Source organism: Triturus cristatus, chromosome 5_2 (genome assembly GCF_964204655.1).
Source record: "Triturus cristatus chromosome 5_2, aTriCri1.1, whole genome shotgun sequence".
Lineage (NCBI taxonomy): Eukaryota > Metazoa > Chordata > Amphibia > Caudata > Salamandridae > Triturus > Triturus cristatus.
The window spans coordinates 226,428,620-226,572,798 of NC_140588.1; the positions used below are offsets into that span (position 1 = coordinate 226,428,620).

The 144,179-nt window shown below is 43.8% G+C and overlaps 1 pseudogene; it reads right to left on the bottom strand.

Annotated features, from left to right (window-relative positions):
* Positions 1-78,320: 78,320 nt before the first annotated feature.
* On the bottom strand, positions 78,321-78,391 carry LOC146822826 (U6 spliceosomal RNA; annotated as a pseudogene).
* Positions 78,392-144,179: the final 65,788 nt, after the last annotated feature.

The window sequence follows — 144,179 nt, forward strand, 5'->3', positions numbered from 1 at the left end:
CACTAATTCCTCAAAGATTTTGCTAGACAGACTTGAAAAACTCAAGAAGAAACAGATTCGTACTACCCTTCATGCTCGGATGCTCACGGAGTATCTCAAGGCAGGGATTATTCCACTGGGTCTTCAAATACGTAACGTTCCAGCCATCTTCACCCAGGACCCTAAATTTCGCACTGGTTTCAGTCATTTGGCCACTACGTGTTCTCGTCATTGGATGGTTCTGGGTATTGATACAGCTATAGAGCACAGCCAAAAAGAACTAGAAGAGATTGCTGAGATTGAAAAACTCATTTTGGAAGACAACTCCATACCTGAAGCGAAAAATCTCTTGGAGAAAATCAATTCAACTATAACTACTTTCAATACCTTTGAACTTAACAAAAAAGTTACCAAAATACAAAAGGATATCAAATACTACTGTATAGACAAAACCTATCCATACCTGAAAGACGAATTCTACAATACCCCCTACAACCCTCCAAGGACACGCAACTGGGGTAGATTCAGGAACAACCAGCACATCACCTTCTCAGACTCTTCCAACACCTCAATTGAAGATTCGGAACATAACGAGGAGCCCAGCACCTCCAGGAACCAACATAAACTTCCATCCTTGTTGCCACCCGGTTTTTTAGAACAAGGCCGCGGACGCGGCCAGAACCGTCCACGCGCACGGAACAACTACCAAAACCAATACTCCGGCGAAAGGCAAACCAGAAACAAGTTTTACCGTTGGGGCCCTCAACAATAACTACACCAAGTAACACCATGAATGTACCTGTAAACGCCATGGAACCTAATGTCTTCCAATCCAGTACTAACCCTGAGGTGATGCCCATATTCAACCTTTCGAAACATATCCTATCGGAAGAAGAAACCAATCTGCTCAGTAGAGGCTTGAGCTTTGTACCTACGGAACGCAGCAACTTTATTGATCTACATGCACATCTACTACAATTCTTCAGGCGAATCAGACTACGACAATTTTTTGCAGATAGACCGAATCCTTTCCAAACTGATGCCCCACGCTTCCACCTTCCTTCTACCTTCCATCCCCCCTCACACACCATGCCTCCTGAAATACTGTCTTTTGAGCGGTTGGTCCTCCATGAGATCGCAGATGTACAAAAGAAGTTTGAATATGTCCCTTACAATCTTCCGCTGGTTGAAAAACAGGCCTTACTCACCCTGAAAAATAGATCGGAACTCACCATCAAACCGGCCGACAAAGGAGGCGGAATTGTCATCATGGACAATGAAAAATACGACTTGGAAATCACAAGACAACTCTCTAACGTGGCCCATTATCGGAAGCTCACTTGTGATCCCCTTCCTGACTTAAAGAAAAAGATATACCACACTACGAAACAAGCTCAAACCAACAATATTATCTCCTCTAAGGAATTTGCTTTCCTGAACAATGCCCACCCACGCACGCCAGTGATCTACGTCTTGCCCAAGATCCACAAGGACCTTCAAAATCCCCCTGGAAGACCTATTGTGTCCGGCTGCGGTTCCGCCCTGGAACCCTTGGGGAAATACATAGACTCTGCCATTAAAGAATTTGTTCCACTCACCGACACCTTTATAAGGGACAGCATGGATCTTATCAAAACCATAGAAGACAGACCTTTTGATGTAGAGACGGAATTGATGGCTGGCCTGGATATAGAGTCCCTATATACGAACATCCCACATGAAGCAGGACTTTTAGCCATCTTTGAACTATTAGAAACCAGACCTAAACCTACCCGTATTCCTACAGAATTTGTGATGGACTTATTACACATTGCCCTAGAAAATAACTATTTCTTGTACAAAGAGGACTTCTACTTGCAAATCAAGGGTGTATCGATGGGAGCATGCTTTGCCCCGAATTTTGCCATTCTCTTTGTTCACAGACTTGAAACTTCACTTATACTCTCGCCCATCAACCCATTCAGACATCAAATTTCCTTATGGCGTAGATACATCGACGATGTTTTACTACTCTGGAAAGGATGTGCCGCCACTTTGTCCTCCTTTGTCAATTGGCTGAACAGTTCCCAAACCGACCTGAAATTCACATGTGAACAAACCACCAATGACTTGCCTTTTTTAGATCTCACCATACACGCAGAGGATGGGCTAATTGGAACATCATTATACCGGAAGCCAACTGAGAGAAACACACTGCTGCATTACTCTAGCTATCATCCACGGGGGCTCAGAGATGGGCTACCCTATGGACAATTCCTCCGGATTCGAAGAAACTGCAAATGGCGCAGAGATTATTTCAGAGAATCGGAAGTCCTATGCCAAAAACTTACAAACAGAGGTTACCCACGAAAATTGGTCTCACGGGCAAAAAAGAGGGCATGGTACTGCCACCGTGATCTCCTACTTACACCTCAACCTAAGAAAACCAATTCCAGGATTCCATTTGTCTCTCAGTTCAGTCCGAGTAGTAACCAGATCAAGAAAATTATTACTCACAATTGGACATTGCTACGGACTAATAAATCCTTCCAAGAACCACCACTCTTCTCATACAAACGTGGCAACAATCTATCGAACCATCTTGTCCACGCCATCACCTGGCCCAATAAATCGACCACAACCAATACCATCACCTCGAGTTGGGGTTTACCACCCATACTGGGCCACTACAAATGTCAATCATGTAGTGTATGTGAATTAACAACCAACACTAAAGATTTTAAGTTCAACAACCAATCACATACCCTGAACACATTTACCAACTGCCGCTCACAGAATGTGATCTATGCCATCGAGTGCCCTTGTCATCTAGTCTATATTGGACAAACGACTCAGATGATTAAGAATAGGATCATCCAACACAAGAGCAGAATTAACTGTAAAACCATTACAGCACCTTTGGTTTCACACTATCTGGAACAAAATCATGAGGCCCTGGACATGAAATGGCAAGTTATTGAACAGCCCCGCCTGCCTCCCAGGGGTGGAAACCTCCAAGCACTCCTTGACAAAAGTGAATGCAAATGGATAACCCGTTGTAACTCTGTGCATCATGGCCTGAACACGATTGATGAGTGGAATGGCACCATTCATTACACTACCTGACATGCCCTCCTAGACGCCTTCCAGACTATACCCTTGATACCCTTGGTACTCTGCTTTCCCGGGTCCTTTGTCCGATTACTTCCTAGTCCTTACAGACCCTGTATTTCCTTGCCTCCCTATCCTTAATGGTAGTTCTTAATTTTAAACATTGCTGTTTTCTATTAATGAAATGTTTTCTGTCCCCATGATGTTTGTTTCATGCATTTTTGTTTTCATCACATTGTTGTTCACCATAACTGTGGTGTTCATAAAGTCAGATTTTCCCTTTTTGTTTACCTTCCCCTTATCCTCCAACCAGTTCCCTTTTTCCCCCCCCCCCCTTTTTTCCCCCCTGTCTGACCTTTTCTGGGGCTTATTGTCCCTGTCCTTTACCCTGCTGGCTCGATCCCCAGCAACCCCGATCTTTTCTTCCCTTCCTTTCCCTTCCCCGTCCTTCTCTGCCTTTTTGTTCCTGTCCTTCTCCCTGCTGGTTCGATCCCCAGCAACCCCGCCCAACTCTTCCCTTTCTTTTCCCTTTCCCGTCCTTCTAGCGTCCTTAGCAACCGGGCTGCATTTCCACTTCCTTAGTTACCAATTCGCTGACTCATTCCCCGCCTTCCGTGAGCACCGTCCTATCGGCGACGGCTCCGCGTCACGCCCCTCCTGCCTTCTTTTAGGCAGCTCCGTTGCCTTTCTCACTGTCACTAACCGACCTAGTGGTTGCACACGTAGTTGGCTCCTCTAGTCCCCGCGGTATTCTCTTCCGCCCTGGATTTACTCCTGGTATGCTGTTGATCGCCAATTGAATGCACGACCAGATCCTTTACTACGGCTCCATTCAACCTTGGGTAAGCTTCGATTGGTGCTTGTTCGTTCGCATTCATTTACCCATTCTACAGCCAGTAACGATATGTCCCCCTCTCCCTCCCCCTTTCCTAGGCTGTACCTCGGTCCTCCTCCTGCATCAGTTGCCTTGCCCGCAAAGTTCCCTTTCCACTTCGGTGAGTCCCTCTTATCCTTGCCGCCTCCCGTTCCTCTGTACTTTCTCAAATTTCACGTCCACCCTGTATTCTTAATTCTCTCTTTTTCCACAGCTTTCCGAGGGCCCTCCCCGTGCCCTCTACCTTTTATTCACTTATTGCTGAACACTTAGTCCTCTGCCCATGCACAAGGTAGGCTTCTAGTCATTGCCTGTTCCACTTCTGTCTTCTCCTTGCTTTTCCTTCCCTTTCCCCCCCCCCCCCCCCCTACTCCCACTCTTTCCTTTACACGCCTCATCCCTCTCGGCAATTTTTTGCCCACACTCTCTCCCCTTTTTCCTGTCTCCTGGCCGCCGCTCTGATTCGTTAATTATTTCTTTACAGAGCACTCCCAATTTAGGCAACCCAGGTCCTGATGATGATCCTCACTTTGACAGGATCGAAACGCCGTTGACCTTTATCCACCAGCCTAAACGTTCTTGGCGCACACAAACCTGGTCCATTTGAAAATGAAAAATACCAATTTTACTATCGAGTAAATTGCTATATGGACCCTGTACTGTATATATTGCCTTCATGCGCCGGCTGTTGTGGTGTTGTTTTTTCACGTTGTCACTAGCGCCGTTGTTTCACTAAGCACGAGCACTTTGTACACTTTATCACTAGGGTTGCCAGAGTATTTTATACCCTGTTGTGCTCTTTTGATCCACCAAATATATGACGCCAATTGGCGCTTTTTAAAAAAATAACTTTGAGTCTCCTCTCTTCTGTTCGTTGTAATGTCTTGTACATACCTTTGTAAATAATTCAGTACATCCTGCTGAGATATTGTCGCATTTACAAGTATCTACCCAATCTCAGTTGGGTCTATGGGTATAACTCCTGTGTTTATTCTACCTTGTTAGGATATGACACACTGGTGCATTGGGTAACAAGGCGCCTCAATGGTTCATGCCCCACCACTGCTACAAGGTTACTCGGGTCCTGGGCCACTCACCTCATTACCTTTACTGTGTTTCATCCCTGTAGAGATTGTTATACTTGTCGCGTTCTGGAATACCTTGTAACTCTGTTATCAATAGGCATTATTTATTTGCCAATTCAGATCACAGCCACAGCATTTAGTTTCAATATTGGTTGTTCATCAGATGTCACCATTTCACCCCCTTTTTTTGGTGTTGTGGCTTATTTACATCTTCAGTTTCCTTCTGGAACATGTGTCCCTTCGACATTATGGTTCAATTTTCTCAAGATTGGTTTCCAAGGGGGTTTGATTCTCTTTCAGCATCCTATTCCTGAAGGTTCTTCTTCGTTCTTATAGGATGTGATAAGAAATCTAACTCTCAAAGGCTCATTATACCACTTCTACCTTATTTCTACTGATTCCTTCTTCTTGAAGGAATTTTTCACTCTCCCTTTCATTCTTTTGGAAGATGTGGGTCTTATCACCGATTTTAGTTGTGGTGTTCTGAAGGTTTTGCTATGTATATGTCCTGTCTCCTGTAGAGACATTCTTAACTGGCCTCAATCCTTGTTGTCCTTGCACGCACATTCATTCATTGTTTTTGGCTTTTTCATTTCATGGGTCTTGGTCCCTACATGACTATATACTCTATCTTTTATCTGATGCTTCAGTCAGGTCTTGCTCTGCCTGATGTCTCTGTCTATTAGATTTGAGATTGGCTATCTGTCGAGGCCATCCGTGTCTGGATCTTTATTTCAGTTATACCTTTTTATGGAACCCAGTGGTGGTCTTCATTCCCTTCATAGCAGGGTTTATTCACCTGCTGTTTTCTTTTGATTTTCTGTCAACCGCCTGCTGGTAGCTTCGTCAGTCAGTTGCATTGTTTTATGGGCGATTGCCATTATTTTTCTGGATTGTGTGTAGTAGCCTCCACTCCCTCTCTCCTCTTGGTAAATGTTGCTGGTTATCGAGCTCTGCACTAATTTCTTTATTTCTATAATTTTAAGTCCGTAGTTGTCTCAACTTCCGTCTTTTGCCAATGTATGGGTGTAATTATATATATCTTTTGATGGACATCTCTGTTCTGTAGGTGCTTCTCATTCCTACACTTGTCCTGAGAGACCAGGGTTTGAATACCCTCCAGGTAGGATATCATTTTAGTGTATTACTGATATACTTGTGTATGTATCTCTCTCTCTCTCTCTCTCTCTATATATATATATATATATATATATATATATATATATATATATATATATATATATATATATATATACACTGAAAAAACATAGGTTTCAGAGATGTTGTAGTTAGAAATTAGTATTTAAAATACCTTTGAAATTCACTGAAAAATCCATAGGTTTCAGGGATGTTATAGTTAGGAATTAGTAATTGAAAAACCTTTGAAATTTACTGAAAGAAACATAGGTTTCAGGGACGTTATAGTTAGAAATTAGCATTTAAAAAACCTTAGAAATTTACTGAAAAAACCACAGGTTTCAGGGACTTTATAGTTAGATAGACATTTCACTCGTACAAAACCAGGGAAATCCGTCCGTTATAGTTAGTTGAGCTAACTATAACTCGTGTCCCCGCAATGTACTGCTGATGACATCACATATTTAAGGTTTAAGGGTGCGCAAACTCAGCTGGATCGCATTTCTAGAATCGCGACTCCAGCGTAACAATTTATAAACAGAAATTTATACTTTAGCATTAACTGTTTGAAATTTCACGAGTGCACAATGTATGTGCTTAGGCTACGTGACCCTTGCCGGCATGTATTTCTGAGGTCCACCGGGGTCGCGAATTTCGGCACAATTTCCAACTTGTAGAATATCACTATAGAAAGCTAAAATGAGTTTTGTTAACACGCTTACACTAATATACGTTTAAAATATTTTATAAATGCCTATTTATACTTTATAATTATGTATATGGAATTTTACGGGTTCGCGTCTTGTACGCGATGGCTGCGTGCTCCCTATGCGACTCCACGTGACATGAAAAGAAAAGTTATGATTGGTTTAAAACCTTTTCATTCTTTTAGAGGGAGGACGCAACACCTTTTTTATTTCCCTTATTATTTGTCTGTCTTCCTGCCAAGACCTGTTTATTGTAGCTTCTTGCAATTTCTTTCTTGAGTGTGTTTTTGACTTCTTTTTATGAAAAATGGCATCCAGTCATTTAGAAGAAGATCTCCTGGAAGAGGTAGATGATGTGGAGGAGCCTTTGAAGAAAAGAAAAGAGAGCGCGGTTTGGGCTTTCTTTACAGTACCAGAGGGTAAGAAAAAGGTTAATGCTAGAAAGGTTACTTACAAGTTATGCAAAAGAGTGCTACCGAGAGGATCCGAAAAAAGGACTCCTGCGGAACATCCTCCATGAAGAAACACTTGGAGATCATTCACCAATGCATTTGGCAAAATAAATCTCACAGAGAGAGAGAAATTAACAAGCTGCCCAGGTTGACATAAATGCTCCATCTACTTCATCAGCAGGAGTTCCACCTTCACCTCGGCCACACATTTTCCCTGAGCTTCTGGATGTCACAATTAACTGTAAAAAGTGTGCTGCAAAACGGTGCATTGGGGAGCAATGCATTAATGTGGTAATCAATGCAATTAAAACACACAAGTGTAAATTCTTTTTTTATGTGCTCCCAAATTTTCTTTTCCTTTTTTTTCAAATAGTTAAAATGGACTCTTTAATTTAGTTTTGTGTCAAAAAAGTCAAAAACACCAAAAAAAGAAACAATTGTTAAAAAAACAAAATTTAATTTTAAAAAACGGTTTTTACGGAACCACATATACTGGTTAAAAATAAAAAAAATACTTGAGTGATTGCATGAGTGCAAGGATACTGCCTGAGTGATTGCAGAAGTACTTGTATTCTCCCTGGGTGATTGCATGAGTGCATGGGTAGTGCCTGGGTGATTGCGTGAGTACATGGTTACTGTCTGGGTGATTGGAGGAGTGCATGTGTGTTGTCTGACAAATTGCAAGAATGCAGGGGTAGTGCCTGAGTGCATGAATGAATGCATGGATAGAGCCTGAGTGATTGCATGAGTGCACGGGTAATGCCTAGGTTATTGCATGAGTGTACGTGTAATGAATGGGTGATTGGAGCAGTGGATGGGTACTGCCTGAGTGACTAAAGGAGTGCATGGGTTATGGCTGTGTGATTGCATGAGTGCAGGGGTAATGTCTGGGTGATTTGAAGAGTGTATGGGTAATGCCTGAGTGACTCCATGAGTGCATGGGTAGTGCTTGGATGATTGGAGGAGTGTATGGATAGTGACTGGATGTTTAGAAGAGTGTATGGGTAATGCCTGGGTGCATGGATAATTGCATGGGTAGTGCATGCATTATTCCATGCATGTATAGGTAGTGCCAGCTTGAGTTCCTAGTTGGATTGCATGGATAGTGCCTGGATAAGTTGAAGCGTGCAAGGGTAGTGCCTGGGTTATTGTATGAGTGCACGGGTAATGACTGGGTGATTGTAGGACTGCATGGGTAATGCCTGGGTGATTGCATGAGTGCATAGGTAGTGCTTGGGTGATTGCATGAGTGCAGAGGTAATGCCTGGGTGATTGGAGTAGTGCAAGGGTAGTGCCTGAGTGAATTTATAAGTGTATGGGTAGTGACTGGGTGATAGAAGGAGTGCATGGGTAATTCCTGGATTATTGCATGAGTGCAGCGGTAATGTCTGGGTGACTGGAGCAGTGGATGGGTACTGCCTGAGTGATTGAAGGAGTGCATGGGTTATGTCTGTGTGATTGCATGAGTGCAGGGTTAATGTCTGGGTAATTAGAAGAGTGTATGGGTGATGCCTGGGTGTATGGAGGAGTACATGGGTAGTGCCTGGGTTATTGCATGAGTGCATAGGTAGTGCTTGGGTGATTGCATCAGTGCAGGGGTAATGTCTGGGTGATTGCATCAGTGCAGTGGTAATGTCTGGGTGATTGGAAGAGAGCATGGGTGCATGGAGGACTACATGGGTAGGGTGTGGGTGATTGCATGAGTGCATATGTAGTGCATGGGTGACTGGAGGAGTGCATGAGTAGTACCTGAGTGATTGCATGAGAGCACAGGTAGTGCCTGGATGATTAGAAGACTGCATGGGTAGTGTTTCAATGATTACATGAGTGCAGTAGAAGTGCCTCAGTGCATGTATAAGTGCATGGGTAGTGCCTGGTTGACTCCATGAGTGCATAGGTAGTGCTTGGGTGATTGCATGAGTACAGAGGTAGTACCTGGGTGATTGACAGAGTGCAAGGGTAGTGCCTGGATGATTTTATAAGTGCATGGGTAGTGGCTGGGTGATAGAAGGAGTGCATGGGTAATGCCTGGGTGATTGCATGAGTGCAAGAGTAATGTCTGGGTAATTCCATGAGTATAGGGGTAATGTCTACCTGATTGCATGAGTATACAGGTAGTGCTGCGGTGATTGGAGTAGTGTGTAGGTACTGTCTGGGTGATATTATAAATGTATGGGTACTGGTTAGGTGATTGGAGAAGTGCATGGATAGTGTGTGGGTGATTGGAAGAGTGTGAGAATAGTGCCTAACTGTATAGATAAGTGTATCGGTAGTGTTTAACAAAAGGGATGAGTGCAGTAAAATCAACTGTAAACATTAGTTCATATTATCATGCTTATTACATTATTTTATCTTACCTTTTTTATTGTTGAAGATACAAATCTCAGTGGAACTATTTTACAGTAGTTGTGTTGTAAACTGAACTTCAAATCTTTTCAACTTTACCATTACCTTCTGTAAAAAAGAAAACAACTGTTATTGAGTATAATAATATAGTGTTAAGAGCACAACATAATTTTAGAATTACATAACATATTCAGTTTCCCTTTATTGCTGTTCTCAGATTCTACTGAATTTCACCATACACAGTGTTTTCAATTTAAATCATCATATAACAGCGGGGGAAAAATACAATCAGACTGTAAAAAAATACAAATCTGCGTTGAAAATATTTACAAGTGCAACTATCTGTTTACCTATCTACAGTTTCTAAATTACAGTCTTCAACTACATTAAATCATTTATTACTCTGAAGTACATTTTGTAAAATATAGACTCTCATTTACATTGCGTATAATATAAAGATCACATTTATAAACAACTTCTTTCAAACACAATTTTGCAAATGCAATAAGAATTAGCACAAACAATAATCCAAACAGTAATTGATCACATCTTCCCAATAGGCTGAATAATGTTTCCAAATCCATTTGCATTGAAAATATCTAAAATAAACTTGTTAATTCGTATTCACATCTTCCCAATAGGCCGAATGACTTTTTCAAAACATTTGCATCAAAAATATCCAATATGAATTTGGTAATTTGTAAGGCAACCTACATTTGAATTCCAAATGGGCATCATTGCAATCTGTCCATCCTTTATTGCAGTTTAAATACACAATATAATGTCCAAATGTTGTAGTAGGTCCATCATGAAAAACAATAGCCACAGCTTTAAAAGTTCTTCCTGAAATTGATACTTGAGTTGCCACAAAACTTTTTATTCTGCTTTCCAATTTTCTCCCATTTGCTCTACAATGTTGTAGCATTAAAATGATATATTTTCCAAATCTTTGTACATATAATGTTGACAACATTTCTAATTTACAATGAGAACATTTCATATCTTGATTAGATGTTTTTACTAATTTGTTAAAAGATACTAATTTTAATCTGGTATTGTCAAATATTGTCAAATATATGAATTGTTCGTTGTCTATTTCAGTGGTGGAAGAAAATGAACACTTCACATTTATGTTCCCAACTGTAACTTAGTCCAAACTAATTTTCAATTTCTATTCCTTCATCTTCCAATACTCCAAGCATAAACATAAGAAATTCTTGTGCATCTTGTTGTATATGGAGTGTAAATTGTGAAGAACCAGTACATATATCCAAAAGATGCCAAATACCAGAAACAGTACGAATTTTACTTCTCTCAGTTACCAACCTTTGAAAAATATAATGTAGCAAAGAACAGAATCTTTTTTCTTGATTTTCCATAATTTCATGATGAAAATCTTCTAGCTGAAACACAACATTCACAATTGCATTAGCATAGCAGTTGATACCTGAACTATTTTCTAACTGGTATCCTACAATATCATCAACAGTGTCCATTTTCATTATTTTGCACCTTCATGATTCTCTTGAATTGTTTTCTTTTTATGAATCTCAGTAGAATGTTTGTCATATTTCCGTTTTGGACACACTACATGTTTCTCATATACAGGATTTTCCCCTAAGTTAGGAGCATAAAATCTTCTTAACCGATAGTACTCTCTTACACAATTTGCATCAGCGCTAATCTTTTTTCCATCAAAATCAATCAAATACAAGGGGGCGTGGCCAACCGCCGAGCATGGCGGACGCGTGCTAGAGGAGCTCCGTGATCGGCCTCGACACTGCGGCAATTAAACTGTCGACATCGGACCATCTTCACTCTAATCTCAGCGCCCTGGGCACCGGAATACCTGTGGACTGAAGTGACTCAGACAACGAGTCGTTTGGAGCCTGGATTCGCCCTCAACGATCCGACGGCATCTGGGGCCGAGCGCACACTGAAGAGGAGGCTGTGAATTGGCGTCGGAGGCACACTCACGCTCTGTGACACGGGAGCAGCAGATCTGAGCGGCTGTGGCGAGTACGACCTCCCCCCTCAAAGACTTATCGTTGCAAGGGCTGGGGGTTACGGTCTGTGAGCCTGCTTCTTTGCAAGTAGCAGAAGACCCGAAGCGGCCCAAAATGGCGGATGGAGATCGGATGCAGGCTTAAACTCGGCAGAATTGGTGAAGGAGAAGTGCATGGGATAAATGAGTGCATTACCCCTGATTGCGTCCCTTGTATCGAGGCGGTGACCCACACTGGCCGTCAGTTGAGTGAAACAGGACCGTTTTGGGGCTTGTCTGTGAACCGAACGCTGGGACACGCCCGACTCTACTGGCTGCTCCGCAGTGGCCGACGTGGACGCCGGAGGAGAGCTACGCTGTGCGGCCTGAGTGTAGCAAGAGCGGCTTAGTACAGTACAATGACGGAGAGACTGTATGATTGCGGGTGTTGCCTGTTGGGGGAGCGGTGAATACCAGGCATGTTTTAGACGCCCCGGACACGGAGGTGCATAGAGGTGCTTGCTGGGGAGCCCTAACGGCGAAGTGAACGGTTGTGAGGTCGTCTGAATGCTGAGATAAGCCACACCAGAAGTAGATTTTGAGACCAGGCGGATGCTCTTACAAAGTGCGGCGTGCGCCGGGACTATGCAGCCACACGGGTTCAGACAGCAAGCAGGAGTATAGCGGACTCAATGTGACGGAATGGCACCGGTGGTTGCTGCTGTTCCACTGCAAGGCAGGGTATTGCCCTGTAATGCAGGCATATATTGACACTTTTTCTGGATCTGATCCCCCACTTACCTGCACAGCTGCCAACCCAAGAGACTATTGAGAACCAGGGCTAGACCTGACTGGACGATGTCATGGTCTCTGCCTTGATTGCACAAGGTGCCTCAAGGATATTGATATAGCGAAGTGGGACCAGGCTGTGACTGAGGCGGACACTGGTAGATGTTAGTGCACTGGATTGGGTGGATATAGGCTGCGAACACTAAGGTGTGACGAACGTAAGGTGACCCCTTCAACGAGAAGATGTGTGTCACACAGTGACTCAAAGTGGGACTACCGTGGGCTGTCAAGTAGAGTTTAACAAGTGGTGGAGTGGTATGGGAGAGGTGAAGCATGCTACCCTAGTTCCTTGGAATCATGGGGCATCCCAAGGCCAAACAACCGGAACCCCTGCACCCCGACGATCGACAAGGAAACGACACAAGATTGCCAGATGCCCAGCCCTGACTTAGATGTGATTCCACCTACAGAGCCCACTCGAAATGAAGACAAGCTGGATTTGATTTTGAGGGAAATACGAGATTCCCGTGCTGTTATTGAAACTCAAATTGGCACGCTGACTACCAGTTTTCATCTACTGAAAGCGGACAAAGTCAAATCTAACAGGATAGCACTAGATGACCTCATACCCCAACAGACGACACACTCCTCTCAAATAGAACAACTACAGCGCCAATTGAAAGGATTACAGAACAGGGTGGATGACGCAGAAGGGCGCTCGAAGTGCAACAATGTGCGCATACTGGGCATACCAGAGAGAAGCGAAGGATCCAGCCCCACCCAATTTGTCGAACAATGGCTGCGGGAGCAGGTAGCAACGCCAGGTCTCACAGAACACTATAGTGTGGAATGTGCTCACAGAGTTCCGCCTGGGCCCCCCTCCCTGGGGCACTGCCTAGGCCGATTATAGCGGGGATATTGTATTATAAAGACTGGGACACGATATTGCGTGCGGCTAGAGAGAATGCTCCAATAACATTTGAGAACAAAACAATTTCTCTCTATCCGGATTTTACTCTGGCGGTGCAGAGGGCGAGGACTACATTTCAAGACATCAAAAAGAAACTCCGGCTTCATCACCTGAAGTATGCCCTATTATTCCCAGCTCGCCTTAAGGTTATTTATGATCAAAAGACCCTGTTCTTTGACAATCCGGAAGAAGTAGCGGACTGGCTCGAAATTACCTTGTCGCCACCGAACTCGCAGCACTCCTCCCAGTCCAGCCGAAGACAGCAGCCGAAGACGCAACGGATACGACAAGACAGACCTGCCAAGAGGCGCCAGACAGATACAGGAAGCTGAGGACATCCGTCACAGGAGCAGATATGAGACAGTCATAGGGACGCTATACTGACGGCTGTAGCATTAGCAGCACACGATGCACAGTCGGTGGATGAAACTGTGGACTCCTCTGAAGATGTGAATGCCCAGTTTGACTCCGAGAGTAGTGTGGCACTGTTCCCCTTGATCACTCCACAGACTGCCAATGACTACCTGGGGTGACTGCAGTGCTCTTCTTCTTCTGCTGCAGTGGACTGTCAGATGAGTATAAATATATACAAGTTATGCTGAATATGACAAATGTATGAATACCTATGCAAGTTTTAATATTGGATGGTCTTGATGTCTGTAATACAGGTTCTATTATGGGGCGCTGGTTGGAGCCCTGATGTAACTGAACATTGAGCATTGTGTGCATTATGCTATGAGGCGGGTGGTGGCCACTACCCCTAAGGCAACTGCACTTGGTTATGGAAACTACATAGTTCTTGTTGAGTTTTTTTTTCTGGATTGGTCCTCTTATGTTGAGTGGGGGAACCTAGTATTGGGAAGTTTAATGGGGGTTACGGGCTCAACTACATGTGAAACAATGGGTGGTCAGTGCACTGAGAACTATGTCCAGAGCAGTTCGAGCTTTAGTAAACCTGATAGTGCAAACTAATAGATATAAGTGTAGGTCCTAGAACATGAGAGGCCTGGGATCGGTACATAAAAGACATAGAATTCTGGCGCAATTAAACCGTAGAAAAGCGCATATAGTCCTTCTACAGGAAACCCATTTAATACAGGCGGATGCCGCTAAGCTTCAAAAGAAATGGAGGGGTCAATTATTTTCTACTTCTTCTGCATTTGTCCGTGGGGCGGCGATTTGGTTTAGAAATGGCGTACACTTCAACCTCCTAGAACAACGGGCTGATTCCAACGGGAGATATGTACTGTTGCATGGTATGTTGGACGAGGAACACATAGTGGTAGGGAGTATTTATGCCCCAAACACAGAACAGGACACATTTCTGGAGGCCCGTAGTACTGCCTTGGTGGGCTGGGAAGGATACCCATGGGTTTTGGGTAGAGACTTTAACGCAGTGATGGACATAGAGTTGGAAAGATCACACCCTCCTCTGGAGGGTGCGGGATGCAGGAAGCAGGCAGATGGGCTCCAGACATGGGCCAGAGGTTCGGGTGTTGGGGACATATGGCGGAAGCTGCACCCCACGGACAGAGAATATCCGTTCTTCTCTGCGCCGCGAGCCTGCATACCCAAATAGATAGAATATTCTGTTCGCTGAAGATACTAAACACAGTTCTAGATACCGCACATTTAGGCATACTCAGACCATAATCTGATTGAGGCCACACTACTCTGGGGGAAGGTTCCAATGCCCATACCAACATGGAGATTACACCCCCTCATTATTGGAAGACCCGGTGCTCTCTCTACAGCCATAGCTCACTACTTTACTGAAAACACAGCTAGCACACGACAAATTGAATGGGACGCCTTCAAAACTGTGATACTGGGGTGGCGATCAGCACGAAAGTTGGGGAGCGCGTGGCCCTACTTGACAAGCTTACAACAGTAGAAAATAAGCTGGGCACATTGGAACAGTAGGCGTCATTGAACGATGTCAGCAAAACAGAGTTACAGAAGCTGCGCATAACGCATGCTGAACTTTTGGAAGAGCTCCGTGTCCTAGATTACCGATTATACGCCCAGAAACAGCATGCAATTGAGGATAGGGCGGTCCCCTTGCTTGCTAGGATAATTAAAGGTGCACCGCCAGTATCTCCCATTCTCGAAATAGCTACTCCAAATGGCGATGTTGTGCTCACCCTGTTGGAAATTAATACTGCTTTTCGACGGTATTATATACGGCTGTATGCGCCTCCAGAGGAGGCAGGGGAGGGGGAATATGAGGCATTCTTTGACGGATTACAACTCCCACAGTTAAGTAATGATCACGCAGCAGAACTAAAAAGGCCTATTACAAACATGGAAATCAAAGCAGCGATTAAAGACCTTCCCCGTAACAAGTCACCGTGTAATGACGGATTGCCCATCGAGTTCTATGCAGCCTATTCTGAGTTGTTGGTTCCCCGACTACAGGAATTGTATCGGGCGGCACTTGAGGATGGCTCCCACTCACTACATTACAAGCGACAGTGGTCTCCCTCCCGAAACCGTGTAGGGACAGTAAAGATATAGCAAGTTATCGACCTCTCTCACTCCTTAACACGGATTATAACATTCTGAGTAAATTGTTGGCCACCAGGCTGTTGCAGTATTCACCCCGATTGATACACACTGATCAGTGTGGATTTGTACCTGGCAGGAGTACAGCTCTCAATATTAGAAGACTTCACCAGGTAATGTCTCATGTACCTACAGATGTTTCTCCACGGGGCTGCATCTCTTTGGATTTATGTCAAGCATTTGACTCCCTACAATAGGAGTATATGCTGAATTGTCTGCCTAGATTCGGGATTCCGCCAGAGTTCACGACTTGGGTGCGACTACTATATACGAATCCAACGGCACGGGCTCGCACGGGGCCCACATTTCCCAACAATACCAGGTAGTGCGGGGTACTAGACAGGGCTGCCCGCTCTCGCCCTTATTATTTATTTTAGCGTTGGAACCTCTCTTACATAAGCTCCGTGTCATGGCAGGCCACAAGGGAATACACAAAAATGATGAGGCGCATGTGGTTTCGGCATATGCAGACAACATCATTTTATTTTCTAACATTCTGGACGAGGACTACGACCCTATTCCTGTGCTGTTTTCGGTGTTCCAAAGTATCTCGGGACTCTCAATTAATGAGAACAAATCATATGTCTATTTTTTTAATGAGTAACTAGGACCGCACCAGTTCCATTTGGCTGTTGGATGTTTCAGACAGCGAGGGTTACTTTTAAATATTTGGGTATCCAGATATACTGGGACGTGGAGGATATGTTAGATGGTAACCTAACTCGCACTATAACATCGCTTTGAAAGCAAATACGGTTCTGGACTTCACTACCTATATCGGTAGCTGGGCGCGTAACCATTACTAAAATGGTGATGCTACCAAGGCTGTTATATTATTTTGTCAATCTTCCCATTATAATTCCACTTCAGACGTTTTAATTATTGGACACCCTGCTTATCAAATTAATATGGGGTTCGGAAGGTAGACGTATAGGGCTTTCTAAACTACAGCTAGCCACAAAACAAGGGGGTATGGGAGTCCCTGATATGAGAGCTTATTGTTATGCAGGTAAGCTGCAATGGCTAGCGTATTGGATTGCTGGCCACGACTTGAGAGAAATAGCTTTGACTCCCCAGGCATGGGAACGTGAGGAACTACACGCACTGCTGCTACCTGGCAGCAAACGTCCGCAAACGGCGCCAGTTGCAAACGGCTCTGCTGTATTGGAAGAAGATGACGGGCTATACTAAAATAACAGCACCCTGCACCCCAAACATACCCCTACTGGGACTTCCAATACCATCAGGGAGGGTGACTCTTAGACATATAGAGGCGTGGGTAGAGACAGAGTGTCCATGCAAGGTGCATTTTTTACCAACGGTACGTTGATGGATAACAATGCATTTGTGGGGGAGATGGGAGTTCCTGCTCCATGCACACATCTCTCGTTATATCAAAACGGTGTGGACCCCGGGAGGGAAGAGCCTTTGACACATGCAATATTTGATGTCAGTCACCTGACAAAGTGGTTGTACCGGGGTATCCAAACACACACCTTGGCGTCACTTCAGTCAACCCGAGACAGGTGGTACGCAGATATCGGCCATACACTCACAGATAAGGAATGGGAGATGCTACTGGAACACCCATGCAAGGTCTCTAGGAACTCAAAGTTTAAGTTTATCCAGCTCATGATTGTACACCGCGCGTACTTAACCCCAAACAATCTCAGTCTAATGTTCCCAGAGATATCGGGTGATTGCCCCCGCTGCCACTTCCCAAATGCCAGTTTACTGCATATGTTGTGGATTTCCCTAGACTCAGTCATTATTGGACAACAGTGCAGGAAATCGTAAATAGTGTGGCATCGACGAGGAACATTTGGTCACTGGAATGTTGCTTATTGGGATTAGGTACCAAGGGGAAGAAGGGAAGCCCTGCCTGCAATTTCACGAACCTTGCACTGATATTGGCAAAAAGAAATATAACCATGAGGTGGAAAGCTACCAGATCGCCCCTATTATTAGATTGGTACAATGTGATGGTGCGAGGGGGAAGGGCGGAGGGAGCCGAGTTTAAACGTGAGGAACAAAAAGGGATGCGAAAGATACCTATCTGGCTAGAATGGAATGCAATGATGGAGGAGTTTGCGGCCAAGGACTTACAATCATAGAAGTGGAATGCATAGTTCTGGGATGCAGGTTTCGACATAAGGCAAAGATAGGATACAGTGTGGGACAGTTTACCTTTCTGTGTACTGCTCATGTCATGGGATGTATATGTGACATTGTATATCACTGATTCCAATTGTGGGATGACCACTAGATATGTATGAAAATGTTAGTTAGAGTCCGGGGAGGGGTGGTGGGTTGGTGGGGAGTTACTTTCGATTTCTTTCATTGCATGAATGAATGCAAAGTTTCTGATGAAAATTGATGGCTATAACATTTGTATTAATGTGAAAAATCAATAAAAGTATGTTACAAAAAAAAAATCAATCGAATACAAACCAGACAATGTTGTTACTCGAGACAATGCAACGTATGCCATGCCGTCTTTAAACACTGTACTTCCAATATTTACCAAAGCACTGTCTATACTTAAACCTTGAGATTTATGACTGGTTGCTGCATATGCTAAAGAAAGAGGAAACTGTTTTCTACGAACATGCAAGTCTTATACAAGCAAAAAACTAACAGCACAACGTCCAATCTGTTTTATCTCTTCAATCTGATCAAATTTAATCTTCAAAAATTCAATAGCATCTCTGTTCTGAAAATGTACAAAATCAAAAACTTTTCCCATTGCTCCATTTACTAAACCATTCTTTACATCCAAATTACACCGTAAAATTATCCGACAGTTCACACATATGTATAAAGTCTAAACCTGCAGTCTTAGACACAGACTTTTCCAAAGAATCCAATTTTGACTGCAACTTCTCTGAGAGAAGAATAGTAACTCCTTTGTGTTCCATTTTATCAATAGCTTCCATTTTCACTATTGGTTGTTTTTCCAATTTCAAAAGTTCTTGATTGACTGTAGAGCATTAGTGCAGTCTAGGCATTAGGCAAACTATAGAGTTTTTTTCTCCAATTTCTTGGTACATTATTTCAGGTGCTATGTTTTCGTTTGTTACTTAGTAGCCGAATTTGTAAAGCTTCTTTACCATGTTTTGTCAAAACACCAATTCTTATATCTTGATGAATGTTTCCATAATGTTCATCACTTACTTGTCGCACATTCTTAATAAGTTCTTTATATTCAAAATGAAACCAAATGTTCACATTTCCAATACTTCCCAAAAATGTCCTAGTGTCTTCATGGACAAGTGTTTTAAAAACAGGTTGTCCTTTTACAGGAGTAAGTTGTATTAGATCGCTGAATACAATTACATGTTCTGTTGCACTCTTAAATGTGCTAAGGCAAGCATTAAGTTTGAGACCATGCTCACCTCATCAATGATTAAAAGTTTCATTTTCTTCAGTCCTCTTGAAACTTCATAACAAGCTTCTCCAGATAGCTTGTGATTTTCCAACTTATTTTCATGTTCAATTGCTAGCATGAGTAATCAATTTAAAGTAATCCCTTCAATGTGGTGTGCTGCTAATCCAGTTGGAGCTGTAACAATACAAGATAAATGGCATCCAGTGGTTTTGTGTAGATAACTGTTGAAAACTTTAATTAAGAAACTTTTTCCTGTTCCAGCTTGACCACTGATGTACATTCAAATAGGTTTAAATGATGTCCATTGGCATTATTTTTTTCATGTAGCAAACCATGCTGTATCTGTAGTGTCACTTGCTCTTATATTTCTATTTGTTCAATATTTAGTTGTTCTTCCAACTTTCTCAAATCAATAATATCCTGTTGTGCTTGTTGCATTGTCGTTTCTACTTCATTCATGGCTGTTGCTGCTTCATTTTCAATAATTGGCTGTCCTAGTGGATCTTCACTTAGTGGAGCAGAAGTCTGACTATCATGAGAACTGTCTCTAGCTATTTCAGCTGTAATGTTAGTTTCTTGTTCAATCTCTTCATTTAACATTTATAGATAAATAGGGAAAATTGTGCATTGAATGTTATTTTTACGTGCATTAAAAGAATCTTTGTGTTCAAAAGTTTTTTATTGGTTGCTTTCTTGAACATAAGAATACAACATCATACAGAAAGAAAAAGTACAATACTACAAAATGTACTAAATCACGAAAAAGAAGATAAAACAAAAAGAACACAAAACATATACAAACAATTAGCATCTACTTGTATGCTGCAGTGACAAAGTACAGGTGATTACCTATAAGAGAATCTTAATAGCAGTCAAAATCTCCAACTAATTCTGCTTCACTACGCCAAGGCTTGAACAGTTGCAGTAGTGCTAAATAGAAAAATTCTTTTTTTTCAGGATTTTCACAACTCAGTTTTCTATGGCTAATAAGATTCCGTTTGGCATGTTTTACCAAACATTCATCACAGCCAATTGCTGTATATTTTTCTTCATTTATATTTTCTGTAACATTGCTCTTGAAGCTGTTGCAGTACTTCATAGAGACATAAGTTTTCCAGATGTGGACTCCTTTTGGGATAGTACGTATCCAACATATTAGTTTTAACAATATCCGTACTTTCTGGATCATTTAATGCTAAGTATCCAATTTCTTGTAAAAATTTCAAAACTTTATTACATATAGCCACAAGACCTAGACTTACCCAAATGATTCCTCTTGACTTTAAATATAAACTCGCAGAACACAACCGATCCGAACATTTGTAGGATACAATCTCTCAATGTGAAAGCATTTTCAAACTAAAGCTGTACAATTTGTAACTAGGCACATATGCATGAACACATTTTCCCATAGACACAGAATGGGCAAAACCCTTTGATGCATCTGACCCTAAGACTCTTCTCTTGTGAAATTTCTTCCCACATTTCCTTCAACTTTGTCTTTTAGGATTTCATTTTCTATGACATAACATAGCGAGCAAGAGCAATTTAATTATCTGCAACATACTGGATATCCATGTTAGCATTCCACATTGTCAAAATCACTGGATTGTAGTCATTAATATACTTTGAATCTTCAGTTCTTTTTATGTTGTATGTTTTCTTTGGAGATTTTCGTGTTATAGTGTGTTTTATTGCTGACATAAAACTATTGGCTCTTCCTTTTGAAATTACTGGACGTGGGAATCCAAAACAACATTTTGTATGAAATTTTCCCTTTGACATGTATTTTCGCCGATAATATTTTCCGCATCGATGACTTAGAAAACATAAAACTTGTTCTCTTCAGGTCTCTTCTCCTCCTTTTTTCGGAATGGCCTAGGTAACATATTCTTCGATAAAAGACTAAACACTTTCCTTAGAATCGGTTCCAAATTTAGGTGCATCCTTGATCCATAATAACATGTATATATGAGGAGCACCTCTAGCTTGGTACTCCTTTCTCCAAAAGAAATCAGTAACTTTTCCAAGAGGTGGATTATATGTATTGCAGATAAAAGAAATAGCTTGAAACCTATGATTAAAATATCTGCACACATTTACAGGATCCACAAACACAATTCTCCAGCTGTCTTCAATTCAATGTTTTTTACATTTGAATTTGCTTGTCATAGAAATTCAAGTAAATCGCCCCAGGCGTATTCAGCACAGCTAAGCGTAACAAACCACGTAGGGGTACCTAAGTTTCTTAACATACATTTAAGTTCTCCATGACTATGGTACCAATACTCATTAGTACCTCCTTGACACGCCATCAAATTAACTGAGATTCTAAATGATTGTCTCTTTGTTAAACTTTGTCCTTAAATTCCTTTGCAGAAACATGTGTAAGGAGAAGTCCTGTTTTTAATATGTGATTCACAGCATATGAAAGTTCAGATAAGTCATTTTCAAATAGAAGATGAAATATATTTGAAATGCCGAAATCTTGGATCTTCTGAGTACAATCTAGTCGCCCGGCATTCTGAAGCTGGAATCTGTACTGCTCGTTCATCATATCATCCACTTTCTCCAGTGCGGAACAGCTGTGGAAAACAACAAGATTCTAAACTTTTTTCCCATACACTCATGGGAGTTCCCTTCGCTTTCTTCATTTGGAATAGTTCAATACTGTTTCCAATCACTTCTTTTGAATGTAGAGGATGTATACTGTAATGTTCCTAAATCTCTTCACTCCTGGACTTGCCTACTTTTTCTATTTGGCCAGTTGAAATTTCTGTATCTTCTTCTAAATATATTTCCTGTTCTTCCACATTTACAGTTTTATAATAAATATTGTTCTGTACAAGACATAATGTAGCCTTTTGAAGTTTGGTGAAATCTACTATCTCTTGCCATATTTTCTGACTCTTTGTAGGTACACCATTAACTAGAATGACTACAGGTTCACTTTTCTCTCTCTCTAAACGAACAGTTTCAATATTTTTCTTAAAATCTAAAGGTAAGTACACAACTCTGCCTTTCAGACCTCTTTGCAAATCCGTTGGCGGAAGCTTACCTTGTTTTAGGCTCTATACGAACAATAGCCTGAAACTGGTGCACAGATTGAATAAGAATGGATTTATATGTATTTATGTCTGCCAGTTCTGGAGGAATAGCTACCAACTCTAACTTGTTATGTACTGCTCTAGCTGGCATTTTGTTCTCTCCTAATTTATTGTAACAGTATTCACAAATATGTTGATCAGTACCCAACTCAACACGACCTTCCATCAACAAATAAGCATCAAATTGCTCCCACTTATCATAATTTTCCATTTCACTTTTTAAATATACATCAACATTTCTAGTTTGACTTCTTTAGTGAGTACGTCAACAACAAATACAAACATACTTTGGTTTTTCACATGAAAGTATTATAAACTTTGTAACTTCTCCTGAAAACATCTCAATACTAATATCTTCTACCTGTTCTTCAAAACCTACACTTATGAAGATATCACTTTCTGTACACTTCTCTTGTGATCCAAAGAAACAAAACTGTATATCATCACAAACTTTTTTAACATCTGATTCTGAACCATCCAAAAGAGCTTCATTCATTTCACTTAAATATAATGCAGGACTTTTTACGTAGAACAATCTCCTTACTAACTTCCGCATTTCTGTATGATGTACTGTTAACATTCTTAAATGATGAAAAGTACTTTTACATACTTTTCTAGAGAGACAAGCGAGAGAATGACCCTGCAACTTAGTATATTTTCTTACTTTACATGGATCTACTCCTTGCAACATCTTAATCTTCTGTTTAACATTTTTTTTAGCACATTTGCTGCAAGAAAACTCGGGATATATCAATAGATTCCTGTCGAATACTACAAATACTACTACAATCCCACTTATACACTGGAGCTTGTGTAAGTCTCCCTTGAACTTCTTCAGCTATTACTTCTTCCATATTTCTAGGAATCATCTTTTCTTTTTTATTTGGACAACCATTCTTTATCTTATCACAACGACCACAGGTATCAACTGCGTTTACTAATGTATTTTGCTGAAAATAACTTTGTTTTTCTACTCCACTCGTTTTAGTTTTCATTAAGTACTTCTATTTCCTTTGTTCGCTTTTCTTTTCATGTTTTCTTGCCATCTTTTATTTGTAATCTAAATAAAATATCTTCCTAAAAAACAAATAATAGTTCAAATATTTTAGTACATTAATTAAAATTTCTGAATTAATAATATTTCAATTTTCAAAATAACAACTAAGCACAAAATTACAATTACATTTCTATTGTATTCATATTTCATAAGAAGGGAAAAGTATAAAAATGAGCAAAACATATGCAAAAATATAAGAATAGGTGGTGACACAGCCAAAAGGAGTAAAAAACCAAAAGGTTTACAAACAACAAAATGAAACACTCAAACAACACAGCTACTGAAAAATGTAAGAAATACAGAAAGAAGCAACAGATGTACAAAAAGAAAAAAGACAGGTGCAGAAAGAGGTAAAATAAGTGCAGAAAGAGGAAACAGTTATAAAAAAACTCAAATAAGGTACAGAAACAAATAATAGAAATGAAAAAGAGACAAGAATTCGGCACAAAGAGGCAAGAGAATTGTAGAAGCAGGCAACTGAGGTACAGAAAGACAGAAGAGGGGTGCAGAAAGAAGCAACAGAAGTGCAGAAAAAGGGAAGAGGGGTGTAGAAAGAGCCAAGAGGAGTGCAGAAACAAAAAGGTGACGTGCAGGAAGAGGCAACAGATGTGTACAAAGAGCAAGAGAGGTGCAAAACAACTAAGAGAACTGCACAAAGAGGCTAGAGAGATGCTGAAAGAGGGAAAAGAAGTAGTATATATGTACATAGTTTCTCATTAACTGCATGACTGCATGGTAGTGCCTAAGTAAAATGATGAATGTTAGAGTAATGGTAGGATCATTATATGAATTCATATGTCGTGCCTAATAGAATGTATCACTAAAAGGCTACTGCCTAAGTCAATACTTCAGTGCTAGAGTAGAGCCTCAATAATAGAATGAGTGCACCAATACTGCCAGGGTGATTGCATCAATGCACCAAAAATACCTGACAGAAACTATGACTACAAGCATAAAGCATGGTTTATTGCATGACTGTATGGGTAGAGCTTGAGATAATGCATGAATGTACGCATACTGCCTCTGTGATTCTATCACTGCAGAAATATGACCTGGATGAATATATGAATTAATGGGAAATACCTCTGAGAAACTATGAGTATTAACGTAATGCTTGGGCCATGCTATGTGTGCATCAGTAGTACCTGACTGAGTACATGAGAACATGGATAGTGCCTGACTGAATGTTTGACTGGGATAGTAGTGCCTCTACCATCTGTTTAGGCATAACAAATGCAAGAATACATGTGCACGCAGACACATACCTTAGTCATTTTTATGCGGCATCCCTGAAGTGTACATCTCCATAGACCAATAAGAGCTAACCTAATAACTAATCATCTGCCAACATGTCTTAAACCTCACTTTTCGGTTTCAGCTTCACTATTCAGCACCTACTCAGAGTGTTGTGCCTAGCCGAATAGAAAGCAGCAACTTTTTCAATATGTCTGTTAAAAGTCTCACCATATTCCAGTTAGCATGCATGCATGTGTCTGTACCTTTTAAAAGTGGCATCATATATCAAAGAAACATACAAATACTTGGGTAGTGAGTAGTGCCTCAGAGAATGGAAAACTGGATGGGTAGTGCCTTAGTGAAAAATTGTTTTGGATATAAATTTCAGTGTCTAAAAATACGACTCTTTCCTCACTGATGTCATGAGTAAATTTCAGGTTTGTTACCGTGTTGTTTAAAATCTCAAAATACTCTGTAAATTCATCATTTGTACCGTCCCATATTATCATCAGGCCGTCTATGTAACGTAGCCACATTACAGTTTTGCTCACATAACGATCATTTTCAGTATTCCAGGTATGTCATTAGCAAGTGCGGGCTGGTTTATAAGATCATTGAATTAATGTAAATTATCATTTAGATAGGTATGGAATGGACTATGCTTAATCTGTGGTTTTAGAATTAATAAATTATTATTTGTTTGTTTTTTACACAAAATTAGATTAATTTAAAATTGTGCACTACAGTATCCAGAATGCTTAGCAGTAGGCAACAGGAAAAGATGCAATGATGTTGTCATGCACGTTTTAAAAAAGAGAAAAAAACACTGCTACTGACATGCTGATCAAAATCTTGAATTTCTAAAGCAATGAGTATGAAGCTTCAATTCGTGAGTGCGTGCGGAGACTCTGCCTCTGGGGATATATATCGTCGCTCCAACTGCACCTCAGGAAAGCGCACTCTCTGGACGGGTGCTTCCAACGCGAAGATGCATCCGCGTTTACACATACGCGCTCACTCCTCCTCTTTTACCGATTCAGGAAAGCACTCCATAGGGACTACGGCAGTCTTTTAAATCCTTTAATTTATAGCAACCACGGAAAGCATGACAAACATGACGCGTTTCGGCTATGCCTTAGTCGAATGTTTTCATTTACCGTGCCACAAAACGGCATACTTTAAATGGCGTTACGTGAATCATGTGACATAATGAAACATGAAAATCAACAGAGGACTATTCCATTGCAGTATTCTGCGCTATATTGGAGTATGATTTAAAAGTACTCCAATGCCATTCTAAGATGCGTGAAGAGCATTACACATTTAATGCCTTCACCTTATATTACATTTTCAAATAAGTTTCCTCATATTGAGAAAAAAAAACCATCTTAAGTCATTCCGCCATGTATCGGCCTTGCCGGTGCCTCAACTGCATATCTGTGATTACGCCGTGAATCGGCTAAAGTTTCTACATGATTACATATCTTTTTAACAATTCACTGATTCACAAAAATGCAAAAAAAAAGAAAATAATTAATTAAATTAAAGCATATTACTGACATCATAATTTATCAAAAAACAGCACTCAGAAAGCTCAAATGCATATCTAGTCCCCAAGATGAACTGCCAATTCTTCCCCCACATTCATACCCGAGGAGTTCTTAGTTCCCAGATCAATAATATATCTAGACTCCAACCTGCAAAGCTGTCTAATTCTATCACCACCCCTTATGCTCATTGGGACATGATCCAACCCATAATAACGTAACAGCTCCCTGTTGTTATTATGTTTCTCAGAGAAATGTCTCACAACGGGATAGGTGATATCACCCTTTGCTATAGCCCTCATGTGCTCCAAGATTCGTATCTTAAGTGGGTGGATAGTGCTACGAATGTAGCGTAAGCCACAGGGGCATTCCAAGCAATATACCACATAATTGGTATTGCATGTGAGAAACTTGTTAATAGGTCTAGGTTAGGGCCAGTTACCATAAAGGTTAGTGTACGCTTACTTCCCACACAGGCCTTGCATTTTCCGCAAGGGAAAAAAACCCTAAGATCCCTTAGGGTTCCAGCTGTGTTCGGTTTAGTAAATAGATGACTCTGCACCAGACTATCCCTTAGAGATCTGGCTGTTCTAAAAGTTATACGGGGGGCAGATGGAATATCTGAGCCTATAGAACTGTCTGTTTTTAATGCCAATTTTTTCTCAAGATCTTCCTTAATTCATTGGCATCACTCGAAAAAGTGGTCACCATTCTGAATTGCCTTTCTCCTGACTCATTTCCCTTTGTCCTCTTTTTGTCGTTGTTTAGTAGAGTATCTCTTGACATACTCCTAACCCCATGAAGGGTTAGGTCTAAAAATTCTTTGTTATACCCTCTGACAACGAATCTGCTAATACTTTCTTGAGCCGCTTTTTCAAAGTCCTCCTCCCCAGTGCTGTTACGTTTTAGTCACAGAAATTCCCCGTAGGGGATTCTTCTGACCAATCCAGGGAGATGATTACTTGCGGCATGCAATATAGAATTGCCAGCCGTAGGTTTACGATACAGGGACACAAACAGTTGGTTATTATTCACTCTGATTTTAAGGTCTAAAAAATTCACTGTCTCAGAGTTAACCTCCCCACTGAATTCCAAATTTACGACATTTTTGTTCAGGGTATTAATAAAATTAGCAGCAGATTCGAAAGACCCATCCCAATATCTGACAAATGCGCATGCGCGGACGACCGCGCATGCGCATTTGTCAGAAGAAGTTGGAAACCAGGAAGAGGGAGCCCCGGAGATGCCGCGCTTCAGGTAAGTGTCTTTACTTTTATTTACAATTAGGGTATGTTTTAAAAGGAGGGCGGGCGGGAGGTAGGTGGTGGGTGGCAGGCAGCTACACTTCGCCCTGGCGTGTGCGTAGCGCTGCCTGCTTCGCCTACTTCTAAAACTGCGAAGCAGGCAGCGCTACGTACACTACATGGGCAGAGCGTAGTGTCACGCCCAGGGTTACTGTTAACCCACCCTGGGAGGAAACAATAGGTCTCCCAGGAGGGTTATCACTGTTCTTCTGAATCTTGGGAATATGGTAAAAAGTCGGCACCACTGGATTAAGACATCGAAGAAACAGATACTCTTCCATATTTAACATGGATTTGTCAAGCCATACTTTAATCATGTCATGATATCTTTTGATACTATCCATGTAAACTTCTTTAGAGATTTTTTGATAGCTATCCTCAGCCGACAGTTGTCTAAGAGCTTCTGTCCTATAGTTCTCCCTGGTTTGTAAGACCACGTTACCTCCTTTGTCTGAGGGTTTGCAGATTACCGTATAATCCTTTCCAAGGCTAACAATAGCCTCTTGTTGTTCCTTAGTTATATTTTGTTTCTTATTAAAACATGTAAGTCTTTCTCTCAGGGCTAGAAGATCCTTATTTACAGCCTCCGCAAACACATCAATAGCGTCCATGGGTAGCTGAGGTAGGAACTGTGAAGTCGGTTTAAACTGGCTCTCATCTTTCTCTTGATCGAATCCCAGTCGCATAATTTTCTGCACTTGATCACACTCCTGGATACTTTCATCCTGATCACCCATTTGATTATCCATCCGGAGTGATTTCATTGGTTCTAGGGCGGCCAAACCCTCCCCTGTTAAAGTGTCAGTTGCTCTAATTTTACTTGACTGTCTCTTCGATTTTAAAGAGTTAGGTTTCATCTTAAAAATCTTGTGAAGTTTGAATTTACGAATGAATTTGAATAGGTCGATGCGAGTCTCAATATGAGGAAACTTATTTGAAAATGTAATATAAGGTGAAGGCATTAAATGTGTAATGCTCTTCACGCATCTTAGAATGGCATTGGAGTACTTTGAGGTACGGGACTCACCTGACTGCAGGCGTCCTTCAACCCACTGCTTCCGGCTAGTTCCTTCCTCGCGGTAATTTCTCCGAAATGAACTTTCAATGCTCCGGGGGGGGGGGGCTTCCAGTTATGCGCCGCATTTCACATCCATTTTGCCAGATTCCAGGAAGCTCCAGATTGAGGGCGCGTTGGTGATTTCTGCTTTCCAGCAACGCGGCTCCTACACGAACACCAATTCGAGTTCCCCTTCAGTCCCTGGATACCAGCACGCGGACTCTGGTTTTCATTATGAAAGATTCTCTTTTATTTCTTCAATTTTTTGGTAACGTGTTTCGCCTGTGTCCACAGGCTTGCTCACACCAGCAACGCAATTGCCATTCCTTCATTTTAAAACCACAAGTACCTGATCACGTGGTTCGCTTTTTCCATTGCAATGGAAAACAGACTCCATTACACATCGTGTTTAATCCAATTACAAAGAATTTTGCCATGTATAACAATTTAAATCATTTCAAATTCATGTTTTACATTTAGAATATAAGCTGTGGGTTCACAATGCTGTCAGAAAATATGCATCAACATAAGGATATTTTGGGATATTTTTGCATAACTTCCATTACAGTTCATATATATATATATGTGATCAAGGTCACTTGTTGACCGAAACGTGTCAGAACGGAGGCTTGTGAGGAGTAAAGAACTTTCATGCCAATTTACCCACTGTAGTTCGTTACTCTCTTTTCACCGCGAGGAGGTTTGGAGAGCTTGGTGTTTATATATATATATATAAACCTCGATTTACCTAACATAACTGATACTACTCAAGCCATCAATGTGGAAACTAGCGTCCACAATGATTTGAAATCATCATTTAAGAAATTGGAAAAGCTACAGCGCACCGAAATCACCAAATGGTGGGAAAAACGCTCATTGGAACAATATAAGGAAGTGGGGCGTGTGCCACGGGGGTTACGAGTTCTCATAGCACCATCATTTGAGAACCCTAACCCCCTAATGTTGAAAGAATGGGCAACGAATAATTTGGAAGCGTCTATGAACATGGTATGCATTCTAATTAAATATGCAGAAATATACCGTAATGAGATAATAAAAGAAATTGAGCAACTTAATCTATTACTTGACCAACATGATAATAAGGATCTTATAAAAAAATCTAGAGATGAAATTGCTGTGCGGCTGGCCAAGCATGAGGAAACAATAAGAACACGTAAGCAGTTTAAATTTGCGCGTGACAAATGTGATTATGAAACGGGGAGAATCTTCACGTTTGCCCGCAAATATGACACAGCAAAAAGACAAGCACTGGTTACAAAAACCTCTGCACTGCCTACACAGAATACCTCTAATGACAAAATGTCAGATGTAGAGTCCAGCCCAGCAACCAGCAGCATTGATTCGGAGGATGGGGAATCGATCAACTCTGCACAAACTCATCTAGTAACAAAATACTCACCTTCAGAAGAGTTGGGTTTTTTAATAGAGGACAGGCGTCAAACTCTGCGGCCACGGACACAGCAACAACAGCAGAACAAAGACGCAGGAGGAACAACGAGCGCCGCAAACAGAGGCGGAAATGCAAAAGGGCGAGGCTTCGCCAAGAGAGGCAGGGGAAAGAAATGGTAAACGAAAAGTCAATAACCACATCCCCTGATAACACTGTGGTCAACTTATCTGATACGATACTCACTAAAGCTGAATCTCAACTCTTGTCCCTGGGCCTGTCGTTCTGCCCACGTAACAATTTCAATTATGTTCAAACCCGAATAGATGTTTTTAAATTTATACGGAAGCTGAAACTGAAAAAGTATTTCAAATTAAACAAAGTACAAGATCAGGCATCAACCATATCTATGAAAGAGCGCCCCAGGAGTAAATTTCAAGTAGCAGACATCAACATGCTTAAAACAGTACATGCCTTATCCACGAATGAAGAAAGTGGTAGTGGCTCAACTCAAGATGAATTGGCATCAATGGGCATAACCAACAGCCTTCCATGCTATAGTCACTTTAAACCATCCTCCACGTTTATACCTCTTATGGCAAAAGATGTTATCGACAGCTTTAATGATATAGTAGTTGAAGATCTGAAAACTTTGCAGACTGTATCATCCAGAAAACATAAAAGATACAAGTACATGGAAAATCAATATGCTAAGTTGATGAAAAAATTAAGGAGCAACTCTAATCTTATCATTAACAAAGCTGATTAACGTGGCAATATCGTCATTTGGCCTCGCACGCTCTATATGGAAGAGGCGAATCGCCATTTGGAGGACACTTTGTGCTACAGCAAAGGATCATTTAATGACATTAAAAACCTTAAAGAGTCAGTTTTCAAAGAACTAAATCAATGGAAGAGGGAAGGTCTACTAAGCAAGCAAGAATTCAGCTTTCTTAAAAATGACTTTCCAGTTTTACCCACGCTTTACTTCATCCCAAAGATTCATAAGCAAATTATACCAGTACCAGGACGGCCCATTATTTCAGCTCAAAACAGCCTCCTGGAGCCTATGTCCAAGTATGTGGACCACTTTCTGCATGAATCAGTAGAAAACCTTCCCTCCTTTATTAAGGACACTGGACACTTTTTGTCCAAATTGAGTGACGTACAATGGGAAGAGGACTATGTACTGGTGGTCATGGATATTTGTACTTTGTATACTAGCATTCATCATGCTGATGGTTTAACAGCTGTTAAATATTTTCTAGACAAGCGTAACATCGAATTTAGTCAACACAATGGTATGATATTACGAATGATACAAATCTGCCTAGAGAATAACTATTTTCTTTTCAACAAAGAGATTTACCGGCAGCAGAGAGGAGTTGCGATGGGGGCATGCTTTTCCCCATCCTATGCATGTCTTCATGTGGGGTGGTGGGAGGAGCATGTCCTCAGAGACACCCACAAACTTATCTTTGAATCCAATATAGTTAAATTTTGGAGGTTCATAGATGACATATGTTTAATTTGGAAAGGTACCCCTGAATCGGCTATGACTTTCCTCAACACTATCAACATCAATAGTCTCAATTTACAATTCACTGCCGACATTAGTAAATCTTCTGTCCAATTTTTAGACGTTGAAATTTATATTGACAATAATGTTATTCAAACTAAATTACATAGAAAGAAAACAGCTGGCAATGCTATTTTACACGCTAGTAGTGCCCATCCTGGCCATCTCATTAAAAGCATACCATATGGTGATTTTTACGTATGCGCAGAATCTGTAGTTCTAACTCTGATTTAGAAAAATGCCAACTTGAGTCCCTGAATAGATTTCTTACCCGTGGTTATGATTTGAAGGAGTTGGAATTGGCCAAGACTAAGGCCAATAACCATACCAGAGAGGATTGTTTAAATACCTTTGCACAATCTAAAAGAAGAAACCCAGATGATGTTCTTAAAGATGATCAAGATGGAATTAGGCTCATAACCACGTTCAATGTAGAAGAGAGAAAAATAAGAGGTATTTTAACTAAACACTGGCCTCTATTAAAAACAGACATTACTTTAGCCCCTCTTTTACCTGACAAACCACTGATCACTTTTAGAAGAGCTCCCTCAATGAGGGATGCTCTGGTTAGAACTAATCCGGAGGTAATTAACCCTAGTAATTGGTTATCCACTAAAACAGGTTTCCGCAAATGCAGCTCTTGCAGGGCCTGTAAATTTGGCAGAAATACTATAGAATATTGCAGTGTATTAGAGAATAGCCCTACTAAAATTCATAAATCTCTGACATGCCGCACAGACTATGCAGTGTATGTATTGGAATGCACCTGTAAATTGAAGTACGTGGGAAGTACAAAATTACAAGTCTTTAATCGCATCCTTCAACACCTTAGAGCAATAGTCAATGCGGACGATAGTTACCCAGTAGCACGGCATTTCAAATTGGTACATAACAAAAACCTTAATGATTTATGCTACTTTGTCATTGACTCTGTACAAAAGAACTTAAGAGGCGGAAACAGAGAAAAGCAGTTAAGACAATTGGAGTCTAAATATATTCTTTTACTAGACACAAGAATCCCGAAGGGACTAAACACAGGAGAGGATCTCCATAACTTTTTATAACTTTTTATAAAGTTAGTATTCTTCGCTGGGTTAATCATGAATTAGTTGTTTTAATTGCATTATCTGCATCCAGAAAAAATCTACACTGCATTACTAATTTATTACAGTATTTGGATTTTATGGGACTCATTTGTGGCATATATTTTTAATGAAATTATTCATTTTATGTATTTTTACGTGATGATGTTGAATACTTAGATTATTATGATCGTACTTTTTGATGGATTGAGTAGTACATATGTCTTAATCGAGGATGTGGAGATTATAAACATTTATGCTTATAATGTTTACAGTCATGCAATATGTGAATTTTATTCGCCATCATTTCCCATTTGTTTAATGGATATATTGGATATGATATGAATTTTAATATCATTATTGATTCACAATTCAAATAATTTTTTGATTATACAATTTTGTATTTTAGCACTAGCACTTTAACTTTATACGTGACTGGGATTGTGCATTTGGACAAATTCATATGTAGGAGCTACTATTTGAGTCACTTGACTGCAACTAAAACTCCAAATTTAGGCTTTTTTTATAAAACTGCTTAAATGAAAAGATTAGTCTTTTAAATACTTAATATGTTTTATACATTTTGTATTTTTTCGAATTTTATATATTTAACTGTGATAATATTGTATTTATTTAGTTATTTATATATTTATGAATTTTAAACTTATACTTGTAAATTTGCTAGTATTTTGTTTAGCTCCTTGCTCTAACCGTCACGTAGCACTGATTATCCAATCTATCACAGTATAAAAATCATGTGTTTCACCGGGGGGTCATGTGATCAAGGCTGTGTGTTCACAGCCAAAACGCGTCATGCTGACAATGGAGGAATAAATCAAGCACACAAAACTCTCTACGGCGCACTTTGTGGTCTGTACCTGTGTAACTTGGGAAGCTTTGCTTGAGTGATCCAGGACTATTGAATTTATATATGTATATATATATATATATATATATATATATATATATATATATATATATATATATATATATATATATATATATATATATATATATATATATATACTGAAGCACGTTTTCCATTGTTAATAAAGCGGAAGGTTCTTTTGAAGACGTGTGCATTCTCATTGCTCCGGGGACTTTGGTGAGATATATATATTTATATATATATATATATATATGTAATTCATTCAATAATCTTTATTCGGATATAGAGTATCCATAAAAGCACATAGCAATATATCACAGAGTTAAGCGCTTAAAAAGCATTACATATAAAAACATCATCTGGGTTAAAACATACAAAAGGGACTTACAATGTAAAAACAGTACAATGAATAATCATAAGTTTATAATTATCACAAAAACCAAGAGAATATCAAATTATATAGCAGCATCATATGATAAAGTGAAAAGTGCAAATAGGTTTACAGAAATAGCAGCAGGAGAAAATAGGCTGTTAGACCCATAGTTAAAAGTCCACACAATTTAAACATTGGTCAAAAACCAAATGCATATTCTCTATCAGCATAAAAGCAAGAAGTTCATATGATACAATCAGGTCTACTTATGAGAGACTCATAGAGGCATGCAAACGAATAGCCATCTTTAAGAAGGTACAATCACAGAGGGTTAGATTTTCCCCGTTAAGCTGAAGGATAATCCTATGAGCAACCATGAAGTCCATGATTCCACTAGCCCTAAAGAAGGGAATCTATACTATACTTTTGATAAAAGTTACAAAAGAATAAAAAGTGTATCATGGATTGCTTACCTAAATTGCCACAAGGGCAAAGCAATTGCTCAATATTGATTTAGAAGCCTAAGGGGAAACACAACAAATATTTTAATGTGCCAGCTCTAAGGCGAAAGAGCAAGCTTCGATCCCAGCGGTTAATGTCTTTTAAAAGATAACTGGCTAAGAGATGAGAGGGGGGAACTCCGTCGTCTGCCATAGATATATAATGAGCGACGGATGGTTTCGAAAGCTCTTGTTCATGTCTTACATTCCCATAATATTTATATATGGCTTCTCGAATAGTCTTTTTGTTAATGCCCTCCAACTGGTCTGGGTTTTGAAAAACATGGCCAAGATTTACTCTATTTAGACTTGCTCTTACTTCCGCCAACCACGGTATGTCTCCGCCCTTGTCAGGGCGACAATCAACTATAATTTCTCTGGTTAACGAGGCCGCTGGGTTTTGCCAAACTTTTAGCCAAAATAGGGTAGGGCGGGACCTGATGTAATCTTCTATATAAAACAATTTTAGCTCATTATGACAGACAAAGGATGAGGAGGAGCTGGGTATGCCCAAAATTCTCCTGCAAAATCTATTTTCTTCAACCTGAATACTTTTAGAATTTATAAAACCCCAGATTTCAGCCCCGTATGTTACAGTGGGTATGCACTGTGTTCTATAAATTTTGAGTAGGGATTGCACTACCTCAATTCTTTTTGGTTGTGGAAGATTCAGGATCGAATTGACAGCCTTTAAAAATTTGCTCCGGCCATATGCCAAGTGGGCTGCCCAAGATCCATTATCTGAGAATTGTAGGCCCAGATATGGGAAAGTGCGTGTGCATAACAAAGTACCAGAACCTAAGGTGATGGCATTAATATGGCATTTTTTAGGACCGCAACACATTAAAAACGATTTCTTAAAATTTGTACAAAGGTTCAACCCGTTCATAAAGTCAACAAAACCCCTAACTAATATACGCAATGCATTGGGGGTACGACCCATTAAAACGGCATCGTCCGCATACAAAAGGGCGGGCAGTTTATTACCATTAATCATCGGGACATCTGTAGTCAGTTCAGACAACACATTGTGTAGCGCGTTAATATATAAAATAAACAAGAGTGAGGCCAAGACACACCCCTGTCTTACCCCTCTACCAATCACTATGTCCCCAGAGACTGCCACATCCGTGCTAATTCTCACCCGTGCCCTTAAGTCCCTATGTAAATATGCTAAAAAATGCACTAAGATCTCATCCAACCCATAATTTAAAAGGCATGACCAGAGCCGCGATCTATTAACAAAATCAAAGGCCGAGGTAAGGTCCATAAATGCTAGATAGATGGGGCAGTGCCGAGCTATGGTATATTTACCAATAATCAGGTTGAGGTTAAGGCACTGTTCCACCGTTCCAAGATTGCTTCTAAAACCTAGCTGACATCTATTTAAAATATTTTCCTCCTCGGCCCAGAATCTGATTTTGTTGAATAGCACCCTCCCCAATATCTTAAGTGTATTGTCAATTAAAGAAATTGGTCTATAGCAACTCGGGTTGGATCTATCGCCCTTTTTAAAGATTGGAACAATAACAGATGTTGACCATGTAATGGGGGTTTTAGTAATTGTCAGATTATTAAAAACATTAAGTAGAAGGGGCGCCCAGAACTCTGGCCTAAATTTAATAAGATCGATGGAGAACCCATCGTGCCGGGGGCCTTATTACCCAGACTTTGGTCGATAGTGTCCTCAACCTCTGATAATGATCTCTGAATTTGTGTGGCAACATGATTGTCTATAGGATCCTCACACTGGGGCGTAGTGGCATATATTTTGGAGAAATGGGCTACCCATGCTTCGCTAGTTATGTTACAACTTAAAGGAGTAAGTGTGTGGCCCAATGTTCTCATAGACTTTGCTGCTGCCCAGAAGCCATTTGAGTTATTTAGTCTTGCAGCGCAGGCCAAGTTGTTCCATTGTTCTTTTAAGATCTCGTCTTTCCTCTGCTTAGTCACTCTTTTATATTGGTGCCTCAATAATCTAATGAGGTTAGAATTCCTAGGGACAGCTGCAAGAGCAGCTCTAAGCTCTCTGTTTGCCCGTGAGCAAGCGCTGTTAAATCACCTGGGGTTAAAGTTGGAAACATGTGCAGGTCTTGAGATCAAGTTTTTAATACCTGCACATAATTGAACAAAACCAGAAACTACCTCTGGGTTGGGATCAGCAGATGAAAGACAAGTATTGCAGAATGATCAATAGGTTTTTAGCATTTTTAAAAACACATTACTATTATCAATACCTTTCCATATAACCCTTAAGTATTTGTTGAGGGTGCTAGGTTACAGGCCCCTGGCTCTTTTCTGAAATCGGATCTGGGGGCAACCCTGAATTGAACTGAGATTGGATTATGATCCCCAAACGTGGTGGGTTTCACCTCTGCTTTGGCCAAGTAGTCTTCTAGTGTGGCCATTATAAAAACGTAGTCTATTATTGAGGCACAACCACGGCCTCTATAAGTAGATATTGGACTATCCTCATTATTTGGAGCCGCGATATCCATTACGTTTAATAGACTACTATTCAATAAGTACTCCAATAGTTCAATCCCCCTTTTACATGGGTGGTCCAAAGAATAGTGAAAGGGAGTTGAATTGGTTCCTCCTGCAATCTTTGCATTAAAGTCACCACCCAAGCAAATTCCAGAATTTGTTTGATTCCCTGTAAGATTAGGTATATTCGAGATAAAGTTGAAAAGATTAACGAAATTCATATTAGGTATGGTTAAAAAATCATTATTATTAAAATTATTAAAACAAATCGAAACCCCCGGTGTGTATATCAAAGCTTGGATGTTAGCACTCTTTGTGGGAATTATTTTAACATTGCCGCCTGAAGAGATATTCACCCACATGGATAGGCCGCCAGAAGGTCGGCCTTGTTTGGGGAAGGGTGCGATGATATTGAGGCATTCATACCCTTCAAGATATAACTCTATTGTTGCCCAAGTCTCTTGGAACATTAAGATATCATATTTGTTTATCGTCTTGATCCAATCATCACTACTTAGTTTAGAAGCCAAGCTGGCAATGTTCCAGCTTAGCACATGTAACTTTGGGTTATATGGCTCGATATCGTTGTTTTCCAAAATGGCCAGCATAGGTGTCAGAGGGACGAATTCAGTAGGTTTTAATATGTATTACGGTCAATCTAAACTATCCAAACCAGAGAGGGCAGAGAACCTGTTTTGTAACGGATATGAGGAGATGGCTGGAGTATGCTGCTCAAAGTTTGGTTTATAAAAGAAACCAAGAGGTAATGCCCAAATATTATTGGGGAAAAAGCTGTTAATCTCCTTTGCCATCAATATTGATCTAACAAGTGCTGGTCGATGAAAATTATTAACAATGCAATCTCCCTCAATAGTCTTATCTGACAGTCCAACCCAGCCAACCTTACGTACCATTATACTCTCATTTATATTAAACCTCCTGAAACCATTGTGTTTAGCCAACCAGTCAAAACTCTTGTTCCATAGTTGGTCCCAAGACTCAGATGAATTCTTCCCTGCAAGAATCAGGACATACTGGCATGCTGCCGGTGGCAGGCTTAGGACGTCTTTACTTGCCTCAGCAAACCCGCAGACATTATTACAAACAATATTTGTGGGGGCTGTAGGAAGGACGTGATCAACAATTTGACTAGGTAGGTATGCTGGGGTGGAAATAACTGGATTTTGAGGTTTAACAGGATTAATAGAGAATTTAGGTGAAATGCGCTCTTTAGTTTTGCGACAAGTATCACAAGGGATAGGAGGCTGTGTGGGAATTATAATTCCCTGTCGTTCATTAAGAACTGTGTCACTCAGTCTGTGATTTGTAGATATCGCCCTGTGAAGGTAACTGCTTAGGTACATTACAATGCAAATTTAACTTATTAGTTAGTGATTCTAAGCGGTCCAAGCACTTCCATAGTGCAGCGAAATTCTTATCTACAAGCTCTTTAACTTGCTCGTACATCGTATCTATAATAATGTCAAATGCAGTGTCCCCAAGTCTAAGATTTGAAAAAGGTGTCGGTGTTGATTCAGTTTGGGTGTATACAGAGTAATTTAGTGTCTCTGAGGATGTTAAATCAACAGAGGCACGGACAGGTACTGGGTCGACAGAGACTGCTGGACCTTGAATCCATGTGGTTAGCGCAGTGCGTTGTGAATTAGAACATGGGGGTTGTTTCCGTTTAGAACAAACCGGCTTAACTGCTTTGCTTTTTCTTTTTGCCCCAGTAACTTCAGAGTTTGGGGAAACATTCACAGTTGCAGTTGCAAGAGTGTCCTTAGAACAAGCCAGTGATAAAGGATCCTCCATCTCCCTAATGTGCCCAATGTCCTCATTTCCCTCAGTGCCCATTTCACTTTCTCGAGCTGGCGAGTGTAAATTGTGGTCAGCTGATATAATCAACGTTGGTTGGGAGTCAATACAATTGGTATTCTCAGTTTGTAGAGGGAACTGGGGTTTTGTTAAGCCAATGGACAAGCGCCTCTCAGTTAGCTCGATTTCGGTGCTAACGATATTGACTGCTCTCTCCAGCATACAGTCTATGGGCGTGGTTTTACGCGAAGCTGGAGCAATATTACGTTTGCCCATAACGATTGCTGCCCCAAACATAAAACTTGAATGTTTCACCACTCACCACTGCCAAGCACAGATGATCGAAGATATCAAAGGGGGTGGCCCAGCCCGGCCTCTAACGGCCCCTGACAGGCACAGACGGGCCCACCCTTGGTCCGGGCTTCGTCCGGGTGCGTCCCACGCATGTCCAGCGTTGCGGGAGTCAGTGCTCGTTTTTCAAGCGCCTCCTGGCGCTGGAAGATGGCGTGATGGCCGTGCACGGCTGGTTGCAGTCTGGGCGTTGTGGTCCCCCAGCAGGCAGACGGAAAGCAGAAATTATATATATAATTCAATGAATAAACAAAGGTTACAAGGACGTTATAGCTGGGAATTAGCATTGCAAACACCTTTGAAATGCACTGAAAAATCAAAAGGGACATTATGGTTTAGAATTGGAATTATAAAAACTTTGAAATCCATTGAAGTAACCCAAAGGTTACAGGGACACTAAAGTTAAGCTCAGGTTTCATTCATACTAAACCAAAGAAATTCAGCAGTTATATATCACGCGCACCCTACAATGCACTGCTTATGACCTCACAAATTACATCACTCATGACATGGTCAGTGACATCACTCATGACATCACTGATGGCATCTCAAATGACCTCACTGATGACATCATCCAGTGACTGTGAGTGTTTTTAAAAAGTCTCAGTGTTAAATATATGTAATAAGGTGAATTGGGGAATCAGTGGGTGTATGAGGGCCTGTATGGATGATTCAGTCGGTGTGTGACTGACCTTTTAAGTGAGTGATTAGGTGTCTCAGTGAATGTATGGGTGAGTGACTCATTGTGTGAATGTCTACATCAGTCAGTTGTGTCCAAGTCGCCATATTGGTGTGTGAGTTGGTATGTGAGTGACTGTATGGGTTAGTGATTGGTTGGCTGAGTACCTGTTTGGTTGCCTGAGTGTCTGTGTGGGTGGATGAGAGATTGTGTTGACTGCCTGTATGGATAAGTGTGTGGGTAAATCAGTGGCTGTGTGGGTTGGTGAGTGAGTGTGTAAGGGGTTGCGAGGGTGAGTGAGTATGTGTGGGGTTGTATGGGTGAGTAAGCGGATATGTCAGTGGTGTATGGGTGAGTAACTGGGTATGTGAAAGGCAGTATAGGTGAGTGATGGGGTATACGATTGACTGTAAGGGTGAGTGAGTGAATATGAGAGCGGCTGTATGGGTGAGTGTGTGCTTGAGTCAATGACTGTATAGCTGAGGGAGTAAATGTTAGTATGAGTAACTGAGTGGGTATGTGTGTATATATATATATGGGTAAGTGGCTGTGTGATTGACTGTATGTGTGAGTGACTAGGTGTGTGAGTAGCTCTATGGGTGACTGACTCTGTGTGAATGGCTTTACAGGTGTATTTATTTATTTATTTGCAAGGTTTTATATAGTGTGAAAGGGTATCAGAGTGTTGTACATACAGTTTATAAGATGAACAAATAAAGGTAGTACATTAATAAATGTAGGTAGTCAGAGGAGCATTAACACGAGAAAAAAATAATCAGGCAAAATTTAGTAACAAAACATTACAAAGCATAATTGAGCGTTAGAAAAACAACTGTAACTCAGTTACTTCAGGACTATCTTCACAGGTAACTGTTCAGGAGGGTTGTATGATGTTATAATGCATACCATAACAACGCATTCTTTTACAACAAGGGCATTACAATGTAAACACCACTACAACGCATGATTTTACATCGAATACCATTACAACGCAGTCCCATAGAGCAACATTATTTCTACCATAACAACACATACCATTACAATGTATACCATTACAATGCATACCATTACAACACAATTATACTAAACATAAAAATTCTGTTTATCACCTTCTCCCCAAATGTTTTTAAACTATAACACTTAACTTTGACATAGCAATATCAAAACAAATGCGAGAATGAACATTAACTGTACTTAACAAACTTAAAAACACGAATCAATATAACTCTGATATAAAAAGAAGCAGATACATTCCAAAAATAATTTTGCAGGTTTCCTTTCTTTATTTTAACTAAATGTCTGTATTCAGTGAACTATCAAAATGGCTGCCGAACTAACAATGAAAGAAAAAAAGTATTTGTAAATGTTATGTATTAAATAGTTTCTATCAGAAATAAGTTCCTAATTAAAAATGCAATTGAGATCATGTTTTGCTTTATATTACTATTCACCACACAAAAACGTATAAGTCGAGCAGTCCGCCATATTGTGTTCAGTGAATCACTGACTTCCCTGGTGTCCACATGCATCGGAGCACGGAGAAAAAATAGACAGATTGCTTTTGAACACTACCACCTACAGATCAGGTAAGTAAAACAGTTGCAAGAACACACCTACAAATAAATTACACTAAAACCCCTAACCATTTAGTAATAATATATTGTTTTAAATCCACCGAATCTTACCTGACTCTCGACAGGACACTCACAAAAGTAAGTGCATGTTATAGAAATCGATTGACATTAAAAAAAACGTTTTCAATTATTTAAAAAAGAAAAATAAATAAACTAAATTACTGCGGTGGTTTTTAAAATTACTAATAGTAGTATGCCAGGAAATGTCAATTAGAAAACGAGTGCTCAAAATTTACCTCAGGGCAGATGCTGGAAATTGAAGACAAGCAAAATTACGAATCCAACACCGACAACATTGTTGGTGCGGAATAGTGGTGGGGGGCTAAAATTGCTATTCCTTACTCAGGAAGGTGTTTGCTTCATGGAAGGAGGAGGATGGTGGGGGTGGCAAAATTTGTATTTCTATCCCAACAGCTATTTGCCTCAGGAAAAGAGCTGGATGATGGTAAGGGTCAAAATTATTATTCCTATTCTGACAGGTGTTTGCCTCAGGAAAGGTGCTGCATGGTGGTAGGGGCAAAATTACGATTCCTACTCCAACAGATGTGTGCCTCGAGGAAGGTGTTGGATGTTGATGGGGGGAAAATTACTACTCCTACTTCAACAGGTGTTTTCCTCTGGGAAGTAGCTGGATTGTGGTGGGGGCAAAATAACTATTCCTACTCCGACAGTTGCTTGCCACAAGGAAGGTGCTGGATGATGGTGGGGGCAAAATTACTATTCCTACTCCGACAGGTGTTTGCCTCCGGGAAAGTGCTGGATGGTGGTGGGGGGAAATAACTATTCCCACTCCAACAGGCATTTGCCTCAGGGAATGTGCTGGATGGTGGTGGGGGCAAATTACCTAATCCTTCTCCAACTGGTGTTTGCCTCGGGAAAGGTGCTGGATGGTGGTGGGGGCACCTATTGCTCCAGGTGTTTGCCACACAGAAGGTTTTGGTTGGTGGTGGGGCAAAGTTTCTCCTCCTACTCCGACAGGTGTTTGCCACAGGGAAGGTGCTGGATGGTGGTGAGGGCAAAATTGCTATTCCTACTCCGACAGTAGTCTGCCTCAGGGAAGGTGCTGGATCGTGGTAGGGAAAAAATTACAATTCCTACGCCGACAGCTGTTTGCCTCAGGGAAGGTGCTGGATGGTGGTGGGGGCAAAATAATTTTCCTACTCCAACAGGTATTTGCTGCAGGGAAGGTGCTAGATGGAGGTGGGGGCACTGAAAGAAAGTATTCAACTGTACTTAATTATAAAAAAAAAAGGAAGCATGAACAGGAAATAATACTCACATTTTCTTTTCTTTATTAGAACTGCAATTATTTTACCTTTGAAATTAAAGGTTGTAAAAATGGGGTACAATAAAATACAAAGGATCCAAAGAGTTTATGAACATTAAAATAGCTCAACAGGTAAAAAGTTTGAACAAGAAACTCTTTCATGCCATAACATTTTAAAATCTGCCACGATATAAGAAGGGAATTATACAATCACTCCTAATTCAATTTCACTAAACAAATTAAAAACATATATCCGAGTAAATTAAGTATTTAAAAACTAACCAGAGAAAAATACAGTGTCTTGTTAACAGGTCTAATAAAATCCATCCATATGATAGAAAATGAAAATGAACAAAAAAATATACAGCCATATCCTCTTTACATTTAAGATCAACCCATATCACACCACCAGTGTGGAGGAAGACATCCTCAACAAAAAACAAACTATCATTATCAGAAGTTGCTGATCGCACAACAGGCGAATAAAATCACAATTATCACCAATATTAACTTTCTTTTCACAGCTTTAAAGAAAAAGACTTTTGATTGCAAACACAGCATGGCCTAATTAATATGAACTTTATAATAAAAATGTGTGGAATCTCAAATGCTTTCTAAACATTTCCCATTGCAGAGTAATATTAAAAGAACATTTCTAAACCAAATCATGAACACTTTTTCTTTTTTTTCCCTTTCTATACAGCTCAACCTATGCCACAGCACCTATCTGGAAGGAAACAATCTCCACCAATCCAAAATAATCCCGGCATCATCTATAAAAGTCACTTTTTTCAGAAAGGAGAAACCCATTTAAAGTAACATACAACAAAAACTCAATTATCACCCAAAAAACATTTTTTTCACAGTGATCAACCCAAAAACAAATTAAGCAAACATAGCAAAGCCTAAGATAAATAACCATTGTTATCAAAAAGAATTTTAATGCCTGGTTATTATTACGCTTCCCCACCCATAAGCCCCTAAATCTCTCACAACTCATGCCTAAAAAGATTATGTTACTAACCTTATCTTATTATACATTTTTGGAAGAAAAAAAATATGAAATTGTATTTATTAATTCTCTAAATAAATTAATGCTCGGGTATTAAAATTAATACATGGCTATTAATACACTTCCCCACACATAACCCCTAAATCCCTCGCATCCGATGCCTAAAGGGTGATGTTACCAACCCTGTTCTTATTATATATATTTTTTTCAAATATTAAATTAAATCTCTAAATATATACCCACCTTATAATGTTACAATAATTATTAAAAATACTAAAACACAAATAAATACATTTAAGCTAACCTGAACACTTATCTTAACAATAATTGGCAAGTAAAGGCATGCATCGGAATGGTACCTGTGTTGTAATAGCATATGTTGTGATGGTACCTGAGCTGTAGTGGAGTAGTTGGGGACGCCCGGACACAGTGCCTGCCTGCATCTTGTTGAGCCACCCAAACCGCCTGGAGTGGACTACATTCCCCAGGGGGCCCTGCGAGAGGAACCACGCACTTAGCGCGCCATCCAGCGCTTAAATAGCAGAGGGGCATCCCGCGCTGCGGGACGCCCGGACACAGTGCCTGCCTGCATCTTGTTGAACCGCCCGAACCGCCTGGAGTGGACTACATTCCCCAGGGGGCCCTGCAAGAGGAACCACGCACTTAGCGCGCCATCCAGTGCTTAAATAGCAGAGGGGCATCCCGCGCTGCGGGACGCCCGGACACAGTGCCTGCCTGCATCTTGTTGAACCGCCCGAACCGTCTGGAGTGGACTACATTCCCCAGGGGGCCCTGCGAGAGGAACCACGCACTTAGCGCGCCATCCAGCGCTTAAATAGCAGAGGGGAATCCCGCACTGCGGGACGCCCGGACACAGTGCCTGCCTGCATCTTGTTGAACCACCCGAACCGCCTGGAGTGGACTACATTCCCCAGGGGGCCCTGTGAGAGGAACCACGTACTTAGCGCGCCATCCAGTGCTTAAATAGCAGAGGGGCATCCCGCGATGTGGGACGCGCGCGGGCTCGCCCGGGCGAAGCCTGGGCCAAGGGCGGGCCCGTCCTTGGCCGTCAGTGGCCAGAAGAAGCTAGGCAGGGTTCCCCCCTTGAGACGTGAAGCTTGGGAAGTAGTCGCTAAGATCGGTTTGGTTGTGTGAGTACCGTTTATAGTGATTACAACTCCATAAAATGTCTAAGCGGAAAGGGAGCAGCGTAATATCGACACAAAAGGGGGCTGGCCAGCAATCACTTTTGACATACCTTACAGGGTCCATGGGACAAATTGAAGAACAGATACATATGGTGGAAGTAACATTAACTAATGGGGGGGAGATGTAATTACTATGGAGAAAGGGAATACCACCTGCCCCAAAGCTACATGAAAGGAGGGTACTCAAGGGACTTTGTATAATGGCTGTATAAAGACCACGGATGACTTAATAACTCCAAGTGATCACAGCGGGATGGGTGAGGACTCATACCTCCCCCAAAGCGCAGCAAGACATCTACACGTTTAGAAGGCTGCCAGTCAAGTGAAGTAGTTGATCAAGACACGGACATTGGACAGATTGATAAAGGGGGAAAAAGAGAAAAAATGTACAGAGAAAAACGATTTTTAAACCTAAGGTGTCGAGAATGAACCACAATGTGGGTAATAACTCGACCATGGCAATATTGGAGGGACACAAAAGTATAATGGAAAGTCTACAGAATATAATAGCTACGCTTCAAACCCACCTTATAGATGGTATGGGTGCATTATCAGACAGAATGGTGGCTATTGGAACTAGTATAAAAGCTCCCTCAGGAAAGTGCACAGAGGTGTTACACAATAATGGAGGGAGTCGGCAGGATTGTATTACAAATACTCCCGTAAATTTAACAAACCTAGACTGCGTGCCTAGAGTTCTCAAAAATAAATTATTGGCGCAAGGTATGGGTGGAGAGGGGGAAGAAGGCAAGAGCGTGAAGGAACAAAAGGTATTTACTGATAATAATAAAGTTACATGCAGGACCCGAGAACGCTACACAAGAGGGCAACCTTGCCTTAATTTACCGCCGGCAGCCGACCCTTATGTGGTCATACTAGCAAATGTCCCAGAGCTGGCCCAACCCGACCAGGAAACATGGAGGGAACTACGTAATAAGTCGTTGCACTGGCTGGGAAATCGGGTTGGCCTGTGTGACCCTCTATTTAAGCATTTCAAAATGGCCAGACGTGTTCCATGGGTTGGGAATGGCAGAAAGGAACTTAAGGGGGATTGCATAGTTCTGACCTTTAGTGACCCTAGATTGATAAGGGTGATCCTGTACAGGGCAGGGATTAACTGCCAGGTTGACACAGAAATTGCTATTTTACCCCTAGGCTCCTTTTATCCATTAGATAAGATAGGACTACATAGTGCAATGAGCATTGCCGACAATGCCCCCACTGGGAGGAGAGTAAGTAACGACCCCACTACAAACTGGCTACATCCTAATCGTTATGAACTCTTGTCACGGTTGGATGATCAGGATTGACAGCTCGATAATCAGGAGAGGAACATAGAAATCCATGCGAGTTGTGCGACCCATAGACGGTGGGAGGTTGGCAGTGCTATTAGGGATCCGAACACTGGTAATACCCAGGATACTGAAGGGACTTCACTGGAGACAGATAGCACCCACTGTGATAATGTGGTCACTGAGAACCACTTAGGTACCTTTGCTAATACAGCTAATATTGGTCAGCTAAGTACATTCCAAATGGACCTGAATAAGGAAAATATGAGGCAGATGGAAGAAGTAAGCTCTTGTAATATTCTGAGCTGGAATATAGCAGGCTTAGAATCTAAAATACATGATACTGACTGGATACTCTACATTGAAAAGTATGACATAATATGTTTACAAGAGACATGGCTGGAGAGGGAAACCCATATTCAGGGTTTTAGTACATTTCACACTCCAGCAGTTGTCACTAATTTTGGTCGTAACAAGGGAGGGCTGTGTATCTATATTTTAGTTGAGGCCGGGGTATCTAACGTGAGAATTAGGTATTCTTCTGAGTTCTTTCAGATTTTGACTCTGAGGTTAAAGCGGACTAAGGAGGTGGTTCTAGTGAATTTTTATAATAACGTCCCAACAGACCACAAAGAGATCATCTTCAGGGAACTAAGCAATACTTTAAAAAAACATAGATGATGTTATGATAGGGGATATGCCCCTGCTATGGGTAGGGGACTTTAACTGTCCTCTTTGTGTGCACAGTGAACTGAGTATTTGTGGCCTGGGGGAAGATAAAGAGGATAATCCCTCACATGTTATGCATAATAAAAGCGGGGAGATGTTTAATGATATATTATATCAATTCGACCTAGGTTTCGCCAATGAGCTATGTTCTAATCCTACACCTTTCTGTGCAACTTTTAATGGGAGAGGTTGTTCCTCAACGATTGACTTTGTCGTGCTCTCCCAGCGATATGCTTCTAGTATCCTGGAATGCATCACGGAGGAAATTTCTATGAGTGACCACTATCCTATCACCCTAAGGTTGTCTGCTCAGACAAACTGTTTAAAGAGTAAGATCTAGGCACAATATGATAATGGGGTGTGTCCGGTGACAAAAAATAGGTATTCCCTAAAATGGGAGAGAGTACAACCTGATGCATTTTTGCACTGTTTAATTATTAAAACTCAGGCTGAATGGGATATATGCCTTACACAGGGGAGTGCCGCTACAGATGTCTATTCCGCCTTTTTAAAGATATCAGAGGAAGCCCACAGACTCCTTAGGAAGGAAAATAATTGTGGGAGATTGAAAGCAAAGAGCTGGTTTGAAAGTGATTGCTCAAGAGCCCATACCCACCTTAAAAGGACCCTACACATAGTACCCAAATGCAAGGAGAGCATAAGAAAGGCGAGGAATGCTTACCACCTAGCCCGGAAAAAGCATAAAAGCCAGTTAAAGAAAGAAGCCTGGGAAGAATTACACCAGGCCAGTCTAAGGAGGGATAACACTAGCTTTTGGAAGGCTGTAAACGCTCCTTTCTACCAAGATAGAGAGGAAGATGCTATAGACGTGGCGATTACAGGTAAAAGGTGGGTGGAATTCTTTGGGGATTTTTATAAATCCACGGGAGCTGCTTTGGATAACCGAGTTGCGGACGCACAGGATGTTTTTCCTCTGGGTCTGAATTTTACCCTGGAGGAGGTGATAAGGGCAATTAGGGAGAGTGAGGCAGGGAAGGTTCCAGGCCCGGATGGGGTACCTGTGGATGTCTACAGATCAAATACTGACCTGTGGGCTCTACTACTAACAATGGTTTTAAATAGTTGTTCTACTTTTAAACTTATCCCCACGTGGTCAAAAGTGATAGTGGTACCCATTTTTAAGAAGGGGAACAGGAACGAGCCTAGTTGTTATCGCCCCATTTCACTCCTGGATGCCTTATTGAAAATTGCTGGGAGAATAATTCTTAATAGACTTCAAACCTGGGCGATTGAGGTAGATTTCTTAACAAAACTACAATATGGCTTTCGTTCAGGTATGGGAACCATTGAACAGGGTTTGAATCTAGCTCTGATCATAGACAAATATACTAAAGCGAAGAGGGGGAAACTTTTTCTTACATTCGTAGACCTGAGTTTAGCTTTCGATGGGGTTGATCATGGTATGTTGTGGAACACCTTAGAAGATCTTAAAGTAGACAGGGTTTTAATACTGTTTATAAAAGAAATGTACAGGAATGCGGGGGCAAGGGTGCACTACGGGAAAAAGGGGGAATGTTCGGAAAAATTCCCAATTGAAAAGGGTGTCAGACAGGGGTGTATACTGGCCCCTTTTCTTTTTACACTTTATATCAATAGTCTGGGACAATATCTCAATAGAGATCAAAATGATTATCCGACTATTGGGGGTAAGCCCGTCCCTGTTTTACTTTATGCCGATGACGCGGTGATTATGTCAAGGACTCAACTAGGCCTCCAAAGAGCGGTAAACAGCTTTGTTATTTACATGAGAGAGAGGGGTCTAAGAGTGAACATAACAAAGACATTTACTATGGTTTGTGGCATTAGCAGAGGCATGACATGTAATATTTTTATTGATAACAGAAAGGTAGAAAATATCGGCTCCTTCTGTTATTTAGGTATTACCTTTGATAAAAAGGGAACATGGAAACCAGCTATCAAAGCTAGAAAATGGAATTTTAGTAGAGCCCAGGGGGCAGTTATTAATTTTGCTAAAAAAAATAGGAGGAAGACCTGTCCCAGAACTCTTGAAAGTTTACAAGGCAAAATGTGTTTCCACGGGATTGTATGGGGCCGGTCTATGGGGCATTGAAGAACCAGACACTATACAAATTTGTGAAAATGGTTTTATCTGCTATCTTTTGGGAGTCCCTATTTCTTCTGCCATGTACAGTTGCCATCAGGAATTCGGACTCTCCTATATATCAGATACTATCAAGATAGCGCCACTATTATTGTGGCATAAGGTGTGGGTTACAGACGAGACAGATTTTAATAGAGAAGTAATCATGGATTGCCTTAAATTGGAGAGAGCTAAAGACATGGCGTGGCTTAATTATATAAAAACGATAACTAACGCCATGGGGCATCCTGCATATTTTACAGACCCTAGCACCTTAGTGGATATTTCCAGGAAAGATTTGAAGACACTTTGCCTGAAATATTTTGAAGAACAAAGATGGTCCCAAGAGAGTGTAAAGTTATTCTGTTATGGCGAATCACCTGATCTTGAACGGCCCGGGTCTTCAACAATATTTGTTGCTAGTTCAAGATAGCTTTAGCCGTACGCTCTTGGCCCATTTTCGACTTGGTTCTTTTTACAGAATGGTTTTATTTCCGGTGAGAAATGTCTGGTCATCTCAAGTTTCTGTTTGCCCCTGTGATGATGTGTCACCACAATCAACAATGCACTGCACTTTATTCTGTAAATATTTTTCTATACCCAGGCAGCGGTATCTTAGACCGATCCTTAAAAGTTGGAACATAAGATACTGCAGGGTATCATTTCTGAGATTACAGATGCTGGAAACACCGGACACGATCTTGGCGGTCAAAACGTATTTGAAAGCAATTATTAGGTCACGGGCTACAATGAAATTCTGGTAATTTGTTTTTTAACACATTTTAATATTTTATCTCTTTTAGTGGGTATTTGTATATAGAACATTGTGATTAAGTGTTTTTTCTTTCATAGTAATATCATTTTTGTACCTGATTACTGTTAATATGCCTATGTACATGATGTTATTTTGAACTTTTATGATTTCCTTGTGATGAAATCGAATAAAGTAATTTTGATTGATTGATTGATTGAGTAGTTGTAATGGTATTGCATTATAATAGCATTACGTTGCAATGCCTGTGTTGTAATGGTAGTTTCCTGTTCAGGAGCAACCCTTTGACTTCCTTTTTTAATGTGGAAATTGAGGGGTTGGATCTGATTTCAGGAGGGAGAGCGTTCCAAGTTCTTGGATTAAGACCAGTTAAGGTTCGGTTATAAGATCGTTTCTCGTTAAATTTTTGTGGTTTCAGCAGTAGGTTGTTAGAGCTTCTAAGGGTTCGATTCGAGTCTGATAGTTCAAATTTTTGGCCAGGTAACTGGAGTGTTGTAATGAAGTGCTTTGTCTGTTAAGCAGTCTATCTTGAGATGAACCCATGCTTCGAAGGGGAGCCAATTGAGTTGAATTAGGCCTGGTGTGATCTGTTCATGTTTTCTTGAGCCTGTGATGAATCTGGTAGCAGTGTTCAAAGTAGCCTTTAAAGGGGCCAGTCTATATTTGGAAAGTCCACCTAGGGTCACAATTCCATAGTCTCAATTGGAGATAACTAAGGATTGAACTGCAAGCTTTTTGATGCCCGGAAAGTATGAAGGGCCAGATTTTCCTGACCGTGTTGAGTTGGTGATTAGCTCCTCTAGTTGTTGTGCTGATGTGGTCTTGCATATTCAGGTGATTGACCAGAGTTATGCCTAATGCTCTAGTGGAGTCCACAACATGTGGAGTGCAACTGAGGGTCGTTAGTTGTTTGAGCCAGTTCTGGATGGGTGCAGGATGATTGCATGGGGAAATGAGGAGGTATTCCGTTTTCATAGTATTTAACATAAGGTGATTGTGAGTTAACCAGTGTTGAGTTTTCACAAGGGCTGAGTTAAGTGTTTTGATGGCATCTGGTGTAGAAATGTTCATGTACAATCGGGTATCATCTGCGTACATGTGGCACTGTATGTTTGGGAGGTTCCGAATTTTGGTGAGAGGCTCCATGGACAAGTGAAGAGCATGGGTGATAGAGCTGATCCTTGAGGCATTCCAATTGAGACCGGGGGTACTGTTAGAAAGGGAGTGGTGGACTTTGATTCTATGAGTTCTATTATGTAGGAACGCTTCAAACCAATTTAAGACTGGGCCTGATAACCCCATAATTTATTCACGAAGATCAATCAAGTTAGCATGTCGACCATGTTAAACACCTAGGAAAGATCAAGGTGTGTAAGAAGGCAACTTTCATTTTGGTCCAGTAGTCTCAATGCATCATCCATGATGTGTGTCAGGGCACTTTCAGTACTGTGTCCCGATCTGAAGCCTGATTGATATTGGTTGAGGAGGTGGAATTGTTCGATGCGATTACATTGTTGTGTGTGTACGCATTTCTCAAGAAGTTTGGCTAAAGTCGTGATGTTGGAGATAGATCTGAAGTTGTTAGGTTCCGATAAGTCTGCAATTTACTTTTTTGGGATAGGGGTGAGGCATCTTGAGGCATTCAGGAATCAGACCTTGCAGGAGAGATTCATGGACAATTTTAGACCAGAGTGGGGGCACGGAGGGTATAGGTTCTTTGAAGAAATTAGCGAGTAGCGAATCATTGAAATGATTTGATGGTTTTAATGAAGTAATAATTTTGAATAGCTCAACATCATCTGGGAGCAAAAAGGTGCTCCATGATGACTGGTGTTTTGGAGAGCAATAGATAGAGCCAGAAGAAGGGGAGGGTAGCGAAGAGGTGGTGGACTGGGACATACTGTGCGAATTAGTTGAGATTTGAAGTAACTCTAGTTCGATCTTTCTTATCTTTTCAATGAAATGAGCAGAAAAACTCCTCAATGCTAGGAGTTAAGTCATTCAGTGAGGAATGCTGGTTTGTTGAGTGGCTAGCTTGCTGTTTGATGATTTTGATGATTTTGCCTTTTTTGGTGTGGTCAAGCTGTGACTTAAAGTGAGCAGTTTTGGCGCTATGGGTATGTTTGTTATAGGTACTTCTTGTTGTCCTCAGCTGCTTTAGGTTATTTAAGGATGTCGAGTTTCTCCAAGACCTCTCCTCCAACCTTAGTTTGCGTCTTTCTTCATTAAGGAAGCAGTTGAACCAGGGTTTGGATGGTTTGCTGGGAATTCTTTTGAGTTGTCTTGGAGCAATGCAGTCGAATATATCAGTCATGGAGTGGAAGTAGTGATCGGTGAGGTCGTCAGGATTAGTCAGGTTGCGGGGTGGAGGAAGTATGTTATTACTGAGGCAGGTAAGATCATTTAAATTGATATTCTTCAAGTCTCAGGACCACTGGTGCCCTTTTCAAAATGAGAAATGAGATTAGATAATGATTCGACCAATCACATTGTAATGTATTTGTGGATCTGTAAGTGGCTGTATTAGTAAGTGAGAGGGTGTATGAGTGGCTGTATGGGTGAGTGAGTGGATGTGTGTGTAGATCTATGAATCAGTGAGTGGGTGTGTGATTACTTGTATGGGTCTGTGAAGGGGTTTGTGAATAGTTGTGTGTGAGTTCGAGTGGGTGTGTGAAAGGTTCTATGTGGTATAAGTGGGTGTGCTGCAGATCAGAGCATATAAATTCTCCCTACTTCCACGGACAGAGTAAATCTACAGTCGCACGCACATACATTCATCATACGCTAGGGCCCATCACACTAACATTCATTCTATTACTCTATCCACATTGAATATATGAGAGAAACCTAAACCAATCTGCATCTAGAGCGAGGTCAATGCGACCATAAAGACATTGTCCTGAGTCATGATTTAAAACATAGGAAAAACATTTGAAATTCAATAAATGACAAAGAAATAACCACCCGACACTGAAATTCAAACAAAAAAATGGTTGTTTAACTAAATTAGTTCAAAGGAAAGTCAATCAATACCAAAATCATTATTCTCATAGTTACCTATTCTAGCTAAATAGGTCAGGACAGGTCTCTCAGTAAAGTCTCCCGAGTCGCCGTCCCCTCAATCGCAGCGATCCTCACGAGCATAGGTTCAGGAAAAAGTGGCCTCAATCGCAACAGACCCTCTCTAGTCTAGTAATATTTATAAGAAAAATAACAATCTGAAAGTAACAAACAATCTCTAAACGTCCGTTCAGCCGCTGAGCAGAGCGAGCAGGAAAGGATGTTGAATGGCAACATTTAAAAAATCTCCGCTCAGAAAAATCACAAAAATAAAACACGGAAGAAGGAAACTCAAACTAGGGAAATGATACATTCATGAATGCTCTTCCTTGGTACCATAGTGAAGCCACCGCAAGTTATCTGAGTTCATTGTGGCTTTATTCTTTTCCAAGGGCAATTGGAAGCAAGCCCAGAGCTGCTGTCCTCACGGAAACTTTTAATTCAGACAGAGGCTGTGGTCAGGTGACTTCCAACCATGTTCAGCAAGGCCTCTCGTCACATTTCAATCACTCGAGTGCAGGCTGCAAATAGTGGCCATCTTGGTTTAGGCCAAAACGGACCATCTTAATTAAAAGAAACACAAGACAATGTTACCACATCGTAATGATTATACAGTGTTAATTCCCACTAATACCCTTATGTGTATGTAATTACCTAGCCGTCTGCAACACAAAGAAGCATTAGAGCACATTATTTTAACGCGCAAACACAAAACAAATAGCACTTTTGCGACACCCATTTAATTAATTTGCCCACCAATTTAGTACATGTATTAATAAAGCAACATATATGCATTCCCGCGTGTAATCTTCTCTCATTTGTAATGTTGATTAGTCAAGACTTCTAACAAAGTTAGTAATTAATGATTATAAATCAGTAATTTTAATCATGACAAACAACATAAACTGGAGTTTAAATCACAATAAATTTTCAATAGAAAACCCTGCTCCAGCAATCCCCCCTTTGGTGATATATTATCACCACAAAAACCAACCCAAAAAAAAAAATGTAGTCCCACTTTTTAGGAGAAATTGAAATGTCTTTTTTCATTATGACACTACACATCAGACTCTCTTTCATCATCCCTCTTTGACTCCAAATAAACACTCTCCCTCAATTCTTCTAATTCTATCTCTTGTGGATCTCTCTTTGACCTCTTCTGTTTCTTTTCAGTATTCTGCCTAATTATTTTCTTTTTCCCTCCCCTGTTTTTACAACACAAACACCCTAATCTAAGTATCAATAAAGCAACAATCACACATGTCAAAGGAAATAATATTTTACCAATAATGGTACTACCTATCTTAGCAATAAAACTCTTAACAGCAACTATCTTATTAGCTATATTAGTCCAGATACTTTCAGCTTCCAGTGGTACTAATTCTTCATGCAAATCAGTAATATTTTTGATATAGACCTTTAGATCTTTACTTTCGTCAGGAATGTAAGTACAACAATGTTGAACTTTCAGCATTCCACAAACTCCACCCTCTTTGGCCAATAAAATATCAAGGGCAAGTCGATTTTGCATAGACATGGCACGTACGGCAATCATCTCCGTATTTACCAAAAGAAACCCTCCAGCGGTACTTGTCGATAAGCGATCCACCACTGTTGACAGTTTCCGAATTCCATATGCATTTAAAGAAATTCCCACTGCTGGAATTAAAGCTCCAAAAATATCACCTACAATTTCTGACCAAGGTTCTCTCTTAAAGCGTGTTAGTAGATTAATGTGTTCTACATCTTCTATCTTATCTATATGAAAAATCTTTGGAAAGACCAGGCCAACATAACACGTGCCATACCAATGGTCAGGCAACCTGAAATAAGCCTTATTCCCACACATATAATACACTCCCGGGAAAACTGGATCTTCTCCACCTTTAAAACCCCATCCTGTTGCAATAAAGTATGTATCATGGCACTCACTAGTCCCAACAAAATAGCTATCATATTGGGATCTCCTTCTGGTAATGCATAGTTTACCCTTCTGTGGTGCATCTAAAGCCAAAGTTGGACTGGCCCCATTCCTCAACTCCTTTCCCATCTCAATATCCCATATTGTCTCACTCATTTTAAATTTCCCTGCCTTTTCATGCATGCTCACTCTCCTTTTCTCTACCAAGTCTAAGAACGCCTTTTCTTCTTCTTTCAAACTACATGTTAAATTGTTTCTAAAAATATAATCTAATGTTAATTCTCCTGTCTCAATAAAAATCTCACCAAAAATGTTAGCTTCTTTAGCTGGATTCAGCTTTCTATTCATAGGCAATTGCCCAAAAATGTTATCTTTGTTAGACATTTCATAATCTATTTTCCCTAACAAATAAAAAATACTACTTAGCACACTACATGAAATCCCATACGTAGCTGGTAAATGGTGATAAGTAACACCTTCTGAAACGGATGCAGGTAATTGCATACAAACGTAGCAATCCCTAACTTCCATTGTCTTTACGTATTCGTACAACAACTTTGAAAAAACATTGCTAGAAAAATCATTAATTGACCTATCTTTATGTATGTAAATTTTACTACTTCTAGTTGGAACTATTTTCTGTGAATTCTTCTCTATGTTAGTCACATTTTCAGTATGTATTCCAAAAGTGTCTATTGTAACCCTAAATGTAACTAATAAAGCTAGTACACCCCATAACAGCATTAATAATCCTGTACAGCAGCAGCACATTCTACACCATCTTTTCAAGAAGGCACATCTACTTTGATTATTCTCTGTGTTAGCCATTTTACTACTTTGGCAGTGTCTTTTGACTTAGCCTCTACTACTCCACTACTGAATTTTAGAACTCTAGATTATTTCAAACAGCTAAATTCAGACTCTCCTCTTTTCACTGTTCTCCAAGTGACTCCTTTAGTTCACTCAATTTGGATTTTCATCACTTTTCACTTCTTCTTCAGCAACATCAAATTGTATTAGATCTTCAACCACATCCTGAGCATCCGACTCTTCTCCAATGTCAGTCAAGATAACTTTCAGGATTTCAACAGTTTTCTCCTCAACCACTTCTCGTACGGTCCCCTCTGGATTTCCTTGACTCTCTGCCTCTTCTCCTTCAGACAGTGCCACGTACGTCCATTCCGGTGACCTATACTTCTGGTTAGGTTTTCTGATTCTCTTGATCTCCTCTGGTTCTTTTGAGACCTTTTGTTTTTCACCTTTTGCTTGATTCTGACTCGACACCTCGTTCACTTGTTCAGCTTTCGATGAACTTGAACAAACACTTCCTCGTGTCAGTCTGTATCTCAGTCTCTTTATCCTGTTAGGCCAAAGATCTCCTCTTACAACCCTCTTTGGTCTCACTTCTTTACAATTTCTTTCTCCGATCCAAGTTCTCTTTCTCAGAACTCGACCCTCTGATTTCTCATTCTCACTTTCATCTGATTCTGTTTCATTTGCCCCTTGTTCTTCAACAATTCTCTTTTGCTCCACAGACTTCTCCTCCACCGATTGAGATTTCCCTGCTTCTGTCCCTCCTCGGGTCTTCGACACGCAATTTTCTTGCTGTCTACTTGTCCCTTCACCTAGCTTATCAGGAATGTTCCCTACACCTCCTCGGGGGTCTTCCGCAATCTGTCCCTCTCTATCTACTACTGACCCTGCTTCTTCAGGTGTAATCTCAAGTGGATTTTCAACCTCCTCATCTGATTCAGGTATAGTCTCTGTGGAATTGCTCTTTTCTCCTCTTTCTTCTCCACTGCTCGTTGGAACTTCAGGCACTCTTACAGAATCCGATCTCTCCTCCGAGACTCTCAATGTTTCTCTTGAAGCCTCTCTTGGAAAGAAAAAAGAATCACCTAATTCTCTTTCTCCTTCGCCTCTTTCAGGATTCTTTTTTCTTCTCACTGGTTCAGTTTCTGCATCATCACTGGAATCTGACTCTTCAAAATACTCTTTACCAGTCCCATCTTTTGGATTTGGAACTCTCAGAGTATGACTCGCATGAACCCAGTTCTTCACACCAGCACACTTCACTGTAGTTGTCGTAGTCAGAATGACTTGTCTTGGCCTTCCCCACCTTGGAACCAAGCAATTTCTTCTTCTGTGCACCTTAATCCTCACCCAGTCCCCTGGACTCAGATCATGAGCTTGCTTCTTCTCAAGTGTGGTAGCGTCTTCTCCAACCTGGTGAAACACAGAATGAACTGCGTCAGCCAGGCCTTTACAGTAATCCAAAATCATGTCATCAGTTATTGTCATCAACTTGTTGACAGGTACGAAAGCATGTCTCATCGCACGTCCCATCAATATTTCATGTGGACTCAACCCTGTGGTTCTATCTGGAGTAGACCTAATAGTCATAAGCACTAGAGGCAAGACATCAGGCCATTTCATTCCAGTGGCTAAACACATCTTACCAATTCGGTTTTTGATTGTGCCGTTCATCTGTTCAACGACACCAGAAGCCTCTGGTCTGTATGCACAATGTAGCTTCTGCTGTATGCTCAATGCTTCACAAATTAAACCCATGAGCTCATTATAGAAGTGTCCACCTCTGTCTGACTCAATTGTCACTGGGAACCCGTATCTAGGAATCAACTCTCTTAACAGTAACTTTGCCACTGTTATTCCATCATTCCTCCTAGTCGGATAGGCCTCCACCCATCTTGAGAACAAACAGACTACCACTAGAACATACCTCAATTTATTCACTTGGGGCATTTCAATGAAATCTATTTGCATTCTGGTAAAAGGACCTCCTTCTCTGCCTATTGTTCCTAGACTCACCACTGTCTTCTTTCCAATATTAAATTGTTGACAAATCAAACATCTCTGACAGATGCTCTCTGCAATTAGCCTGAACTTTGCATTGTACCAGGTTTGTTTGAAGGACCTAATCATTGCGTCCCTCCCCAGATGTCCCTGGCCATGATACATTCTTGTCATTGTTGATAACATGCTATTTGGCATGACTGGTCTTCCATCTCTATAGATCCAAACATGATCTGTCTCTCTAGGGGCACAACCTGCCTTGATCCAATCTCTCATTTCCTCATCTCCTGCTTCATCCTGCAACTGTTTCAGTTCATCCCACGTTTCCAGGACATTAGTAAACATCACAGAACAAAAAGACATCTCCCTTTCTCGTCCCCGATTAATCGAATTATTGTTCTTTGCACAATACTGTGCTATGTCATTGGCAAAACGATTACCAAAAGTAACAAAATCATCTCCTTGTCCATGAGCAGCACATTTCACAACTGCTAGCTCTTTAGGCAGCTGTATCGCCTCAAGCAACTTTCCAATCACTTCAGCATTCTTTATTGGAGTCCCACTCGACGTCAAGAAACCTCTCTGTAGCCAAAGCTGGCCGAAATCATGAACCACTCCAAATCCATACTGACTATCAGTCATCACAGTCACTCTCAGATTTTTCCCAATCTTGCAAGCTTTCGTCAATGCCACCAATTCAGCCACTTGAGCAGATCTTACTCCTTTCAAAGACGAAGCTTCCATAACCTCTGAAACCTTGCATACTGCATATGCTGCACTCAACACACCATCATCAGTTCTCAGACATGATCCATCCACAAACAACACATGATCACTCTCAGGTAATGGTAAATCTCTTATGTCTGGTCTGGGTTTTGTACAGTAATCAAGTACATCCAAACAATCATGATCAACATCATTTCCCACACTCACATTTTCAGCATCTGGCAAAAGTGTTGCTGGATTCACATTCACACATCTCTCAAGAGTCACATTTGATGCTCCCAGAATGATTTTCTCATATTTAGTCAACCGACTGTGTGACATATATTGAGTCCTGCTTCTTGTCAAAAGAATTGCAACATCATGAGGTACGAACACCCTTACAGGATATCCCATTATTATACCCTCACTCTGTTCCAAGTTCCTGCATGTAGCAGCTACTGCTTTCAGGCAACCTGGCAAACCCACAGTTACGGGGTCAAGTGTTGATGAGAAGTACGCAATTGGCCTTCTCAGTTGTCCATGTTTCTGAATTAACACTGAAAGTGCACATCCATTTCTCTCACTGCAATACAACTCAAACTCCTTCTCATAGTCTGGCATTCCCAAAGCAGGAGCTTCACACATTCTGCTCTTCAACTCTTCAAATGCTGCCATTTGTTCTGCATCCAATTCCAATGGGTCTCTCACCTCACTTTTGGTCAATTTAATCAATGGCTTTGCTATCAGGGAGAAATTACTTATCCACTGACGACAATAACCCACCATCCCCAGAAACATCCTCACTTCTCTCTGGGTCATTGGGGCTCTCATTCCTCTGATAATTTTGATCCTGTCATCAGTCACCTTTCTCAGACCCTTCTTAATATTGTGTCCAAGATAATGCACCTCTTTCTTGCAAAATTGCAATTTGGCTGGAGATACCTTTAACCCTCCATCTGCCAGATGAATCAGTAAAGCTATGGTATCTACTTCACAAGCTTCACGTGTCTTCGATGCCACAAGTAGGTCATCGATGTACTGCACTAGTACTGAGCTTTCAGGCATGATCAAACTCTCCAATGATTTCTTCCATAACTGATTGAATATCGAAGGGCTCTCTGTATACCCCTGTGGGATACGACACCATGCTAAAATACGCTGTCCAAACCGAAATGCAAAAATCGGCTGGCTGTCATGATGCAATGGAATTGAAAAGAAAGCATGACACAAATCAATTACCGTGTACCACTCAGCATCATGAGGAATCTGGTACAAAATCACTGAAGGATTTGGCACAATGGGACAACATGCCACCACAATTTTGTTAACTTTTCTCAAATCTTGTACAATCCTAAACTTTCCATTAGGTTTCTTTAGCCCCATTATCGGTGAATTGCACGGGCTGCTCAGTAACTCTCTCAAAACACCCTGTTAAATCATCTTGTCGATTATATGAGTTATTCCCTCAATTATCTCTGGTGTCAATCTGTATTGTGGGATATTAGGATAAACAATCCCCTCTTTCACTGAAATCTTTACTGGATCTACATTATTCATCAATCCCACATCTTCTCCAGTAAAATCCCAAACTGCTGTTTTTACTGTGTGTCTCAACTCCTGAGGCAAATCATCTGGATTAAACACAGCATATGTACCAACAATCTCACTCTCTCTATTGTCTAGAGTCATCCTGTACAAGACATCCTCATCTGGTGTCTCAAAAGCTATTCCATCTGGAGTACAAAAAATTGTGCAGTTCATCTTACACAATAAGTCCCTACCTAACAAGTTCACTGGACTAGTGTCACAGACTACAAACCTGTGCATGTCTGAAAATTTCCCTATTCTTACCCTTACTGGTTCGGTAAGACGAGTCTTAATCTGTGTATTATCTACACCAACCACTTGGATTGCTTCGTCCGAGAGAGGAAGATTTCTAATATCTGCTGACCTGACAGTTGATCTCGTCGCTCCTGTGTCTACCAAAAAAGTAACACTCTCCCCATTTATTTTTCCATCTACAAATGGTCCTGCCTGGTCTATTTCTCGAGTTGCACCAAGTATGCACTCTTCCTCCTCTCTTCGGCACCGTCAATAGTCCCCTTCAGACTCACTCCCCTCATTCTTTAGCCAGTACTGCTGTACCGGGTTAGAACGTCTCGGTTTGTTTACCTGCTCATCATTGTAGAATCCTGAGTCCTGGTTATACTTTTGGGACCCTCTATTCTGCGGCAAGGGCGGTTTTGGCTCTTGGCTCTGCTGTCTGGCAACCTTCTGCTGTTGCTGCTGATGATTACACCCCTCGTTCTGCACCTGTTGATTCAAGGGTTTATTCTCATTACTCACTAATGGTGGATTGGTACACTCGGATCTCCAATGCCCCAATTGTCCACAGTTGTGACAAGGGAACTTTTTCTTTGCTTCTTCTAGATTCCCCTTCCCTTTTCCTGCATATCTATGTCTATTTCCTAGATTATTTGCTTGTTCCACCAACTGTGCTTCTTGTCTTTCAGCCACCTTCACCTGTGCCCACATTGCTTTCTCTTTCAGCTTCCTCTGTTTTGCCTCAATCTCATCACTGATGTATTTTGCATGTCTCAAGATTTCATCAATCTTTTTACTCTGCCAATCAACTGTATGCTCACGTATCCTTTCACTGATTTCAGGTCTCAAGCCATATACGAATCTGTATACAAAATGACTCAAATCCTTGTCACCCAGGTGTTCATCTCCACTGAACTGTTTAAAAGCCAATATCAGCCTTTCATAAAAAGCATGAACTGATTCTTTTGCTTCCTGATGTGTTCGATCTATCTTAACCCAGTCAGTCTCTTTTGGGGGTACCTTATTTTTCAGGAACACAATAACCTGGTCATATTTTTTCATCACCTCTGGATTTTGTGCTCCTGTTTTCGGATCTCTTGGATACTCCTTTGTAGGCCAATCTACAACTATTTTACACTCTGCCCACAAGTCTGCTGGAACAATGATATCAAACAGACTATTCAGGTCAATCCACAGCACTTTCGACAATTTCACAAACCTATCTACCTGCCTATACCACTCGACGGGCTTTTCTCTCAGTCGAGGGAAATCATTCGTAAATGACAAAATATCCTGTCTAGTCCATGGGACATGTACATATCCTCCTCCAGGAATCTCTCTCATAGGATAAACATCCACTGTTTTCTCTTTTTCTCTCATAGGAAAAGCTGAGTAAGTCCTGTCCACTGAATCTTCCCTTTTCTTGTACCATCTATCCTTCCATTTTTCCACATCACCCCATTTTCGCAATAAGGCAATCATTTCCTTAATCTGCCCTGTTCTGCCAGCACCATTTAGATTCTCAATGTCTTTATCCGAGAAATCCATCCTGTAAGACTTCTGCAAAGCTTTCACCTTCTCCATGTCAACTCCTAGTTCACTCGCTATTGCTTTTAACCTGTCATGTGTACTCTTAGCCCTCCAGGTGATACTCTTGCACATGAATAACAACTCTCCATCATGATGGTTTTTCAGTATATCTGTAGGAATTGTTCCTGCAATAAGCTCCTCCAATTCTATGCGCAACCTTGCTACATCAATTGCCTGTGAATCTTTATCCTTCTTTTGAAGAACTTTCAACCAACCATTCAAATCTTCAGCTGTTATTTCAGTAGACTTTTTCACTGCACCCACTTGTTCTGCCATCCTCTGTGGTTCCAAAATCGTTCCTCCCAAACAACCAGTATTCAATCCTGAATTATACTGCACATCTGATCCTCCACTACATGTGTCATGTCTCAGTTGTCTCAAATTATTTTCTCCTGTCCTCATTCCTGATTCCTCCAAAGTGCAAGAACCAACCAAACCATTTCCTACATAGGGAACTGTCAAACCACTTTCACCCATTCTTTTTTTATCAAAAATAGGCACAACCGGACCTATTGTTACAGGCACTGTAACAGCTTCCAGATTTTTCGTCAGTTCTTTAATTTTCTCAGTCAGCTCAGATGTCGTTCTGGCTAATTCTCTTGTTTTCTCGTCACTGACTCGATTCTCTCTCTCTCGCTCTCTCTCTCTCTCCCTTTCCGTGAAAGAGCTACCACTTTTCAGATCAGGTGTCACAGCCTCAGTTTTAACAATTCGCAAAGTATCTCTTATTGGAGTAGCAACTGGCGTGCTCTCTTCTGGTTCTGGTCTATATGGAGTTGGTCTCTCGTAAATCATGTCATCCAAGACCTCATCCTCATAATCATTAGCCCCATACCTTCTCACTTCTGTATCAGGCACCTTTTCTGTACCCTTCCTCTCTTCCTTCTCGTCAACTGTCCTCATAGGATATAATCCCTCTGACATACTAGCATCTCACCATCTCCTCATTCGATCATGATGAGTCTCACAATCATATTTCCTCCCGAACATACACCTATAATTGCCTCCACTCCTCTGCTTTTCTCGCTCATGCACCTCATCTTCCCATTCCACCAACGCCTCAAACTGTGTCGGCCTTGGTCTAGGCTCTAGACACATCATTTTTTCCCGTAAATTTCTTAACACGGCCAAATTAAATGAACCATGTTCCGGGAATGCTAAAACATCATCCTCCTTAGTGTACTTAGCCCAGTTATCTAACCATATACAGGTATGATACCCATATTTCGCAACCATGAAGGATGCAGGAGTTCTCGTCAGAGGTAGCAATTCACCTTCTCTAGTTATTATGTTTTTATCCTTGTCGAACCACCTTTTAATTTTACCGAACAAGGATTTCTTTTTCTTTTCCTCCGGTTGATAATACATTTTTGCGTTTACTACAACCCTCTAGTCTTTTCCGCAACTGTACGATCTTTTGTCCAATAACAGCGCGACTCACACAAACGCACCAATCCTGGAGCGTTTACGTCACCCTCTACTCCTTCCAATCCCTGCGCGGCTCACACCAACGCACCAATCCCAGCGCGAGCACTGTTCCAATCCACTGTCCAACAACACCGCGGTCTGTCTCTGACTCCCTGACGTCAGTAGCCGCTGCAGACGCTTCTGCTCCTGTCTCCTGTCACTCGTCTACCCCTCCTTTACAAAGCCTTCTCAGTAGACTTCGTTTCAGATTCTACAAATTCTATTAGTTACAACATATAAACATCTCCATTGTCTGCTTCGCTAACCACAGAATAGTAAAGAAAGTCTTTTTCACAAGAATCCCGCTTCCCTCTAGAACAGCGCTTACCTCTGCTCCACTACGGAATTATTACTTTCGTTGACACAGTAGCACATCCCTCTACTCTGCCCTTCTAACATGCATCCATTAACTGTTTCCTCTAGGACTGCTCCAAAGAGTCTCACAATCAATTAAATGCTCATACATTCACGCACTTTCATACCAGAAAATGTAGCACATGCACACAGAATCCTGCCTTTCCCGAGAACAGCGAACAGTCTGTCCCACTACAGAATTATAACACACGTTAACCAAGCAGCGCTTACCTCTGCCCAGTCCTTCAAACAAGCTCAGAGAATACCTATTACTACTCCAGCAGTAAGCTTTAACGGCAAACCTTACGGATCCCTGGGACTTAAGACCAGAGTTTCACAGATAACCTTCGCTACCATACACACTCCTTTTATACTGAAAATATGTCCCTAATAGTAACACACAACGATGTCACCTGATTCCGAACCCAGACAATGTGACGCGCAACTTCAATTGTCACACGTTTTTCCTGCATACGTACAGGTAATTCCAACAATTCCGTCTTTCCCAAGAGCAGCACTCACTTCCCTCTGCCCTACTACGAAACTGTCACCAGCTCCCCACGTTCCAGAAGCCGTACACACTACATAGAACTCAATACGACGACCTCAACATATAGTATTAGTACATATACCAACATCAATCAATAAATCAATAAATCAAAAAGCCTATGCACAAGCAATCTATCAGATCAAGACAATAATCTAAAACCATCATACTGCTACCAGGAAACTGCTGCAGATCAGAGCATATAAATTCTCCCTACTTCCACGGACAGAGTAAATCTACAGTCGCACGCACATACATTCATCATACGCTAGGGCCCATCACACTAACATTCATTCTATTACTCTATCCACACTGAATATATGAGAGAAACCTAAACCAATCTGCATCTAGAGCGAGGTCAATGCGACCATAAAGACATTGTCCTGAGTCATGATTTAAAACATAGGAAAAACATTTGAAATTCAATAAATGACAAAGAAATAACCACCCGACACTGGAATTCAAACAAAATGGTTGTTTATCTAAATTAGTTCAAAGGAAAGTCAATCAATACCAAAATCATTATTCTCATAGTTACCTATTCTAGCTAAATAAGGTCAGGACAGGTCTCTCAGTAAAGTCTCCCGAGTCGCCATCCCCTCAATCGCAACGATCCTCACGAGCATAGGTTCAGGAAAAAGTGGCCTCAATCGCAACAGACCCTCTCTAGTCTAGTAATATTTATAAGAAAAATAACAATCTGAAAGTAACAAACAATCTCTAAACATCCGTTGAGCCGCTGAGCAGAGCGAGCAGGAAAGGATGTTGAATGGCACCATTTAAAAAATCTCCGCTCAGAAAAATCACAAAAATAAAACACGGAAGAAGGAAACTCAAACTAGGGAAACGATACATTCATGAATGCTCTTCCTTGGTACCATAGTGAAGCCACCGCAAGTTATCTGAGTTCATTGTGGCTTTATTCTTTTCCAAGGGCAATTGGAAGCAAGCCCAGAGCTGCTGTCCTCACGGAAACTTTTAATTCAGACAGAGGCTGTGGTCAGGTGACTTCCAACCATGTTCAGCAAGGCCTCTCGTCACATTTCAATCACTCGAGTGCAGTCTGCAAATAGCGGCCATCTTGGTTTAGGCCAAAACGGACCATCTTAATTAAAAGAAACACAAGACAATGTTACCACATCGTAATGATTATACAGTGTTAATTCCCACTAATACCCTTATGTGTATGTAATTACCTAGCCGTCTGCAACACAAAGAAGCATTAGAGCACGTTATTTTAAAGCGCAAACACAAAACAAATAGCACTTTTGCGACACCCATTTAATTAATTTGCCCACCAATTTAGTACACGTATTAATAAAGCAACATATATGCATTCCCGCGTGTAATCTTCTCTCATTAGTAATGTTGATTAGTCAAGACTTCTAACAAAGTTAGTAATTAATGATTATAAATCAGTAATTTTAATCATGACAAACAACATAAACTGGAGTTTAAATCACAATAAATTTTCAATAGAAAACCCTGCTCCAGCAGGTGCATCAGTGATTCTGTGGATGAGTGTCATGAGTGATGTAATTTGCGATGCCATCAGTGATGTCATTTGAGATATCATCAGTGATGTCATCAGTGATGTCACTTACCATGTCATGAGTGATGTAATATGTGAAGTCATTAGGAGTGCATTGTGGTGGGCATGAGTTATAGTTAGCCCAGCTAACAATAAATGCTGAATTTCACCGGTTTTGTACCAGTAAAACCTGAGCCTAACTATAATGTCCCTGTAACCTTTGTTTTTTTCAGAGAATTTGTAAGGTTTTTTAAATGCTAATTCCTAATTATGATATCCTGTTACCTTTGTTTTTTCAATGAATATCTAAGGTTTTTTAAGTAGTAGTCATGTTTGCAGTGGTGGAGAAAGGGGACTGGACCTCCGACCAGCTCTCAGGAATCCCGCTGTGTAGGACTTCCTCCTCAGGATTAAAGTGGAATTTATCCCCCAACCAGTAGTGCGCTAGGAGCCGTGTTTGAAGAGTGGTGGAGAAAAAGGGCATGGCCTCTGAAGAACTCTTAGCAAGCCCATAGTGTGGGACGTATTGAATCTCTGAGTGTATGAGTGACTGGATGCATAAGTCCCTGTGTGGGTCTGTGAATTGGTGAGTGAGTGACTGGATGGGTGTGTGAGTGTCTGAGTGAATCTATGAGTGGGAGCATGAGGATCTCAGCAGGTCTGTGAGTGAGAGCATAATTCTCTCAATGGGTGAGTGAATCTCAAGTGGGTGCAGCCGAACCTCGAGTATATCCATATCTTTACCCCAGTGGGTTCATTCGGGGTCCGTCGAACTGCTTAACACTGTACATCCAAAGTCATTAAAAAAGGAACACCCCGAGTACACTGCGTCTTCAATAAATGGTGACAAACTCCCCGTGAGTTGGCGTCTTCACTGAGGGCAACCTGTTTTTGTGGATATTGAGCGGCCGGTCCAGCCGCGAAGACGCCCCTCAGCTAGAGCCTGGTCACTTTTTCCCATTTCGGACCACCTAGTCCTATTCAGGGATCTGTCATGGGCTCAGTTCGCATACCCTCCTCTAGAGATGGTGTTGCTTTGGGTATCTGATTCTAAGGTAAGGAATCCGCGGCTAGATGTCTCTATCTGATGAATAAGTTATTTACCACTAGTAACGCCTCATCTGGTGGAGACTCGATCTTGCCGCAGATTCCTTACTGACACACCCATCCTCCCCCTTCTGCGAACTGCTTGTCGTGTTACCGACAAGATTTCATTCTTGGTATTCTGATGCCTTACTTTAGGACTTGGTTTTTGTTTGACACAAAGATGTCTCTTGTTTGGCACACTGTTTCCGTAGGCATTTTCTATTAGTGGCTTCTTGTTTTTGGCGTGAAAAAGAGTCACATAAGAAACAGGTGTCCAGGGAGGGCTTATCTGCACTCTGTCAATGTCACATCCAGAGGATGACATCGCTTCGGATTTGCTCAGTGCCCTCTACTGATGCACAGAGGTACTTCTTAAAAAAATTGCTGGATCCAGTATGACACCTGGCGAAACTTCTAGGGTAAGGAATTTGTGACTAAATTTTGTCCCTACCAGATAAGGGGGTAACAAAGGTAAGTAACTTGTTCTTTACAATTGCATTTGTTCTTGGGTTACAGGTAACCATGTATTTGAAGTGCTCATTCAAATGCTTAGTTAATGTTAGCCTGACTAAGGGCCTTGATTTTGAAATGTGCTTTGCTTTGTTACCGTGTTCTTTCTTTTGCAGGTGCGTTCCCAGGGTTTCATTAGCTAGAGAAAGGAGTATTGTTGTCTGTATTAGTTGCTTGATAGCAAGGTCTAAGAAGAGAAATCTTGGCAAGAAACTTGAAAAGACCAAATGAGCAGATGAAGCCTCGTATTCATCGTGTAGCAGGAAAGGATGGATGTTCAAGGTTGCAGTGACTGTCCAAGTTCTGGTGGATTGAGAAGTCGGGTAATGCTGCAATTGCCCAGCATGAGGATTGAAATGATTGTTTCCTGGTGGGGTGATACAACTACTACTGAAGTCTCTGATGTTTTAAATAATATTCACACTGTTCAAGGTTAGAGCAAATTCCCTTGGACTTTGAGGGGTTCAGACCTCTCTGCTTCTTTTATTATTGCAAGTGTGAAGCTTTTTGCTAAACGCTTATTCCAATTCTGGAAGACTTCTACTGGAGACTTCATTATGCTGGTACCTTCTTGCGTTAACGAATTATCTTAAATCCCCACTCTATGAACTATCCTTAACCTAGCTTGAACCTTGATTAGATGATTTTAAAACTTATTTATGTCTGGAAAGAGAATTGGAGTTTCTTTAAGTAACGCCTATTTCTAATTCTTAGCTTTTCTATTGCTGTGGCTGTGATTAATTTGTATCTTATTTTACTGAGACGGATCCAATTGCGATATTTCAGTTTCCCAGATGTAATTTTGTATTTTCTAATATTCTCCCGACATGCATATATATTGGATTGACAATTAATTAGAAATAAAATTCCTTAACTTCGATCACTGATTTTTTAATTCTAAATGTGTGGCCAAATGGGCTTCTCGAAGATTGAATTATTTAATTATCGCTAACTCCTTAGGTGTCTCAGTCAACTTAAAATTATTCATCAGAGGAGGGATTATAAACCACACACCTGCACGCTCTCAATAAAATAGAGGGGGATATGCACAACAAAATTGGAGTGAAGTGGTGTTTTACCAAAATAGGTAACTCTGTGCTCAACATTTTTAAAAAGCAGGAATGTGGCATATTTACAAAAATATGGTGCACCCCTGTTTGTCCGCTATCCCTGGCTCTAATAAATCTGTCTAGCACCAGCGCAGGCACCCGTACGCCATGTTGCACGGATGCCTGCGCTGCAAGGGAGATTGTTTATATGCAGGAAGGGACACTTTCCTGCACATAAACAATCTTGAAACTCAATTTGCGCTTTCGACGTGTGCTGTAGAATGCAGTGCACATGCAAAGAATGACCTACCGAGAAGAAATGACTAATTTCTACTTGTTTCACCATCCTAAAACCAGGAATTCCATGGTCTTAGTTTTTGCCGCTGCCCCACCCTTCAAATTATGGGGCAAAGTCAAAAAGCAATGGGTGTTGCGGCAGAACGTCCACTACAACACCCATTGCCCGCCCCTTTCACAGTAAGTGAAGCATTAAAAGGGGCCTTATTTACGGAGGCGTTAAACCATGTTGAGTGCCTTAATGCTGCTTTGTAAATAAGAAGGGGATATCGCCACTAAAACGTCGCTAAAAGTGATGCTCTGGTGGCGATATCCCCTTGTAAATATGCCTCAGATGCAATTTATTCACGAGACCGTCCGATCCCACACTCTCCACCAGGGGCGCAACACAGGCCCCCCACAGCCCCTGCGGTGTGGGAGGGGCCCAAGCTCCAGGGGGGCCCCCTCAGCACAGCACTCTGGCTGCAGAGCTCCTGTTTGAGCCCGGAGGGGGGCCCTCCACGTACCTTGCAGGGAGGCCCCCTCAAGTTTCGTTACGCCAGTGCACTCCCCCACAATTTATCTGTAGTACTACTGTTGGGACTGGTTCAGTGACATGCTGAGATTACTGCTTCAGTATGTCGCATTCAGGACAATTAATTCCAAGCTGAGTGGCACATGTGGCTTTGTCCTGAACAGTCGGAGAAGGAAAACAAGAGCTTCCAGGGAGACTACGGCGAGCAAATACCTTTGAAACGTGAAAACTCGCTATTCGTAACAATTCCCCAGATGCCTTTCAGCAGCAAGGACGCACTCAAGCCTCAGAGCGACCTGCGTCGCAGCGTTAATTAATTTGTGGAGAGAGTATGAAAGAAACACATCTAACAGGTTCAATGTGGTAAGACTCGTCTCGGGGAGTTCGGCAGGTCAGACGTTTACAGGCGAATCCAGTTTTGAGAGGTGTCAGTGGGTGTCAGTCAATCAAAAATATATACCGAGGGTGCGCACGTGAGTCAAAGCATACTTTGCATAAGCTGTTCGAGGGTGAAAGGAGCCAGACATTGGGGCGAGAAGGAACATCTTATTATTTTGCCTGCAAGCAGGCTGAGACGAATGACATAATTAAGAGGCCATTGGTTTATCCGCATTTAATTCAGTTTATTTGTATGCACAGTTTAATGCTGACACTCTGGACATTTAAGGTTATTTCAACTGTGCTATTTTAAATGAAGCCCATTACGTTTTGAGAAATCAGTATATCTATGTTAAGGGAACGCTCTTCTAAAATTAATGTCGCTTCCCTCAGCTGACAGGCACACAGGTATCATTATACATATATGTGTAGCTATCATTATCAACCTTGAAAGATCCACAAAACTCTCTTCGCAAAACTAGTTTTGACTGCCAACGAGTATCTTTTTCAGTGGGCTGCTAAAAGAGACTGGTAAAATGTATTAATTAATTTATAACCATTTATAAAGCGCGAACATGACCCAAGCGGGTATTAGAGCGCTTTACAATCCTTAAGGAGCTAGGTAGTATAAGTATATACATCATCATCAAGGAGTGAGTGAGCGTAAGGGCGTGGCTAAAAACCTAAATATTCTATTACTTTTTTTCAGTCGTTCACCTTCTGGTAGCTACATATAAAATAACACACAACATAAATAAAAATTAATATGGTAATCAGCGGGAAATGCACTATTGTACATTATGAAACCTCTATTAGTTAATGCACCGTAACAAATCGTGACTTGTGTATGTTTAGTACAACAAGGTCCCAGTCTGTGACAGAAAGCACTGTGAACATGTAAGTCATTATTATGTGTTAATGAGTACCATTGAGTTGGGTAGTAAACATCTCCTATTCAGCGCCAAGAAGCCCTTCTGGGTGAACGTGTGCTTTATCAAATACACGTTATGTTATTTTAAACTTGCATTACACACAATATAAGATAGACTGCTACAGAATGCGCAAAAAGGTTTAAGATAAAAAGTGTTTCCAAACTATAGATTTTTTTGCAGGCTGTAGGTAGTGCAGTTTTTTTTATAACTGTCTTTTAAAAGTGCACACTTCACAGCTTAGCTGGTAGCTCCCTTACAGTATACCTCAAAAAGAATGAATGTGTGTCATCAGAAAGCAAATTTTTTTTTGGGGGTAACTGTCATTCAAAAGCACACATTTCTCATCTTAGCTGGTAGCTCCCTTACAATACCTCTCAAAAAGAAAAAATGGGTGTCACCAGGAAGCCTCAAATTATCCCATCAATTAAAGCCACTACCAGCTTTCACGCGCCCTTTACATTTGCAGATTGACCAGTTGTGTACATTTACACTTCTTTCAGGCAAGAGGGCACCCTGGCAAGAAGCCTTGTCAGTTGTTTTCTTCTCCCTCCTCTCCACAGCACAGGAGGGTCCCTGAATGAAACTTCAGCTGAAGCATTCAACTCTCAGAATTAACAGTCCCAGGACGGTTGACTTTTGCCAAAAAGTATGGGAACTATTTTCCTACAATTAAAACAGTATTGTCACGTTGTGCCCCTCAGGTTCCCCCCCCCCACTTTGACCACTGCTTGCAAGACTTATTTTTTGCCAATACAGTAGCAATAGATAAAATGCACTGTGGCTTCTCCCAGAAGAGCACTGTTCTCTCATCTCATGCTATTGGCTGTTTGGTGCATTACTGCAACTTCTTTACAGTGCTTGCATTATATTTCTGCCTCAATCTCTTGCTACAGTTTTGTTAGCACTCCAGCGTAAGCCATCACGTTAAGATGGCTACCCTATTGGTTTGTCCATTTGCCGAGTGCATTTATTTACCCCCAGGATGGTCTTGTGAAACTTTGTTGAGGCATCTTACGGTCTAGCCGTCCTCATGAACAAACACCAATTTGTTCACGTAGAGTACTCAATTCAGTGCAATCGCATTTCCATTCAAATTTCATACTACTGTCTGCATAAAAAGCTACTTTAGGAACCAGAGGTCTTCCTCTTTTGGTTGTCACTCAGGAGCCTCTCTGCAAGCATCTCTTTGGGGATTGCATACAACTTCGTACTTGATATATTTTGTATGTTAAGTAGAAAATTGATTTGAATCAGGAAAAGCTGCAGGAATTCACCCCAAATGCCTTTCATTTACTCTGTCTCTATACCCTGTTCTCACTTGCTGTGCTGGGCTCTCTCGTTCTCCCTATCACTTTTTGCCCCCTCCTAGTTCTTCCGTTTTCTCTCATAGTCTACTTCTATTCCTCTCCTTGGTGTCTCTCATTCTACCAATGTGCTTCGTTCTCTCACATTTCCCCTCTCTCATTTCCTATATTTCTCTCTGTCCACAAATCTCTCTCTCTCTCCCACTCTTGTCCCCGTGTGGGCTATTTCTTCAGTTATTTGTATATCTCTTATGGCCTTATTCCCTTGTCATTTTGTATCTCTCCTTTAAGGTTTATTCCATGTCTCTGTATTGCAAACCTTCCCTTTTTCTCCTCTCCTGTTCTCTCCTGTCAGTCTCTTTCACAACCCTCTGCCCCTTGAATTTATGTGTACTATAGCTAAAGTTATATTATTATGTGTCCCCTTTATTGCCTTGCTGCAGAAAGTAACGGAAAGTCCTCCTGGGCCTGGAGGCAGGGTTTAAACCAAAGGAGAATCCACAGGTGGAATTTCCTTTACCATTCCATCCGTTTGATTAAGGAAATTCCACTGGTGGATGTTAATCTACATTTAGCACTACCTCCTGGAATGCCAGCAACCCCTAAACTAAGCCCTAGACTGAGGGAGAGACGTAGGATAGTGCATGTGACGTAGTAACCATCCTTCTTTTTTTCATGGACCAGAAAATGTTTGACACCCTCTACTGGCTTCTGCTCCTCTCCATCATTTCCTTTGCCATTCACTTTTATTTTTGGAATTGTATAAAAAGCAAGCTCTACCCAATGGTATTGGAGAGCTTTACATGGACACTAGGGGCCCGATTCACAGAACTAACTTAAGACAAAATCCTAAACTTACTACCATTTACTCATTTTGGTATTCACAGAAGGCACTTACTCATTGATTAGTAAGTGCCTTCTGTAAATACCAAAATGAGTAAGTGCCTTCTGTGAATACCAAAATGAATAAGTGCCTTCTATGAATACCAAAATGGTAGTAAGTTTAGTATTTTGTCTTAAGTTAGTTCTGTGAATCGGGCCCTAAAAACGCAGTATGTTGAGCCAGCGCTGAGACTCACACCTAGTTCCCAAATCGTCAGCTCTGTCTATTACGCCACATCCTCTACTACTTTCCTGTCTCCGTCTTTCCCATTTTCTCTTTCCAGCTTTCTCTCTATCTTTAACAATGTCTGCCCTTCTCTCCAATGTCTTCCATCACTTCTTTTCCCTAATCTCTTCCCCTCCCTCCATCTGTCTGCCTCTCTAGCACTCTTATCCTCCCTCATCTACCTTTCTTCCTCACTTGATTTCCTTTTCCTCTTCACACATTTTTGTCATTCTTCTCCACTCTGCTGTCTCACTTCTCCTTTTGTCTCTCTCCACATTGCTCTCCTTGCTCAATCTATTTTGTTACTGTCCTTTCATGTCTATTTTCCCTCCGCTTTGTCATTTTGGCCCAGAATGAACATTTTTAACAGTGATATTTAAAAAAAAAATGTTTTGTATTGTCAAAAACATTTTTTGTGATCATGTTGGTTGTTTGCCTTGGTTTTTTTTCCCATTCAATGGTGAAAAGGAGTCCCTTTATAGTTATGTAATCTGTCTCCCCGCACAGCCCCTTTCACCCCACCCCCAGGTAACATTACTGCTAGCTGTGATGCTCAAAAAGAGCACAGCCACTCCCAGTGGCCTCACTCACTGTCATGCTGAGAGACTGGGACTTGAGGAGACCCACCACATGCAGTGCCTGCTCAGTTAGGCTCATTGCCCTACTGCATAAGACAATGAGCCTGACATTATCTGCACTTAGTTGTAATGGGCTCCAATCTTCCCTCTACGACCGCAGCAGCCCGCCGGCAGGCAAATGTGCGGCTAGCTCCATGTGAAAAACTGGTCCACTAGCTGGCCTTGGCCTTAGGACCCTCGGGCAATGCCCGATTGCCTGCCCAGCCAATCCGATGCTGGGGCAGAGTTATTGCTTTTAACACAAACTGCACAGCAAACGAAGTTGCTGTGCTGCATTGCACAAGGGGAAATATGCAGCACACAGACACATTTATTAATAATACACAGAAACAAGACTGTCTTGCGTCAAGCACAACCTTTGCACCATGCTGCAGAGATGGTGGGTGCTGTCTAGCATAGGATTCCTTCTGGAAGACGACCATTCCAGTACAATATCCCATGGCTAGACAAATTCTTACACTTTGCACATATTCTACATGTCCTGTATAGTGCAGCACATGTGATGAGTGAAATGTTTGGACAATTAAAACGTTTCCCCTTGTTAGCAGCTGATTCAAGGAGGTGTTCTTTTCTGAAGCACAGCCTGTTCTGGCTACCTTAGATCAGGCTTTGCGCCAAACACTTTGGGTGCTTGAGCTGATCTGCCCAAGTTACACATTAGTAAAGGCCTCTTGATGCAAAGTGGTGTGTAAAAGGCATCTTTACAGCGCACTATGCCTTTTGTGCTGGAAAGTAAATACACTTGCAAGTGTTTGCACCACTTTGTATCACTTTGCATCAATGCAAACACTTAGTAGATCAGGCCCCACGTGTTCACAAATGCAATTAATTTCTTGTAGTCAACACATTTTTTTTCATACAGTTCGTCATATTTGTGGGTCCACGAAATGGAATTTAATTACACCCATGATTTGAATTCAAGCATATTTTAAGTTATTTCAACATGGTGGCCTGCCTTGCATTCTTTTCCCTCCTAAAGACGTGTGAGTATACGTTTAGTCAGGGACATAGCTTCAGGGGGGTGTTTGGGGTGGTACACACCCCTAATAACTGTACTTTCGGGTAAATACCTGGGTACTGGTGCTTTCAGTCAAGTATGGTGAGGTATCTGTTGGATTTCACCAAGAATATTTACATGCACGCAGACAAAAACACGGACAGTCTCTCTCCCTCTCTCTGTTTTTGGAGTCTTCAAAAAAGTTTATCTTACAAAATATTGTGGTTTCTCTCAGTTAGGACCCCTAACAAACTGCATTCCTCTCACTTTCCACTGTCCCTTAAGCCCCTGTCATGCACCCTGCTTGTCTTAAAATTTATTTTAACATTTTATGATTGTTGGAAAATTCTGAAGCTCCCGTCCATCTTACTGACCAAGCTACTGCCCTGCATGTATTTACAGTGTTACATATAGACGTAACAGTACGTGGGCTCACAAATGCTCTATTACTTACCGGTAATCTTCATTACTCCGGGTCCCGTTGTCCTCGTCCCCTTCTTTCCCAGATTGGATATTACTATCTCCCGACAGAAAAAAAGAGCAGAAGGCATGCTGGGTCACTAATACTGCCCCTCCCACCGGGAGTACATAAGCAGTACTTACCTAGCATCCCGTCTGTACAACCAAGCCCAGACAGGAAGGCCGGTCGCCCAGGAGGGAGGGAGGGGCGTAAGAAGGGGACGAGGACAACGGGACCCGGAGTAATGAAGATTACTGGTAAGTAATAGAGCATTACCCCCAGGTCCCTTATGTCCTCGTCCCCTTCATTAACAGATTGGAGAATACCAAAGCAGAAAAACCGGCCTTCCAAAACCAAAAGCACACCCAGGAAACCACACCAACGCAGCAACCCAAGGGAGCACCAAGAAGGAGGCAAGGGGAGACCGCAGGAAGCAACCGGCCAGCACCAAACCAGGACCGGAGACAACCCATAAAACTACACAAGGCCAGGACCACAAAAATGAGGCCACCATCCAGAGAAACAGGAGACAGGACAACCAGGCCAAACGACACGGCCAAGGACGGACAAGCCCGTCCAGCCCAGAACCACCAGGAAGGCACACAGGACCCGGCAGCCGAACAGACACCGAGCAATTCCCGACCCCCCCCGGAGAAGGCCAAAGAAAGAAGGCCAGCCCAGGCAACGAGGCGCAGCCCCAAGCACCCAGACCAACAAAAAAGGAGGAAGGCCCAGGCCAGAAAGCGTCCCACCACACCAAACCGAACGAACCGGCCAGACGAAAGCACAGAGAAGAAAGCCAACGAACCCCGCAGAGGAGGCCCAGGCCGGGGATGAACCACAGCAAGAGCCTGTGAGCAGAACAGGAACCAGACCCCAACCAGCCCAAAAAGGACCGGGAAGGAGACAGAAACCCAAAAACCCCAGGAGGACAAAGCCCCCACAGGGAAGAAAAACCGCCAACCGAACAGGGCGGCCAAAACCCAGAACAGGCGGAGCAGAAGAAGCAATCAGGAACCGAACCGGAACCTCAAGACAGAGGGCAGAAAAAAACAGAAGCCAAGAAGGAGGACGACCGCACAGGCACCCAACACCCAGGCCAATCACACAGCAAGGGCCAGAGCCACGGAACAAAAAGCCCTAGGGCGCATAGCACCCAGACCGGAAAACCACCAGGTCCGACCCCACATAATACCGAAGAGGAGCCAAGAGACAGCAAAAAACGAGGGCAACAAGGGACAAGGAACCAGGAAGCAAGGACCGAAACCCAGCAACCCGCAAGGGCAGGAGGACCCACAGGCCCAACCAACCCTGGAAGAAGCCCACGTAGAGCCCAGGGCAAAGAAAAGGCAGGGAGGCCGAACGAGACCCCCAGCAACCCAACGCCGGACCAAACAGAAGGCCGGAAGAAAGAACAAGCACAGGAAACCACCAAAACGGAAACCCGAGGAAGCAGAGAAGCAGAGGGCCAAGCAGCAGAAGAACCCGGACACCCACGAGTCAGGAGGGAGAGCACGACAAGGAGGCCCAGCCAGAGAACACTCAGAACTAGAAGGAAACCCGCAGACCAGGAGCAACAGGAGGCAACCCCGAGGAGCCAACCCAGAAGACCCGAAAACCCGGACCCACACAGGGCCGGACAAGGGACCCTCAGTCCAGGAAAAAAGAAGAGGGTGGTCAGCCAGTCCGGAGCAATGGGGAACCGAAGCTCAACAGCACCCAACCGAACCCCAGGAACCAGGCAGAGACACGGACACCCAACTAGAGGTGAACCAAACCCAGGAAAAAAGCGCCGGCATGAGCAGGCTCAGGAGGACCCACCAGAACACGACACGAAACCAAGAGAGCACCCCGCCAGGATCCACCGAGAGAGCACAGACAAGGATACCCATCCGAAAAAAGGCGACCACCAGACGCCCAAAACCAGCAGAAACTGGAAACCCCTGCATACCAAAAGAGGGGAAACCAGAGCCAAGTCAAGGACACAGCACCAGCGAAAGAGAGCCAGGCCCCAAACAAACCAGACACGAATGCCAGAGAGCCAAAACGCGAACCGCCACTGGAAACACACCCCAGGGGGGACGCAAAAGGAAAGGGAGAGGAGGACCCAACCCAAACCGTCGGAGAAGCCGACCGCCACAGGCACCCCCAGGGAGCCACAAGCAGAAAAAACCTGTTCTGACCCAGCTGAACCACAGAGACCAGGCGAGAGTAGGAGCGCCACAGTCAATAGGAGGGGCGACCAGGACCCACCGAAAGAAGCCAAATACAAGCCCAGAAACGAGCAGGAGCGCCGCAGCAGCAGAGGAACACAAGGCCACACCAAGGAACCCCAGAAACCAGGAAACGTCAGTGCCAGAGCCATGAGCAACCAAAAAACAATAGCAACCAGCACGGAAGAAGCCAGAAACAGATGCAAAAAGGAGGCAGCAACAGCAAAGAAGCCCCCCAGCATATGGCAACACCGAACTCCAGGGAGGACAGACCCCCGAAAGGAAGGGGCACCGTACCCCAGCGGACAGAGCGAGCAACCCCGAAGAGAGGCAGAAATAACCCACGGCACAGCCAAACACGGCCCACAACCAGCTGAACCGGACGGCAGCAGAGGAACAGAGCCAGCCGCACAGGCAAGGACCCCCGGGGAGGGAATCCAACCTAGGAACTCAGCCCACTCCAGGCCAGACCACAGCACGGGTCCCAACAACATCCAGCATCAGGACTGCGCAGAAAAGCCAAAAAACAGGCAGACCCCGGCATGACCAAGAGAGCAGGAGAGGGCAAGCCCAAGCGGACAAGAGAGGACCACGACCCCAGACACACAACCCAGGGAGGCCACGACCCACAAAGGCAAAGTGGCAGCTAGCAAGAAAGCCCACAGACACCCAGTGGAGCAACACAGAAGCCCCGGAGGGAAAAGTGGCAAGGGGACAAGGCGGCACAGACCCGCTGCAAACGACAGCGGACGCGCAGCGCCAGCCCAGCAGCCAGGGAGCAGGATGCCGCAGAGGCAGAGAGCCAAACCGGCGACCAGGCCCCCGAAAGAGAGACAAGGCCATAAAAGACAGCCTACACGGTGAACCAAAACACCGGCATCACCGCACACCCCAGCACACCATCCCAGCCACCCGGAACACCCAGGAAGCCAAGGACGAGGAACAGCCCAACCAGGCAAGAACCCCAGCCCCGTAGACCACACACAAGGGCCGAAGTGGGGACGCAGAGCAGCAGCAGAGAGCAAGCAGCACAAGCAGGAGGCCCTAGGTACAAACCCCGGCAACACCAGGAGCCACCGCCACCCAAACAGGCCAAGGGCAACCTGCCAAAAATGGAACAGGAGCGGGAGGACCGGCACCACTATTAAAACATGGAACACTTCATGAATCTGCGTGTCATCCTTGCGCAGGGGCCATGCTAATCTTCTCTGTGGAAAGGAGCAACCAGCAGCGCGGGATGAGCAGGAAGCGCCCAAAGACAGAGGCGTTCAGCGACCAACAGCCCCCGAAAGAAAGGGCCACACAGCAGCCCCAGTGCACAACCAACAGAACCCACGAGAGCACCACGGGAACGGAACCCCAACACACACCGGGGACAGGACAGAGAGGGGCGGACACGGGGAAAAGAGAAGGAGCACACCAACTCTACGTCGCACCACGCAAACACCCGAAGTGCAGCAGAAAACCGCAAGTCACACAGCCACAGAACGGGAACCCGACGCAAAGGTACCGGTGCGCCCCACAAGAACACTAGGGACGGCACCCAAGGATACATACAAGTGCGCAAGGCGCAGGGAGACCAGGCGAACAGCGCAGAAACACAGTATGCCGAGCCCCTGTCAGTCTCCAACCCGGGACCCTAGCCACAAAAGAGGCAGCCCACGCGGTAAGGCAGCATCCACAACCGGGAGGAAACCAGCACACGCAGAGGCAGCAGCCAGAAGGAGCGCCACACTGCCGCAGGCACAATCTCCGGCAACAGAAGAATCACTCGGACACAGGGCAAACGGGCAGGAAGGAGGAGCAAGGAGCCACGCACCCCAACACCCCCAAGCAGTCAAACGACAGCGACATCAAAGAACCAGGACAGCGCCAGCCTAAAGGGAATCCATGGGCGCGCCGGTCGGGATGTAGCTCAGTGGCAGAGCGCATGCTACGCAAGCATGAGGTCCCGGGTTCAAACCCGGCATCCCCAAGAGCCCAAGCCATCCATCACGGACCTGAAAGAAAGAAAGAGCACCAACACATAGCGAAGAACCACAAAACCGCTATGCGGGACTCACCCAGGGCAGGGGCCGGACACCACCAGCAGCAAGGCCCCCACCCCAAAGAAAAGGTAATCCATTGGCACGACGGTCGGGAAGGAGCTCAGCGGCAGAGCGCATTACATCGCAAGCATGAGTTCCTGGGTTCAAACCCCGGCATCCCCAGGAGCCTCCGCCGCCCACCACGGACCTGTAATAAAGAAAAGAGCACCACAGCATAGCGTGAACAAAAAACACCGCAATGCGGGACTCACCCGGGGCAGGGGCCGGACACCACCAGCAGCAAGGCCCCCACCCCAACAGCGGGAAGGTACGGCACACAGGAAACGCGGCACGCCTCCCAAACGTCCAGCTTCAGGAAGACGTGCACGCGACCCGGAAGTACCCGGGAGCGCACAAGCCGCAAAGGACCCGCAGGATCCAGGCAGCACACCGGCCACCACCGTCACGACCCCCAGCAAGCCCAGCAGGCCAGGGGACGGACCAGGAACGCCCCCCCCCCGCCCGCACAGCCAGGCAGCCGGGCGGGGGGAGGAAGAAAGGAACGCCACACCAGCCTAGCAGGAGTAGCAGAACAGCACACCACGTCCATTCTGTCGACAGACAGAAAAAAAGAACAGACGGGATGCTGGGTAAGTACTGCTTATGGACTCCCGTTGGGAGGGGCAGTATTAGGGTCCCAGCATGCCTTCTGCTCTTTTTTTCTGTTTTTTTTCTGTCGGGAGATAGTAATCTCCAATCTGTTAAAGAAGGGGACGAGGACAACGGGACCTGGGGGTAATGTACCACACCTGGTGCCAGACCCTGTTTAGGAGGCCATGGGCAAGCAAGAAGTACTGGGCCTCAGCTATTGGGGCTGGCATCTTTTGCCTTTGATGTACTGGGCCCCTCCCATATGGTTCATTAAACTGTGCTAAGTAAAACCAATTCAGCACTTGACTCTCAGTGGTGTAGACAGCAAGCAGTCACAGACTGCAGACGAGGAGGTAGTGTGGGGGTGCTTCAGGTTCAGAACTCAACAACCATCCAGCAGAGCAATAACGGATTGTCCAACCTAGTGCTTAACTTTGTTAAATAAAAGTACTTTAATGCACACTGAAAATGCAGTACTGCACCAGGAAGGCAACAGATAAGCAAGCTTCACAGGCGCGGGCGCTGGGGTTCCTCTCCCCTTCCTGTTTCTCCCCTTCTCCCGGTTTTAAGTTCTGACTGGGCAGGTATTAAGCACAGGAGTAGATTATCTCTTTTTGCTAGCACGTGCCCTCATTTCACTTGGAAGTCTCTACATGTCAATTACTCATCTCATCCAAGTCTGTCAGTTCTACTAGCGAGATCGGCAGGGACTTGAAGTATGCATCTGGTTCACTCCTTCTTCTGAGAGATGATGCTCCCACGCTCTGGTAATGACTTCAGCAGAAAGCAGTGAAAGTTGCCACCGAGAATATGTGAAAACGTGCAGAGCTCCGGCATCATTGTTGGTCTTTAGCTGGTGACAACCCTGCTTTCAAGTTTCGGGTGAGGTGGGGCCTTGGACCACAGAGGCCAGGGACCTGGGGCTTCCTGAAAGCAGCCATGTTAGGGTGGTACAAGTTCACCACAGCGCAATTTGTTCATGTAGCGACACACTCCACTCAGGCACAGTTAGCTGTCGCACAGGCACTGTCCACTCTGGGACAGTTTGTCATTGCAGAGGCCCAGACTGCTCTGACAAACTTCATGGCCTCAGCAGGGCCTTTCACTCATAGACAGTATATCATTGATACAGTACAATCCACTTTAACAATGTTAGTCATTATAGCAGCACAGATTGTTCAGGTCGAGTTCATTTTCTCAGAGGTGCAGTCCACTCGGGTACAGTCTGTAGATGCCAAGGCAGAGTCCGCTTGTCAGGAGAGACAACACTCATGTTCCCTAGAGCATGCAGATCACTCGGATCCTCACCGTTCTGGGGTTAAGCTGCTTCTGGCTCTCCCAGGACAATCACACATCTTCCAGGGTTGGCAGGCTCCTTCCCTCAGTGATCAGGCAGGTTTGCTTTCAGGTGCTTTAAGACAGGGAAACAGCTTCTCCCTTTCAGGTAAGAATCCAGGTGATGCCTCGTCAACTCTGGAAAGCTAGCTCTCTGGCAGACACCAGCTATGGTTTCACAGCAGTCTATAGAGTAGTATGCAGAGCGCTCCCTTTCTTGGTCAAAATACCTGGAACAACAAGTGTGTCAGTGGCTTTCAGTTTTACATAGTCAAAGCAGAAAGGGATGTGGAGTCTCTGCACTTTTAGAACTGGTGTGCAGTATCTTCTTTCATGTATTCTCACCAGGCTTGTCTCCAGAGTCCAGACACAAGCTTTGTGAAAAGTGATGCTCCTCACAACAGGGTAGTCTCCATCCTGGAGTACTCACAACAGAGTTACGAAGTGCTGTGATCTTTCTGAACTTGGCTAGCAACAGCCACACTGAACAGTGATCAGGAAAGAGACAAAAACCTGGCCTCTCCTAAAGGACCATTCTCACTCTGAACACCAAAGACCACTGACCCAAAATCCACCTTCACCATTCAGTAATGGCAGTGTTCAGGAAGACGAATCAACAGCCCCTCTCAGCAGAGAGACCTAATTTAATTTCTAAGGAAGCCTTTTCTCCTCTCTCCTCAGTTTAATGTTTAGGTCTCCCCCTACTGCTCCCATTGTCTGGGAAAAAGACTGCACCTCCATCTTGTGCACAGGAACAGGTCAGGGACAGGGCCTCCAGTACTCCGGTTGACTCATACATACAATGCACATACCACACCGGCTAACACACACACACACACACATGCACACACATGCACACACACACAGACACACACAAACACACACATACACACACAGAAAAAAACACGCACCTCCATCATGCACAACTTGGATTTTATATTAGGATCTGGGTTAGCCCCTAGAAGTGTAATTGTGTATCAGTGGGCCTGTAGGCCTCCCCTCCAGTGACATAGGTAAAAAGGTCTGCTCACAGCTACTTATTCACTAAACACTGTACCTTGCAGCCACTGCTCAAAATGCTAAGCCCATGAAGGGGATGGTATTCCACTGGTAGACAAATGAGGGCATGTATTGTGCACCCATCCAGGTCCAGGACCAGTCTAGGGCCCTCCCTCCTGACAAGAGACAGCTCTTGACCTTTGTGCACATGCTAGGTTAGTGTAAGACTAGGGCCAGAATCAAAAACCAGAATACCAGATGCTCACAGTTGGACATGCGGGACTAGGGAACATGACTGTACACCAAGCAAGGGACATCCCCGTTCCAGTAAATGGATTTAATATATTTTTTTAGTTTGCATACATACATGTGCAGGTGTTTTTGTGACTGGCAAAACATCAGTTTGAGACTAAAGAACTCCTAGTATGCACCCATCCTTCTGTGCCTGATATTTAAAAACACTTTTGGGGCATGAATGTCTCCTGCAAGGCATATGTGCGTGTTCCCCTGTCCTAAGAGTCCAAATATATATGAATCTGGTATTCTGACTTTTATTTTGGCCATGACATCAACCTAATCCAGATTGTGAGCAGATGTCTAGGCCTATGTCTGACAACACAAGCTCCTGGACCTTTCCTCTGCCATGGATGGGTGCATCAGGAGTGCCTCGCAGAGGACAGAGGGCCACTGTTTCAGTGCTCTGTGTAGCACATAAAGTCGTGGTGACAGTATATTAGAGGGTTGTGAACTCTTAGCATGACCAGACCGGTGTCATTAGTAGCGTGATCTACTGACCCCTCTTGTATAAAGATTCACTGTTATGTGTACCCCAGAATATTTCACTGACATCCAGTGTGTACATCAAGTGTGTGAGTGTATAGCATGTGTGTAATACAGGGTAATGGGTATTTGAGTTGAGTCTGAGAACTAAGGCCACTGTTATACATTATGGATTGCCCCTGGGAGAGCATGGCAGAAGACAGGGTTTGAGGAAGGCTACCACACAGTATTGCTTGCATGTTTGTGTTGGAGGGTGGAAATTCAGGCACCAAAGTGAGGAGGATTGAGACATGGCTACTTTTAGAAATTCTATGAAGACTTTTTCAGCAAGGGGCTGCTGACAAATTCTTCCCGAACATTGCCATTTGGTAGAGGGCAGGAGTGGAAAGGAGGACTGCAGTTTCTGGGCTAGGCCTGCCCATTTTTATCTATCTTATTACTGCTTTAAAAAGAATAATGACAGCTAGTTGCAGAAAACTCACACTTCTCTGAGTCCAAGTAGTGGGTGTGATAGCTTGGAGACTGTCCCAGTACTACCTGCTTTGAGAGGCATCCCTTTATACCAATGCTGTGTCTGGAGAGCAGCTTGAGAAGGACCCAATTGGTTCTGAAGTTTGAGACTGTATATTCACACACTTAGGGGCAGATTTACAAGCCCCTTGCGCTGCCAGTACGTCACTTTTTGTGACGCACTGGCAGTGCATTTCCCTGTCCCATATTTACAAGGACAGTAAAAGCCACCCTGCGTGGTTTTTCTTGTCCTTGTAAATATAGCCCCTTTACATGCAGCACTTTGCGTGAAAGTGGTGTTCCATGGGTGTTGCTGTGGGTGTTCCCACGCAACACCCATGGAACAAGACACATTTCCAGATTTACGAGGAATCGTAAACCTGGAACTGCGTCAGTATGCTACACCACTCTAGGGGGGGCGTAGCCAGGCGCAACGAAGAGAAATGTTTTAATTTCTCCTCGTTTTTTTCCTCTTTCAATGCGTGCTGCATTCTACAGTATGCATTGAAAGAGGAAAATGCCTGTAGTGATTGTTTTCGTGGAGGAAGGTGCCCCTTCCTGCACAAAAACAATCTCCCCATGGCGCAGGTATCCTTGCACCATGGTGCAAGGGTGCCGGTGCATGGCAGCTGTTTGCGCACCAGCGCGGGGGAGAGCACAGGAATGCAACATATTATTGGAAATATGTCACATCCCTGTGCTCTGAAAGTGCCGCAGCGTGGCGCAGCCAAAGGGCTTGCGGTGCCGCGCTGCAGCACTTTCTTGTAGATCCGCCCCATAGTCTGGAAAATGTTTAGAAATGTCGGATCCAAACAACCCCTCTTTGTTCCAGGTCCATGTTCTTCTTGGCCAAAGAAAGGATGTCTCTGCAGGGTTTTCGAAGCGCAGCTGTGTAACCAGGGCTGCTGGCTGCCTGAGAGCCATAAAATGCACATTTTCTGCTAGAGGAGATGAGCGTCTGCCTGGTACCTAAAAGCTTGCCTGCCTGAGAGAGGGAAAGAGTGTACCTGGCTCTGAAGAAGGGAACAGTGTCAAGGTGGATAAACCCACCATTTTTCTAGGGTGTGGTGCATCCTGAGAAAGCAGACAGTATCAGAGCAAAGCCAGAAGTGATGTGTATCGGGAGGAGGTACCCTAATCTTTCTGTGCAGTTCCTACCTGAGAACTGCCAGAAAGACTGCAATAATCAACCGTGGCTACTAGCCACTGTGGGCAGTGAACTAGTGCGGAATTCACAGCCAAAACATCAATAAAGCACCTTGCCACGGTGAGCGTGATCATCCTGGGTGACCGTAACTACACACCACTGCTCTAAGCCTGATGGGCCTTCAGGGCGGCAACCGAATCTCGCGGCTGGGAGCCTGGTTAGCATGGGAGGCTGCACCTGCTCCTCGCTCTATGAGGCTGATCAGCCTGGGAGGACACAACTGCATGCCACCGCTGTGAGTCTGAACAGCCTGGGAGACCATAACGTTACATTGCCACTGAGATCCTGATCGGCCTGGAAAGATGCAGCTGTTGACTGATCTTTGCTGTGGTCACAAACCTGCCGTATTGCCAACACCTCATGGCATCAGTACAAAAGAGAGGCTACAGTGAAGGAAGAAGCTGCAGACTGTATTGTCTCACCGTCCAACCTGCAAGAACTGGCACACAGGCATTGCAAGGCTTCTCTGCATCTGGAGCAAAAGGACTGGGACACACTGCAACAGAGTCGAGCTTGGAGGCTTGAAACATTCCTTCCAAATAAACAGCAGGAGAAGAACAAGTGACAAGATAGACAATGATAATGTGCACCTGTGCCTCTGCCACCAGATACAGGGGGGCTGTAGTTTCTATGGTTACCAGGGTGTGGATAGGATGGTAGATCAGGAGGGTGTTCTGCCTTTTGTAGAATGCAATGAGACACAATCCTGTATTTGCCCATTAACAATTGAATTGTGCAGTATTTAATTCATTTGAGTGCTTTTTCAAAAGGACAAACACTGGGCTGGACATTAAGTTGTTGTGCCTACTGGTTGATTGTTGAGTTGTGAGCCCTTTTTTCCACACTACTTCCATAAGATGCCTGTGACTGCTCACCCTCGTTACCCTTCGAGTCAAGGGCAGAAAGACTTTTACCTGGCACTGTTTGCAGAACCATTTTAGGATGAACCCCAGGACACCAATGGTAAATTACCTCAAACACCACGAGGTCAGTAGCCCCTTACTAACCAGTGGCCCCCTGAATTGGGTCTGAAACCCACAGTCCTTTGCAAACTCATCCCTACATTTCTGAGGAAAAAGAAGATCCACCCATGTACTAAAATATTAAAAGCAGGGTTGAGATGGCAAACCCCATTGGTCTGCTTTTCATGTAATAAACAGCATGTGTGCATGCCTGAGTTTGTATGCATTGGCACATGAAAGCCAGAACTAGTTGCTTTGTCAATGCTCGTTTTATTTGATATGCCAAATAAGTAGTGCACTGGCACTGAGAGCAGTATATGCCTCACGCTGCTTTATGGGCTAGATGCTGCTGTGCGTCAGGTATGGGTTGTGTTCCATTAACGTGCATTTAATGTTGCTACCTCTATTGCTGTCTGATTGGTGGAACTGCAGGTAACGTGCTGATGCTGCACTATAGTTGCACAAACAGTGTTGTTGCCCCCTAGGTAAATCATGACCTGGTTGTTGGTGTGCGTTTGGGGCTGCTTTAGCAAAAGGCCAGCCTCCTGCAATAACAGACAGGCAAGCAAAGGAGGCTGTGCTAATCTGAGGAGGCATCTACGCTTGTCCCTGAGAAGGGGTCAGGCCGCAGCTTATGCCTTCTTGCAAATCATAAACCACATGGTTCAAGTATGTGGGTGGAACCCTGCCTTGGTTTATCCATAAGGAAGATTTCGAAAAGAACACACATTGCTGGCAGAGAGTTTATGTGGATGACGTCTGAGCCTCTGTGTGAGTGAGCCCCACAACCACAAATGGATGTTCACCACTCTCCTTGTGCAGGAAATGTCAGCCATGCAACTCAGCACGAACCCGCTCTGGGTGCTACTGGGTTTCATCAAGACGCTGGAGGAAGTGAGCACTGCATGCTTGCCAAAATTAAATAAGGAAAAATTGTGTAGGAGCTTTCAGTTATCAAAATAATTATTATCATCATGATGACAGCACAGGAAATAACATCACATAGCCTTTCAGCCAGTGATATCATCAGAGGAAATTACATCACACAGCCTCCAGCATATGAGGCACTGGGTATTGTTTTTGGCAGATCTGGTTAAATTGGTACAAATTCAATTGTGATCAGTACTAACTAAACTCCACAATACGCCAAGACAGCATAGGGCGCCATCTGTATTTGGCTGTGAGGCCTTCTTCCCCCAAAGATAAATTCGAGAAAAGGGCCACACTGTGCTTCCTATTACATATTTTCAAAATGAAGTATTTAAAAAGTCATATGCACTTATGCAGTATTGCATCACTTCGTGGTCTACTCTACATCACCCCGTGCAATGTTTCTCGGTAGCATACAATTATATACTATACTGTAAGCACATATGACATGGTTTCATACCCTATACAAAACAATAGATGCAGAGCAGGTAAATATGTGTCCTAGGAAAGAAGCTGCACTGAATGATACAGTCTGTATTTTTGGAAATCATAAATCTCATATACTGTAATGTAACACCTGTTTTACATACTGTGTGCCATTCTCTATTCCGGACACAGCCTTTAGCTACTCAGTGCTCTCTTTTTTAATGTTATATTTTATGCTTGTCTTGCCAGAAATTTAAAGAATCCTCATGAGTGATATTATGTTACAAAATGACGCAACTATGATATACTCGGCTACTTCCATTGTATATCTGAGTATTGCTCAAAAAACCCTAAGTACTGGTACTAGTATTACATTTCTATAGAACTAATAATATGATCCTTACTGGTTATTTTTTGCATTTTCTTTTGTCCTTTTTTATTTTTTGTCTTTGTGCCAGAAAGTAAAACAATACTCAGAAGCAACACTAAGTTATGTTACGGTGTGGCTGTCATATACTGGGATACTGCATATGTGTAACTGAGCATTGCTAAAACATCCCAGAGTGCTATACTTATACTAAAAGTTCTGTGAAATATTTGAATAGTACTTTTGTCAATTTTATGCCTATTTGTTAGTTTTTTTGTTTTTTTGCATTTTTGTTCCAGAATATGCAAAACACCTCAGAAGCAATACCATGTTTCCCGTAGTGCAACTACAAATTGCTAGTATATTTCCAATGTATATATGAGTGTTCCTCAAATAACTGGTATATACTGCTACTTATAATCGAATTCTTTTGAAAATGTCCACAGTACAGATAATATTATAATGCTTATTTTATAGTTTGGTATTTTCTTTTTTTATTATTTTTTTAACTTCGGTTTCCGAAAACAAAATAAATTCCTTAGAAGGGATAATATGTTATGTCACAGTAGAGTTATCTTATACCAGCATACTTTTAAGGTATATATGAATGTTGCTCTAACACTCCTGAGTGCCTTCAGTCATATTAAAGTGGTGCTCATAATTTTCAGAGTGCTGTTAATAGCATGAGGTACTTAATATGCGAACTTGCCCAAGACGCTTCTTAGGTATTCTAAGGTTCTGCTCAGTGTGCCAGCCTCTTAGTTGATCACTGACGTTCAAATAGGTTCAGGTTTGATCTTTGTGTGAGGGGACGCAGTGAATAGATAATGTTTGAAAATAAGATATAGCTCAGAAAAAACAAAGTGCCTGATTTAGAGTTTGGGTAATGGGCTGTTGTTCCTTTGTCATGGCGGAACTGATCCATTTATCAGGTCGGTGGTATCTGTTGTATTTAGGGTTTGGGCTTGTCAAATGCCCATCCGTCATGAAGGAAGAAGGACCATTGGCTGTCCCTCAGGCCTCTGTCGTCAGTTCCTCCTGCTCCGTCAATGGGCACCCATCCATCAAAGTTGGCATAGCAGACATCCATCATATTTAGAGTGGTCCGCATCGGAGTGGGATGTAATGACCCTTGTGATGGAAGACATGGTTTAGGACAGTTGAAGCGCTCAACACATATCTGCTCAAATCAACTCAGTAACAACAGCTGCAGTTCCCACTAGAAAGGATACTCCTGAAAACACGTAATCCATTTAAAACTCAGAACATGCAGCAGCTAAGAGCTCACCGGTGACACATTTCAAACATAGCTAGTAAAAATCAATCCAGACTCTAAAAAAAAAAAAGCTAATTGTGTGATGGTGAATGGAATAGTTAGGAATGAGTCCCAGTTGGTTGGAGCACAGATCCAGACAACAGCCAGGAGTCATAGAAGGGAAACATGGGACAGAATTTTGGATAATGTAAATGCTGTCTCTAACACCAGAGGCTCACAGCAAAATATCCGCAAGCATTGAAACGACCTGCTGGGGAGATTTTGTTCACTCAGTTTTAGTGAAGACCTAGCGGCCCAGGAAGCCAGTAACAGGTCTCCCAGGCCCCTCAACCTCATGCTTTTATAGGAGAAGGTGTTGTCCATACTCTTCGCTAGAGGCATCAGGAGAATTCAAGGCTGGGTTCAGACTGATAAGTACAAACACTAGCTCTCCCTCACTAACAAATTCACTTCTTAGAACTCTGATACCCCTATTCCCTAACACAAATCTCTGCACTGATGCCAAACTATTCACCCAAGTATGCTAAATGGTGTCTTTGTCAACTCATTTGTGTGTCTTTTGGTTTCTCGCCCTAAGTGCGCCAGGTATGCTCAGACGTGAGTCCTGGGTTCACTGTGCCACTGAAATCAAGCTGTCCTGGCTGAAGAGGGGTGAAACCCCGAAACCGGTCCTAGGATGCTTGTTTCCGTTCCAGGGAGGACCTGGCTTGGCAGTTTGGGCTGGACTGTTCCCATGAGGCACAGGGTCAAGAGAGATTTGCATATAGCCAGGTCTAAACTGGGGTGGCATGGTGAGCAAAAGAATGATGGATTTAACCCACATCTCTTGACTGGGTGTGAATGTTTTGATTTGTTCTGCATTCCGTCCATCAATTGTGTATCTTTTGCTTTCTCGCCCTAAGTACGCCAGGTATGCTCAGACGTGAGTCCTGGGCTCACTGTGCCACTGGAATCAAGCTATACAGGCTGAAGAGGGGTGAAACCCCGAAACCGGTCCTAGGATGCTTGTTTCCGGTCCAGGGAGGACCTGGCTTGGCAGTTCGGGCTGGACTGTTCCCATGAGGCACAGGGTCAAGACTGATTTGCATATAGCCAGGTCTAAACTGGGGTGGCATGGTGAGCAAAAGAATGATGGATTTAACCCAGATCTCTTGACTGGGGGTGAATTTTTGATTTGTTCTGCATTCCGTCCATCAATTGTGTGTCTTTTGTCTTTGTCAACTCATTACATTCCCAATTTAATCACAAATTAATATTTCCTCACCCTGTTACCCTATTCTCCTTAACAGGTGTAACATCACATTTCCACCACAACTCACACCTTCCTCTATGTAACAGAAACATATATCACATTCTTTGCCCCTCTGTAAGGTGCAACCATTCTTATCATATTTGGATAGCTCATACTATCTTTCAAAAGTCGTTACAATGCCATGTCAAAAAAAAAGCCAGTAGTACAAAACTGACCAGATGAATCATTGTTACTGGGAATACATTGTTCAAGTTCTGGGTTTTCTTTTGCATTATAACTGCATTTTGGGAGGTTTTTAACAAAATAAGCCTAGTAAACTAGCACAGATGATTCTAATGTATGTAAAATAAAACTCAAAGAATGGAAACGTGGTATCAAGGTAACGTGGCTTCTTGTCAATTAAGCAACACTACTGAAGCACTCATGATTCTCCACATAACACTGAGTAGGTTGGGGCTTGAGAAGGGCAAGGACACCACCAATTTAAAAAAAGAATTGAGAAAACAATCTACATCCAATGCCACATATACACTGAAGAGTAAAAAGACTGATGTGTGAATAAGTCCCTCAAAAACGCTGCAAAGAGGCCTATGCCCGCTGTCCATAGTGGCACAGATGTACCACTCAACTGCGGCACACTATACATCTGGTAACTGCCGACTGTAAGTGGAAGGGACACTGTTGACAGTGATCATCAGAGATTGTTGAGAGTCTGTTGTAAAAATACAGTAACAGATACTATTTATAACTTTAGGGAAAGTGCAGTCTCTTGCGTAATAGACGATGCTACAAAAGGGGTGGGTTGAGCCACAGGAAATCAGAAGCCTTAAATGTCTTTGTCTCACACCTGCTCAGAGCCTTTCTGATATTGTTTCTAGTTTGTGTGTAATAGTGTTTTTTATTGGCATAAACTACTGTTTTTACTTAAGTGTGCTGTATGCCCACACTAACAAGACTACACCATCACCACCACTGACAGTCAAGCATTGGAGGGGTTGGTGTGGCACAGTTTTGTTAAGCCAGTAGGATGGAGCCTGGGACCATTGATAAGCTCTTCCTTCAGAATGGGTTGGGTTTCTGCCCTCACTCAGTTTTGCGGAATACGAGCACGGTGGTGGCAGTTAACCTTATTGGTGAACATTAAAATGGCTGGGATGTGTCCAGTGTCACAGGAGTGGATCCTACCAGCCCACTCGGTTACATTTCTGCAGCTATATTCGCCACTTGCTTGGCCTACATGGGAGGAATGTATTGGTATGAAGTGGAAAACATCATTTACAGTGCAGTCTAAACCATGCAGTGCCTTTACAATGAGGGCACTACAATGAACGGGTCATTACCAAGCATTCCTTTAGCATGCAAGTCGTTACAACAACTTGCTTTAGGAAACGCACTGTTAGACTGGTGTTGGATTTTAAGTCTAACACCTTTTCTTCTGTTACTGGAGTTGGAATAGTAAATTATACTATTCCAAAATCCAGCGCTTCCCTAAGGCAAGTCATTGTATCGACTTGTGTGCTAAAGGAACACGTGATAATGATGCATTCATTGTATTGCCCGCATTGTTAAGGCATGCATGGTAAAGGCATGTGTGGTTCTGTCATACAACCCTATGAAGCATGAAAGTGTTTCTATGTTCTAAAGACTGCATGCATGTGTGTCTTTGAGAGTACAGTACATGGGGGCCCATGGGTTCCATTTCGGGAAGCCGAGGATCTAGAAAATCCTACGATGGAGGTGTGGACTGGATACCATGACAGGAGATGTGGCTTGCTGACATTCCTGGGGCTGAGAGGAGAGTTACCCTGGGAGAGGAGCAGATCATCCCTTGTGCACAATAAAGGCATCTGTAACCTGGGTTGTGAATATATGAGCTCTGGTGCCACCCCTGCTGGGGCAGACAGGCCCTTAGACAAAGGATAGAACTGTTGAGTATGCACATCTCTGAGCCTGACACCTATAACATGAATTTCAAAGGGCCAGGCACTAAGTCACTTTTGTGTCTGACAGACTATATAAAAATGGAAACTAAACACCCACTTGTTATTCAGAGCTATGCAAGATCACCATGGGTTGATCTACTGCAAACATGACTAGGTATTGAGGTCTGTTTGTCTCCCAAATGGGTAGGGGGACACTGGCCAGGACATCAGTGTAGGAGAGTAGGATCTGCTTCTTATAGTTACCCCCACTTTTTGCTGATGTTTCACTGTTTTCGACTTAAACTGGCTGGGATCCTGCTATTCAGGACCCCAGCCTAGCTGCTTTCTCCTCTAAATGGATTGCATGTACTTTAGGTACACTCCAGATTGGATTCTGGGGTACCCCTATAAGTCCCTAGTATATGGTATACTATATACCCAGGGCAAAGGTACACCAGAGCTCTCTCAGGGGCTGCAGAATATATTATGCCACCCCTGGGAGACCATTCAAAACGGCACAACAGGTCTGCTACAGCAGCCTGTGCAAGGTGGTGCATGCGCCACTTACTTAGATATAGGTTCACTATATCTATCATATATCACTGCACATATAAACCTATCAGTCACCCCTATGGCAGGCCTTATTAATCCTGAAGGCAAGGTGCTGGGTTTTATGTGAAAGGGTGCACCTGCATGAGCAGAGCCCCTCTGTAGCCTTCGGAACCTCTATTCCGGGGTTGTTTGTGATGCAGCCAACCATATAATCTTAAGTGCATTATAACCTCGCGGTAAATGCTAACTTTAAAACGGCTGCATGGAAACATGTTGTGTTTGGTGTCAAACAGCTTGGTATCATACCTCCACACCAATAACTGATGTGGGAGGTATGATTCCACCCTACTAGATGGAGAAATATGACAACACCGGTACACCCGGTACCAGCTTCACAGAACCCTGGCATCACAAAATGGATGCAGCCAGCCACAGACACGAGTCTGTCCTCCTGCTGCTGGATGAAACTCTGTCAGGGGAGGCTGGACAATAGGTTTCCTCTCACAGGGAGGTGTGACCACCTCCCAGACAGGCTTTAGTGTATTGGGGCTGGGTGGGTGGACTCTGAGAGTGCTTTGATGTCTGCACTGGGGGCACATTTGTTGTCCCTGTGCATATCTCAAACCAGCTCAAGTCCAGCTCATAGTCCTGCTCTGGCGTGAAACTGGACAAAGGACATGGGTGTAGCCACCCCTCTGTCCTAACCCTCCCATAGGTGGGTCCCCAGAGTTTGTCCCACTCCTGCCTTGGATATAAAGTAGGAACCCCTGGCTACAGTACTTTAGATTTACCTGGACGAAACACTGCTACAGAAACCAAGTACTTCGACTATCTACACTACATTGGATGACTGAAGAATCTCCCTTGGAGTGAAGGAGTTACTCCCCTGCAAGGCAGGCACCTTAAATGCATCTGACCTGTTTGCATCTACGCAGCTCCTGAAGGACTCCAAAGATTTCTGCAACACAGGAGGTGGGTTCCCGTGGGCTCTGAGGTTCATCCATGCTCTCAGCAATTCTGAGACCCCCATCCCTCGTGGGGACCGTGCAACTTGAACCCCTGGGCACCATGTAAATTTGCAGCAGCATATGCTTTTTGGCGACCCCTCAGGCTGTGCTTTGGGCTACTTGTAGTCCAGACCCTGAGCAGTATTTCCACTGAAGATTTCTGGCCTACACTCCACGAGTGTTCCGTGGGCAGGTAATTTGTGATGTGATTCAGCTCGAGGTTCCTTCGCGATCCCTGGTCCATCGACCTGTGGGTCCCTGAGAAGGGAACTTTTACTTTATGTAGGCTTTCTTGGTTGCTCCAGATGTGCCCTGACTCTCCATTGCTTGTGGAATCCCCAGGACTTTGCTGGTCCCCACCGAAGCATCTTTTCTCTACACGCATAGGTTGCAGTTGCCAAGGCTTGTTGGTGTTCAATCCGGACACTGACCCCCCCAGCACTCGACATCCTTTGTGGGACAGCTTGCGTGTGGACTTTGGTGATCGTCGACATCTCCTGTTCCCCGTGGCTGCAGAGTCAAACTTCACCTCTTCTCACCTGAAACACCCGACATCAGTGGTCATTCGTCTATCGTGCCCCTGGTCACTGTGAAGTGACCCAAACTCTGTCCCCTCTGCTTTCAGGTTCTTCTCAGCTCCAATCCAGGCTTGGAGCACACCTGACACTTCTCATCTTCCCGGCAGCAGCGCTTCTTCGCATCACACCATTGAAATCAACGAGTGTTTCCGACAGCATTTGACCCCAATACAACCGGCTCTCCTGGGATAGGTAACACGGGTACCTTGGTACTATCAAGGGTGCTGGCCTTAGAACCTTCTATGTTCCAAAGGGTTTGCTTGAAGTCCTCTCCTAAGTGTCCTTAAACTTTAAAATTCCAACGCGACTTTCCCATAGAGTTGTACGGAGCTTACGGCTGTGTTCTCACACTGCACACGTCCTCCGTGCGTTCCCTGAGTGACTACCTTGGGTGGTTCCTTGGGGTCCCAGCGATTGTATGTGCTCTAGGCACTGTGTCTAGTCAAGTTGTGGTTGTTATACCACTTTCTTAGTATGTGGTTTGGTCTCCCCCTGGAGCCCACTGTATATTGTGCTATTTACTATTGTTCTAGCGCTTTAATATTGTGTACCTTGTCTCTAATCTCATAAAGAGGTTACTAGAGAGTGTTTAGTAATAAATACATATATTTTATATATTCCTTGTGTGGTTCTCCTTTCATTTGGTCATTCGGGAGGTTATAATCTGGTAAACCAAGCTGCTTTACATTCCTTCAAGACTTAGCCTGTAGGCTGCTCTCCATAGCTACCACTAGGATAGCTTTCAATAAAGGTTGCCTTTAACCTAATCATCAATAAGGGTCTTTGGACTGGTGGAAGGTGCCAATATATCTAGTGGACAGCATATACCAGGCCAACTTCTCACATTGGTGTGCAGCGGTTGGAATTCAAGCTTGCTATTGCTTTACCAGATTATCTCATTGAGTGACTAACTGAAAACCACTAAAGGTACTAGGTACATATAAATCAAGACTAGAATAAAGTAAGTTCTACTGTACTTAGAGTTGGGTAAGTCAAGGGTCTAGCACACCCTTTCTCCAACTCAAGAGAGTTTAGTAGTTCCCACTAGGTTAGGTAGGTGCAACACCACATAACACTAGTATGTCTACTAGATCAGAAGCCAGTGGGCCTCTGGCAACTAAGTATGACCATATCCCATTCCAAGAATTGAGGAGTATGTGTACAGCTAGGAAACTGAAGACAGGGAAAAATCCACGCACTCAACGCCTCATAGAGGCTTTGCTTTAAGATGACCTCAGAAAGACCCCAGGGTCCGATGAGGCAGGCAAGTTGGGTGGGACAGCAGAAGAGGAAAGGCCAGGAAGCGAAAACATCCAGGACCTAGACTCTGATGCTGACCAGGAGGATGAAGATGATTCTAACCTGGACAATCCAATGCTTCCTGAAGGTGAGGGAGAAGGCCTCAGTGGCCCTCTCTTTACCCCACCTGGAAGGGTTAACAGTTTAACAAGAAGATCAAGATCTCCTTCTCAGGAATCTAATCATTCTGGTACTTCTGTAGGGACCTCTGTTTCTCATAGGACCTCTGCTTCTCGTAAAAGGGAGTCCTCTTATGAGAAGAAGTGCCAACATCTTGAGTTTGAGAGAGCTAGGCTCAGAATCAAGAGAGAGCAATTGGTCTTAGATAGGGAATCCCTAGACCTTCAAAGAGCTTCTAAAAAGCTGGGGCTAGAGTCCCATGGTGGCAGCAACAGTGTCCCTAGAGGTAGAGTACATACTCATGACCATAGGAACCTGAACAAGATTGTCCCTCCCTGCCAGAGTGGGGATGACATCCACAAGTGGATAGCTGCACTGGAGAGAGCCTGTAAAGTACAGAGGGTCCCTCAGGAGCAGTGGGCAGCAATCTTGTAACTCTCCTTTGCAGACAAAGGTAGAGACGAGCTCCTCACTGTTAGAGAAGAGGATGCTGATAATTACAAAGTCATGAAGAGTGCTCTGATTGATGGGTTTGGTTTAACCACTGAACAACACAGAATTAAATTCAGAGATACCCAAACGGCACAGACTGAAGACTGGGTTGACTTTGTAGATTGTGCTACTAAGGCTCTGGAAGGCTGGTTATGTGGCAGTAAAGTATGTGATTTTAAAGGATTGTACAATTTAATTATGAGGGAGCAGATCCTTAATAATTGTCAAAATCAGTTGTTGCATCAATACCTGGTGGATTCTGATATGACCTCTTCCCAAGAAATGGGCCAGAAGGCAGACAAATGGGTCAGAACCAGGGTTAGACAGAAGGTTCAGAACGAAGGTGGTGACTCCAAAAAGCAAGATTCTAAAAACTCTGATAAGGGTGGGGAGAAGGGTAAAGACCAGAAGTCTTCTTAAGGGCCCGAAAAATCTGCATCTGGTGGGGAGTCACAATCCAACAAGGGAAAAGGCAAGAAGAAACCATGGTGTCAAATCTGTAAACAGAAGACCCATTGGACAAGTGATTACAACAAGTCCAAGGACTCAACTCCAGCCACCATTGCCCCTAAGGCAACTGTTCCCCCTAGTTCAGCTCCAAGTGGTGGTACTCAGAATAAGTGTGTAGTAGGGTTAACCCTGGGATCTGAGGCGGACTCTGGCCTAGTCGGAGTTCCTACTCAGGTTGTACTGATCTGTGATGGAGGCATGGACAGTGCCTTGTTATTTGTCAGTCCCAGTAATCTGGGCAAATACAAACAGCAGCCTTTGATAAATGGAAAAGAGGCCTTGGCATTCAGGGACACAGGAGCAAGTGTCACCACGGTGACAAAAGATCATGTGGCTCCTGAGCAAATCATACTTGGTGAGTTGTACCAAGTGACCAATGCTAGCAAAGTCAGGACAGACCATTCCTTGGCAATTGTTAATTTCACCTGGGGAGGGGTAGCTGGCCCTAAGAAGGTTGTGGTAAGTGCAGACCTCCCTGTTGAATGCTTGTTGGGCAATGATTTAGAAACCTCGCTTGGGCTGAAGTGGAGCTCAGGACTCATGCAGAAATGTTGGGAATCCCTGCAGATATGTTTGCTATGACTAGGTCACAGGCAAAAATGTCTAACACGGAACAGTCCCTGGATCCTAGAAAAATGGACCAGGCACCTTCCAAGAAAAGGAGCAGTAGGGGTAAGGCAATGTCTTCCCCCCTGACTCAGAATCCGGACCAGTCTCTTGAGGGAGCTGATCTTAGTCCTGAAGAAGGAACTGTCCCAGATGAGCTTGAACCTGATCAGGTTGAGTTCTTGGGTACAGGGGGCCCTTCCAGGGCAGATCTGAGCCAGAAGCAGCTGAGCTGCCCTTCTCTTGAAACTCTCAGACAGCAAGCTGCTGCTGAGGCTGCTGGGAGTGCTAGTGGGTCCCATAGGATCTATTGGGATGATGGACTCCTTTATTCAGAAAGTAGAGACCCCAAGCCTGGTGCCACCAGGAGGTTGGTTATACCTCTGAGGTTTAGGGGCTTCCTATTGACACTAGCACATGGCATCCCTTTAGCAGGTCATCTAGGACAAAACAAGACTTGGGACAGAATTCTCCCTCACTTTCATTGGCCTCACATGTCTGAAGGCACCAAGGAGTATAGTTGCTCCTGAGTCACCTGTCAAGCAAATGGTAAGGCAGGTGGTACAACAAAGGCCCCCCTGATACCACTACATGTGGTGGGGGTTCCCTTTGAGAGGGTTGGGATTGATATAGTTGGTCCAATGGATCTTCAAACTGCATCTGGGCACAGATTTATACTGGTGGTGGTGGACCATGCCACTAGGTATCCAGAGACAATTCCCCTCAGAACTACCACAGCACCTGTGGTGGCAAGGGCCCTCCTGGAAATCTTTTCCAGGGTGGGTTTTCCTAAGGAGGTAGTATCAGACAGAAATGCGAACTTCATGTCTAGTTACTTGACTGTTATGTGGAAGGAGTTTGGAGTAAATTACAAATTTACCACCCCTTATCACCCACAATGCAATGGCTTAGTTGAAAGGTTCAACAAAACCCTCATGGGCAAATGGGACATACTTTTGCCCTGCCTTCTCTTTGCCTACAGAGAGGTTCCTCAGAAGGGAGTTGGTTACAGCCCATTTGAACTTTTGTTTGGACATCCAGTTAGGGGTCCATTGTGCCTAGTGAAGGAGAGATGGGAGTTACCGCTCAAACCCCCTAAACAGGATATTGTGGACTATGTACTTGGTCTCCACTCCAGGATGACTGAGTACATGAAGAAGGCAACTAAAAACCTTGAGGCTAGCCAGGAATTGCAAAAGGCCTGGCATGATCAAAAGGCTGTGTTAACTGTTTACCAGCCAGGACAGAAAGTATGGGTGTTGGAGCCCGTGGCCCAAGCAGCCCTCCAAGACAAGTGGAGTGGCCCTTATACAATAATTGAGCAGAAGGGAGAGGTTACCTACCTGGTGGACCTTGGAACTCCCAGAAGCCACCATAGGGTGCTCCATGTCAACAGGCTCAAACCATATGTTGACAGGGCTGACATGGGCTTGCTCATGTCTACTGATGAGGGACAGGAGGAAGAGAGTGATCCACTCCCTGACCTGCTCTCACAGAACCCTGATGATGGTTCAGTTGATGATGTAGCCTTGGCAGGCAGCCTCACCTTCCAGCAATAAGCTGATTGCAGAAAAGTTCTCAATCAGTTTAGACATATGTTTTCACTGACTCCAAGTCAGATTACCTGGTGCACTCATTTCATTTCATAAGGCTTTATTCGGTGCCAAAAATAATGTCCATATAAGCACATACATAGTAAAGATTGATGGCATTACAGATCATCACAGTAGTCAACAAATAATTAATAAACAAACATATGAAACAAAACAAGGGGAGAATAAAATAGTTAAAAACTCATGCTTTTCCTGATATAAATAGCTTTTAGTAAAAATATTGCAGTAAAAAAACAAATATCAGCATGATGCAGATTAAAAAGCAATTTAAAAGAATCATGAAGTGTCCTAACACCATTTTTTTTTAAAAATAGGTTTTAAAAAAGCTACACGTAAATTCCCATACAATGGGCACATCAAAAGAAAGTGCATCGTGCTTTGTGCTGTCAAATTGTCACAGGGGCAGGGACCGACAGGCTGTTTATTAACAGAAGGGAAAGCGACCAATTTATGCACCATCCCCATTCTGAATCTAGTTAAGACAAACTTGTGGGAAACTCTGTTCACCATGGTGAGATACGGCTGGTAACCCTTTAATTCATTCATAATAATATATTGCACACAGGTAGATAGAGTGCCATAATTACCAATCCTATTCTCAGATTTACTCAGCAGAAAAATATGCTTCATTTCTGACTTAGAGATTACTGCGGCCCCATATCTATCAGTTTTGATATCGATACCATAAATCTCCTGGAAACTGTTGACAATATACTTAATCCATGGTATCTTTAAATGATTGTCAGCAGTGAGGCAGTCATTGATAATGGCTCTATTTAGTGACGTCTCCTCTTTAGGCCAAATTGACCGCCACAACAATAATGGCCTAAGGAGAATCAAATCATTTAAAAATGGGATACAAAGTTCACTATGGACTAAGTCATTTGAGGCAGATTTGGGTAGGTTCAGCAGTTTTTTCAAAAAGACATTCTCCTCCACCTGTAGGCACCCAGCCGTAGTGAAGCCCCAGATCCCCGCCCCATAAAGCGCAGTAGAGAGGCAACGTGACTGGAAAATCTTGAGCATATCGCTTATTCGTTTATCGCCTAATTTAGTTGCAAAGGTGAACACCCCATTAGAGCTTCTAGCCATCTTGGCTCTAACACTGGTGTGCTCATTAGCCCAACTACAATTCTTAGAAAAAACAATTCCAAGATAGCTAAAATTATCAACTAGTTTAACCCTGTGTTGATCAATATAATAAGAATGAGGCTTATTCTTTCCGCGACCACATTCCATGGTATAGGTTTTGGTTTTGTTAATCACAAGCTTTCTAGATGTAATAAACTGTGAAAACCTATCCATTAGGCGTTGGAGACCTATCGGGGTCCTGGACAATAAAACGGCATCGTCCGCATAGAGTAGAACCGGTACATTAATGTTATTAACTCTGGGTGCGTCGGCCGCTACTGACTGTAGGACACAGTCCACTTCGTTTATGAACAGGGTAAAAAGCAGGGGGGCAAGAACACAACCCTGCCTTATGCCTCTGCCAATCCGAAATTTGGTGGTACACTCCCCATTTGAACCGTACCTAACACTAGTTCGGAGTTTTTCATAAAGACGGGCCAGGAAAAAGATGATACCCTCAGGGGCCCCCATTTCGATCAGCTTAGCCCAGAGAATAGCATGATCCACCAGATCGAAGGCGCTACTTAAATCTGGAGGCCAAGCAGCCCTCCAAGACAAGTGGAGTGGCCCTTATACAATAATTGAGCAGAAGGGAGAGGTTACCTACCTGGTGGACCTTGGAACTCCCAGAAGCCACCATAGGGTGCTCCATGTCAACAGGCTCAAACCATATGTTGACAGGGCTGACATGGGCTTGCTCATGTCTACTGATGAGGGACAGGAGGAAGAGAGTGATCCACTCCCTGACCTGCTCTCACAGAACCCTGATGATGGTTCAGTTGATAATGTAGCCTTGGCAGGCAGCCTCACTGTCCAGCAATAAGCTGATTGCAGAAAAGTTCTCAATCAGTTTAGACATATGTTTTCACTGACTCCAAGTCAGATTACCTGGTGCACTCAAGAAGTGGACACTGAGGACAGTCTGTCTGTAAAAAACAAGATTTACAGGCAACCTGACCACGTCAGGGACTGCATCAGGACTGAAGTCCAGAAGATGTTGGATTTGGGAGTTATTGAACCCTCAGATAGCCCTTGGGCTAGTCCAATAGTCTCAGTACCTAAACCTCACACCCAGAATGGTAAGAGAGAGATGAGGTTTTGTGTTGACTACAGGGGTCTCAATGCAGTCACTAGGACTGATGCCCATCTAATCCCTAGGGCAGAGGAGCTTATAGATACTTTGGCCTCAGCCAAGTTTCTGAGCACATTTGACCTAACAGCTGGCTACTGGCAGATCAGACTAGCAGATGATGCAAAGCCAAAGACCGCGTTTTCTACCCCTAGTGGGCCCTACCAATTTGTGGTGATGCCCTTTGGTTTGAAGAATGCACTTGCCACTTTTAAAAGGTTGGTGAATAAAGTCCTGGAAGCCTATAGTGCAGCTTATCTAGATGATATTGCTGTCTTTAGCTCCACCTGGGAGGATCACCTGGTCCACCTGAGAAATGTTTTGCTGGCCCTGCAGAAAGCAGGCCTCACTATCAAGGCCACCAAGTGCCAGATAGGGCAGAGTCAGATTGTGTACCTGGGCCACCTTGTGGGTGGAGGCAAGGTTCAACCATTGCAGAGCAAAATCCAGACCATCATGGACTGGGTTGCTCCAACCACCCAGACTCAGGTCAGAGCTTTCTTGGGCCTGTCTGGCTACTATAGGAGATTTGTCAAAGGTTATGGATCCATAGTGTACTAAAATCGCTAAATGCTTCTTTGAGAAGGTAAATAACATCTTTGTCACCTTCTCTGATTCGACCTGTGAAAACACATTCAGAGCCTAGCAACTTCTCACACAGAAACTAAGATCGATAGTCCACTTCTACTTAACTTTGCCCTTCTAACAGAAGTAGACATAACTAACCTATTATTGAAGATAAAGTCAGGCTCTCCTTTTGATCCATACCCAAGTACAGTAGTTATGTTAGCTGTAGAACCGGTCTCAAGAATACTGACTTCCTTCTTTAACACTATGTATTCAGATGGATACTTTCCAAGAGACTGGAAGAATGCTTCAATTTTGCAACCTCTAAAGAAACCTAATTTGGATTCCAATGACCCCAATAATTTTAGACCAATATCTAGAATCCCACTCCCGGCGAAGGTCATTGAGAGTTATATTAATGCCCAACTAAATAAGTTTCTGCAAGACTCACAAGCCTTGGACCCAACTCAGTTCGGATTTAGAGGGGGTCACAGCACTGAAACCGCGCTTTTAAAATCCACCGAAGAGATCAGGAATATTTTGGGCCACGGAGGGAATGGCGCCTTGATCATGTTGGATCTCTCAGCGGCATTCGATACTGTCCACCACGGTATACTGATGGAACGTTTACAGGAAGTAGTGTCAAGGGCTCTGCCTGGAAACTCTTTTTTGATGGATAGAGTACAAACTGTAGCCTTGGATGAGTTTGAAGCTAAATCATTTCCCCTGCCTTGTGGTGTTCCGCAGGGATCGTCATTAAGCCTGACCCTTTTCAATGTCTATGTTTCCTCACTGGCACCGCTTGTTGAATCATTTGGGCTTACATTAACCTCATATGCCGATGACACCAAATAGTGGTTAACCTATTTCCAGGCGGCTCTGTGAATACTTCATTAAGGTTACAAAATTGTATGAGTGCCGTGGGAGGCTGGATGGCAAAAAACTGACTAAAGCTCAACTCTAGTAAAACGGAGGTGGTTCTTTTTAGCAATAATCCTAATCTATGGACACCAGTCTGCTGGCCGGTAGATCTTGGCCAGCTCCCCACGCCAGTAGGGAAAGTAAAAAATTTGGGAGTGTGATTAGATGCCAAATTGAGCTGTAGGGACCAGGTAAATAAAGTTGTCTCTACTACCACCTACATCCTTAAATCTTGTAAAAAGAATCATGCCACTACTCCCAAAAGCAGTACAACAAACAGTTGTTACCGCTCTTATCATGCCAAGATTGGATTATTGCAACAGTCTGTATTTGAAAATACATGAAGGATCCCTAAATAAATTACAGATTCTGCAGAACGTGGCCGCCAGATTACTTACAGGTACACCTAGGACTGATTCCATCTCGGTCCAAATTAAATCTCTGCACTGGTTGCCAGTAAGGAAACGTATTCAATTCAAGGCCTTGACTCTGGTTTTTAAATCCCTTCATGGATTCGGGCCTGAATTTTTAAAACAGTGACTCTACTGGTACACCCCTAATAGAACCTTACGATGTTCTGACGCCAAATTGGCAACAGTACCCATGGTGAAGAAGGCCAATTGGGGTGGCAGAAGCTTCGTAGTCAATGCAGCAAGAGCCTGGAATGCTCTCCCTTTATCTCTAAGAAGTACGACCAATCTTCTTGTATTCAGGAAGACATTAAAAACCTTGCTCTTCACTAACTGATCATCCGTGTTCCCACCTTTAACTCGGTCCCTCTTTAGGCCTTCTTCCAGCGCCAGGACACCTTTTTGGTAACAGTTGCGCTCTATAAATGGCTGTAACATAACATAATATAACATAGCGACCCCTTTGAATGACTTAACTTCTAAGAGAATACCAAAGAAAGTTCAGTGGACAATTAGCTGTCAAAAGGCATTTGATGCACTGCTCCCATTCTGCAAAGTCCTGACTATTCCAAACAATTCATTGTCCAAACAGATGCATCTGAGTTGGGGGTAGGGGCTGTGTTATCACAATTGAATGATGAGGGTCAGGATCAGCCAGTAGCTTTTATTAGCAGAAGGCTGACCCCCTGAGAGAAACGTTGGTTAGCTATTGAGAGGGAAGCCTTTGCTGTGGTTTGGGCTTTCAAGAAGCTGAGGCCATAATTGTTTGGCACTCACTTTATTGTTCAGACAGACCATAAGCCCCCCTTATGGCTAAAACCGATGAAGGGTGAAAACCCCAAACTTTTGAGGTGGTCCATTTCCCTACAGGGGATGGACTATACAGTGGAAAATAGACCTGGGAGTAACCATGAAAATGCAGATGGACTCTCCAGATATTTCCACTTAGAACATGAGGACTCAACTGGTCAAGGTTAGTTTAATGTCCTTATGTTTGGGGGGGTTGTGTAGGAGAGTAGGATCTGCTTCTTATAGTTACCCCCACTGTTTCACTGTTTCCGACTTAGACTGGCTGGGACCTTGTTATCCAGAACCCCAGCCTAGCTGCTTTCTCCTCTAAATTGATTGCATGTACTTTAGGTAAACTCCAGGTTGGATTCTGGGGTACCCTTATAAGTCCCTAGTAGATGGTATACTATATACCCAGGGCATAGGTATCCCAGAGGCCTCTCAGGGGCTGCAGCATATATTATGCTACCACTTGGAGACGATTCAAAATGACACAACAGGTCTGCTACAGCAGCCTGTGTAAGGTGGTGCATGCACCCCTTACTTAGATATAGGTTCAATATATCTATCCTATATCACTGCACATATTAACCTATCAGTCACCCCTATGGCAGGCCTTATCAATCCTGAAGGCAGGGTGCTGGGTTTTATGTGAGAGGGTGCACCTGCATGAGCAGAGCCCCTCTGCAGCCTTCTGGGGTTGTTTGTGATGCAGTCAACCATATACTCTTAAGTGCATTATAACCTTGCGATAAATACTAACTTTAAAACGGCTGCATGGATACATGTCGTGTTTGGTGTCAAACACCTTGGAATCCTTCCTCCACACCAGTAACTGGTGTGGGAGGTATGATTGCACCCTACTAGAGGGACACAGAACCAAGGCATCACAAAATGGATGCAGCCAGCCACAGACACGAGTCTGTCCTCCTGCTGCTGGATGAAACTCCGGCAGGGGAGGCTGGACAATAGGTTTCCTGTCACAGTGAGGTGTGACCACCTCCCAGACAGGCTTTAGTGTATTGGGGCTGGGTAGGTGCACTCTGAGAGAACTTTGATGTCTCCACTGGGAGCACATTTGGTGTCCCTGTGCATAGTCCAGCTCAAACCGGTTGCAGGAGTCATTTGCTCCTGCTCTGGCGCGAAACTGGACAAAGGACATGGTTGTAGCCACCCGTCTGTCCTCACCCTCCCATAAGTTGGTCCCCAGAGTTTGTCCCACCCATTCTTTGAGTATAAAGTAGGAACCCCTGGCTACAGGACTTTAGATTTACCTGGAAGAAACTCTGCTACAGATACCAAGTACTTCGACTATCTGCACTACGTTGGATGACTGAAGAATCTCCCTTGGAGTAAAGGAGTTATTCCCCTGCAAGGCAGGCACCTTAAACACATCTGACCGGTTTGCATCTCCGCAGCTCCTGAAGGACTCCAAAGATTTCTGCAACACAGGAGGTGGGTTCCCGTGGTCTCTGACGTTGATCCGTGCTCTCAGCAATTCTGAGACCCGCAACCCTCGTGGGGACCGTGCACCCCGAACCCCTGGGCACCGTGTACATTCGCAGCAGCATATGCTTTTTGGCGATCCCAGAGGCTGTGCTTTGGGCTACTTGTAGTCCAGACCCCGAGCAGTGTTCACTGAAGTTTTCTGGCCTACACTCCACAAGTGTTCTGTGGGCTTGTATTTTGTGATTCAGCTCGAGGTCCCTTTGCAATCCCTGGTCTGTCGACCTGTGGGTCCCTGAGAAGGGAACTTTAACTTTAAGTGGTCTTTCCTGGTTGCACCAGATGTGCCCTGACTCTCCATCACTTGTGGAGTCACAGGACCTTGCTGGTCCCCTTCGAAGCATCTTTTCTCTGCTCGCGTGGGTTCCAGTTGCCAAGGCTTGTTGGTGTTCAATCCAAACATTGACCCCCCAGCACTCGACATCCTTCATGGGACAGCTCGCCTCCGGACTTTGGTTGTTGTCGATGTCTCCTGGTACCCGTGGCTGCAGAGTCAAGCTTCATCTCTTCTCACCTGAGACTCCGGACATTGGTGGACATTCGTCTATCGTGCCCCTGGTCACTGTGAAGTGACCCAGACTCTGTCCCCTCTGCTTTCAAGTTCTTCTCAGCTCTGATCCAGGCTTGGATCACATGGGACACTTCTCATCTTCCCAGCAGCAGCACTTCTTCGCATCACGCCATTGAAATCAACGAGCGTTTCCGACACCACTTGACCCCTTTGCACCTGCTCTCCTGGGATAGGTAACACGGGTACCTTGGTACTCTCAAGGGTGCTGGCCTTGGAACCTTCTATGTTCCAAAGGGTTTGCTTGAAGTCCTCTCCTAAGTGTCCTTAAACTTTAAAATTCCAACCGCGACTTTCCCATAGAGTTGTACGGAGCTCGCGGCTGTGTTCTCACAATGCACACGTCCTCCGTGGGTCCCCTGTGTGACTACCTTGGGTGGTTCCTTGGGGTCCCAGCGGTTCTACGTGCTCTAGGCACTGTGTCTAGTCAAGTAGTTTTTGTTATACCACTTTCTTAGTATATGGTTTGGTCTCCCCCTGGAGCCCACTGTGTATTGTGCTATTTACTGTCGTTCTAGCGCTTTAATATTGTGTACCTTGTTCTCTAATCTCATAAAGAGGTTAGTAGAGAGTGTTTAGTAATAAATACATATATTTTATATATTCCTTGTGTGGTTCTCCTTTCATTTGGCCATTCAGGAGGTTATAATCTGGTGAACCGAGCTGCTTTACATTCCTTCGAGACTTAGCCTGAAGCCTGCTCTCCATAGCTACCACTAGGATAGCTTTCAAAAAAGGTTGTCTTTAACCTAATCATCAATAAGGGTTGTTTGGACTGGTGCAAGGTGCCCACTATAACTAGTGGACAGCATATACCAGGCCAACTTCTCACAATCAGAAACACTTGCAATGAGCTTAGGGTTGTCAACTTTCCAAGAGAAAAATACCAGCCATCTATTGCTGTCTTAAGAGTTTGCAAAGGCCCGTTCATGATACTAAATAGGAATTTAAACAAAATCAAATGTATTCATTCGTAACATGGCTTTCTGCCTTTGCTTACTTTACTTTACAGGGATCATTACCTCAGCTCTAGAACACATTTTAAAAGTGTTTTCGGTTATAGTTGCTGTTCGAAGTATACACATATTGGAGCTAGAAAAACCAGGTTTAAGTGATTTTGCTCATTTTTCAATCAGCCGGGACATTAAAATACCTGTGGTGCCAGTAGAAAATCGGCCAGGTGGCAATCCTACCTGAGGCTGGAGCACCAGCCTACCTGCCTGTGAAGAGCCTGTGAGGAGGAGAGTCTGGAGGGAGAGCGGGCCACCTGGGATCCTGAAATGAGGACCCGGGTGAGCAAGGTGTGAGAACTAGGGTCCATTGGGAACGACTACGTTGTGGTACTGCTGCTGTGCACTGAGAGCCATTTGCCTGTGAGTTGTGGGCTGTCGCCCATGGACATATTTGAGGCCATTGCCATTTAGCATTGATTGGGGCTGACACCATTAGAACTGACTGCCACCCAAGTGCTTCATTGGGGTCATCACCCAAGGAATCAAGTGAGCTCACGGGGAATCCTTCCACTATCTGGCAGAAGAAGCTGGGCTTGCTCAACTCTATGGCCGTCATCTGCAACCCCGACTGTGCACCATCATGGCCATGGAGCCCAGTAGCTATTACTGCCATTGACCACGGATCAGCATACTGAAGAGCATTCTGTAGTATTGGCAGGTTCCATCTTCCAACTGGACCACCAACTTCAGCCAAACGGGTCCTCTTCCGCCGAAGAAGGTACTCTGCCTGATTGAGGCCACAGCACTGAAGCCTCCAGAACATGCCGAAGCGTAAAAGGGGCCGGTAGATTGTGGCTACTGCTTGGGTAAGACACATTGAACAGGGGCTCATTATGACTAAGGCGTGATGCGCCACATGTGAGAAGTTTATGGGGCAGATTTATGAGGCCCGTTGCGCCATCGGAACGTCACTTTTTGTGACGTTCCGTGGCGCAGAAGCCTGCGTGATATTTATCAGGCAGCACTGAGCCACTTTTTTTGGCTTAATGCTGCCTCATAAATATCAGTCCCTTTAACTCAGTGTTCTGCGTTAAAGGGGCGTGCAATGGGTGTTGCTGGGGGCGTTCCCAGCAACATCCATGGCCTTTTGACACTGCCCCAGATTTACAAGAAATCGTAAATCTGAGGCAGCGCCATAAGCTTCCGCCTCCCCAGGGGAGGCGTAAGGGAGGCGCAACGGGGAGAAATATCTTTATTTCTCCTCGTTTTTCCTTTTTCTATGTGTGCTGCATTCTGCAGCACCCATACAAAGAGGAAAAACCTCTTGTGATTATTTTTGTACAGAAAGGTTTCCCTTCCTGTACAAAAATATTAATCTCCGCAACGCAGGCACCCTTGCACCATGGTGCAGAGGTGCCTGCGTTGGCGCAGGCAGCCCATTGTGCGCCGGTGCAGGGGAAAAGGACAAGAATGCGCCGCATTTTATAGATACGGCGCATCCCTGCCCTTTTCTTTTGCCGTAGGGAAGCGCAGCAGGAAGGCCTGCTGCGCTTCCCTACGGCAAAACCTCATAAATCTGCCCCTAAGAGTCTTGCAGGCACTTGTTAGGATGTTTGTGAACAGATGCCTAGGGCACAGAGGGGTTGCACCTGTTGGATATTTACCTTATATACAAACTATGGTGGCAGATTTATGAGGCCCGTTGCGCCATCGGAACGTCACTTTTTGTGACGTTCCGTGGCGCAGAAGCCTGCGTGATATTTATCAGGCAGCACTGAGCCACTTTTTTTGGATTAATGCTGCCTCATAAATATCAGTCCCTTTAACGCAGTGTTCTGCGTTAAAGGGGCGTGCAATGGGTGTTGCTGGGGGCGTTCCCAGCAACATCCATGGCCTTTTGACACTGCCCCAGATTTACAAGAAATCGTAAATCTGAGGCAGCGCCATGAGCTTCCGCCTCCCCAGGGGAGGCGTAAGGGAGGCGCAACGAGGAGAAATATCTTTATTTCTCCTCGTTTTTCCTTTTTCTATGTGTGCTGCATTCTGCAGCACCCATACAAAGAGGAAAAACCTCTTGTGATTATTTTTGTACAGAAAGGTTTCCCTTCCTGTACAAAAATATTCATCTCCGCAACGCAGGCACCCCTGCACCATGGTGCAGAGGTGCCTGCGTTGGCGTAGGCAGCCCATTGTGCGCCGGCGCAGGGGAAAAGGACAGGAATGCGCCGCATTTTATAGATACGGCACATCCCTGCCCTTTTCTTTTGCCGTAAGGAAGCGCAGCAGGAAGGCCTGCTGTGCTTCCTTACGGCAAAACCTCATAAATCTGCCCCTAAGAGTCTTGCAGGCACCTGTTAGGATGTTTGTGAACAGATGCCTAGGGCACAGAGGGGTTGCACCTGTTGGATATTTACCTTATATATAAACTATGGGGCAGATTCATGAGGCCCGCTGTTTCCGACTTAGACTGGCTAGGATCTTGCTATCCAGAACCCCAGCCTAGCTGCTTTCTCCTCTAAATTGATTGCATGTACTTTAGGTAAACTCCAGGTTGGATTCTGGGGTACCCTTATAAGTCCCTAGTATGTGGTATACTATATACCCAGGGCATAGGTATCCCAGAGGCCTCTCAGGGGCTGCAGCATATATTATGCTACCACTTTGAGACGATTCAAAATGACACAACAGGTCTGCTACAGCAGCCTGTGTAAGGTGGTGCATGCACCCCTTACTTAGATATAGGTTCACTATATCTATCCTATATCACTGCACATATTAACCTATCAGTCACCCCTATGGCAGGCCTTAGCAATCCTGAAGACAGGGTGCTGGGTTTTATGTGAGAGGGTGCACCTGCACGAGCAGAGCCCCTCTGCAGCCTTCTGGGGTTGTTTGTGGTGCAGCCAACCATATACTCTTAAGTGCATTATAACCTTGCGGTAAATACTAACTTTAAAACGGCTGCATGGAAACATGTTGTGTTTGGTGTCAAACACCTTGGAATCCTTCCTCCACACCAGTAACTGGTGTGGGAGGTATGATTGCACCCTACTAGAGGGACACAGAACCAAGGCATCACAAAATGGATGCAGCCAGCCACAGACACAAGTCTGTCCTCCTGCTGCTGGATGAAACTCCGGCAGGGGAGGCTGGACAATAGGTTTCCTGTCACAGTGAGGTCCCAGACAGGCTTTAGTGTATTGGGGCTGGGTAGGTGCACTCTGAGAGAACTTTGATGTCTGCACTGGGAGCACATTTGGTGTCCCCGTGCATAGTCCAGCTCAAACCGGTTGCAGGAGTCATTTGCTCCTGCTCTGGCGTGAAACTGGACAAAGGACATGGGTGTAGCCACCCGTCTGTCCTCACCCTCCCATAAGTTGGTCCCCAGAGTTTGTCCCACCCATTCTTTGGGTATAAAGTAGGAAGCCCTGGCTACAGGACTTTAGATTTACCTGGAAGAAACTCTGCTACAGATACCAAGCACTTCGACTATCTACACTGCGTTGGATGACTGAAGAATCTCCCTTGGAGTAAAGGAGTTACTCCCCTGCAAGGCAGGCACCTTAAACACATCTGACCGGTTTGCATCTCCGCAGCTCCTGAAGGACTCCAAAGATTTCTGCAACACAGGAGGTGGGTTCCCGTGGTCTCTGACGTTGATCCGTGCTCTCAGCAATTCTGAGACCCGCAACCCTTGTGGGGACCGTGCACCCCGAACCCCTGGGCACCGTGTACATTCGCATCAGCATATGCTTTTTGGCGATCCCAGAGGCTGTGCTTTGGGCTACTTGTAGTCCAGACCCCGAGCAGTGTTCACTGAAGTTTTCTGGCCTACACACCACGAGTGTTCTGTGGGCTGGTATTTTGTGATTCAGCTCGAGGTCCCTTTGCAATCCCTGGTCCGTCGACCTGTGGATCCCTGAGAAGGGAACTTTAACTTTAAGTGTTCTTTCCTGGTTGCACCAGATGTGCCCTGACTCTCCATCACTTGCGGAGTCCCAGGACCTTGCTGGTCCCCACCGAAGCATCTTTTCTCTGCTCGCATGGGTTCCAGTTGCCAAGTCTTGTTGGTGTTCAATCCAGACATTGACCCCCCCAGCACTCGACATCCTTCATGGGACAGCTCGCCTCCGGACTTTGGTTGTTGTCGACGTCTCCTGGTACCCGTGGCTGCAGAGTCAAGATTCACCTCTTCTCACCTGAAACACCGGACATCGGTGGACATTCGTCTATCGTGCCCCTGGTCACTGTGAAGTGACCGAGACTCTGTCCCCTCTGCTTTCAAGTTCTTCTCAGCTCCGATCCAGGCTTGAATCACATGGGACACTTCTCATCTTCCCAGCAGCAGCACTTCTTTGCATCACGCCATTGAAATCAACGAGCGTTTCCGACACCACTTGACCCCTATGCACCTGCTCTCCTGGGATAGGTAACACGGGTACCTTGGTACTCTCAAGGGCGCTGACCTTAGAACCTTCTATGTTGCAAAGGGTTTGCTTGAAGTCCTCTCCTAAGTGTCCTTAAACTTTAAAATTCCAACCGTGACTTTCCCATAGAGTTGTACGGAGCTTGCGGCTGTGTTCTCACAATGCACACGTCCTCCGTTGGTCCCCTGTGTGACTACCATGGGTGGTTTCTTGGGGTCCCAGCGGTTCTACGTGCTCTAGGCACTGTGTCTAGTCAAGTTGTGGTTGTTATACCATTTCCTAAGTATATGGTTTGGTCTTCCCCTGGAGCCCACCGTGTATTGTGCTTTTTACTGTCGTTCTAGCGCTTTAATATTGTGTACCTTGTTCTCTAATCTCATAAAGAGGTTAGTAGAGAGTGTTTAGTAATAAATACATATATTTTATATATTCCTTGTGTGGTTCTCCTTTCATTTGGTCATTCAGGAGGTTATAATCTGGTAAACCAAGCTGCTTTACATTCCTTCGAGACTTAGCCTGAAGCCTGCTCTCCATAGCTACCACTAGGATAGCTTTCAATAAATGTTGTCTTTAACCTAATCATCAATAAGGGTCGTTTGGACTGGTGCAAGGTGCCCACTATAACTAGTGGACAGCATATACCAGGCCAACTTCTCACAATCAGAAATACTTGCCATGAGCTTAGGGTTGTCAACTTTCCAAGAGAAAAATACCAGCCATCTATTGATACTAAATAGGAATTTAAACAAAATCAAATGTATTCATTCGTAACATGGCTTTCTGCCTTTGCTTACTTTACTTTACAGGGATCATTACCTCAGCTCTAGAACACATTTTAAAAGTGTTTTCGGTTATAGTTGCTGTTCGAAGTATACACATATTGGAGCTAGAAACACCAGGTTTAAGTGATTTTGCTCATTTTTCTATCAGCCGGGACATTAAAATACCTGTGGTGCCAGTAGAAAATCGGCCAGGTGGCAATCCCACCTGAGGCTGAAGCACCAGCCTACCTCCTGTGAAGAGCCTGTGAGGAGGAGAGTCTGGAGGGAGAGCGGGCCACCTGGGATCCTGAAATGAGGACCCGGGTGAGCAAGGTGTGAGAACTAGGGTCCATTGGGAACGACTACGTTGTGGGACTGCTGCTGTGCACTGACAGCCATTTGCCTGTGAGTTGTGGGCTGTCGCCCAAGGACATATTTGAGGCCATTGCCATTTATCTTTGATTGGGGCTGACACCATTAGAACTGACTGCCACCCAAGTGCTTCATTGGGGTCATCACCCAAGGAATCAAGTGAGCTCACGGGGAATCCTTCCACTATCTGGCAGAAGAAGCTGGGCTTGCTCAACTCTATGGCCGTCATCTGCAACCCCGACGGTGCACCATCATGGCCATGGAGCCCAGTAGCTAATACTGCCATTGACCACGGATCAGCATACTGAAGAGCATTCTGTAGTATTGGCAGGTTCCATCTTCCAACTGGACCACCAACTTCAGCCAAACGGGTCCTCTTCCGCCGAAGAAGGTACTCTGCCTGATTGAGGCCACAGCACTGAAGCCTCCAAAACATGCTGAAGCGTAAAAGGGGCCGGTAGATTGTGGCTACTGCTTGGGTAAGACACATTGAACAGGAGCTCATTATGACTAAGGCGTGATGCGCCACATGTGAGAAGTTTAAGAGTCTTGCAGGCACTTGTTAGGATGTTTGTGAACAGATGCCTAGGGCACAGAGGGGTTGCACCTGTTGGATATTTACCTTATATACAAACTATATGCTTCAAAAGAGAGGAGTGGGCCTTGACGAGAGGGACTCGGTGAACTCACTCTAAGTCCTGGAAGTGGGTTTGCAAGTGATTGTGTTGGTCATTTCACAGTGAAATATTTGAACTGCTTTGTGTGATAACTACTTGTTTTTCCATAAAGCTCAGTATTGGTCTGGACCTGATTTATTGGGTTTGCTGGAGGACACGTTGAGGTGTGCGTTCACACCCACACTGGCATGTTACCTCCCCACAGAAATGCCATGAACTGTTTTGCCCTACTACTTCTGAGTGTCAACAACAAAAACAACAAACAGCACTTTATACGATAAAAAATCATCATTAAACTGCACAATTAAAACATACAAAAAATGTGTTTGCCATTAAAAATGCATGCTGGTTCAACAATGGACAGCATATTTTGAAAAGGATCCTACAGCAGCACATATTGCAGTGTCTTGCAATATCTGAAGAAAAGCAAGTGCCGGTCTGCACACACTAACTTGATGGATTTTCAATATTGCTAATAAAAAACATTTTGTATACATAGCATTATATTTACAAAAACGATCAAATAAGGGACTGGGGAGAAGCATCATCGCAAGCACTCACCCGCGATCAACCCCCTCTTGCTTGCCCAGAGGGAAGCAAAGCAGGGTATGGCAGGTGCCTAATCTGAACTTAAACAGCATCGCCCTTTCTCAATGACTAGCTTCAAAGTGCAGGTAAGTCTCAATACAAATGCTGGTTTGGAGCGCAATGAGCTGTCTGTTAGTGGGCTTCTCGAGACCGACTACATCCCTCTTCAACCACCTGTCCTCAAGAAAGGCTCCCGGTCAGCCAGCTCTTATCAGACTTGTACTATTTGAATGCAATGAAATGTAGTATAGTTGTTTTTTCAATCAACAAATGTAATTAATTTATCCTTCGTCATCTACATTTGTAAAATGTATTTAGAATTTGTATTCAAGAAGTGTACTGTGTCTCCAATTAAAAATGTTTAACATTCATCAGCAAAGTATATACATATAAACATAAGTACAATACCCAGTGGTGGTTGCCACTGGGTGGTAATATTTAGGGCTGCTTTTCCAAGGGAAAAGCATTTTTTGGTTTGCTTATACCTTTGGTGCTGTTTGATGAATCTTCACAAAAGTTTCCCTAAAATAGTATCATCCACCTCAACTCCTTCCTGGAAGGTTTCGGGGTCAAGTGGGGGCTAAGAAAAAGGGGGGGTCCAAAGCACATTTTCTCCGTTAATTTTCATAATAAAATGTTGCAAAAACTGCTAAATGGAATTTCACCAATTTTGGCAGAAAGCTAGATTTTTGTCCAGAAAGAGTACTTTGGTGTAAATCTGCTAGGTAGATTTTGAAAAATTAAGGTTAAAAAGCGTTGTATGTTCGAGCAACGGAGGATCTGTGGAGCAGATCTTTAGATAATATCAGATTGGCTGCCACCACATCAACAAAGTTGTGGTGGCAGCTGTCTTAGGACTTGAGGACTCAGTCCCCTTTCCTAGGAAAAGTACAAAGAACCATATAAGTGGCAGGCTAGAGTTACCCTGTCCCCTAGGCTTGATGGGGGGGGGGGGGGCTACAGAGGGTTCCCCTGAGCCAACAACATCCATTTTCTTTATAGGCAAATTCGTGAAGGATCAACGGCTCCGATAAAGAAAATTGGCAGTTTCCTGCCTTTTACAAAGAGACCCTCCAGGGAGGGCCAGGGCACATAAGTATTTTTGAGGAAAAGGCATGTGACAGAACTCCACTATCCGGGCCTGAACATTTAAAGCAAGGGAAGGAGGGCGAGCAGCCCCCTTCTCCAAGCCTCTATAAGGCCCCAGGGACCCCATCCCATGGGGCCGGTATACAGCCCCCCCTTCCTGAACCGGTGATTGGTGAGGAACCCCGGGGTCGATCAAAGTAGTGTTTTGGGATCCCTAGGGACACTGCTTTTTTCTGCCCAGGAGAATGCACGCATATCTTACCTGCAGTTTCCTAGGCAGAAAACAAAAAATTGCTCTTTCCCAGCAGGAGCAGTGAAATCAGCTGCTCCCTCCCGGGTGGGAGCAAAGGAGAAGGGTGCCGGCTCCTGCCAACATCACAATGGGTGCTGGTTGGGGAGTTGTCTGGTGTTGCGGGGCTACCCCTGCAGCCCCCAACATTCAAATAAATGTGGTATGGCCCAGGTGGGCACAGGGGCACTAGCTTGAATTTGTTTTTTAAACCATGGCCAGGTCCCACCATGGTGGTAGCCGGAGAGTTGTCCAGGACCATGGGGGCATGTGACTTCCCTCGGCCCCCAACATAGAAAAATGGAATGGGGGTCCATTGTTAGTCCCGGGGCACACAAAAACATTTAGACAGAACAATAAATGAGCGGCATAAGCCGATCAGATAAGAAGCTCCCCATAATGCTCTGCAAGGGCTTTTTGTTAATACATTTGTATATAGGTAGTGCGCCTAGAAGGGACAGGAGCATCACCAAGCATTGTTTAAAATGCTTTGGAGGGTTACCTGGCATGCAGCAGCACCCCTGTAAAATTAGAAAAATAATGTAGGTCTCCTAGGTCATTAAATTCATGATCCCAAGAGAGCTCTGAGCTGGAACTGTATGCTTTTCAGTTGGAGTACAGGGGATCCTTGTGGTGGGCTCAATGACTTCATTTTGTGACATGGAACGTGTTAAAAAAAGATAACCCTGGGCGCAGTTCGCGTAGTAGCGCTACGTGTAGCTACGCGAAGTGCACTTCCAACTACGCGAAATACGCGTAGCACTACGCGAGTTGCGTAGCGCGCTGTTCGCAATGATTGCACAGTGCCGAATGCTTGTCCGCACTGTGCAATCATTGAAAACGGCATCTTGCACAGTGCGAGCTGTCGTTTTCTGCCGCTCGAGTAGATTTTTACTTGAAGGGCAGCTTTCTCAACGCGGACTGGTAGTTTCCCATTGGGAGCGTTCGCGAGCACTCGCAATGAGAAACCTGACCTCCCCGTGTTGAGAATCTCGCCGGGAGGTTTATTTTCCACGCTCACGTTCTGCAACTTGATGTTGCTGATTGTGAGTGAGAAAAAAGTCTCGCTGGGATGTCATTTTGCTCGCTCGCGGTCGCCGACTTGACGTTGAGGACCGCGAGTTAGCAAAAAATTGCAACTATGCTACGTGATTTTGCACTGTGCTAAGTGCAATTTGCGTAGCGCGAAGTAGCACAAACTACGCAAACTTCGCTAGTGCCCTGGGTTAAAAAAAGACCAAAGGTATGTTGATTTTGTTGGATAAGGTTTTACATGGGATTCTGTAATACCTGTATAAACGCCTAGTATCTAATTTCTTTATAATCGGTAAAGATGTCAGACAGTCGAGTTCTGATGTCACAATCTCTGCTGCCAGCAGCTGAGGTGAAAGGCAGTTCAGGTCATGGAGCATAAACGAAGCAGCTATTTACAGCAACGGAAATGTAAAGTCGCTTTTATTTCTTCTGATCAATTTGAATAGTTTACAATGACAAACAAATAGAATATGTTAATTTTTTGCACTCCTTAGACAGAGAAAAGCTAGAATCTTTTGCATGTTTCTAAACATTCTGAGCTACAACAGCTTTTTTTTTTTTATGTGACTTGTATTGAACTTTTTCTATTATCTGTTTGCAACAAATATCTAAATGTGTTTTGATGTGTTGAATTGTACACTAGAGGTTTTAGTTTTATTCTTCATGTTTGCAGATATGCTCACTCTTTCCTATGAAGGAGCTACGCACCAAGGCTTTAAGTGGTTTGTGGGAAAATTGATGATGTGACCATGTATTATGTGGGATAAAATACCCCCTGGCGTAAATGATAAGGATATTGCAAGTCACCTCAGAGTTCCACAACCTTATAAAGAAACTGGGCCCTTGGCCTCGGTTTTTATTGTATTTATTTATTTATAAAGTTTTATACAGCGCGAACTTGATCCAGAGGGATATCAGAGCGCTTTACAATTTGAGGGAAAGGAAGGTAACAGATGACAACAAGAATCAAATGGGGAATCTAATAGGCATTGAATCATATAGTGCACACATAACAGGTCCTTTATAAACCTGGGGTAAAGAAGAATGGGCTAGTCGATGATACATAATGACATAAGGGGAGCAAATACAACAGTAATAAACAGGATTAATAACCAATACTGTAGTATTTCCAATGCGATTAGAGCTGATAATCGTCCATCATGTTAAGCTAAGAACTTATTCATGAGGAATCTTTTTGCTTCCAGATTGAAAGCAACCTTGGAAGAGATTCTACAAATTTCCGGTGGAAGAGAGTTCCAAATTTTTGGTGCAGAGCCAGAGAAGGCTCGTTGGCATGTTCTCTTTTTGCAGAATATCTGAGGTTTCAAGAGGAGGGAGTTAGCACTCCTAGACGGTCTCCCCCTCCGGATAGTTCTAGCTTTTGCGCAAGGTAGTTGGGGGTTTTGAAGTGGAGGGCTTTGTGGGATAGGCAGGCAATCTTCAATTGAATTCTAGCTTCATAGGGCAGCCAGTTTAAAGATTTTAAGACCGGGGAGATGTGTGCATTTCGCTTGGTGCCCGTGATCAATCTGGCCGCCGCATTCAGTGAAGCCTTTAGGGGGGCAAAAGTGTATTTGGAGAGGCCACACAGCATAGCACTGCCATAGTCAAGCCTCGGCAAAACAAGCACTTGGACCACTTGCTTGAAATCTGCTTGAGTTAGGAAAAGTTTTAGATTCCTGAGTGTTCTCAGAAGGTGGTTAGCTCCCTTACACACATTGCTAATATGGGTCTTCATATTCAGATGCTTGTCCAGGGTGATTCCTAGAGATTTAGCCGAGTCAATAATGCGGGGGGAGCAGTTGAAGGCGGTGAGTTGGTTCATCCAGAGGTCTATTTTAGGAGTATGTTTCGGGGGAGAAAAGAGGAGGAATTCTGTTTTGGAGGTGTTTAGCAGGAGGTGGTTCTCAGTTAACCAGTTTTGGGTAGTCAGTAGGGTGGAGTTGAGTGACGTGATGTCATCCAGGGAGGAGATTTTCAGATAGAGTTGGGTGTCATCTGCATACAAGTGGAAGCGAATGACCAAACATTTTAGAACATTAGCTAATGGTTCCAGAAACAAATTGAAGAGAATGGGAGATAAGGAAGACCCTTGGGGAACCCCCATGGTGACTGGGGATGGTTGGGAGAGTGACTGGTTAGCTTTAACTCTTTGGGACCCGTGCTGCAGGAAGGACGAGAACCAATGCAGCACCTGACCAGAGAGGCCCATCCTATGCTCAAGAATGACTAGGAGGTTATCATGATTGACAATGTCAAAGGCGGAGGAAAGGTCGAGTAGGATAAGGAGGCAGGATTCATTTAAATCAAGCATCATTAAGATGTCATCCATCACATGAGTGAGAGCCGATTCCGTGCTGTGCCCACTACGAAAACCAGATTGGTTTTGGTCCAGAAGATGGAAATTTTCGATGTGCGCACATAGTTGAGACTGGACGCATTTTTCAAGGAGTTTGGCTAGTGTGGGGATACTGGAGATAGGTCGGAAGTTGTTAAGATCTGTACTGTCAGCTGTAGGTTTTTTTAATATAGGCCTTACCTGAGCCTCTTTTAGGCATTCAGGGATCGTGTCTAGTGACTGAGATGAATTGACGATCTTTGTCCAGAAGGGGGAGATTTCATCCTTAATTGCTTTGAAGATGGTGGGTGGTAACGGGTCACTGAAGTGATTAGATATACTCCGAAGAACCTTTTTGATCTCATTTTCATTGAGGGGAATAAAGGTGTCCCAGGAAGCGTTGTTCTTGATACCCCAGCTACATAGTGCTGCCTTGTCTAGTAAGGCCAGGGGGGGTGCAGGTACTTTGGGTAGCAATAGAGCCCTCCTGGTTTCCAGATCAATGTTAATAAGTCTTGTTTTCTCAGTAAAAAAGGCAGCCAGATCATCACATGAGGGAGGTCTGACTTCCGAAGCTGATCAGTTAGGAGCTTCCTCCGATTGTTGTTTAACCAGTTCAAAGAATTTCTTGCGTCGATTAGCCGCTTGGTTAAGTTGGGATCTAAAATATTCCGCTTTCGCTGACTTGATTTGTTTGTTATAAGAACTTCTTGCTGATCTAAGGATTTTTAGATGGTACGCAGATGGAGTGGATCTTCAGGAACGTTCGATGGCCCTTAGATTGCGACGTTCCGAATTTAGGTTGCTAGTGAACCAAGGTTTAGATCTTTTTGTAGGTGCATTTTTTTGTTGGAGTGGAGCCATAGAAACCATGATGCTGGAAATAGAAGAGTTGTAGAAGTCTGTGAGTGCATGGACTGCATGTATTTCCAATTGGGGAGAGAGGGCACGATTACAGCGGGTTGCTAGGTCAACTGTATTGATGTCTCTGATGGCCCTTTTCCAAATCTTTGGTTTGGTTGTTTGTGCCTTACTCTGGTAGACCTCCAAGTTGATATGGAAGGAAATGATGTGATGATCCGATCAATCACATTGTATGATGGAGTCCAATGTGATGTTATGACCTTTGGAGATGATGAGGTCTAGAGTTTCCCCTTTATTGTGGGTAGGCTGGTCACAGTGTTAAGTCAAATCATGATCATTCAAGAAGGAATTAAGGCATGAAACTGCTTGGTCATTAGTGTTTGACCAGTGAAGGTTAAAGTCCCCAAGGTAGATGTGGGACTGGACTGAATCCACATTGCCAGAGACGATTTCCATTAATTGTTCAATGAAGGGGAGATTGTCGCCTGGGGGGTGAAAGAATGTGTGTAGTTTGTAAAAAGATGATTGTTACTAGAGATGTTGAGACAAAGGTATTCGCAGGTTACTGGCGAAGAGGACTCAGAGAGGGAGACAGCAAGCGTGCTCCGATGTAAACAAGCTAGTTTGGTTATGAAACTCCTCAGTGACTTGCCATATTCTTATAATGTAAAGCGGGGGTAGTTTATCTCATATTACAAAAATGTAATGATAATCACCTTTACTGAACATTGCAATGTGTGATTTTATATAAAATACATTAGATTGCCATTATTGCTGACTTCTTGACAAATACAATAGGTTTGCTTTACAATTCATAGTATGCTGGCCCCTTGAGAAAGTCAATAGTCCTATGTTTTATATTTTAGGATTCTAACCCCTTGACAAAAGTTAGTAGGTCTACCTTACTTGAAATGAAGCCCTGTATATTGTTACATCACATAACCAGTCACCAGAAGGAGTTAGGAGCAAGGTCTGGCCTTCCAGGCCTTTCACCCAAACCCACACATCCCACAGAGATCATGAGGGGTTTGGCACAAGGCCTGGCTGCATGCCAGAATCTGCACCCAACTCCACCCAACTCCATGCCACACTTGACAATCAACGTCTTACGTTACGTTATGTTAAAAAAAGCAAACAAAATCACTGAAAAAAACTGAGGTTGAAAGGTTGGTATAGTTAGGTGAAAATGTCAGCTAAACCATATCATTTTAAACAAACAAAATCACAAAGATTCACCAGTTATAGTTATCTCGTGTAGCTAGAACTCATGCACTAAATTAACTATAACTCTCACCCTTGCCATGTTCTGCTAATTACGTCATATATTACATCAGTCATGACATCTTCTATGAGATCACTGATTACATCATTGTAACATCTGAAATGACAATACTGCATGGTGGAGGTGAGAGTTATAGTTAGTTTAGGGCACAAGTTATAGTTACTGAGATACCTATCACTGGTGAATTTCAGTGTTTTTAAAATTGAATATTTTAGCTGACAATTATAACATCCCTTTAACTTTTGGGCCCAGATTTATCATAAGATTTCATTGCCCTTGTTTCTTTGAGTGTGATGCAAGGCAACACAATCCATAAATCAGATTTACCAAGACACGCAAGGCCACCGTGCATAGCCCTGAGTTGCTTGGTATATCTGGAGTAAAGCAAGGCAACGCAAGTCGCTGCCTTGTGTTACTCTGTGCAGGGAAAGTGTTACATGGGTCGAGAGTGGGTGTTCCCACACATTCACCTGTAGGGGGGACATGGGGTTACCACCGGTCATTGCTAGGTTAGCACAAGTTAGTATATGCTTGGCCGCCATTTGCTGCCTTTTGCACGTGTTAATACAGGACTCTGTTCTCGTAAACACTCTACTTGCGCTTGTTCACATGAGAACTGTCTGCCTTTCACACATCTAACTGTAAACTGTGCTCCTCATCTGCACAGCGTGTTCAAGGTTGAAGAACAATGTATGCTGTTGATTCACTTTGGTCAGTCCCACGCCCATAGACTTAACATGGAACACAGCTGCACTACTGAAACTCGGGTGCTTTTACGATGACATTAAATGCATGAAGAAGCACTTGGACAAAATCATTCCAACAAAGAAGAGCTGTGTTTGTCCGGGGATGTAAATCCTTGCATCTAAACTTGGAGGTATTGGGTCCCCCTGACAAAGCCTAGAGGTCTTCTATAATTATAATAAACTAGTTCCTAGCAAGGGGAGGGGGGTAAGGCACTGTAGTCCTGTTTCCACCGTCATTATAATATGTTTTCCCCTTTTGTGCTATATAGAATTGTAACAATGTTGATTATATTGTTCTTATGCATTTTTCTGCTAGTATTGGCTCATGTAATACATTATAGAGCACGTTAGTTAAAATAAACATTTTAAACTATACAGTGTCTCTGTTTACTCACGTTGTGGACAAGTATGAGTGTTGAAACGAAAGAGTGTTCCTCTTCCCACGATTCCTGAGAGGGACAGTGTGACATGTTCTAGGAAGTCTAATCGTTGGTAGCTTCGCTGTAGTACGGAGAACAAACAAGACACTATAGCTAGTCGGATTGGGGTTCTGGGCACTGAGGTGGGTTTTTGGGTACACCACTACACACCGAGGTCCTGGTTTCCTGCGCATAGTTCTGTGTATGTGCAGAATTCCTGCAACATGGTGCCCAACATTTGGTCTGGTTCTTATTTAGGAGGCACTTTAGTAGTACTTCTGCTTGTCCACAATACCCTCGCTTCTGCGTTCTGGAAAAACACCTGTGTCGGCATAACCTACCTACATTGGTGTTTTTATAGGTTTTTTCAAGCTTGATACAATTAAATGGTTTTTTATTCTTTTGAATTACTACCCTATTGCACTGCCACGCATTAAGTTGTTATTCTTTCCTAGTCCTATGGCTGATGTCGATATTGCGGCACATAGCAGCGCTCCACTCCATTGTCATTTGATTAATTATGGAGTCCACGCCGCGGGTATCGCACTTATTTTTGTGGTTGGAGCACATCCAGCTTTCCACTTTGAGGTGTTTTATTCTTGGGTTACCTTTCCGGCAGTGAATAGAGATGATAACTTGTTCCATGTATACACTCACACTGCAGCGCCTCATGTATGCAACGCCTCATGTATATCGGCCTTATAAAACTCTTCAAGTTCGGATTTCGGCATGGTAACACCGTATTTTGGTTTAATGGCGCCCTACCCCTACGCCCTACCCCACTCCGTGACTCCGGTCAGATTAGGCCCTTCATCAATTCCAGGGGCCACTTGGCCTGTTTTGGCTGGGCACACACCACACCCATGTTATCTAGCAGTCGGACTCTAGTACAATGCGTCTCACGCAATCTCCAGGTGGGCCCTCCTGGGGTTGCTGAGCAACCAGCTGGACCTACCGGAATGACTATCAGTCCAGTTATGGTTAATTCAGTAATGGGCAAGCGTCCACAGAGTAAGGATGATTTACCTTACTGGCTTGCTGAAAAATTTGACCAGCTTGATGCGGTATTTCCAAATACCACTCCTGTTGAAAAACACAGAATTTTGACAATTAGTTTGCAGAAAAAGTTGATACCCGAAGTAACCGATTGTGAAAATTGGGGTAAAGTGTTCGCGGCGGTGTATGCAAAGTGTTTTGGCCCACCATCTATGACTGTACTCCCCTCCGTGATTAAGCGTGTTCAGGATGAGCAGGGACCGGTGGCGGCTGTGGAGTTGGGGATGAGGTTGGTTGGAGAGTTCAACGTAGTTGCTGATCTAATCCTTGCTAATGTCAAGGGCGATGCAGTTAACTTTCAGGTTTCTAATGCTTTGCGTCTTGTCCCAGAGGAAGAGAAACCCCGCAAATTACCAAAAATGATTGCAGATGCTTATAAGAACATTGGACGCAATAGTTTGGGAGTTAGGCCTTTTGGTAGAATACCGGCACAACAGCAAACACAGACGGAGCAGTCTGTTAAAGACGACCGTCCTCCATTTCCTAAAAAGAATTGGAAAAATAAAAAACAGGGGAAGCATTAACAGAAACAAGGGTCGCGTGCAGTGTCACTGGTACCCGAGTCTTCAGAGCGCACTTATTGCTAGAATCCGGGTTCTCTGGTTGGCACAGGTAGGTACTTGTGACAAGCAGGGAACCTTTCCTCTAGTCAGGGTAAGGGGTTACACTACTAAAACAACCCCTTGCTCACCCTCTAGGTAGCTTGGCGCGAGCAGACAAGGCTTATCTCAGAGCGTTATAGGTTAAGCATTTGTGAACACATACAGTAACCAAGTGACAACACTACAAATGGACACCACACAGGTATTTATATTAAAAATAAGGATTCTTCATATAGGATTATCACAAGACCATTAAACGATTAAAAATACACAATACGGTTGCTTAGTTGGTAGAAGATTGCTTAGTTTCTCTTAAGTTCTTAAATGCGACACTTTAAGTCAATGTACCTTAGATGCGACACGCAGGGCAACGAAAGTGTTGCAGCGATGCAGATGCGTTGAAGTTCTTGGTGCAAAAGAAATAAAGACGGGATCTTTCAGGTGCGTTACGCTTCTCCGATGTTGCGAGAAGGCTCGACTCGATGCGTCAGCTACAGCGGCGTCACCCTTGATGAGATGCGACGACAGCGGCCTTGGCAGCGGCACTCTTCTCCGACGTTGCGAGACGCTTCCGCTCGATGCGATGCTGCAGCGGCGACACCCCTTCTGCGAGATGCGACGACAGCGGCTCCGACGGCGGCACGCTTCTCCGTGGATGCAAGGCGCTTTTCTGGATGCGGTGCAATGCAACAACTATGATGGCTGCGATGGCGACACGCTTCCTCCTCGATGCGAGACTCTCCTCTCGATGCGGTGCAATGCGACAGCTACGATGGCTGCGATGGCGACACGCTTCTTCGGCGTTGCGAGATACTTCCGGAATGATGCGAGACGCTTCCGCTCGATGCGATGCTGCAGCGGCGACACTCTCTGCGAGATGCAACGGCAACAGCTCCGACGGCGGCACACTTCTCTTCCTGGCGTCGCGCTTCCAGCTCCTTGCGACACGCAGTCCCTCAGAAGGCCCAACAACAGCAGCAGGCACTTCCAAAAGACTTGGGGGAGCTGGGGATGAAGTCCACTGGTCCTGGGAATTCGTTCAGGGGGCAAGCTCAGTTCAAGCCCTTGGAGATCTTTTAGCACAAGTTGTACAAGTTTGTAGTCTTTTCTCCTCTCCTTCAGCAGCAAGGCAACCACTGCAGGCCAATCCCCCAGGTCAGGGACAGTTATTCCTCCTACAGCTTTCCCAGTTCCTTCTCTTCTGGCAGAGGTTCTTCTTGTTTCAGCAGGATCTGATCTAATTTCTTGGGAGCAGGGTCCCAATACTTATACCCCTAATTCCTTTGTTCCTCTGGTGTTGAGGGGCCTTTGCCCAGTCCAAGCCAGTTCTTGAGCACTCTGTTGACATGACTCTGTCTTTCTATTCAGGGTGCAGGGCAGAGACATCAGCCGCTCCGCAGGAGGTGGAGCCAGCATTGTGGTAGCAGAGCACAACCCTATTCAGAGCCCAGGTGTACTCCTCCCACCCATCTGACTGCCAATCTTCCTATTCACCACCAGGCTGCCTAGCCCTGCCCCTCTGGGTTTCCCCAGCCCTGTCACTCACACAACCAGACAGGCAGATACACATCACAGCAGAGGCGGGCTGAAATGGTCAAGCAAGAAAATACCAACTTTTTAAACGTGGTATTTGCAAACACAGAATATTAAAATAAACTTTACTAAAAGATGTATTTTATTATTCTGAGTTCAGGCATACTAAACTCGAATTTCTACCATGTTCCCTGGGTCTGTTAGGATCATAGGATGTAACAATTCTAACAGCCCATTCTGGCCTATGGAGAACAGGTAGCCTTACAATAGTGAAAGACGAAAATGGCTGTAATTCACTATTAGGACAGGCCACACACATCAGGGCTTGTCCTACCTTATGCTTACAATGCACCCTGCCCTTGGGCCTACCATAGGGGTGACTAATATGAAATAAAGGGAAGGTTTAGGGACTGGGAAGTGGGTGCACTTACCCAGTCAGCATGACAGTACCAGACTGCACGCAGGTTCTGCAATGGCAGACCCTAGATACATTTTAGCAGGCCGCTTCTGTGGGTGGCACAACCAGTGCTGCAAGCCCACTAGCAGCATTTGCATTTACAAGCCCTGGGCACTCCTGGTGCACTTTACTGGGGTCTGACAGTAAACCAAATAAACCAATCATGGAATCCAACCAACATATACATTTTACATAGTGAGAGTATATGCACTTTAGCACTGAACAGCAGTGGAAAAGTGCCCAGAGTCATAGAATAGCCAACAACAGGTCAGAAAAGGTACAGGTGGAAGGCGAAAAGTCTAGGAACCACCCGGCCAAAAGGGCCAGGTCCAATACAACCCCCTTCCAGCCAAAACGCAGGGTAGACCAATCACTACCTTGATGGGCTTCCCTGCTGCAGGCGGTAGAACAAGGACCTGGCCCGCAACTGCAGGGGCAGACTCCAGTCCTACGCCAATCTGAACCTATTGGAATCCCTCTGTCCATACTCTCAGGGCCCACCAAGCCAATCCATGGGGAACCCTTCTCCTCACCTGTGGACACCACCTGTGCAGCACCTAACCTTAACTGGCTCACAGGTGTGTCCCAACAGACAGGCAGCAAAATGCTACAGTGGCCACTGACAGTAGTCAGGGATGAGACCCAGGCCGTATGCCTCTCAGGGCTCTCAAACCTCTGTGGCGCCAGGGAGCGGGGGACAGTAGCCCTAGGTGCTTGGCACCCTTTGTCCATTCTCCCTCCCTTCAGGTCAGGTATGACATCCTGGCACTGACCCACCAGCCCCAGGCCTGTACCCGGCAGCTGGACCAAAGACTGGGGTGGCCTCTCCTACACCCGGTCCTCCCCCTTGGGGCTCTGTACCCTCCCACTTGGAGTGGTACCCCCTTCCAGAATTGCCAGGGCACCTGTGGCAGGTGTCCTGCACAATTTGCCCACCAGTTCAGGGGTTCTATCCTGCAACTGGGCATCCAGGTCAGGGGGGACACCCTGAACCTGGCCCTTCAACCTAGGGTCTAAACCCTTCAGTTGAGCGGGGGTCAGAGGCGAGGACTCCCTCCCTCTGCACCCCCTTTCAGATGGCTGTACCTTCCCCCCTGGAGTGGTACACCAAGAAGACAGACTGGTAGGGACACTGATTACAGATGTCCCCCCCTCCAGGTCAGACAACACCTGAACCTGGCTCTCCAACCTAGGGTCTAAACCCTCAGGCTGTACCGGGGTCAGAGGCGAGGACTCCCTCCCTCTGCACCCCCTTCCAGAGTACTGCACCCTCCCAACTGGAGTGGTGCCCCTAGAAGCAACATGGGTCAGGACACTGATTACAGTTGTCCCACCCTCCAGGTCAGACAACACCTGAACCTGGCTTCCCAACCCTGGGGCCAACCCATGCGGTTGAACGCTCGCCTGGCGCACCAGGACTTCCCGGGGAGCACGCATGCCCCCCCTGAGGGTGACACATAACTCATGTGTCGTGTGACAGTCTGCCTGGCGCTGATCTCCCGACCCCTGTCCATGTGACAGTGCATGAAGATCCCCCAGGACAGAAGTGGTGTCACCATGGTCATTCACTGGTGACGCATCCCTTCTGGCTGGCCCCTGACCCACTGGCTCTTCCACTGGGGACTCTTTCCCCCTCTCACCCCTCACTCTGGACTTCTGCTAAAAAAAAGTCACATACTCAACATACGTACTGTTTGGAATCTTAGTGCAACCCCTGAACCTTTGCCTATACAATTCAGGGGTCAAGCCATACCTAGACATCAAAGCAGCCTTCATATGGGGATAGGAATTATAGTCAACTGAAGGCAAATCCAGCAGTGTATCCCGCCCCTCACTAAGGAACCGTCCCCACAACCCCGCTCCCCAATCTTTCTCAGGGACCCGGTGGGAAGACATGGCTACCTCATAGGCCTTAAACCACTGCCCTATGTCATCATTTTAAAAAAATCCCTTCACTACATCTTTGGGTATGTCCACTCTGGACTCTACCTGCACTGGGGGTGTGCTGCCACCAGAGGGAGTGCTTCCCATGCCTTGGGCTTTCAACTCCAGCTCCCTCATTATTCTGTCATGCTCCATTTGGATTTTTTTTCTCTTCCATTTGCATTTTTCTCTCTTCCATTTCCATTCTTTTTTGTTCCATTGCCAACTGTCCATTTAGTTTGGCCATCTCTATTTCATGAGCTCTGGTGTCCTTCCTGTCTGCCAACTCCTCTGGAGATAAACTTTTGTTAGAGACACTGCTACCTTCAGGGGAAGGGCTTCTCCTTCCTCTTAAGCCCACTGGCTCATCCAGTTGCTCATCTGCATTCTCATCATCACTGGCATTGCTTGCTTCTACCCAGGCCCTCAGCGCCATGTAGAACTGTGCCTTGTTTTTACATCCAGTTGTAGAAACATTAAACTTCTTGCAAAAGAATTTCAGTTGTGATAACGTGTAGCTGTCTAGTTTCTCTTCTTCCCATTTAAATTCAGTATCAACAGAGATTATGCATGCTGCTTTCTCCACCATGGTAAAGCTTGGCAGTGCTCAAAAATAGACAGTCCAAAAGAAATCTACCAACAAGTATTGGTTGCGTTTAAGGTCTGCACTCACTAAGTAGTGTTCACCAATCACTGTACATGAGTCACAAATGCAAATACAGAATCCTCACCGCTGACCACCAATGTTAGAATCCGGGTTCTCTGGTTGGCACAGGTAGGTACTTGTGACAAGCAGGGAACCTTTCCTCTAGTCAGGGTAAGGGGTTACACTACTAAAACAACCCTTTGCTCACCCTCTAGGTAGCTTGGCACGAGCAGACAAGGCTTATCTCAGAGCGTTATAGGTTAAGCATTTGTGAACACATACAGTAACCAAGTGACAACACTACAAATGGACACCACACAGGTATTTATATTAAAAATAAGGATTCTTTATATAGGATTATCACAAGACCATTAAATGATTAAAAATACACAATACGGTTGCTTAGTTGGTAGAAGATTGCTTAGTTTCTCTTAAGTTCTTAAATGCGACACTTTAAGTCAAAGTACCTTAGATGCGACACGCAGGGCAACGAAAGTGTTGCAGCGATGCAGATGCGTTGAAGTTCTTGGTGCAAAAGAAATAAAGACGGGATCTTTCAGGTGCGTTACCCTTCTTCGATGTTGCGAGAAGGCTCGACTCGATGCGTCAGCTACAGCGGCGTCACCCTTGACGAGATGCGATGACAGCGGCCTTGGCAGCGGCACTCTTCTCCAACGTTGCGAGACGCTTCCGCTCGATGCGATGCTGCAGCGGCGACACCCCTTCTGCGAGATGCGACGACAGCGGCTCCGACGGCGGCACGCTTCTCCGTGGATGCAAGGCGCTTTTCTGGATGCGGTGCAATGCGACAGCTACGATGGCTGCGATGGCGACACGCTTCTTCGGCGTTGCGAGACACTTCCAGAATGATGCGAGACGCCTCCGCTCGATGCGATGCTGCAGCGGCGACACTCTCTGCGAGATGCGACGGCAACAGCTCCGACGGCGGCACGCTTCTCTTCCTGGCATCGCGCTTCCAGCTCCTTGCGACACGCAGTCCCTCAGAAGGCTCCCCAATCTTTCTCAGGGACCCGGTGGGAAGACATGGCTACCTCATAGGCCTTAAACCACTGCCCTATGTCATCATTTTAAAAAAATCCCTTCACTACATCTTTGGGTATGTCCACTCTGGACTCTACCTGCACTGGGGGTGTGCTGCCACCAGAGGGAGTGCTTCCCATGCCCTGGGCTTTCAACTCCAGCTCCCTCATTATTCTGTCATGCTCCATTTGGATTTTTTTCTCTTCCATTTGCATTTTTCTCTCTTCCATTTCCATTCTTTTTTGTTCCATTGCCAACTGTCCATTTAGTTTGGCCATCTCTATTTCATGAGCTCTGGTGTCCTTCCTGTCTGCCAACTCCTCTGGAGATAAACTTTTGTTAGAGACACTGCTACCTTCAGGGGAAGGGCTTCTCCTTCCTCTTAAGCCCACTGGCTCATCCAGTTGTTCATCTGCATTCTCATCATCACTGGCATTGCTTGCTTCTACCCAGGCCCTCAGCGCCATGTAGAACTGTGCCTTGTTTTTACATCCAGTTGTAGAAACATTAAACTTCTTGCAAAAGAATTTCAGTTGTGATAACGTGTAACTACAGCAGCAGGCACTTCCAAAAGACTTGGGGAAGCTGGGGATGAAGTCCACTGGTCCTGGGACTTGGTCAGGGGGCAAGATCAGTTCAAGCCCTTGGAGATCTTTTAGCACAAGTTGAAATAAAAGTCTTTGTAGTCTTTTCTCCTCTCCTTCAGCAGCAAGGCAACCACTGCAGGCCAATCCCCCATGTCAGGGACAGTTACTCCTCCTACAGCTTTCCCAGTTCCTTCTGTTCTGGCAGAGGTTCTTCTTGTTTCAGCAGGATCTGATCTAATTTCTTGGGAGCAGGGTCCCAATACTTATACCCCTAATTCCTTTGTTCCTCTGGTGTTGAGGGGCCTTTGCCCAGTCCAAACCAGTTCTTGAGCACTCTGTTAACATGACTCTGTCTTTCTATTCAGGGTGCAGGGCAGAGACATCAGCCGCTCCGCAGGAGGTAGAGCCAGCATTGTAGTAGCAGAGCACAACCCTATTCAGAGCCCAGGTGTACTCCTCCCACCCATCTGACTGCCAATCTTCCTATTCACCACCAGGCTGCCTAGCCCTGCCCCTCTGGGTTTCCCCAGCCCTGTCACTCACACAACCAGACAGGCAGATACACATCACAGCAGAGGCGGGCTGAAATGGTCAAGCAAGCAAATACCAACTTTCTAAAAGTGGTATTTGCAAACACAGAATATTAAAATAAACTTTACTAAAAGATGTATTTATTATTCTGAGTACAGGCATACTTAACTCGAATTTCTACCATGTTCCCTGGGTCTGTTAGGATCATAGGATGTAACAATTCTAACAGCCTATTCTGGCCTATGGAGAACAGGTAGCCTTACAATAGTGAAAAACGAAAGTGGCTGTAATTCACTATTAGGACAGGCCACACACATCAGGGCTTGTCCTACCTTATGCTTACAATGCACCCTGCCCTTGGGCCTACCATAGGGGTGACTAATATGAAGTAAAGGGAAGGTTTAGGGACTGGGAAGTGGGTGCACTTGCCCAGTCAGCATGACAGTACCAGACTGCACGCAGGTTCTGCAATGGCAGACCCTAGATACATTTTACCAGGCCGCTTCTGTGGGTGGCACAACCAGTGCTGCAAGCCCACTAGCAGCATTTGCATTTGCAAGCCCTGAGCACTCCTGGTGCACTTTACTGGGGCCTGACAGTAAACCAAATAAACCAATCATGGAATCCAACCAACATATACATTTTACATAGGGAGACCATATGCACTTTAGCACTGAACAGCAGTGGTAAAGTGCCCAGAGTCATAGAATAGCCAACAACAGGTCAGAAAAAGTACAGGTGGAAGGCGAAATGTCTAGGAACCATCCGGTCAAAAGGGCCAGGTCCAACACTTATGATTTGCGCGACCGCGCAAGATTAAATCGTCTAACTGGTTTCAGGTTGCTGATCAACATTCTCCTCGTTCTTTATAGGAAACATCGGGCTCAGAGGCCGGTGGCAGAGAATGCCAGGAGCGCGGCAGAGGTTGAGGTGCCCTGCAAAGACCTGAGCAACCTCGTCAGACTGACAGAAAAGGGAAGCAAGACGATTTTCCTCGTCAGCGCCCACAGTTTCAGAAAAAGAAAGTTGAAGCTTTAGCAGGCAAGATATGCCACAGACGGTGAGGAGCCAGCTCCAGGAACCTAACATGGGCAGTAACGCTGCTAGACAGCGCAGCGGAGGTTACCATAGTGCGGCAAGCACTACGTCCATTTCTGGAGGCGACAGCAACTGAAACTTTCACCACAGTTGAAACGGCTGACACCCGAGTGGCTCCCCCTGACAGATTATATGATATAGTTCTTCTGATCAATGGTGAAATACAACGTGTAATTAAAGAGTTTTTGGGGGAAAATCTGACTTCCTATGACATTTTGCTGGCAGAGGCGGATTGGCCCCCACCTTTTGTTCTAGCCGCTCCCTGTGGAGAGGAGGTTATACTCCCAAGTTTTTCAAATAACGTCTCCAAGGAGCATGCAAAGGCTTTTGCAGAAGAATGGGCTTTGGTGCTTGCAACGGCACTGTACCATACTCAGGTGGGCTGGGATAAAGAATCTCCCCCCCCATGAGATGCCATTGCGGGCTATGCCACAACCTCAACCCCAGCATCCCCTCCGGTGGGAGGAAAAAGCTCCAGTTTTTGAGATTCTAGATCAATTTGAGTATCAAGGAGTGATTGAGACGTGTGCCACCGATGAATTGCCCTCGTTTTACCATAACCAAAACCGATGGGTCTTACTGCTTAGTTTTGGATTAACGGCATTTGAACTCACATTGTCGCACCTGTGCGGTTCAGAATACCCATAGTTCTGCTCTAGTAGACAGTCTTGTTCGTCAAAAATATAAAAATACGCTTGATATTTCCAACAGCTTTTTCAGTCACAATCTGTCCCCTGAAAGCAGTCAATGGACCGCCTTCACCGCCGGCAGAAAACAATAACAATTTCGGCGTTTGGCCATGGGCTACAAAACAGCCCGGGTGTATTCCCCGCCCGAATCGTCTCTTTGTTAGACAGCATAGACCCTGATGCATACTTGTGTGTTGATAATATTTATCTCACGGACAACGAATTATGGCTGCATCTTTGTCGCGTGGACCGCATCATAGTTTTGTTTGCAGACTATGGCTATAAGTTTAACTTTGCAAAATCACACATTGCAGAGTACACAGTGTTGTTCTTGGGCTACGAGCTCAATAATGAAGGTAGAGGCTTGGCGCTTCACTTCTTGGAGAAATGCGCATGTTTGCAAACTCCTACAACCATGAAAAAACTACAGTCTTTGCTGGGATTTTTTTATTTCGGTCATACATACATTCCTGAATATGCCCATAGTATCAAGCCAATATATGCTTTGATAAAACCTTCCTTTTCTAAAGCCTGCTGGCTTCCGGACATTCAACTATCGTGCGATATTTGCAGTCTGATCTTCTTGAATCTAAATACTTGTTGACTCGTGATAGCCACACATACCTGGTGATACATATCATGCCAGGAGCTGTGGGTTTCACTTATTTGACGTTTAATGAAGGTGACACAGTGCCTATTGCTTACAAATCACATTTGTACACTTCGGCTGAACTGCAGTTTTCCATTGTTGAGAAGGTCTTGACAGCTGTCCAGATGGCGATCCTAAAAGAACGCGCTCTGGCTCAGGGGAAACGCATTTTGGTTGTGACACCATATCCTGCTCTTGAAGCAGTTACAAAAGCAAGTGTGCCAAACTCAAAGGCTTTGCATCCGCGTTGGATACAGTGGGCTACTTTGTTGACATCTCGAGATGTCACGTTTATCTTCGACTCCACACTACAAAAACAGTAGTTTTTACAGTATGAATTTGTTGATCCTGCTCCTCTGTCTATGCGCCCAATGGAGGAGTACCATTGTGTCATTTACACCGACGGTTCCGTGCAACCGGTGACTGGGTCGAAGCATTCTTATTCAGCAGCATTCACAATTGTGGCAGGTGCCATAGTGAACGGGCAGTTCAAGTCCAGTGTTGCACACACACAGGCACCAGGTGACTGTACCACCCAATGAGCAGAGCTGCGCGCTCTGGTGCTTGCACTAGAGTTTTCAGATCCGAATGTGACAACCTTAATTGTAAGTGATTCTTACTACTGTGTTCAATCTTTCAATGACAACTTATTCTTTTGGTCTCAAAATTACTATCGTGATTCTAAAGGCAGCACAATTAAGCATAAAATACTTTGGATTCGAGTCGCAGATCTTAAAGAACGTCTGCCTCTCACAGAAGTGATTCATACTCTTGGCCACCAGTGCGTAGGAGTACACGCGGTAGGCAATTGTTTAGCTGATGAAGGGGCTAAATCAGCGGTAGCCACATGTTCAGTTGCATCAGTTACAAGATCCATGAATAAGATGGATAATGACATCTTGGCAGCAATAGCTGCTACAGAGAAGGGTGGTAATTAACCACAGGGTTTCCCTTCAAAATACTCTTATCATTTAAGTCCTGATAAGGTTCCTTATGTGAGAATGCATGACGTTGGTGACAGGTTGATTCCCAATGCATACCGCAGACTTTCTCTGATAACAGCAGCACACGAAGGCATGGCTTCAGCCCATGCTGGTGTGTCTGCGACTGTTTCTATCTTGCAGCAGCGTTACTGGTGGTGCGGCTTATATAAACAAACCTGTAATTATGTGCTTTCTTGTGACATTTGTCAATAGATTAAACCCTCAACGGTAACATGCCCACCACATACGCAGCTGTGCATTTCAAATAGAACTTTTGGATGTGTTTATCTGGATCACTGTGGTCCATTTTCTTCAGATACTGCTTAGAAATTCATCTTAGTTGCAGTTGATTCATGCACACGTTTTCTTTGGGTCTGGCCACAACGCAGTGCTGATGCATGAATTGTCATCAGGGATTTGCGTGTCTTTGTGGGAATATTTGCATGTGGCACTTTCTATTCGGACCAGGGTCCGGCATTCACCTCTAAGGCATACAAGGATACTGTGAGGTCTTTGAGGGTAATGGTCAAATTTTTGTCTCCATACAGGCCTGTGGGCAACTCAGTTGTGGAGCGAATGCACCTTGACTTAAAGCAATCCTTGACAGCTAGAGTTTTAGGCACTGGCAGGAACTGGTTCGCCCATTTGTACAGCGTACAACATGCACTACATAATCTCCCTAGAAAATCTCTGGGTGGGCAGACCCCATACGAAATGCTCTTTAGCATGAAAATGTTTGTGCCAGACCTTGATGGTCTAAACATGGTGCTGGCTGCCGCATCCTTTGACGTTGATGATCATTCTGCTATATTACAGAAACTACAAGAGACTCGAGACAGTCTTGCAAAGGAACATTTAACCTCTTCTACTGATGCAGCACTGCAGATTCCAGTAGTCAGCTGGCTACCCAAAGTCGAAGACCTGGTCCGAGAGAAGGTGGAGAACAAAAAATAGTTTGGCCCCTCTTATTGTGCACCTGTCTCAGTGCTTGGCATGAAGGGTACTCGTACAGTCATTTTACCAACACTTCCTGGTCGCAAAGACAAAAGATACATCTCAGTGGACAATGTCAAGCTACGATGTCTGGCCGATCCCGAATAGTATAAAACCAGTGACTTCTTGTCCAGCTTTGTCCAGAAATCGGATGTTGGGTGCTTCCGATAGCGCACAGCCTGACACTGCCATAGAAATGAACTCTGTTACTAATCCCTTTCTAATACCCCCAGCACCCAGTCAAAATGAAGACATTGAATATGCTTATCCCGCTACCGGGTCATTGACTGGTTTGCAACCGGATACCCTTAACCAGTCACATTTTTCTTTTGACTCGAACTCCACATCATCATTGGCCCCTACCAAATTCTCTATTTTTATTACATGGTTTAAACAGACTTATTTGGTTCCGCCTTGGACATACGTCTGGTTGGTGCTCATCGCCATTTTTTTGTTCATGTCAATCTAATTTGTGACTTTTTTTTCCTTCTTATTAATGGTCACTACTTACCTGAACGCTTTGCTGTGAAACTGGTTGATGGACCTTTGGCTCCGCACTCTTCTTCTCACATCATGAAAAGAGATCAGACTTTTGTCAACATCACCGCATGGCCAGTTGCAGATGGCATAGTTTGGGATGCTGTGGATTTCCAAATTCATGGGCCCACCGAAATAATTAATGTACCAAATGTACTTCGTGTTTCCATGGGTGATGTAGTGAAACACAACATTCGGTCTGATGATTGGAACGTACAAGCCGTACAATCTTTGTTTTCTGATTTAAAGTATTATGCTGCATTTGATGCTGAAGATTTATATTTTAATACTGCAAATTATGCTGATTTGTTTTGCTACCAGCATTATGGACATCACTACCTGCATAAAGCAAATACGTTTAGAAATGTTTTTAATTACACACAGTGAGAAAATTGCCAGACTCCATTGAAAGGCAGCTCAAAAACGCTTTTGAGAAAATGTACATATTTTACCGATTTTGATAAGTCAAAACCAGTCATTCTATTTTATGTTAAATACTTCATCCAATCCCAAGGTGATGCTCACCCACACAAGATTATTGTACTCCAAATCCTTTATTGCTAAATTTTCAGTGTGTGGCTATGAGCTGTGGAAGTCCACAGTAGATCTTAAATCTGTTTGGGGTTCTAGATCCTGGCAGGTGCAGGGCACAGACGTTTTACATTGCGCGTGCCTCATCCCAACTTATATTTTATTTTTAAATGATTCGATTTATCAGACTACTTGTTTAGGATTGGCTACTTCAAAGTAAATGAATGCCCCTACGCTTCCTGCTCTGGCCACATAGCAGAACTGGAGCAATAATACGGATTATTCCATTAAAGATTTGCAATCATTGTTTACTAATGATACCTTTAATATTTCTGGTCCCCGTAGGTTGGTTGGTTTGGCAGACTAGTGCAGATGCTTGCCAACTCCGTTTCCTTGACAAGGCCCCTGGCTACACACAGGATAGGCCTGATCCACGTTTTTCTAACTCCCATTCAGTTACTACCTATTCAGTGGGAAAGTTAAGTCAAAATTTGTAACAACACTCAACACTAACGTCAGTAAAACAACATTTGTCGTTATTATCAGGTGACATTGATTTAACTGATTTTATTAAAGAACCTGCTGGTCCTAGATCAAAAAGATTTATTTATGCAACCTACAATGAAATTTGGAAGCTATCCCAAATTGAAGCTGCATCACGTTTTAGGGCAATAGACCAGGCTAATTTACAAAAGGTACTTGCAGTTGTTGATAATAGTATTAACACGCTTTCTTCCCACATTTACACATTGGATAATATTGTCTCATTTGTTGTTGATATTGTACAAGATGATCTGTCTGTTTTGTATCATGGTCAGAATCAATTGCGTTCTGTTATGTAATTTGCATGGACTTTACAAACTCTGAAGATGGGGAAAGTTCTATGGGATTATTTGAACGCTTCATCTTTATTTTTGCCTTTTAACCTGACAGCAAAACAGCAATATATGTCCATGAAAGATGCTACATACACTCTTTTACATATTGAAAAGTTAGAACCTTTACCATTCTCTGTGGCCGAAACGGACTCTGCTGTCTGGCTCATCCATGGGTGATAGCCCTGCCTTTTTTGTTGTTTACATTTAGTTCATGCATGAAGCATTATCCATTAGGCCTCTTCAAACCCTTAGGCAGTGCATTCCTTCATGAGATGTGGTCATAACCATTCACATACAGATGCCTATGAGATGAGAAAGAGGTTTACCTTACTGGTGAATCATGCGATTCATCCATAGGTCATTCCCAAGTTTGCAAAAATATTCAGTTGCATGGAGCCTGTAACCTTACGGCCCCGAATCTTTCATGTGTTTTGAAGGGTAATCCAGTGCCAGCTATTACACCGACTTTCACCCTGCTTGCAAACAGTAGTTATCTGCTTTTGAATAATGAGAAATGCTGCAGCATGCTTGCCGGCATCGCTTACATTGTGGCAGTCTCTCAACTTGTGGTTTGCTGTAAAAAAGTACTCACGCGGGAGGCTCAATAACTCGATTTGGCCTTCCATTCCGACCTTGAAGGCAGACTTCAATAAATTGAGCAGAATAAGAGCATTATTATCCCAAAAAGAAGTTTCGCTCACATCTGCCCGGGAAACATTTGTCCTTCATGTAGCACAAACCCGGACAGAGGTGCAAGTGCTTCTTAATACTGACCTCCCACTGTATTTCGGTGCGTTAATTCATACCATTTTCAATGCCTCTCACACTACTGGCTTGTCTCATTTTTTAAAGTTGTGGGCTCTGTCCTTGTGACTTCTTTCCAGACTATATTTGGTGTGGTACCGGCATTTATTCATTCTATTTTTTCCAGAGTTTTTGTTGGGTTGCCACTATTACTTGCCTTAGCTGTTCGAATTCTGCTGTTGATTTGCCTGCTATGAAATGGCTGCACCTCCTGTGGCCCTACACAGCCAAGATCGGCTGCAGATGCTTTGTAATCGTGTGCTTGAATGCTACGGTACTCTGTCCCTGGCCACACTCAGCGTGGTTTAAGGATTATTCTTTCGTTTCGTATACTACACTTGCGTGCAACCAGTTTTCAACTGCTTGGAATGTTCCTTTGAATGGGCATTGGATCTTGCCTCGCCAATACATCATCTCCTGCACCGAATTTTGATCTGCTAATGAGTCCCTTAGCGGCCCATGAGCAAGAGTGTTCCAGTGTTGGGAATATGGCCTGCGCGGCTGTGCTTGGAGTTTTGGCGCAATGGGATATCTGTGCGGCTGCACAGGACTTCCTTGAACGGAGTTACATCGAGTATCAAGCAAGTTGTCCTCTGATGGTGCTGGAGGCACCCATCATTGAAGAAAGCGTATGTTCATTCTGTTTACTTGACTGAATGGCGTCTCTTTTTTCTGACGATAACAATGACTTCCTCCTGGAAGCTGTTGCAATTTACTGCTCATACACTCTGATGGATTAACTTGGCTGGCGCCCATCATTTGCCGGATTTTTTAAAAATATATTTCTTGCCTTTTTACAAATTATTTTTTAATTTCTCAGTTGTGCAAGACTACAAATTAACTCTCTTTTCCTAGAGTTGAGGTCACATCTATATAGATGATCTTGATTCTTGCTCACCCTTTTTAAACTCTGTGTTTCATAAAGCTCTGTCCGATGGCCTGACCAGTGGAGGGCGTAGTGAGGACATGGGGTTACCAGCGGACATTGTTAAGTTAGCATAAGTTAGTATATGCTTGGCCGCCATTTGCTGCCTTTTGCACGCGTTACTACAGGGCTCTGTTCTCGTAAACACTCTGCTTGCGCTTGTTAACATGAGAACGGTCTGCCTTTCACACATCTAACTGTAAACTGTGCTCCTCGTCTGCACAGCGTGTTCAAGGTCAAAAAACAATGTATGCTGTTGATTCACTTTGATCAGTCCCGCCCCCATAGACATAACATGGAACACAGCTGCACTACTGAAACTCAGGTGCTTTTAATATGACATTACATGCATGAAGAAGCACTTGGACAAAATCATTCCAAAGAAGAAGAGCTGTGTTTGTACGGGATGTAAATCCTTGCATCTAAACGTAGGAGGTATGGGGTCCCCCTGACAAAGCCTAGAGGTCTTCTATAATTATAATAAACTAGCTCCTAGCAAGGGGAGGGTGGTAAGGCGCTGTAGTCCTGTTTCCACTGTCATTATAATATGGTTTCCCCTTTTGTGCTATATGGAATTGTAACAATGTTGATTATATTGTTCTTATGCATTTTGCTGTTAGTATTGGCTTGTGTACTGCATTATAGAGCACGTTAGTTAAAATATACATTTTAAACTATACAGTGTCCCTGTTTACTCACGTTGTGAATAAGTATGAGTGTTTAAACAAAAGGGTGTTCCTCTTCCCATGATTCCTGAGAGGGACGGAGTGACATGTTCTAGGAAGTCTAATTATTGGTAGCTTCGCTGTAGTGCGGAGAACGAACAAGAGGCTATAGCTAGTCGGATTGGGGTTCTGGGCACTGAGGTGGGTTTTTTGGTATACCACTACACACTGAGGTCCTGGTTTCCTGCGCATAGTTCTGTGTATGTTCAGAATCCCTGCAACACACCCATATAATTTGGCATATTCCTAGTGTTACCAAGACAGATAAACCTGAGAATGCGCCAAAACGCTAGGCCTTTCCAATAGAGGTGCAACAAAGAGAAATATCTTTAATTCGCCTCATGTTTTCTGCAGCACACTTAGAAAGAGGAACAAACACCTCTAAAGACTGTTTTTGTGTCGGAAGGCGTCCCTTTCGACACAAAACAATCCTACTTACAGTGCAGGCAGTTTTGCACCATGGCGCAATGATGCCTGCACTCACGCTAGGCAGCACACAGTGCACCAGCACAGATAAAGAGCAGGAATGCATCATATGTTTGTAAATATGTCACATCTCTGCTCTCTCCATTTGATGCAGCACAGCACACAAGTTGTGCTGCTGAGTTGTGTTGCATCAAATGATGATAAATCTGGGCCTTCGGTTTTTCTGCTGGGAGTCAATATTCAAGTTTTAGGCTGGAGAAGGCCATGAGACCTGTGTGGTCATAAATGCTGATGATTCATTGCAATTAGCCTCTTGCCAGTTGAGGGATTCTGCACAAGACAATGCTGGTGGTTGTTGATGGTGGACGTAAACAGAGGAGAGGTACGAAGACAGATCCTTAGTGAGCACCAACCATTCAGTGCTGCTTGTACCACAGGTGAGATCACTTCTCCCGGTGGCTAGTGCTTCTTGAATAGCCATGGGATTTTTCATATACGGATCCCGGCTAAGACTTGGTCAATGAAGCACCAGAATAGTTCCATCCTGGGCCTTTTCTAGTCAGCCTTGTAGCGCAGTTGTGCTGTGAGGAAATAGAGGTGTAGGTGGGGAATGCCCAAGCTGTCCTCTGCCATGGACAGATAAGCCCTTTTCTTTGCCATTCATGTGTTTTTTACCATATCAGAAGAAGGGTTCTATTATGTGCTTTAGTTTGTCTAGTATATGGGAGGGGGGTCATAGTGGGAGGGCCTGAATTGTGTAAAGAATTTTGTAGAATGGGGTCATTTTCACTGCAGCTATCCTACCCAATCCCCATAATTATAAGTTACAGCGCGCTGGAGTGAGTAGATCTGTATAATTGCCTTCCACCGTTTTCTCTGGAGAGGAATAGATTTTTAGTCTCAGGTAGGGAATTCAGTGCTTTTTTCGGTTATTCCAGTTGGGCTTGTCTGCTTCTGTAATAGTCAGATTAAGGGCCTGGGATTTCTGAGGGTTGACTTTGAAGCAGGAGACCCTGTGAAATGTCTCTAGCTTCCTCAGGAGGATCAGCACTGAGGAATGAGGCTGAGTAAGCGCTGCCGCACATCATCCACATATATAGCTAGTTTGTGTTCCTGGTGGCTTATAATGAGACCTATAATCTCTGTGTCTGCTAGTATTTGCTCAACGAGTGGTTTCAAATAGAGGACAAAGAGGAGTGGGTACAGCAGGCATCCCTGACGTGCATCTGGCTATTGCCAAGCCCCGTGAGGAAAGATCATTAACTCACACCCGCACTGTGGGGCTAGAATAGCTGCACAGGACCCATGTTTTGAATCGTGGACCCAGACTTACCTTGTCTACCACTTGCTGCACAGAATGCCAGTGTACAATGGTCAGAAGAAGAAAACCGGCAACCTGGCTGGTCGACAGGCCCATTCTCCTTCCCCTAAGGATAAACTACCATAGGAGCAAGGAGATTCATGTCCATCCAGCTAATAATTTCCTGTTCACCATTGTTTAGAAAGTGAGATCTTGTCGCCCCTTGTGAATTGTATTTGTCTGGGCCACCTGATTGTTTGTCTGCAGTGACAGTGAATTTTCCATGAAATGTTGAAAAACAGCTAAAATTAACTTTGGAATAGCTGACAAATCCCTCCAATTGGAGAATTGAAGGACTTCTGTGAGTGAAGATTTACCCTGAGCAGACCGCAGCTCTAGCGTTGCACCCCAACCTATCGAAAGGGCATCTCTCTTCATGATCAGTGACAATTATAGATTGGATTAGGACCCCGTCACCAGGTTTCAATCAAACAGCAAGGCAGAGATTGCCAGAGAGACACGTCTACCATGTAGTCTATTGATGTTGGCGACCAGGGAGTCTAGAAGGAAAGTCTTTAGGGGTTTTACATAGATGTATCCCTTGTCCACATTGCAACTAAGGCAACGAGGTGATCCATAACATTGCCCGTGCAACATCTTTAAATTGTACGAAATAAACGTTTTTTATTATTTGAAGAATCCATCTGTTTCAAACATGATTGAAATGAGATATCCTGCCTGCTACCCGCAGAGCTAAATAGTCTTTGATATCCACATGTTTTTAGAGAGCTTGCTTGCCCACTTGGGAAACTTGAGGATGTTGAAGGCCAAGAGTTTGTCATAACTTCCTAATCACTTGCAATTGCGGCTATCATCTTCCTAAGCGAGGATTGAAAAGAGCACACCCTCTCATATTGCATTTCTGAAATGGCAATAAAATGTTCTTGTCCTCCTCAGGCATTCTGGTTAAACTTTCAAACTGAGGCCCACATAGTTTGGAACCAACAAAAGGCAAATAAAGGACGGATGCATGTTGGCTGGCCTCGAGCTTCCAATACCTGAAGTAATCATGCCTACGAACAGGAAATAAATAACTTTTTAGATTTAAATTAATTATTTGGAGAATGTAGGGGCATATTATCAAGACAGGCGAACAAATTATCGCCGCTTTAGCGGCAGAAAACTGCCAATAAAACGGCGATAATGGGCTTGATAATATGCTCTATGGAAGGACGTCTAATATGGGCTTCAATTGGAATTCCATAGAGCATATTATCAAGCCCATTATCGCCGTTTTAGCTGGAGTTTTCTGCCGCCAAAGCGGCGATAATTTTATGGCCTGACTTGATAATATGCCCCGTAGTTCGCTATATTATTCCAGGCTGTACCCACAGTTTTGCCACGTGATTTTTCAATAACGCCGAGATGCCCTTTTTCATATGATAATGTATTAATGTGTATGAACATATGTTTTAGCAACAACCTGTGGCAGTCATTATGAAAACTAAGTTCAATTAAATTAAGACACTCTTCTGCATTTAAAAATACAAAAACTAAATGGCACCAGCATGCATCCCAGCAGTGTCCCACATGATGCAATGGCCATACATCCTGGTTCGTATTTCTCCCTCCCTCTTCACTTCAAAGTGCTATTGAAAACAAATGGTTAATAATATGAGTCAGACGATAGAGCCTATCATGTACAGAGGTAGGTTGGCACCGCTGAGAGGTCAGGATCGCAAAGGTATGCTTTGCCCTTGGCGCGCAAGATAGCTGCCACTGCAGCAATAGCAGTGACAGCGACATGTCCTTCTACTACAATAGTGGCGAAGGCACACTGGCAGTACAGCAACAACCTGTACTTTTCCCAATGCAATGGCCTCGATGAGCGGCTCTCTGAAACGTCATTAATTCAAAATATACAAAGAAAGAGAGATAAACACATAAGCCAGTGCTCAGGCAAAACATTGGACCCTGCTGGGAAAGAATTTGGAGAAGCAGACAGAAGACAGAGTGGTACACAGACAGAAACACATAATCACACAAGCACAAACACATACACAATCATTATCGTACAAAACAAAAATTTGCACAAATTCAATACTACATATAGAGACACATATACAAATGTGCAAGTCTGAAAACACAGCAGTTGTGGATTTGCTTTTTAGTTAAAAAATTAATTAAATGCAGATTTATGCATTTTAACTCGCAGTGTGGGTTCTGTTTTCTAAATTGTCGTGCCTAAATGTTTGAAGTCGAGTTTTCACTACCTCAGGACAACTTTGTTTTCGTCCATCTTGGATGCAACGTCGTGGTATAAAAAGTGATCATTTCTTCTCTTAATATTTTTGTTGTTAATAAAGGATTGTAGGATTTGCAAATAAAAAGACCAAGACTGTCTCAGCTGAATTGAGCGTGATGTACCTATCCAAAGACAAGCTAACTCAATTAGACTGAATAACATACTATGTAACAAGTCATGTCATATGTATAGACTCTGGGGACGTCGGAGTCTAGTGTAGCACAATAATGACAGAATTTCCAAATGTATTCTTTAGTAAATTGTTTCTTTCTGCTTGTTTCTTATTCGTAAACCATATACATGTGTAGTGAATCTATGAAATCCTTTGTCTAACGTTGTATAAAGGATGTGATTCCCCTGTGCCTCAGAGAGACACATTTCCTTTTCTTAGAAGGCAAAGTTCTTCTTTGTATTCTTTATGATTTGTATACTTGTGATATTAATTGATTGATGGTCCAGCTTATGCATTTCTGTACTGATATTCTTTGAGTAAACTTTCAAACTTTAGTCCTGGTCTGTCATTTGTAAGAAGAAATGCTTCTAGCTTAAGATTAATGCATTGAGGTCTAAAATGCAAGGGAGACGGGTCGAATGGGGTGAACCAAAGTCTGATAGGCACTACACCGTGCCGGGTCCAAAATGCAGGCGCAAGGTGAAACGCAAATGAGATACAGGTTTGCGTGGCGACAGTAACACAATGGACTAGAACAGAACTCATCAGGCCAAACTGAAATTGTGTTCAGCGGCGAAACAGAAACTTTGTGAACCTATTAGATTAACCCCTACCAAGTGCCTCTTTTTTTTGTCTGCTCTTCAACAAAAGATCAGCAAATAAACATCACATTTATATTACTGATCTGATTCAAAATGAAAACCTAGATTTTTCCTTACATAATCCTGGCTCATTGATTCTTTTAAACCAATTCTCGACCTTCTCTTATCCCATGAATACTCAATCATGTACCTTGGCCCAGAGTGGAAAATAGGGCTGCTGTTGCTGTAATCCACAGATCCTCCACTAAATACATAATAAGTCTGAAAAATGTCTGTCTGTTGAGTTAAAAACTCTGGAAAGAAAACCTGTGACATTCCATATTATCTACCATCCTCCACATGTCAACCACTCATTCATTGAACAATTGGTTGAATTCCTTGCAGAATAATCTAGCTCCTCTGCTAATATCATCTTTTTGGGTGAGTTCAACCTACACAGAGGTGACCCAAATGATACTGAGACTTATCAAGTGTCCCTCTTCCTCAGTAATAACAACCTCAAACAATGCTGCACATACCCACTCAGGGCAAAGGTTATTATATCCTTGTCCTCCTAAATATAAAAAAATACATTATTAAGTCTGAAACACCCATGAGCAGCCTGGTCTAACCACTTCCTTATTCCATTCACCACAGCTGCACTAGAGCCTCCACTGTGGGTCAATTGAAAAAAGTGAAAACCTGGGTCACAAATTTTACTGACATCAATCTGTGCTGAATTCCAGTTAC